We start from the raw sequence: 121,896 nt of genomic DNA, 5'->3' as shown, positions 1-121,896 counted from the left end.
TTTAAGGAGTTAAATTCAGTGATGTTTTCAAAGAATATTTTAGTTTGTAGCACCCCGCCCCCATTTTAACTGACTTTTGCTGTTATTCTTATTGAGCTTGCCTGTCTCCATATTAACACGAAGCCAGTGATTTTTATCTGTGATGTGTGAACTGGATGTTATAAATTTCATTACATTATTTGTGTGTATGCGTGGGCAGGTACAGACCACAGTGCCCCAGGCGAGGTTAAAGGATTACTGCTGGAGTTAGTTCTCTCCTTCCTAGGGATTGAAGTCATTAGGCTTGGTGGCAAGCTCCTCCTGTGAGCTTTTTACTTGCCCATTATGTTTTGGGTTCTGTTTATTTTCGTTTTTCCCAGACAGGGTCTCACTATGTATCTGACTGTCCCAGAACTATGTAGACTAACCAGGCCGGCCTCAAACTCAGAGATCTCCTGCCTCTGCCTTCCAAGTGCCACCACCACCACCCGGCAACATTGGGCATCTTTTAGTTCTTTCCACTTTATTTTTTAAAGATAGGGTTGCTATGTATTGTTGCTGGCCTAGAACTCACAATGTGACTATCTGTACTAAACCGGCCTTAAACTCACAGATTCACCTGCCTCTGCCTCCTAAATACACTACCATGCCTGGCTTCCATCTTAATTTTTTTGAGCCAGAGTCTCACTTAACCCAAAGACTGCTGCTTTGTCTAGAATGATTGGACAACAAGCCCCTAGCATCTTCCTGCCTGTTAGGGTTACAGGTGTGCTGCTATACCCACCTTTTGCTTGGGTGATAGGGAATCTGAACGTAGGCTCCCATGCTTGCATGACAAGCACTTTAACCAATGAACCATCCATCTTCCCAGCCCTTCCATGGGTTTTTGGTAGCAGCTTTGTCCTCTTTTTCCGGGCTCTAGAGCAGCACCAATAGCGAGGGAAATTCTATATAGAAGAAAGGCCTTCTCTGAAGCCTGCAAATGCCTCTCCACCCTGCCTTCTAGACAGTACAGCTCTCTAAAATCCTTGAAAATAGCTGGAAATGGGCTGGTTGTATCCTATTAAACCAGGCACAAGATGAATTCTAAAGATGTACTGAACTCCACAGCTGACATTTAAAGCCCCTAATAAATGTAAATACTGCAGAATAAATTTAAGCACTACCCGTTTATTTACAGAAATCTCTCCCACCCAGGCACGGAAGCCAGGAGTGAGGTTCTGCTTGTGCAAGAGACACTATCAGGTAAGGGCCACCATCCTAGACAGCTTTCATGATCAGTTGTAGCCTTCTGGTCACCTAAAAATCTGCCCACAAAGGAACTATCGTTGTCCTCTTAGCAGGGCAGTCTGTGTGTGTAAGCAGACAGGGTAGAGGTGGGTCCAACAATGATCACCAGATTAAAGTGCTTAGATATCTCTATACTGACAGAATAAATTTCCCAATTAAAAGAATTAAAAAAAAAAACAAACCAGAGCATGTTTTATTTCAATCCTGATGAGGGAAAGGGATGGAAAACACATAATAAGGGGAGGGGTCTTGTTATATAATACATACAACATCAGGGCCAACCATAGGGAATGAGACCTACTGCACCCCTCCCTGTCCAACTCCTACGCAGGTTCTGAAACCAGCTGAGGATAGATGGGATGTGAACTAAGACGCTTGGCACAGTAACATGGCCAATGGACCAAGAGATGGAGACTGTCCCAGGGAGCAAGGCCTCAGCTGCTCCCTTAGTGGAGAGGAATGAGAAACTTTGGCTCAGCAGGAAGGCAGATTTCAAAAATCAGTGTACCCCTGTTAAACCTTTTTTTTTTTCCTTTTCCCTTGTTAAACTTTACAGATCACAAACTGGAATGAGTCCAAACATCTATCAAGTTGATGCTGTTTCCTGTTTTCTCTAAGACCTTTCCCCTTCAGGCCTGAGTCCGCGTTCTCCTCTTCAATTGGAAGGCAAGGGAATGAGTGCTTATTCTAACCTTCCTAAATCTAGGCTACTTAATTACTACTTTCTCGGCTCTAGAGACAGAAGCCAACTGACAAGCCCGGCTCCCTTTGTGAAAGCCGGCTTAAAGAGCCCTTGGGTTGGCTCAACTGCCCCTACAAAGGTTTCTATGAGCATCCGTCCACCCCTTTTATACTACTTCCTCAAACTCAGTACAGACATCTTCAAGCATGTGAGACATGGGCTGAAGACTTGGTCTCTAGAGTTGGGGCAATAATCCCATCTTTGGAGATAAGGATGAGAGAGAAAGAGCAAGTGCTGAAAATGGGAGAAAGGTCACAGAAATAAAGGCAGTTTACAATAGGTTATAGATTCAAGCCCATGGAGATGGAAGGGGAACTCTGACACATTATCAACAAGTAAAAATATTTTAGTGACAACCCTGTAGTTTCCATAGACCAATAAAAAAATATGTGTTAAAAGGGGGAGAGGAGACTGAGCCAGCAGAATCCAGCCATTCATCTTAAATCTGAAGAAACTCATTCAGCTAATACTGTTTCAAGTATAATCATGAGCAGAGATGGCGCTGTTGAAAGGGATCCGACCTGGACCCAGGGGCTTGCTTGCCTCCCTCGAAAAGACACCGGAAACTGTCTTTGAAGACCTGGATCTCAAGATTGCCATCCTCCTGCCCCAGCACAACACTTTCAGGAAAGTTGGGTAAATTAAGACATCTGCTTTAAGTGTAAGCGGTTAGAAGAAGGGGAAAGCACTGAGATTTGGAAAAGCTAGCCGCTAAAGCCAGAACCAAGGTGAAGGTTCTCAGGGCAGCAGAGGGAAGGTGGAGTGCTCCTGCTTGTCCTTTGGCTGTCCTCTTCCCTGCCTCCCATTCCCCCCGACAGCCTGATGCAGCTATCCGTCTGCCAGAGGGGATGCAATGCCCAGACCAACTTTTTATTGAGCTTATGCAGCTAACAGACTTGTAAACAGTGCCAATTGACAAAGTTTTGCTGAAAACCACAGCTTGTGTCCATTAAACACACCTCTCTCTAGATTAAAAACAACAAAAACCCAAAGTAAACAAATACTGAAAGAATTAAAAGACACATCTTGAGTCTTCCAGGAAGGCAAAGTTAAAAAAAAAAAAAATTAAGCCACATGGCTTATGGTCCCAGGCACTCACCATGCCTAGAGTGTTGCTACTATTACCATGTCTCCTCTCTACCAGTGGCTAGGGGCAGGGTCATCTTGGGCATGCTGCAAATACAGCATTTGCTGGTGTTGACATCCTCCTGGGGCTGTGGTGGCAGACTGCTGTGTCAGGAGCCCAATTCCTGGGAGCAGCAGGGGGATCCAGGACCTCCAGTCAGCCCACACACCTCAGTGGGGTACTTTGCCCTTTTTCTCCAGTGCAGTTCAGCATTGAGGTTGTCTACTCCCAGTCGGCAATAAAACCTGAGCTGTTTTCCTCTTAGGTTCCACCCCACTCCCCAACTTATGGGAGTAGTGGGACGGAATAGAGAGGATCACTGAGGGGGCAGGGGAATTCCCCGGGGATCTGTGACCTGGCCCTCTTGCAGGTTCTTCACCAGTTGTGCAAGCCAGCGTTTCGTGGTGGTGTCATCTTTTAGCACCTGGGCAAAGGTTGTGTCCTTCAGCTGGTCAGGGAGGCACTGTCTGAGTGCTTCGCGTGCCCTACATCAGAAACAAACAAACCAACCAGGGAGACAACAAATAAACCCACATTTTGGGGCTTGGAAGAGCCCCTTTCTTAAATATAAATATACAGCTTCCTAGGTAGGAATCTATGCTCTGTTAATCAAGAATCTACTGGAATCCCTTAAAGCAGGTCTTATGCATATGTTCAGAATGTGCAGTCCACAAATATTTTCAGCATACCCCAGTGCAGATTTAATGCAAAAGCAAAATGGAATAAAACGGTGCAATAGTTTACTTCACTCCAAATTTTGTTTTGATTTATTATAATAAATACTGTCAAAAAATCATTAAGCATAGTTTATGGTAAATGAAATTATTTTAAAAATTGAACACTGACAGCAGACATGACTTCATTTGTATGATAAATCAATCGATTTTAATTCTTTTTATTTTAATTTTTTTGTTTGAAATATTCATTTATTTATTATGTATACAATATTCTTTCTACATGTATGCCTGCAGGCCAGAAGAGGACACCAGACCTCACAGATGGTTGTGAGCCACCATGTGGTTGCTGGGAATTGAACTCAGGACCTTTGGAAGTTGGAAGAGCAGGCAATGCTCTTAACCGCTGAGCCATCTCTCCAGCCTCCTCGATTTTAATTCTATACCAACAATCAGTTATGTCTTTAAGCAAACGCTTCAATTTTGTATTTGAAAGCCTTAATAAGAGATGAATAGTAAAAACTATGGCAACATTACCACCTAGAAGCCTCAAAGAGGCAAATGCCAACTCCATACAGGCTGTTCAGAACAGCTACAGCTCTGATACTCAAACAAGAAGAATTTCTAAGAAGTATATTGCAAGCTTGGGAGAAAATAGGAATTACCGAAAAATAGGACAACTTATGATCAAAGAATAGCTAGGGCTCGAATAACCTAGTGGCTACAGACTGGGTTCACATTAAGCTACCTGATTCCTAGGAACTCAGAAAGCACTCCATTATGTGGCTTGGCAGAATCTGAGCGTGTAGCTTTCAGCATAAATTATGGATGGATAGGACAAAAGGTCAAACATTTCTGAAGTGCATTACATCTACAAAGTGCAGGATGCTGGCAGATATCTTGATCACACCAAGAAAAAGCAATAAGCTCTACATCTTACAGGAAGCAGAGAACTGCAAGAGTAAGTAAAGAGCCTCCAGGCTACGGAACTTTGCAAGAGATCTTTGGAACTATACTTATCTTTCTGATTACTTGGAGTAGTCATAGAAAGCTCAAACAAACCACATGATATGGCCTCACTTGAAACTGTCTGGGCTTTCTGGAATTTGAGGGTAGGACAATGGGAAGATCTAACTAGGGGATATTCAAAATTAGAACCTTAGATTTTAATAGGAACTTAAATCCATCTAAGATAAACTAAGACACAGGACCTGAGCCACGAGACTTTTCCCTTAAGTCCTGAGTCCTGCAAATCTTTACCTGGGGTTATCTGAGAGTCGAAGGTAACATCTTACTACATGCTTCAGCAGACGGGCAGACGGTTCTTTGGATAGCTGCAGGACCATTTTACCCTGTTTTACCCAAAACAAGAATGGGAGAAAAAAACACAAATAATTTTGACACCAGAAATCAGATCATCTAAGAATCATTAAAGAAGTTTCCAATATTTTTTATTTTTTCCTTTTTTAGACAGGGTCTATGTGGCCTTGACTAGCCTAGCACTCACTATATAAATCAGGACTCAAACTCACAGAGATCTGCCTTTCTCTGTTTCTGGAGTTCAGAGATTAAAGGCACTTGCTATTATGACAGATAGTATTTTTGAGACAGGATATATTACTTCTTCACTTGGCTGGTGTGGAACTCTTGCTGGCCTCTAGCCTGCAGTGATCCTCTTGCCCCTCTCTGCCTTATAAATACTGGGATGACAGGCACGGGACACCATGGCTACAACAGTAGTTTCTAGTTAGAAGACTAAGTTTTCAGCCAGTTACAAAGGGACTAAGTAAGTTATGTGATCGGCAGTTGTAAAGAGAGTAAAGAAAAGAACTCACCAAGATCATGGCAACATGGGAAAAACGCTCATAAGTCTGACATATATAAGCCAAACCAGTGTCATCTAAGAGAATCTTCTGGAGGATGAATGTGGCAACCTAGAGCATAAAGAACAAATACTATCACAATGAGCAATTACTGTATGTCAGGATTTTTCTAAAGGCTATTTATAGGCCTTATTTTTCCTATTGAACTAATTAAGTATACACACCATGATTTTCATTTTTACATAAAAGGGAAAACCCTAGATAATTATTAGAATTGCCTAAAATTTGAGGCCAGCCTGAGGTACTTTGTGAGTACCAAACCAGCTTAGAATGGACTTAAAAACAAAAACAAAAAAATAAAAAACAAAACAAAACACAAAAACCAACGACCACACCCACCAACCCAAATGTCCTAATTTAAACCAGACAATCATTGTGGGGGGAAAAGTTTGAGACAGACTCTGTAGCCATGGCTAGCTAGCCTCAAACTCACAGCAATGCCCTTGTCTCAGCCTAGTAAATGTTGGGACTACAGGCAAGAGTCACAATGCTGGCTTGCAGAGGATTAGGATGCTAATTATCTCTCTTTGGTGTCATCAGAACTATCGTTACTGTTCTACTGAGGTATGTCACTACGATGGGCCAAACAGTATGCCTCCACAAAAATAGCCAGTGCTCGCAATCACTGAACCATCTCTCCAACTCCATCCTTGTACTTTAAAATACCTCCCAGGTTATTGTATCATTACAATAGCCTTGACCAAGAACCTTTATTTCAAAGTGTGCCTACTATGGGCAAGGTGTTATGTGTTATACAAAGAAAGCTAAATACAAAGCCTAGTATGGTGGTGCAAGTCAATCACCCAGTCAGTCCTCAGGAACCTGAGGTAGAAGGATTGTTCCAAATTTGAGGTCTGCCTGTGCTATACAGTGTCAGGCCAGTAAGGGCTACATAGCAAGACCCTGCCTCAGAGAGCAAAGATAGAAAGACAAGAGAAGCTATTAAGTTAAAAAAAAAAGTATCTGTGAGAACTACTCTTGTTGAAGCATAAAAAAATGCCAATGGAAACCTAGAGACAGGAATGAGTTAGTTTTAGACACGTGGAAGTAGGGGGTTACTGAAATAGGGACTAATCAAGTTGACTATAAAAATCAGTATTTATAAAAATAAATAAATCTTCTTAAAAAAGCGGTTAAATTCTGTAATCCTACTATTGTGAAAAATCACTATAATCTGAGGCATAAATTCCTCCAAACATGCTCTTCAATATAAACATGTAGTAGTAATAGTTAATTAGACTGGCAGGCACTTCACCTAAATATTTTTACAACTATCAAAAGATGTGTGTGTGTGTGTACATATGCATACAAGCACTCACCCCAAAACTGGTGAGCTGTAAAGAAATGTAAAACAGTGAGCTCTAAGACAGAAACATAGGAGAGCAGTAATGGAGACACCTGACAGTGATGGCTAGCTTCCACATGGTCATCTTCACAAATACTTTTTAAAAAAGATTTATATTTATTATGTACAGTGTTCGGCCTGCATGTATGCCTGCAGGCCAGAAGAAGGTACCAGATCTCATTACAGATGGTTGTGAGCCACCATGCGGTTGTTGGGAATTGAACTCAGGCCCTTTGGAAGAGCAGGCAATGCTCTTTAAACACTGAGGTTTGCGGTTTTTATGTCTGTCTTTTGAGACAGTGTCTTGCTATCAGCTCAGTTTGGCCATGAACTTGTGATCTTTCTGCCTCAGTTTCCATTGTTTTTGGTTTTTAATGATTATCTGATAGTTTTTACATGAAAAAGGAAAATATACAGGGACCCCAGAGACTGCTCAGGAGACAAAAGCAGTAGTGTGTGTACTGACTAGTTTATGTCAACCTGACACAAATTAGTGTCATCTGAGAGGAGGGAAACTCAATTGAGAGAATGTTTCCATAACACTGGGTTGTAGGCAAGCCTGCAAAAAAATTTTTTACTTTTTTTTTAAAAAATATTTATTTATTTATTTATTATGTATACAATATTCTGTCTGTGTGTATGCCTGCAGGCCAGAAGAGGGCACCAGACCCCATTACAGATGGTTGTGAGCCACCATGTGGTTGCTGGGAATTGAACTCAGGACCTTTGGAAGAGCAGGCAGTGCTCTTAACCTCTGAGCCATCTCTCCAGCCCTCATGTCTATCTTTTTTCTTATCTTTACAATCATTTTCCTTTCTTTTCTGGGGGAGGGGGGAGAAAGTGTGTGTGTGTGAATTTCTGTGCATTGTATGTGTACATGTGTCTTTTGAGGCCAGGAGAGGACTGGTGGTCTTGGGTGCTATATAAGAGAGAAGTTGAGGGGCTGGAGATATGGCTCAGTGGTTAAGAGCAGTGACTGCTCTTCCAGAGGACCCGGGTTCAATTCCCAGCACCCACATGGCAGCTCACAACTGTCTGACGATCCAGTTGCAGGGGATCTGACACCTTCACACCAATGCACATAAAATAAAGTTAAAATAAAAGCATAAAAATATTAAAAAAAAAAAAAAGGAAAAAAAAAAGGAAAAAAAAAAAAAGAGAGAAGTTGAGCAAGCTACATGGAGCAAGCCAGTAAGGAGTATTCCTCCAGGGCCTCTGCATCAGTGCTTGCCTTGACTTTCTGTTCTAACTTCCCTGGATAACAGACTACAAGCTGTAAGAGGAGATAAACACTTTCACCCCCAAGTTGCTTTTGGTCATAGTATATTATTACAGCAACAGAAACCTTAACTAAGACACTGTGTAACCCTGATGACCCAAGTTTGACTCCCAGAAACCACATAAAAAGCCAGATGTGGTGGCATGCATCTGTAATCCCAACACTTCTATAGTGAGATGGGAAACTGCCCAGAAGCTGGTGGACCAGCTCACTCACAGCAGTAGAAACAAGAGACCCTTCCCCAACAAGGTAGACAGGGAGCACCACCTCCCCAAAGTTGTCGTTTATGTCCACAGGTGTCCCATGGCACAGTCACTCACACCCACACAAATAAATACGCTTCAAAAGAGAAAAAGTATTTTTGAAGGTAAAATGTCTGGAGAGGCAGAAAATGATTCTAGCGCCACAAAACAGCTCAAGAGCTAAAACAATGCTGAATCTCACTTAAAAGCACGCACCGTTTTAGAAAGCTCACTTCCAGATTCCATAATGCGCAAACACAAAGGGATGATTTCTGTTGTCAATAAAAAGTTGATTACTTCTTGTTCGTCTGTTTTAACCAAGGCCCCTAAAGAAAATATGGACAAACAAAATTACTTTAGAGAAATGATTTCTAGTTACATTTACTCTGCAAGTTAAGGAATTAAAGTAATATACAGACTGCAGTTTCTGCGTCAAGCAATCAGTTTCATATCTACTTGAACAAAAACAACAACAGTCATGAGTATAATCCCACTATTGGGAAGGCTAAAGCTGGGAGATGTTGTTGAGTTCCAGACTAGTCTGAGCAACTTAAAGAAACATTGTGTCAAAGTTTAAAAAAGAATAAAGCAAATGGGGAAAGTGCTCAGTAGTAAGAACACTAGCCTAATACAAGGAGTTATTTAAACTAAATTCATTCAACGTAGTTAAAATCAAATTATTCTTTACTCCTTTATAATTTGATGCTAAAGCCAGATCTTGATTACATTTTTTTCTTTTTTCTTTTGGTTTTTTGAGACAGGATTTCTCTGTAGCTTTGGAGACTATCCTGGAACTAGCTCTTGTAGATCAGACTAGCCTCGAACTCTTAGAGATCCGCCTGCCTCTGCTAGGATCAGATCTTGATTACTGATCCTCGCCTTTGTTATTAGCAACATTGAGAATGGTGCTTGATATATTTGCAAGCACTTACTAATAAATGAGATGATGCCAAAAACAAAAAATAAATAAGCTGTAAGAAGACAAACAAAACATATTAACTTAGACCACTACTGTAAGAATTTCAGGCTTACAAAATGTCCCTAATAACTTACCTAGTCAGTGTGTTTCAGTTGGTAGAGTGTTTGCCTAGCATGCACGATACCTGGGTTTGATCCCTAACACTGCATTAAGTATGTTGATGTATATCTATAATCCCAGCACTTGGGAGATGGATGTTAAAGGAAAATAACAATTTTAAATAAAAAATTTAAGAGTATACTCAGGTACATAGCAAGCCTGAGGCTAGTCTATGACATACAAGACCCTATCTCAACAAAAACAAAACAAAAGTAATAAAATCACTCACCAATAACTCCAAGGCTGGTGAGCCGAAGATATTCAAAGGGACGAGTTTTGCTGACTGTGTGCAAAAAGGGGTACAAAAAAAGTGGGATGTGTGCTGCAAGAAAAGCCGACCTAAAAGAAAAAACAGCCACATATAGAACCCAGAGTTGACTTCTAAACATCAAGCCTGAAACAACATGTGAGATTGCCAGAGTGAGGAATCTTAAGAATTTCATTGGCTTTTAGTCTTGACCAACGTTCTGAAATGTGTAATTTTGTACCCTAGGAGATGTGTCAATGTTTGAAGATATATTTGATTGTCAGAAGCAAGAAATGTTGAGGACTATTAGCATACAATTACAGAGGCCAGAGATGTCTACAGCTTAGAATAGTATCCTCCTGCCCTCACTGACACATTATATACACTCAGCTAAGGTATCACTATGCAACATCCACCCAGGCGAGGGTGATTAAAGCAACACAATCTACCTCAGTATGTACCAAATATCTTAAGAACTGTAAGTACTCAACTATAGGTTAAAAAAAGTCAGTAAGTGCTAAAGCCAATGTATTGCTGCACACCTAGATAGAATCCCATTATTCAGGGCCTGCCTAAATTAGGAGAATCATGAGTTTGGGGCCATCCTGGAGACACTGTCTCCAAAAGAAGAAAGAAAGAGAAGAGGGGGAGAAGAGAGGAGAGCAGAGCAGAAAGAAGGGAAGGGGAGGGGAAAAGATGAGAGAAGAGAAGGAGGAGAGGAAAGAAAGAGAAGGGAGATAATATATAAGAAGAGAGGAGGAAAGGGGAGGGGAGGAGAGAAGAGGTTGTATCAGTGCTAAAGAGATTCTTCCAGAAGGCTGCAAAGATGGCTCTCGGTTAAGAGTATTTTTTGGGATCTGAGTTGAGGTTCCAACACCCATTTCGGGTTTTCTACAACTGACTCTGGAAGCTAGAATTGCAGGGGATCCGATGTTTTCTAGTCTCTGTAAGCACCCAGAAGAAGCGGCAGGCAAGCATGTGTGTTTGTCCTTTAGCACATGCATGCACACACGCTAAGGCCAGCTGTGGTGGCGCGCACCTTCAATCCCAGCACTTGGGAGGCAGAGGCAGGTGGATCTCTGTGAGTTGGAGGTCAGCCTCGTTTGTTTACAAAGAGAGTTCAAAAACGGGGGAGGGAAAGTCTTTTTAGATCAAACGTCACTGCTGTAAGATGACTCCGATTTAATTAAACATAAAATAATTACTTTTTTTTTTTTTTTAAACAGGGCCTTATTCTGTAGCAAGCCTCTTGTTTTTGCTTCCTGAATACTAGAATTACAGGTATGAACCACCATGTCAAGCTTAAAGCTCTGGTTTCCTATTTGGGATTAAATCACTGCCACAAAATACTTTTAAGGTAATTAAGCAAATCTTTTCTCTTTTTTTAAAAATATTTATTTATTTATTATGTATACAGTGTTCTTCCTGTATGTCTGCCTGCAGGCCAGAAGAGATCACCAGACCCCATTACAGATGGTTGTGAGCCACCATGTGGTTGCTGGGAATTGAACTCAGGCCCTTTAGAAGAGCAGGCAATGCTCTTAACCTCTGAGCCATCTCTCCAGCCCCCTTTATTTTTTATAATTTATTTAATTTCAGCACTTGGGAGGCAGAGGCAGGTAGATCTCTGTGAGTTTGAGACCAGCCTGGTCTACAAGAGCTAGTTCCAGGACAGGCAACAAAGCCACAGAGAAACCCTGGCTCAAAAATAAATAAATAAATAAATAAATAAATAATTTAAGTTTCCTCTGGAAGAGCAGTTAGTGCTCTTAACCACTGAGCCATGTTTCCTGCCCGCAAATCTTTCCTCTTAGAACATAACCAATCACTAAACTGGTCTGGTCGATCTGCTTATGTTCAGAGTGTTTACTGCTATTCTGAAAACTGTTTGTTTCTATGATGTTGAAAGAATGGAAGGGCTGGAGAGATGGCTCAGAGGTTAAGAGCATTACCTGCTCTTCCAAAGGTCCTGAGTTCAATTCCCAGCAACCACATGGTGGCTCACAACCATCTGTAATGAGGTCTGGTGCTCTCTTCTGGCCTGCAGGCATACACACAGACAGAATATTGTATACATAATAAATAAATATTTAAAAAAAAAAGAATGGAATTATACTCTACTTTATTTTAAATCATATTACTCTTCCCTCAATCTGTAGCCAGAGACTAAAAATAGCCATCAAACTTAACAGCATAGAAATATATATATATATATATGTCAACTGTCAAAGAAAAAAAAGAAAAAGGTGTGGATGGTGGTATACAACCATAATCCCAGCAGCACTTGACACATAGGTAGTAGGGTTAAGAGTTTGAAGACAGCCTCAGCTATAAAAACCAAAGCAAAAACAAATAACCCTAACCACAAATAACCACAAGGAACTCCAAAACCAACCAATAATAGTAATAGTAATAATAATAATAATAAGTTCTGAAGACTCACACCCACACACCACATTGCATGCCCTTTCTCTGATCACTCAGCAAGGGTATCTAAGTTCCTATGAAACACCAATCTGCCCCCACTAACTTTACCAACACACTCACAGCACTTACCTGGTCTCTGGGTGTGAGGCCACACATTGCAGTAATGCTAAAGCATTGCATACTCTGTTAGACTGATGTGCTGTCAAAGTTGGAGGGTTGATAGATGGATAAATATTTACAATTTCCTGAAAAAGTGCAAAGAATCCCAGAGAGCAATTAATCACAAAATTATATCACAGTGTCACAGCACAGTAACTTTAAAAGACCACTTTAATTCCTACAGAAATTGAATTATCCTTTCATCACAAGCATACAGGAATACCTAGGCAAGACCTTTCTCATGTGTCTCTAGGAATACTACTATGGCAACAAATGAGTCTCCTACACTTCCTCCTAGGTTTTGCAGCTAGTCTTTATGTTATGTGTTGATGTTTTGCCTGCATGTATGTCTGTGCCTCATGTGTATGCAGTGCTCACAGAGACCAGAAAGGTGTCAGATCCCTTGGAACTTGAGCCATAGCTGGTTGTAAGCCACAAGGCAATCAGAACCGAGACTTCTAAAAGAGCAGCCAATATTCTTTACCATTGAGCCATCTCTCCAGCTCCCATAGCTAGTCTTTTAATTGAGTGACCCTTATATAACATTTTATAACTTTAACTAATATTCTACTTTATAAAGATGAAACCCATATTGAACACAATCATTTACTTTAGCTGCAAATCTTTCCATAAAACCAATAGATTCTTGGCTACAAGTGTTGAATTTACTGAACAGATTTGAAAGACTATTAGTAATTTGGGGAGGAACTTTATAGGATGATTATTTTATATTATCTTGATACCTTGAGATTGTTTCATTTTAATTTAATTTATTTTCCACCTATAACCACTTTGGCCTGATTCAAATTTTCAGTTATTCACTCTTGGTCTTACTTTGTGTGGTGTGTGACATCACAGCACGTGTGTGGAAGTCAGAGGACAACCTGTAGGATCCAGTTAACCCCAGGGGTCAAACTCAGGCTGTTAGGCTTGGCAGCAACCAAATGCATTTACCCATAAGCCACCTCACCAGATGCAGTTGTTTATTTTTTAAAAACACAGAGATACCCGCTTTTAATGCGATAGCGGATACACCTTTATCTCAATATTTTCTTTCCTCAGCCACATCTATGTGGTCCTTATACTATTTCTATGTTCTTCCCTGCTATACAGATCAACCCATTGTATGTCTAAAAGCTGTGTCAAACACAGATTTTAAGGTTCACCTTTCAAACCAACTAAATTCAATCTCCAAAATATGTATTTTAACAAATACTTCTGCTTTTAAAAAATGGTTTCTTACAAATGCTAATATTTAAACAATCACTGGGCGGTGGTGGTCCACACCCTTAATCCCAGCACTTGGGAGGCAGAGGCAGGCGGATCTCTGTGGGTTCAAAGGCAGCCTGATCTACAAAGCAAGTTCTAGGACAGCCAGGGCTACAAAGAGAAACCCTGCCTCAACAAATGAACAAATATTTAAACAACCATTCTTCTAAAGTCTTCAAAAAGATCATTTGAGCGAAGGAAGAAGAAAACACACAAAGTGACAAACACGACTGAACTCTGTGAATACACACCCACCTGCAAAAGTGCTGCAATAGTACCGAATGAATGCCATAGCATGGGTGCAAGGTCAGGGACAGATTCTCGCTTCTTGCTTAGCTCCAGCAAAGCATTTTCCCTTGTTTCAGGACTGGACAGTTCATTGATCCACTGGTAGATCTTCTCTCTGTCCACTTGGGCCAGTGCAGTAGGCACAGGCTTCAGGGGAAAACAAGAAAACAAATGTCAATTTATTACAGTTAAACCAAATCTTATCCTGCAGTAGTGCTTTAGAAAATGTATTTTCTAAATAATAGGAGCTTTAATAAATGCATATATTTGATGTAAAGCAACTCAATCTGTTTCGCAGTTAATGAGCCCTTTAGGGGTTTATGTTATAGGTGTATTTGGGCTGTACTGAAAATATACCAGCATGCTTACTACTAAGATGTCTTAAGGCAGAAAACTAATAAACAGCTTTCAATAAGACATGATTTAAATATATCTTGGTGGATCTTTATATTGGAATATTATATAGCCCTTTATGAAAAGACATAGCTCAATATGGACCACATTACATAAAAAAAGCGTGCAAAATACATTCCCATAAAAAGAAGGATACGAATGGAAAGAGGCACACTTACATTTTAGCTTTAAATCCTTTGCCTAGTTCTCATAGAAAAAGTGCTAACAAAACTAAAATAAATAAATAAATAAATAATTAGTAAACCAAACTACCTTCACAAAGTTTAGCCATTTATAGAGTTGTGTGGCCTAGGGTAAGCCATTCAATTTTGTCACGGTTAAAGTGGAGCTACTGTACTAACTACCAGTTTCTAAAAAAAACTACAAGTTCAAAAATATCTTAGAAATTATTTAGATTTGTTGTAAGAGGGAAGCATCAATTTTATATAAGTATACTTCTCATACAGTAAACGCACACCATGTTAAGTAAACATTGTGATGAATTTTGATAAACTTATATATCTTAGTGACCACCCTAACAATTAAGATATAGATCACTTCTATTATCCAAAGTTATCCCCAAAAGTTCTCCGGGGCCTCTTTCAGTAACCCTATATAACCTAGTCTAGACAACACAGGTATTTTCTGCTACTGCAGAGAAGCCAATGCTGTCTAGGAATTCCTATTAGAAGGAAAGGCTTCCTCACTTTATCCTCTCAGCTAGGAAACAGGTTAATAAAGGTTTAACAAGATCAATGTCAAACAGTGACTGTATGGCCGAGTTCAATTTACCTAACAGCACTTCCTAGAATCAGTGTCCGCATATAGCCTATACAATTGAAATCACAAACATCCCTCTCCAAGCTGAAGAAATTATTTCTTACAACTAACAAAACTTTCTACAGTCTGTTACAGTACAGTTCATTAATAAATAGTTGGATTTGCATAGTGAGTTGAACTATTAATATATGCACAATATCATCTGAGAAGTTTAATTTAGAATATTAAATACTGTCTGGAGAGATGGTTTAGCAGTTGAGAGCATTGGCTGTTCTTTCAGAGGATCCAGGTTCAATTCCCAGCACACGGCAGCTCACAACTATCTTTAACCCCAGTTACAGGGAATCTGACACCCTCATACAAACATACATGCAGGCTAAACACCAATGCACATAAAATAAAAATAAACCTTAAAAAATTCATTTAAAGGGCTGGAGAGATGGTTTAGCAGTTAAGAGCACTGACTGCTCTTCCAGAGGTTATGAGTTCAATTCCCAGCAACCACATGGTGGCTCATAAACATCTATAGTGAAATCTGATGCCCTCTTCTGGCATAACAGTATAGAGGCAGATAAAACCCTCATACATAAAATAAACAAATAAATAAATCTAAAAAACATTCACTTAAAAACAGTCAGGCAGTGGTAGCACATCCTTTAATTTCAGTATTCAGGAGGCAGAAGCAGGAGGCTCCCTGTGAGCGCAAGGCCAGCCTGGCCTACAAAGTGAGTTCAAGGACAGCCAGGGCTGTTACACAGAGAAGCCCTGTCTCAAAAACAAATGAACAAACAAACAAACAAAAAACCAAAACCAACAAACAAAAAAAGAAGAGTATCAATTACTTTATAGATAGACCAAGATTAAAACAGGGCTGTTTTGGTGCATATTATATCATCCCTTGTAGCTCACTAAAGTCAATAGTCTTTCCTTTTAATAAATACATTTAAAACATTATTATCAAACTATATCAAACTAGCAGAGAGCTGTTCTCCCTTTTGGGCTGAATGGTTTCTATGTATAAAATATATTTCAAATTAATTTTTCTTTTAAGATATTCACCAAAGTAAGCCATTAACAGCTAACTATAATTATCACAAAGCCAATGTAAAGAATCGAAAGACATTTATAAATTATTTTAAATAAACAGTAAATTGTAAAAGTAATTTTCCTCCTTTGGTAAACTGAAAATCTGATGTTGATGATTTCTTGAAGAGAAAACAGCTTTATGATAAGGGTCAACATGGCTTACTGTCTTCCTGATACGACAGTGAATGGGGTTAGATTTAACAGATTACATTTCAAAATTAGGTGGCTCACCATGGGACTTTTATTTAACTCCTTATGTATGTCAAGCTTGCCTTGAACTCACAGCACTCCTCTTGCCTCATCCTCTTGTATGCTAAAATTACAGACTACACTAGACAACGTACCTTTGAGTATTAACATAAAGAAATATGATTTAAAAACTTTATAAATCACACTGAAAGTACTATCTATCCTTATGAGGACCCTATTTTTTTTTAATTTGTTTGTAAGTTAGGGTTTCATTATAGATCAGATTGGAACTTGTGGTGATCTTTCTTTTTCTTTTTTAAAGATTTATTTATTAATCATGTACACAGCATCTGCCTGCATGTACCCCTGTGGGCCAGAAGAAGGCACCAGATCTCATTATAGATGGTTGTAAGCCACCATGTAGTTGCTGGGAATTGAACTCAGGACCTCTGGAAGAACAGTGCTCTTAACCTCTGAGCCATCTCTCAGTCTCCCATGGTGACTTTTCTTTATCCGTCTCCTATGTCTTGAGGTTATAAGTTTATGTCAGCTTCAAAGTGACTTTAAAAAAAAAAATCAAAGTAGGCCCAGTGGGATGATTCTGCTGGTTAAGCATGCTTGCCATCAAGACTGATCCTCTAAGTTTCACCATTAGGGCTCAACATGGGAGGAGAGAACTGACTTCCACAAGTCTCTATATATGTGTCTGTCTTCTTTCTCTCACACTAAACAAATAAATGAAGTAAACCAGTAAAGAGAAGCTACATTCTTTGCCCTGAGATTAAATAGGTTTGGCAGCAGTGAACTAATTTTATTTGAGTACATTCCTGCCAAGAGAAGGGCATCTGGGAGTCAGTGTAAACACAAAGATAATAAAACAGGCCAGGAAAATGGCTCAGTATGTGCCTATAGCTCAAATCACGAGGACCTGAGTGTGAACCCCCAGCACCCAAAAGCTAGCTAGACATGAAGACACACCACCTTGGAACCTCATAACTCACAAGTGGAAGAATTGTTGATCAGCTAGTCTAACTGAAATGGGAAGCTCCAGGTTCAGTGAGAGACCCTCTTTCAAAAAGAAACGGGGCTGGAGAGATGGTTCAGCAGTTAAGAGCACCTGCTGTTCTAACAGAGGACCTGGGTTTAAGCCTCCATGGTAACTCAAAATCATCTGTAATTCCAGTTACAGGGAATTACAGAATCCTTTTCTGACCTACAACGTCACCAGGAATGCATATGGTGCACATACATACATGCAGGCAAAAGAGTCATACCCATAAAAATCTAAAAAAAGAAAAAGAGAAACAAGGTGGCAGTCTGGGAAGATGGCTCAGTCAGTGCAGTATTGTCACACAGAGGGCAGATGTTGGGATCTCCAGCACCATATAAAAAGCCCTGTAAGGGTGGCTGCCTAAAACCTAGCATTCAGGAACCAGAGACAGGAAATCCCAGGGAAAGCCAGCCTAAATGTTGTCACAAGCTCTGGGTTTAAGAGAGAGGCCAAAAAGACATCTGATGTCAAGTTCAGGCCTAAACACAGACACCTGAACGTGTACCGCACACTTTGAACATACCATACATAAAACACTTGAACAGACAATTACAGAGGAAGACATCTGAGGCTGATCTCTGGCTGTCACACATGCACCAATAGTCAACTCATATGCGTACAAACACACAGAGTAATTCAAGTGTTCAGAAATGCTAAAATTGCCAGTTGAAATCAGTGAAGAATTTTTATTAAAGGTTTCTCTAATGCCTCTCCTAAAAGTTTACTTCAGCTGTTTTATGACCTAATAGCTACTACAGAAGACTCAATGCCATACTTCCACTAATCTAAGTAACCCTTAGGTCTATAGAAAAGTATATTAAAACAGAAAGAAGTCATTTAGCTAGTATATGAACGTAGCCAATGAACAACTACTCAAGTCTTTTTTCCACTCACTTATTTAGAGCGTGTGTATGTGCCACGGGACACGTGTGAGGTGAGAGAACAACCTGTGGGAGTCACTTCTCTTTTCCCACCATGTGGGTCTGGGGACAACCTAGGTCATAAAGCTTGGAGGCAAGCATCTTTACCTTTTGACCCACCTGGCTAAATATATTTTTTCTCACATTATTAGCATCCTACTTTTTTTTTTAAATTTATTATTTATACAGTTAGCCAGAAGAGGGTACCAGACATCATTACAGATGGTTGTGGGCCACCATGTGGTTGCTGGGAATTGAACTTAAGACCTTTGGAAGAGCGGGCAATGCTCTTAACCGCTGAGCCATCTCTCCAGCCCCCAGCATCCTACTTTTTTACATAGTGTGTGCAAGACAGAGGTGTGCACAGAGACCTCCTCGATCATTCTTGGTCATATTTCTTCGAGGCAGGGCCTTTCACTGAAATCTGTGCAAGATTGTCAGCAAACTCTAACTTCAGAGCTCTGGGGTTACAGACGTGAAGTCACAGCTGGCTTTTTATGTGAATACCGAGGCTCTGACCTCAGGTTGTCATGTTTGAGCAGCAAGTGCTCTTACCTGCTCAGCCACCTCCCTTTATCCCCTTACATTTTCTAATTTTGTGAACAACTCTTCAGTGTTTACTGTCCACAATAAAACAAAACAAATTTTTTTTGATAATAATGGAGATGTTAGAATATATTCTGTAATGAGTAGAGCGCAGTATATTACATTTCAACTACTTCAGTGTCTTTTGTTACATCTCTCCAGTAAATAAGCACTGCATTCATTGTCCTTTAATAGTACTTCCTGCCGGGCGATGGTGGCACACGCCTTTAATCCCAGCACTCGGGAGGCAGAGGCAGGCGGATCCCTGTGAGTTCGAGACCAGCCTGGTCTACAAGAGCTAGTTCCAGGACAGGCTCCAAAACCACAGAGAAACCCTGTCTCGAAAAACCAAAAAAAAAAAAAAAAAAAAAAAAACCAAAATAAATAAATAAAATAAAAAAGAAATAGACCCTACCTCAAGAACCACTCCAGAGACACAGCTTCCAAAGTTGATTCTGATCTCCTCACATGCACACACTCAATATGAACACATACACACAAGTTTCATTATTAAGCAAAAACCAAGTGTCTCTTCAATAGACTTAGGGTATTGTGGGCATTGCTGCATGTAATCTTCCTTTCAATTTCTAGTAAATGGTATGTCATTGTTTTTTGCCCAGATCAAAATAACATAAGTAGTTTGGATTATGGGAATAAGGGATTGTGAAGGAATTGGCTCAAATATCTTGTCACCAACCAAATAGCTTAACGGGTCAGAGTTGCCATGTGGATCAAACAGCATAACAGATGTTCAGGCTTTTAAATTTATGTAAATATAATTGAAGAAATACCTTTTCTTTCTTTTTTTCTTTTTTTGGTTATTTGAGAGAGGATTTCTCTGTGTAGCTCTGGCTGTCCTGAATTTGCTCTGTAGACCAGGCTGGCCTTGAACTCAGAGATTCATTCGCCTGCCTTTGCTTTCCAAGTGCTGGAATTACAGGCGTGCACCACTACCGCACAGCTTGGAAGTGTTCTTTAACTATCCTGCTTCCCATACGGTTGAGTGGCTATTCAGTCAGTATTATTTAAGAGCTTACCCTGTTATAGGAACTGTCCTAGCAGTGGGGAAACCAAGTAAACAGAATTCACAACATTTGCCCCTGATCTTGAGAGGAAGACAAACTACCCACAAGTTAAAAAATAAAAAAAATTTACATACCGGAAAATGCATACTCTACAAGAGAAAATGTTGGGGTTACAAGCTACAGTAAACATAGTCTGAAAGTTACTGAGGCAGACTTGCATTTATGGAGGCAGTCCTATGAAGGTCAACTCCAGGTAACGAAACTAGAGACCTGCTTCTTGCAGCAAAAAAGTGATGTACTTTTTGTCGGAGCGTAAGGAGCAAGTGACAAAAACCGAACCCATAAACATGACTAAGGACCCCGGGCTTGTAGGCCTAGAGTCTACTTTCTCTAAACGTAATCGAAAACCACAGTATGACTTCAGGGAGGTGTAACACGTGATTAGCTTTTCTTGTTCAAAGATAAAATGAGATTTGTGAGGAAGGCTTCAAACACAGAGAACTCTAAGATGCAATCATCCTGAACTTCGGTTCTCTGGATTTCTACATGTAAAGCAAGTGGATTGAGCTAGAAGCCATTTCCTTCCCAATGAGATGCCCCTAGGCGAGGAGTTCCAGGAGCAAGGGAACAGAGCGAATGGCCACGGTATTATCCTCATCCCCGCCGACGCCCAGCACACAACTGGCGTTCAGAGACTGACGCCGAGCTCCAATGAATCAATGAATGGCCTACTGGGGCCGCGCGGGGCGCGGGACCAGGCCTCAGCGCCGGAAAAGATCGCGAGAGGCCGCGCGCCAGACCAGGAGGGGAGCCGGAGGGGGTCCGACTCCGCCAAGGTCGGGGCCCGGTGTGGAGATCCCGAACCTCCGGCTAGGGGCAGATGGAGCTGAACTCGGGGCCCGGCTCCGGGATCTAGGAAGAAAGCTGAGACGGGTATCCGGGCGCTGCCACTCACCGCTGCCGTCGCCAGGCTGTGCATGTTGGGAGCGGCCGCCGCTCTCCTTCCGCCGGACGCGCCGACCCAGCGTCCCAGCTTTAGCGGCTGTACAGCCGGAGATGAAGAGCCGCCATCCGCCTCCGGTTCGCTCCTCCCCCTTCGCAGCCCTCTGACCTCTCACCTCTGACCCTCCACCCACTGAGCACTTTCCCGCCTACTAGCCCTCGGCCTAGCTAATAGTTTCAGACACTTAAGATACAGGATCAAAATGACATCTGCAACCTACTGGTCCTCGTATTCCACTGGCGTCGCAGGTATATCCCCAGAGGAGCGAGAACTCCGACTTTCCCCCTAAGGCCAGAGAAGGGCGGGAAAAGGCCGGCCGTATTGGAAGGACACGAATTGCGCATGCTCAGCCAGGCTGAGCTAGAGGAAAATGGTGGGCGGTCCGAATTCGGAACAACGGAGAGTGCGCATGTGTACTACCATACCGTCACGGCAGGGGGCGGGCCGCCCGGGTGAGGGGCAGGGCGTGGTGAGGGGGCGGAACGAATGCCGGCGGGGCGGGGCTTGAGTGTTGACGCGCACGCGCCCAGACTGGTTGCGTCGAGAGTACGTGCGTGCGTACGTGTTTGCGTGTAGTCACAGTTCCCGCCATCAGCGGGTTCAGGTGTGTAGGAGCGATCGCGGTGTCGCCGTCTGGGGCCAGGAGAGCCCCTTCCTTCTGAGCCCCTCGGCTCCTCCCCCTCCGCGAGAACTCTGCTTCCGGCAGGCTCGTCCCGGGCTCCGACCCTCTGGCACAGGTAAGCGGGCCGGGACAGCTCCAGAGTCGAGCCGTTTTCTCCAGCCTCACCCCCCATTCCCGTGCGGTCCGCCCACTCGGCGTCCACTCCAGAGTTCGCCCGGCTACTACTCAGCCTGCACCGGGTCCCCGGACGCTTCCTGTGTCTTACAGGTGCCCCGCTCGAGTGTTTTCCCCTCCGCTTTCCCTCTCCTTGAACGCAGCGCGTATTGTCACTCCCTTTCCGCATCCTCAACCTGCCCCCGCTTTGCTCGGGTTGTGGTGGTCTTGGCTTGCCTCCTAACGAGGCCTGCTGTCTCTCCAGGTGACTTCCGATGTCACACAGCCCTTAGACCTTGGATGCGGTACTCATTCGCTGTCATGGCCATTCTTTACTTTCCTCCTCCTCTTAAACGGTGCTCACGAGAAAAGTCAGAGAGTTAATTTTTTGTCGTGCATTTGGTTGCTTTCCGTATCTAGCCACTCCTGTTAAGCCCAAATCCGTGGATCCTCACAAAAGCCAACAAAGGAGAGTGAGTCCCATAGTAAAAGCAAAGAGCCTTTATTTTAATCAAGTTTGCAAACTCGGTCTCTCTGCACTTCCAACATATTGAAATATCCGGAGAGCCCCAGGCTCAATTAGAATTGGGTTTTTATAGTAGTAAAGGTGGGGGTGAGGGATCTCAGAGGTTCATGACCCCTGATTGGCTGACATTTGTCTAGGGGTGTCATGGTGAAGTGCTGGCAGGTGTTTCTATTTACAGTGCTTCGAATGCCAGGAATTTCCTTTGAATGGTCTGCTCTTGGGTGGGGGTCAGGTAATCTGGGCCTGCCAGGCATTGTCTCAGGGTAAACTATTGAGACTACAGACTCCATTTAAATTTATTGATGCCCAGAGTTCCAGGTGATAATGGTTGGAAGTAAAGAAACTTCCTTTGGGTGACCTGCCCAGACTTAGCTTAACGTGTCTGGCCCTCACACTCCCACGATGTCCAATTTAACACTTTTAAATCAAGATCTGGTAAAAAAAAAAAAAGTAATTGGTAATAAAGTTCCGTGTCTTTGGAGAGTTCTACTATAGTATTTTTCAGGTATTCTTATGGATGAATCTCCAGCTGAAATAGATAATCTAAGAGAATGTTGAGGTGGTAAAGAGGCATTTGGGTTTATTGGGTTAGAGATTAGAGGAGGGTTTTGGGCCACATATATAGATAGATACATATATGCGTTTGTATGTTATGTGTGTCATTTAACTTGTGTAAAGTTGGAACCATGTGTGTGCATGACATTGCCTAAAGAAGAGTACAATGCTAGAGAAGGGTACTTCGGTAGCATGGAGATGCTTAACGCTTAATAATGGGTATAGGGACTAAAGAGATGAAAAAATGTTGTTGCATACTGGCAAAAGGTAAACGAGGGATGAAAAACTCAGCAACAAACATAATCATTTGTCTTGGCGAGAAATTTAGGCAGGGTAAAATGATTCGATTTGGGGCTGGGGTTTTCTTGTGTTGCCGTTCCATTCCTCTCTAAGTTTTAAATTTCACTATATATTGATAATTTGAGAATTTTTATTTTCAGCCCTATATTCAAATAAATGGCTGTCTGCTTCCCAAATTCCACTTCTCCATTCATTCAGAAATAACGTACAATTTCTTTGCTTGAAACCCTTCAGTGACTTTCCCATTGCCAAGGTGCTTATTACTTTAAGATAAAATTTCAAGTCCTGTTTTGGGTTATGGTTCGGGTGCTGAAATGCTTGCCTAGCGTGCCCAAATCCTGCGTTTAAGCCCCAGTGTCATATAAAGCAGGAGAGACGGAATCAGGAACTCAGAGTCCCCCTCAGATAAACCAGCCTAGGTTACAAGACGTTCTTGGTATGTGTGTGTTGGGGGGGGGGGAGTTGATTGAGATTCTACATAACCTGGTTTTTGCCTACCTTATTAGATTTAGCTTTATCTTCTGACCTTTTCTCTTAATTAACCTTCAGACACACTGATTTGTGTTGACATACAACATTTCTAGCTTAGGCCTTTCAACACACTATTCTGTTTATCTGAATTGTTTCATCCTTCAATCAAATATATCTTCATTTTCAGCTTAAGTAATACTTCCTGAGTAAAGCCTTCTCTGGATTTTTTTTCCCCTCTACTCTGAACCCCCAGGTTGGATAAAAGTTACTTTAGGCAGAACCGAGTCCTGCAGATATATCTGATCTCTTCACACACACACTGTAAAAAATAAAAATAAAGCAACTCACTTTCGTTTTCATTTCTCAAGAATTGGTTAAATGAATCAAATTGGAAATTGCCGTTAACTTAGAGAGATGTGAGATGATTTAAGAACCATCTTGTTTGAAAACATAAGTTTTCTGATACTCCCATTAGAACAGACACCTCATTCTGCAAAGGAAAACAGATGAGTGTGCCTCGGCTGTAGGGTGCTCGCTTATCATGCTGGAAGCCTGGATTCTAGCCATGGAAATTTGAAAATGAGCAGGGGACAAAGAGCAACAAAGGGTCTCCAGTTTAGGAAATTTTTTGCTTATTCCTGTGTTATCAAATCATTTTCATTTTTTTTCTTTTTGCTTTTTGAGGCAAGCTTTTTCTGTGTAGATTTTGGTGTCTGTTCTGGAACTTGCTCTATAGACCAGGCTGGTCTTGAACTCACCAAGAGCCACCTGCCTCTGCCTCCAAAGTGCTGGAATTAAATATGTGTATCACTCTCTCCACCTCCCCTACCTCCACCAAATCATTCAGATTTTAGACAGTCTAATGGAAAGAAATCTTTTCTTTTGTAGATTAGAGATAAATCTTATTTAGGTCAAATTTCTTCTCTCTTTTATGACAGTAACTTTATCTTATGTGTGTATTTGTTTTATGAACTTTAAAAATATTGTATTATTTGTGTGGTGTCCGTGTACATGTCCATGCACACGGTTGGTGGGTTGGGTGCATGTGTGCCATCGTGTATCTGTTGAGGTGGTTAGAAGGAGTAGTCGATTGATTCTCTTCACTCTCGGGTCCAGGGATCGCACTCATGCCATCAGGCTTGGGCAGCTAGTGCCTAAGTTCTTGTGTCTGATTAGGGAGAAAGCTGTGAAAACAACTAGTGTGACTTTAGTTCCTAAGGAGGGTGAGGGGTAGGAAATGGTTCTTAGAAGACTATTGTAGAAAAGGATTTATTGATGGAAAAATCCTCTGAGAGTGGTGTCTGGAAAGTGAATCACACAATGCTGAGTATGCACTGTGGTAGTGGTTATAAATTTTGGTTCCAGCCTGGTGTAGTGGTGTATGCCTATAATCCTAGCACTTGAAGAGTGGAATTAGAAGGAACAGTAGTTCCAAGATCTGCCTCTACCTACATAGTTCAAAACCAGCCTAGGCTACATGAAATCCTGTTTCAAAAACAAAGTAGGGAAAAAGGTTTTGGGCATAGTTTTGTCTCTTGGTGACTCAATATTAATTTCTTTTCCTTTTTAAAAGATTGGTTTACTTTTATGTGTGTTTTTCATGTATGTAGTATGTTTATATGTATATGTACCACATCTGTGCCTATTGCCTGTGGAGGTCAGAAGAGAGTGTCTTTCCCCAGAACTGGAGTTATGGATAGTTTTGAGCCATCACATGGTGCTGGGAATCAAGACCAGGTCTTTTGCAAGAACAAGTGATCTTGATTACTAAACTACCTCTTTAGCCCCAAGGATGTGGATGTCCTGTATATGTGTTGCTTTTATTAATCGATGAATAAAACTGTTTTGGCCAATGGCTTAGCAGAGTAAAGCCAGGCGGGAAATCCAAACAGAGATAGAGTAGGCAGAGTCAAGGAGATGCCATATAGCTGCTGAAGGAGAAAGATGCTGGGACATTATTGGTAAGCTACAGCCTTGCGGTGATACATAAATTAATAGAAATGTGTTAATTTAAAATGTAAGAGCTAGCTAGGAATAAGCCTGAGCTATTGGCCAGTGTTATAATTAATGTAGTTTCTATGTGATTATTTGGGTCTGGGTGGCCAGGAAATGAAAGTCCAGTTTCTGTTTACTCCCTGCATAATTTCTTAATTTCTGAAAGCCTCAGTTTCCTTTATGTGTAAGATACAGTGATAAAACCTGTCCTCTAAGATTATTAATATTAAATCAATAATGTTTGATACTTAGCACTGTGTTTAGTAAATGCATAATATTTATTGGGTGGAGTGATGATTTAAAGAAGTGAGTTTTGAATGAGTTAACTTATTTATTTTTGAGGCAGCCTCTCATGTAGGCCAAGTTGGCTTTGAAACTAACTCACTATGTAGCTGAAGATGAACCTTGAATTCCTACTTTACCTCCCAAGTGTTGGGATAGAGGCATACCAGTTAATCATTTGCTGACAATGAATTCCAGGGTATCATGCATGCTAGGCAAGCACCCTACCAATGGAGCCACATCCCTATCCCAAAGTAATGAATTTCTGAATTAGGGAAGTACTTTTTGTTTTTTTGAGACAGGATTTCTCTGTGGCTTTAGAGCCTGTCCTGGAACTAGTTCTTGTAGACCAGTCTGGACTCTAACTCACAGAGATCCGCCTGCTTCTGCCTCCCGAGTGCTGGGATTAAAGGCATGCGCCACCACCGCCCAGTTTATAAATCATTTTTCTAGATGAACAGAGTTAAAAGTTGATGTTGTATTCAAACTTCTGGTAGAATTCCAGAGAAAGGTTTAGAAAAACCTAAAATTAAGAATTTTTTGTTGTTTATTTTTTAAAGAACTTTCTGAAAGGTAGTGAAGATAACCTTTTCCCAGCTTTTAAAAACTACAGATCAACACAACTTAATTATTTTCCAGCTTTAAAAGCTACAGATCGACACAATTTACAAGCCGTCTTTTAGATGGTTATGATGCAACAATGTTTCTAAAGTCAACAAAGGATGTACTTTTTCACTGACTTAGTTTCAAAATCTAGTAGCAATACATAAAAGCAAGACACTGGGTGATGGACTTGCAGGTTCTTCCTGAGTTCCTCATTCTGTGTTGCATTTTAATATTTTCAGTAAGAGTGGTCTTTAAATGAGTCTTTTTGACATACATGATTCATTTTTTTGTTTAAATTTCTTATGTTGAAATTTCTTAAAGCACACTTCTGTTTTCTTTAGCTGAGTTGATGACTGACTCCTGGAGGGATCACTGGTAGAGCTGGAGAATATGAATAGTTTCTCAAGAAAAGTACATTGCTTTTGGCACAAGAAACAGAATAAAGGAGAATTGTTATTTTGTGTAATTTTTCAGTAAAAGTCACTGAAAAGTAAGTATTGGTTTTGTTTTGGTTCTGTATTTGCAGTAATATGCAATAGGCTAGAATTGACAGTTTTTTTAATTATACATTTGTTTTAGCATGATTTCTTTATCACAGAATGCCTGATATATATGCATTTAAGTAAATGACTACAAAAAGACACCTAGTTTGCAATATGAGCTTGCATGGAATCTCAAACTTGGATAGTTAGAGTTCAAGGAATCTTTTTCTTCTGTTTATAGGAAGTTTAACTAATGCTGGGCATAATGACTCATGCCTGTAACCCCAGCACTGGGCGGAGGTGATGGTGGGCTAAAACAGGAGAATTGCTATGAGTTTGAAGCAAGCCTGTATTATACAGTGATTTCTAGACCAAACTGAGCTACAGTGGAAGACCCTGTCTTTTAAAAAAAAAAAAAGTGTTTTTTTTTTTTAAAATTGTTTCTGTATGTACTTTATATTGAAAAAGAAACTTTTTATCTTTAGCAAGTAGGGCAAGCTCAGGAGTGGTTACTGTTCATTCATTTAGTACAAAAGAAATATTGAATGTTTTTATTGTGTTCTCTAGTTTTATGTTCTGTATCTTTAAGTTTTTTCATTAGAAAAAAAAGCTGGTAGTCGAAATGGTTAAGAAAATGTTCAACATATGAAGTCATGAAGTAAAATTTTATACTCGTAATCAAAATTTGCATTTAGAATTAGATAGAAATAACATTTTTAAATATCTTGTATACTTTAGTAGATGTGAAATTTCATTTCTAAGTTTTGTTTAATAATGATATTTTAAATAATCAACAGCAAGATAATGGTGTTTTATATTCCCATAATGAGCTGTAGAGAAAGAAGAAAAGATTTGATAAGACATAAAACTTTTTTTCAGGGAGAGGTAGAAGAAAAGATGGAAAAAAACTGATAAGACATAAAATCTTTCTTGAGATAGATTTACTATGTGTGTTTGATATACTTGTTGTATAGGCTAGACTCACCTTAAACCCACAGTAATCTTCATTCCTCTACCTCCCAAGTGCTGGTGCTAAAGTATGGGCCACCATCCCAGCTTGTTCATCATTCTTGATCAATGATGCTTATTGAGATTAAAAAACACATTCCCTGTCTTCCAATAATATAGGTAGGAACAAAGGAATAAATAACATTTGTAATAGTGTCATGTGTCTATAAGCACAAAGTAAAACAGGAATATGGAGGATTTAAATAGCCTCAGGGGGTTGGAGAAGTGGCTCAGCGGTTAAGAGCACTGAAGCTCTTCCAGAGGACCTGGGTTCAATTCCCAATGCCCATATGGCAGCTCACAACTGTCTGTAACTCCAGTTCCAGGGGACCTGACACCCTCACACAGACATATATGCAGGCAAAACACTAATGTTCATAAAATAAAAATTTTAAAAAAATTAAATAGACTCAGTGAGTTATGAGGAAGAGAACCCAGTGAAAAGTAGTCAGGAAAGCTTCTTAAAGACGGTGACATCTAAGTTGAGCTTTGATTTTAGAACCAAAAGAAGGAATTACGGCAGGTCAGGAGGGGAGAATACATGAAACTTATAGACATGACCACAGTGTATAAAGATTCAGTGTCATGAGAATACATGGCTTTGGGAATTTTTCTTTAGTTGAGATGGCTGAATTGAGGGGATGCATACATTGGCGTACAAAAGAGTTCCACAATAGCCTGAAATGGAGTATAACAAAGGTTTGTTTATTAGGGGGTAAACTCACAGGAAGAGTAGTGATCTGCAGTCCTCTGTGTGCTCTGGGAACTGAACTGAATCTAGCAGCCAGGAGGCCTGCTTGCGCTTTTCATTTGCTTTTATAGTATCTGAGACCACTCCCGAAGTGGGCCCTTATCTTAAAGGCTGTTGGCTGAAGGAGTTCCCACAGCACACTTAATTGGGAATAGGTAATGAGGGCCTGAGGCCTTGGTATCATGTTAATGAGTTTGTATTTTATTGTAAAGACGTTTAAAAGCCATTGAGTAATACTAAGATGGAGAATAAATCTATTTCATTTGTAGTTTACTTAGAAAAATACCTGAAAGGCATATGAAGTTAGGAATTCACAGAATTCTAACCTCCCATTTCTAGTCCAACCCCAAAATATATAAGGTCAAAGCTAGTTCTAATGATTCTGGCTTGGGAAACGGGTGTAGAAGAGAAACAACATATTCTTTCTAATGGTGATAGAAAGGAAAGAAATGTCAAGGACTTGTACAAACAATAGAGCCACAAATAATAGCTACAATGTATTACAAGTGCAGGTGGCTTATTCAGTTTCTGTAGGGTTACTAGTTTGAGCAAAATGTCACATGAATAGGCATAGTAATAAATAATAAACTTTATTGTTTTTAATTTATATGTTCAGTAAATTGCTAATTTTTAAATGTGACCACAGTTGGCTCTCAGAAATTTTTGAGGGTGTGAAGAAATAGTAATGAAGAACTTAAATTGCATAAGAGCCTTGAACTCTCAAAGTGTTTTTAAATGTCTTCTTTGATTTCTAGTTACTTTCTGTGCAGTAACTATAGGCTTTGAACTCGAGAAACTCAGACTTAACACCTCCTCCTTATAGGTGAGTTTTGTTTGATGGCTTTTAAAAATAAATTTGAATTTATTGCTTACAATATAAAATGAGTAATTTTATATGAAGTTCATTTTTGTGAAAAACAAGAAAAAAAGGTGAACTGGCAAATCAAGGTTCACGTGCTAGTAGTTAACTAGATTTGATTGCACCTGAACATATTTTATTTGCCTCAGTCCTTTCTCTTACCTGGCTGACCTCATAGGCAGTTGATTTGTAACTCCTGTTAACATCTGGTTTATTGAGGTCTTTGAAGAAAGGGGTATTACATAGAAGGAATAATTTAGCACATGGTTGCTAACTCCATAAATGTTAATAGTACTATCAGCTGAATATATGTGTTATTTCATCCCCCAACATTATGTCATTATTGTCGCATTGTATGAATGACAGCAGTAAGATCAGAGAAAGAAGTTACAAGTTAGTGACAGAACTGGCTCCCAATTTCTAGACCTAATATCCATTTCTAATATCTTTTCTAGATTTTCCAACCGAACCATCTAGGCAGTAATTATATTTAATTTAATATTTAATTTATGTGCTTATCAGCAAGAATCCATTTTATAGTGTTTTAGAAGATGAAAATACAAAAAAAATATGGCTTAGCAATTTTAGATATTTGCACATTTATATATGTAATGCTATTTGATAACATCTATTACTATCGTTTTATTTGCATGTCTAGTTGAGTGGTGTTAGATATCTTATCCTATTATTGATTGTTATAAGTCATTTATAAGTATTAGAAGTTCAAGAGGTTGGGAAGATGACTCAGTGGATATAGTACTCAGTGACCAAGCATGATGACCAGAACCCACATAAAAGATGGACAGAGTACATACATTATACACATACTCACCAAAGAAAAGAATATTGTTTATTCTGGGATCTTGAATAATTTTGAATATTGAAGTTTAAGTTAAATTGCTTTTTGGAAATGGTAATGCTGAATATGGATGTATTTTAGAGAAGGGTTAAGATTTTTTTTCTTTAGAGAGTAAATGATTTTTTCCCCCAAATGAAGAAAGATATAAGATGATTTATTAAGTATCCTCTTTAAAATTTTGTTTTTAACCACTTGTAACTTGTTGTATTTTTCTTTAGAATCTGTCAGGTGAACATATATTTTTGCTTTTTAATTTCATTAAAAGCAATTTATTTTTAAAGAAACTATGTCTCCTCTGAAGATAAATGGTCCTATCAGAGTTCGAAGTATGCAGACTGGAATTACAAAGTGGAAAGAAGGATCCTTTGAAATTGTGGAAAAAGACAATAAAGTCAGTCTAGTAGTTCACTACAACACTGGAGGAATTCCAAGGATGTTTCAGGTATAACATATTTTGATTTGGAGTGGTTCCTTAGTGAGATCCTTTACTAAATAGCCACACTGTCATAGTTTCATAGTTGTAGTAAAGTGGCCCTGAAAGGTTTGGTACTTTTATGTGTTGTCTTATAAATTACTCAGTAGTATTGTTAAGTTTAATAAAGAATAGGAAACAGTCACCATTGTTGCAAAGAAAACTAGTGGGAAAGAACTTAGAGAGGTTTGGGTACCAGATATTAAGCTATTTCAAAAGCCACATTAACATTTGTGAACAGTGATGCATGTCTGTAATCCTAACACTTGAGAGGTAGAGGAAGGAAGATCAGCAGTTTGAGGTTATCTTGAGTCACAAAGCAAGTTTGAGGCCAGCCTGAGCTATATGAAATCCTGTCTCAAAAATAACATGGAACTATAAACTGAAATCCCCCTCCCCCCCGGAAAAAAAAAACAGTAATAACAACAACAAACCCCATTAGGCCAGATTTTGAAGGTACACTCCTATGATCCCAGCACTTTAGAGGCTGAGGCAGTAGTTGTAATGCACGTCCAATCCGGGCTACCTGGTCAGAATGTTTTTCAGATGAGATTAAGACACATATCACAGAGTGATAGGTCAATGAAGGCCTGTCTGGGAAAATGTGGGACTGAATATGAGCTAAGTGGTAGCACTTGCCTCTTGTGCTCAGAACCTGGGGTTCAGTCTCTGACAACACACGCACACACATACACACACAAATTAGATAATCTTAGCTCATCTTTTTTTTCTTTGAAGTAATTACTAGAACCATTTAATGGAATTTTTTTTAGTGCCTTCTAAAAGTAAGTATCTATGTCCTAAATAACCTTGCCATATGTCATAGTCTTGTTGGCTGATTGTTCAGGTCATCTTTATAGCTATCTTCCTCTAACTGTAAAAACTTGTCACTATCTTTAAAAGAATATTGCTATTGGGCTGGCAAGATGACTCAGTAGATTAAGACACCTGTCACAAAACTTGGTGATCTGAGTTTGTTCCTTAGGACCCATAAGGTGGAAGGAGAGTATCAGTTCCCACAAATTGTCCTCTGACCTACACACAAATGCTGTGACATGATACACACCATATATATACATACACACATATATGCACATAAAATATAACATAATTTTTTTAAATATTTATTTATTTATTATGTATACAATATTCTGTCTATATGCCTGAAGGCCAGATGAGGGCGCCAGACGTCTCTACAGATGGTTGTGAGCCACCATGTGGTTGCTGGGAATTGAACTCAGGACCTTTGGAAGAGCAGGCAATGCTCTTAACCACTGAGCCATCTCTCCAGCCCCCAATATAACACAATTTTAAATAGTTAATTTTCTCCTTCTGTACTACTATTGTGGAGCTAAGAGCTGCTAATCTTTGTGGGTGTTGAATTTAAGAACATAGCTATGCATGGTAACACATTCCTATAATCCCAGCATTTGGGAATCTCATAGAAGAGTGTTATAACTTCAGGCCTAGCCTGGACTGCATAGTGAATTTGAGGCCAGTTTGGGGTGCATAGTGAGACTCTGTCTTGAAAAAAAAAACCAAAAATCAAGGTCTGGAGAGATGGCTCAGTGACTAAAAAACATATACTTTTAAAAGATCTATATTCATCAGATTTTGAGAGATTGCCTGACAGTTAAGAGCACTGGGTGCTGTTTGAGAGGACATGGATTCAATTTCCAGCACCCAAATGGTAGCTCATAACTGTCTTAACTTCAGTTCCAGGGAATCCAATACCTTTTTCTGGTTTCTGAGGGCACCAGGCAAGAAATATACATGAAGACAGAATACCCATACACATAAAAAATAAATTTAACAGCCAGAGATACAGAGAGATACCCTGTGTCGAAATAAACAAATAAATAAATTTACCTGGGAGGTGGTAGTGCACGCCTTTAATCCCAGTACCCTGGAACTAGAGGCAGGAAGACCTCTCTAAATTCTAGGACAGCCAAGACTACAGAAAGAAATCCTATCTTTTTTTTTTTTTAATATTTATTTGTTTATTATGTATACAATACTCTGTCTGTGTGTACGCCTACAGGCCAGAAGAGGGCACCAGACCCCATTACAAATGGTGTGAGCCATTGAACTCAGGACCTTTGGAAGAGCAGGAAATGCTCTTAACCTCTGAGCCATCTCTCCCGCCCCAAGAAATCCTATCTTGAAAAATAAAAATAAAATAAATTTTAAAAATTATATTTATTTTTTCAAGAATATATTTTAAACTTTATGCTTGAATTTGATTGAAATAAACTTTCCAATTGTTTATACTTTTGAACTGTGAAAATAAGTTGCTGATGCTTTTGTATGTCACATATATTCTATCATAATAGAATGTATAGTGGTACATGCTTGTAATTCCAGCACTGGGAAGCTGGAGACTGGAAAAAGAGAAGCGATACTGGACTACTGGACTACTGGACTTCATTATGTAGTGTGTTCAAGGCTAGCCTAAGTTATACATGAGATTGTCAGACAAAACAGAGGTCAAAGAGGTGGTTGAAAAGGTACATGGTGGAGGGAAAACCAGTTACCACAGGTTATTCTCTGACCTCCATTGACATTCTGTGGCACCGCCCCCAATACTCATAAATTGATAAAATGTAGTAAAATGCTGGTCTTAAAAGCTAAATGTTAACTGGGCATGGAGACACACATTTAATTCCAGCACTCAGGAGGCAGAGGCTTTTTAGTTAAGAGCAGTGTGAGTTTAGAGGCCAGCCTGAAATACATAGTGAGTTCTAGACCAAATCGACTCTATAGTGGGACCTAATCTTAAAAAAAAAAGCAAAAAAAATGACGTAGCAGTTAAAAGCACATACTTATTTTGCAAAGGGCCCCAGATAAATCCCCAGTATTCATGTGGAAATAGCTCATGACTGCCTCTAACTCCAGCTTCAGAGACCACAATGTCTTCTGGCTTCCATAGGTGCTACTACATAACCACATTCAGATATGTATGCATCCATACAATTAAACATGGAAATAAATCTTTTCGCAAAGTTTATATATTTGAGTTAAATTTATCAAGAAAGAGGAAGAAGGAAAGGCAAATGGGAATGTATGAAATTCAGCAATTTTTAGACTTTGTTGTATAATTTGGGTGAAAAGATAATTTTTTTCTTTTAGCTAAGTCATAACATTAAAAATGTGGTACTACGTCCCAGTGGAACAAAACAAAGTCGCCTAATGTTGACTTTACAAGATAACAGCTTCTTGTCTATTGACAAAGTACCAAGTAAGGAAGCAGAGGAAATGAGGTTGTTTCTAGATGCAGTCCATCAAAACAGACTTCATGCAGGTAAGTACTAATCATCTCATGAGTCTGACATTAATAGATCTAAAAGAACATGATGACTGAGGGTGGGGTGTGTGGCTCATTTGTAGAGCCTACAGTATGCAGGAGACTGTGGAGTCCCTAACAGATCAGCACACAGGAACCAGGCATGGTAGGCATACGTCTAATTCCAACACTCAAATAGAGACAGGAGGATCAAAGTTCAGTGTTTTTCAAGGCCAGCCTGAGCTATATGAGACAAAAATATGATGGCTGTACACCAATTTTTCTGATGAACACTAATGGGGAAATCCTCAACAAAATACTGTTGGGCTAAGTTAAGTGTCACCATGTAAGAATTATGCTAAATTTATTCCTGGAATGTAAAACTAGTGCAGCATGAAAATGAGTTTATATAATGCACCACAATAACAGACTGAAGGACAATAATGAAGCCACATAATCATCTTGGTGAAAAAAAATGACAAGTTTAATATTCTCTCACAATAAGTACTCTAAATAGACTAGGGAGTAGAAGAAAACTATTTTATGTGATAAAAGCTATGCATGTTATGCCTACAGCTGGCACACTTAGTTGTAGAAATCTGGAAGCCTTTTCTATAAAATCAATGACAAAGTTGAATAATGAAGAAATAAATGGTATTCAATTGAAAAGGAGGAAGTAAATATCTCTGTTCACTGATAACTTTTATCTGAGTTTTTTCAAGTTAAATATAACACAAACAGAATGGAGTTGTAGCTCTAATGGAACAGGTACTTAGCATGCACAAGGTCTTGTACTGACTCCCTCCACAGAGAATGAAGATGTGGCAGTATGAATTTTCTTATGTTTACTTGATATATTACACCATTCTTATACGTTAAGGTTTTTGTAGTTTTCTGTTTAATTGCAGCTATTCATATGTTTATGCCACCAATCTTGAATTATGTTAACTTGAGTATTTACAAAGAAATGTGGCATAATGGCAAATGCCTGCTGTCCCAGCAGCTAGGAAGCTAAGGCTAGGAGACTGTTTAAAGCCAGTCTGTCTGTTCAACCCTGTTGAGAAAAGGACAGGAGAGAAAGAATAGGGAAGGAGGTGTACAATAGTGGCACATATACTTGAACTGTAGCACATGACACTTGAGAGGCTAATGGCAGTAGGATTTTGAGTTTGAAGCCAGCCTGGGCTAAGTAGCAAAACCCTGTCTCAAAAAAGCATTTGAATATATCACTTTTTTCAAATCTTAAACAATGGTATTGAATCTATATTTCTTTTTTTTTTTAAGTCTGTTATAGCCATCATGTTTATTAATTAATTAAATGACAGCCCCCCCAGACAGTGTTTCTCTGTATAACAGCTTTAGCTGTCCTGAACTAGCTCTGTAGACCAGGCTGGCCTCGAACTCACAGAGATCCACCTGCCTTTGCCTCCTAAGTGCTGGGATTAAAGGCGTGCCCACCACTGCCTGGTTTAGAAAATATTTTTTAAGTAAAAAGTATACTTGTTACTTTATCTGTTTTCTTGACATTGGTATAAGTATTCATGCCCTAGATACAGCGATTTACTCTTCCATACTACTAATTATAAAATACCTTTTGTCTTGTACATTTTTATGCTGTTAAGTGGCTACCTCTTGGGTTACTTATTCTTTTATTAGAGCTCTTATCCCTAAATGTTACTGTGTATCTCAGTTGCACAATCTGGCAGAGGAAATTGGCTATTACTTCCATTTCTGTATTGTTTAACAGCAATGATGATGAATATTTTTATTAAATTAAGTGGTTCATTTTTGTCCACCAGCTATGAAACCTTCTCAAGGGTCTGGTAGTTTTGGAGCTTTTCTGGGCAGCAGGGCCTCTCAGAAGGAAACTAACAGACACCTTTCTTACTCAGACAGTCAGGTATGTTCATCTGAATCTCTGGCTTCTTAAAAACGCACTTAGCATTGATGCATTAAGTAGTTACATGGTGTGGAATTTAGATAATGATGTCTAATGTAGCAGTGTCACAGTGATGCTTCAACAATAGCTGACCTTTGTCATTTTGGCTACCTTTACCTCTTTGTTTTTCTAAAAACAGTTTCTAAGTATTATCACAATTTTACCTTTATTTCTCTCCCTCTTCTTTATTTCCCAGACATAGTTTCTCTGTGTTAGCCCTAGCTATCCTGGAACTTGGTCTGTAGACCAAGGCATTCTCAGAGATCTGCCTGCCTCTGCCTCTGCCTCCCATGTGCTGGGATTAAAGGTATATACTACAACCAATTTCTGTCTTATATTTCAATTTTATCTTTTTACATAGTTTTACTTAGCCTTTACTTGATGGTCCATGATCATCAGAATGAACCAAAGTAATTTTTAGAACCAAGGATGTCTTGTTAAAAATCAAGCATGAAAAGCTGGGCAGTGGTGGCGCACGCTTTTAATCCCAGCACTCAGGAGGCAGAGGCAGGCGGATCTCTGTGAGTTCAAGACCAGCCTGGTCTACAAGAGCCAGTTCCAGGACAGCCAGGGCTGTTATACAGAGAAACCTTGTCTTGAAAAATAAAACAAAAAAGCCAGCATGTAGTACTGCCACTTACAGACATTGGTCATTGATTGGTGAAGCTCAAGTTTCCTGAGCCTAAATACCCATCTATATAATGGAGACAGCACCAACATCTTCCGAGATAGTACACATAAAAGGGGCTGTTGGCTCTGTGCTGTAGTACTAGAAACAGCCTCAGGATGTTTGTTGCTATTTCTTTGATGCCTTTATATCTGTTGTGCATGAAGTTTGGCTTTATACTATATGACACCAAACTATTTTAGTGATATCTTCCCTTTGCTTTGAAAAAAGTTTTTATTTGTAATATTGAGCAAGCCGAGAGACTTGGTGTACACAAGTAAATAATCTTACTGCAGTTTAGTAATTGTTGTTTCTTTTAATTGGTTTGCAAAGGAAAGCCAGGTATAAAATTAGAAACTTGAAAGTTATTCTGTAAATATATTTGTACAGAGATGTGATTGCTTAGGTAATTCTTACTTGGTTGAACGATAATTAAGAGCTAAATGACTTTTCGATTCTTTCCATGATTTTGCTTTCATAGTAACTTTTTTTTTTTACATTTGTGTATGTGTATTTGTATGCAGCTGCATGCATCCCACAGAGCATGTATAGACGTCAGAGGACAGTTTTGTAGCGTTTGTTCTCTACTTCACTTTTGCATGCTTCTCAGAATTGGTTCAGATCATCAGGCTAACTTAGCAAGTGCTTTTAGCCCCCTGAATCATCTCATCAGCCCCAAGAGTTTCAAGTTTATAAGAATACTATGGGAGAGTTAGATGTGATTGTATATCTCTGTAATCCCATCACTTAAGGCTGGGGCACAGAAAATGGTAAGTTTTAGGCTAGCTGGGACTGCAAAGCAAGATTCCTTCTCAAAATCACAGATAGATAGATGATAGATAGATAGATAGATAGATAGCCACAAGAAAAGATAGATACTACAAACTCAATTTCTCACACTTGAGTATATCAGATTCTCTGCAGAGGTATTTTATTTTGTTTGTTTTTTTGTTTTTCATTTTGCATACTACTCCCAGTTGTCCACACCCCCAGAGAACTTTCTTAACCTCCCATAAGAACTGGTGGTATTATGGGCTGGAGTGATGGTTCAGTGGCTAAGAGCGCTGGCTGCTCTTCAGAGGACCCAGATTTAATTCCCAGCACCCACATGGCAGCTCACAAGTGTCAGTAACTCCAGTTGCATGTGACCTGACATTCTTACACAGACATAATTGCAGGTGAAACACCAACTCACAGGAAATAAAATACACTTTAAAAACCTTATTTATAGCTGGACTGGGGATATAGCTCAGTTGGTAGAAGGCTTGTCTGGAATACTTGAAACCTTGTGTTTGGTCCTTCAAACCACATAAGCCAGACATAGTGATGCATGTTTTTAACCTAGCACTTAAGAAGTGGTGGCTGGAAGACCAGTTCTAGATAGGTTATCCTCTGTGCTTAGTAAGTTTGAGGTCGTCCTGAAGTTTATATGTGATACTGTCTCAAACAAAATGTGTTTTCACTTCAAAGATTTAACTGTCTTACATTATATTTTTACAGGCCTCTTCAAAAAGAGGAAGTTTAGAAACTAAAGATGATATTCCATTTCGAAAAGTTCTTGGCAACCCCAGTAGAGGATCAATTAAGACAGTAGCCGGAAGTGGAATGGCTGTTAGCCGGACGATTCCTTCTTTGTCGCTGACATCAACACCTCTTAGATCAGGATTATTAGAAAACCGGTAGGAAAGACTGAACCTGTTTGTAAATTTCTTTTGGGACTTTTAGGAATTCAAGGAGAAAAAAAGCAGCAAATATGAAACATACTTTTCATGTATAATTAATTAAAAAGATTTATCTTCAGTTTATGTCAGTGACATGCGTTGAACAGGTAGACAAACCAGTATATTAAGTAGAATGTAAAGAATCAGGCTATTATAGTCTTATTTCCTATCTTTGAGTAGGTTTTTAATTTTTTGTCTAGGTGTGGATGGAAGTGCATATATAAATGCACTTGTACGTGTGTGTGTGTGTGTGTGTGTGTGTAGGCCACAGGACAACTTTGGGGGTCATTTCTCAGATGCTGTCTACCCCTTCTTTTGAGAAAGGGTTTCTCAATGGGTTGGAACTTACTTGGAAGCCCCAGGGACCTTCCCAGCACGGGATTGTAGGTGCACATCATCACATCCAGCTTTTCATGTGATTCCCGGGGTTCAAACTTAGATCTTGTGCTTGCAAATCAAGTACTTTACTGATTTTAGTTTTCTTCCTAGCCCTGGTTTATGATTTTTGATGGTATGAATTATGGCTTTTTAAAAGTAGTCTTTTTTTTTTTTTTTAATCTGTTCTCCATAGCACTGAAAAGAGGAAAAGAATGTTATCTGGCTCAGAGCTAACTGAAGATTATCCTAAGGAAAATGATTCGTCATCGTAAGTTGCTTTAAGAGTCTTTGTGGCACTTGACCAGTACTTTTTACATCAATTGTTCAAACTCCTAGGGAAAATTTGACTTGCAACAATATTCAATTTGTGATAATTCCAATTATAGAAGAATAGAATTTAAGATGTGTTGGTGACACTAGAGCAGAGATTTCATCAGGTGCTCCAGATCTTGTCATTCCGTTGCACAACTCCTATCCTGCCTATTGTTGTGACACTGAGAGGAAGGATGAGCTGAAGAACTGGAAATAAATAGTTCTTTTGTTCTTTGGGAGTTTTGTTGTTCATTTTTGTTTTTGAGACAAGATCTTGAAAGGTATGTACTGGCCTTGATCTCATCAGCCTCCTGTGTGCTGATATTACAAGTGTATACCACTGTCCAGCTCAACAAATGTTTCTTGTTGGTCTTCTGGGTTAGTGTGAGCCTTCCTTCCTTTCTTTCTGGTAAGTTGGTGAACAATCAAGAACCTTTTCCCTACCTCCAAATTCATTTGTTGAAGACATCATCCCAAAGTTGGGTTCAAAGCTAGGACTCTATTGGAATTAGATAAGGTTAAAAGTGTTTTTAAGGTGGAGCTCTGATCCAGAAGGACTAAGACTAGGAATAGATATCCGCACTGTCCATATGATGACATAGTGAGAAGGCAGCTCCATCCATAAGCCATGAGGAGGGGTCTCACCAAAAACTAAAATTGCTGGCACTGTGATCCTGTATTTACAGCATCCATACTGAAAAAAATCAACTGGCATAGTAGCCAGTCTGTGGTGTTTCATTGCAGCAATCGAAGTAGGCCAGTACAGACTGTTTGGTTTTCCTTTGGTTTATTTTCCAGAGACAATGCTAGATTTCTGGGACTGTTCTAAAAATGATTGTAAACTTGGCCAAAAGTTAACCGTCATTTATTCCTTCACAGTTCAGGTCATCACGCTTTATCCACCAAGTGATCTCTGCCTCATTTATTGTCTTTTTCTAGGGTAGAAGTAATTTGTTAAAATCATTTACAACCAATTGAAGAATTGGTTTCATAAGAAGGAGGCTAGATTAGAGCTCAGCACCAGTTTTTGCTGTTTGCCATTTAGAACAGAATAGCAATAGCCAAACTTAGATGAGGGGAAATCTATACTATAGATTCTATCTCTGCCACTATAGCTGTTTTAATTGGATCTCTGGTGAAAAAAATAGCCAAGGACAGATTTGCTGACGAGTTAGACTTCTGATTGTAGGCTGTTTTCCTGGTGAAAATTAGCATATGACACAGATCTTTGTCCTTTATACACTTATCCATAAAGTTCCTTTGTGCATCGTCATTTCTTCCTGATCATCTAAACCCTTTGCTGCCAGCTAATAAGTAGTTGTGACCTTCTTCCTCTAGCCACACAGAGCCAGTGGTGAGATACTTTCCTTAGAACTTTTCCTCTCTTGTCTTTTAACATAGTCCTTTACTAGGGCTGTAGTTGGTTTTCACTTGTGCTAGTGTCCAGACTGGTCCAGGTTAATTATTACTCTTTCAGTTGGTCTTAGAGAGTCATTGGCCCAATCTTAATATATTTAATTCCAGGTACAGTAGGTTGTGGCTATGCCCCTTTGACCTTAAAGCTTTATGGTGTGATAGCACCAGCTTTTGATGCTCCTGGTAACAGTCCCTTGATGACTGCTTGCTCATCCTCTTTGAAGGCCTTTTCTTACAAGAGTAGTATATCATACTTCACAAATAATTTATAGTTTTCTTTTGCAGACAGAATGGTGTTGCTCTACAATCCTAAGGCACCTGCTACATTCCGCTTGTCTTGGCTAAGACCTATTTTCTCTTTCAAACAAATCTGTACTTAGAGTAGCAGAAAGCCGATTCTGTCTTCTTCATGGTTGTATTTTACCTCACATCCTTGTAGCACTTACCTATTATTGTATAACACATTACTCCATATAGTGACTTTAAGTTTAAAAATATTGCTGCACAGGCATACATGGTGGTGCACACCTTTAATCCCAGCACTCGGGAGGCAGAACGGCAGAACTCTGTGAGTTCAAGGCCAGCCTGGTCTACAAGTGAATTCTAAGACAGCAGAGCTACATAGAGCCTGTCTCAAAACAAATAAACAAAAAACAAAACAAATTAACAAAAGTATTACTTATGAATTATAGTGACTTCAGCTTATCGGAACTTGGCTTAACCAGTTATACCTAGATCCTTTGATTCCCCTCCCCCCCAACATGTGGTCAGTGTAGAGACTTGAGAATCTGCGAATAGTCTCACTCATGGCTGCCCCTGGAGTTGCTATCAGCTGGGATAATTAGGCCATGTGTCTTCCAACATCTAACAAGCTAGCCTAGAATTATTTATATATCAGTGGTAGAATTCCACGGAATTGGAAATCTGAAAGACATTTTTAGTCTTGGGATCAAAACTCATAAACACGTTCTTTCAGGAAAAGAAAATTAGTTATAGGGCCAAACTCATTAAAGGTTGGAGAGAGGGAGACACAAAGTCTTACACAATCCAATCTGATCTCAAATTTGCTATGTAGCCCAGGCTGGCCTTGAGCTCCTGACCTGCTTGCCTCACTTCCAGAGTGCTAGGATTAGTTATATTTAATTTTGATTTTTGAGATATGGTTTCTCTCTATAGCCCTGCCCATCCCAGAATTCACTCAGTAGACCGGATTGTCTCCGAACTCACAGAGATCCACCTGCCTATGCCTCTTGAGTGCTGGGATTAAAGGTGTGCACTGCCACCTCCAGGCTTAGCTATATTTCTTAATGAGAGGCTGTAGAGTGAAGATGTAAAGCAAAGGACACAAAAATGGAGCCAGAGGGAATATTGGCAACGCAGTAGCATTGTCTGCTACAAGCTTAATTCATGGTGATTCTCCTAAATTAGTAATTTCAATCTAAACTTGGAGATTTTATCTTTGTGGACATCTTCCTTTAGTACTTGGAAATAAAAGGGAGGAATTTCACCTGGCGTGATTGTGAATACCTTTAATCCCAGCCTGCAAGAGGCAGAGGCAGGTGGATCTCTGTGAGTAGTACACAGCTACTTCTGGGACAGCCAGGACTATATAGAGAGACCCTACATAAAAAGAAAGAAAGATATATTAGCTTTGTATTCCTGAACTTAAACTAGTAAAGATTACAAGTTGAAGTGTGTGTGTGTGTGTGTGTGTGTGTGTATTGTTTGTTTGTTTGTTTTTCAAGACAGGGTTCTTTTGTAGCTTTGGAGCCTATCCTGGAACTCATTTGTAGACCAGGCTGGCCTTGAACTCACAGAGATCCACTTCTCTCTGCCTCCCTGAGTGCTGGGATTAAAGGCATATGCCACCAACTCCCCAGCTGAAATGTTTCTAAGTAGCATTTCAAATTATATGTGACATAAAAAAATTTTGGATTTTATTTTTGAAAACTACAAAGTATCAATACTCACAGGATAGTTTTCATCTTTAACTGATTGTTTTTGTCTCATAAATAATTTTAAATTTTATTACTTTGTGTGTGTGTACACTTGTACATGTGCATGTGTATACCACAGTTTAGAGGTCACAGGACAACTTGCAGGAGTTTGTTTTCTACCTTCACTGTGGTATTCTGACATCATACTTAGATCATTGGGCCTTCATGGCAAGCACTTTTACTTACATGAGCTGTCTGGCTAGCCCCTGATCTTGCTTTTGGTTCAAAAAAAAACAAAAAAAGCAAACAAACAAAAAAAAACCTATTATCTTGCTGTCTCTTTATTTGACTTTCTTAAAAGAAAATATTTTTTATTTTGCTTAGTTTGCTAGAGTCATATGTATATCAATATTATATTGGTTCTTGGCTTAATGAAAGGTTATTTTCATTGTTCTTATTTCACTGAGAATTAAGAATATCTTGATAATTCACTATATTGATTTAAAATTGTTAACTGTAGGAACAACAAAGCTATGACAGACCCGTCAAGAAAATATTTAACCAGCAGTAGAGAAAAGCAGCTGAGTTTGAAACAGGCAGAAGAAAATCGAACATCAGGTAAGTTTTAGTCTTTAATTAAGGCCTCATTTGTTTACATAATATACTATATTAAACTAGCACACGACTGTACAATGTTCCAGAATAGTGGATAATCTAGTGTTAGTCGTTAGTCACTAACTTGTACCCAGTAATTGACTCGAGTGTTTTAAAGAGGGCTGACAAGATGACTCAGTAGGTAAGAGTACTTGTCACCAAGCCTGAAGACCTGAATTTGATCTCAGTGACAGAAGACGTGGTAGAAGGAGAAAACTCACTTTGGAAAGTAATCCTTCAACTTCCACATGTGTGCTGTGGCATACACACACACAATACATGATACTGCCTCTCAAAAAAAAAACCAGCAATAGTCAGCATGGTGACTCACACCTTTCATTCCAGCATCGGGGAGACAGAGGTAGCTGTATCTCTGAGTTTGAGGTCAACTAGGACTACATAGTGAGGGTGTGTTGTATGTGTGTGTACTTATTTTTATATTTTGTTTTTCTCTAAAAATCCAGAATTTAACCAAGTGTGACATGCTTTTTTAATCCCAGCATTCAGGTAGCAGAGGTAGGAGGGTCTTTGTGAGTTCTAAGACAACTATTGCTACAGAGAGACCCTGTCTCAAAAAAAACCCAAAAAAACAAATAAATCCAGAATTTACCTTCTTTTTCCTCCATTTCAGTATGTAGAATTAATCTTTTAGTGTTAAAGTACCATGACCATAGACTGATGCTGGGCAGTGGTGACACATGCTTGGGAGAGAGAGTCAGGCAAAGCTCAGTAAGTTTGAGGCCAGCCTGTTCTACAAAGCAAGTTCTAAGACAACCAGGACTGTTAACAGAAAAACCCTATTCCGAAAAAAACAAACAAAAAGACCATAGACTGAATCAGAAGTTACTGTGGTTGAAATTAATGTTCATCAGTATTGCTCATCATCACTGGGATTCCTATAAGAAAAAGCATGACCAGTATAAGCCTTATTTCTGAAATACTACTACTTCGTGCACATTAATAGGATCTGTTGTTTGAAGACCATCTTAACAGCACTTATTTTAAGCAGTTATAACTAACCAGCAATTAGCAAATAGAAATAGTAAATACATAATAGCCATCTCATTAGTATGCAAAATGCTGTTTTTAATAAATGGTAAAATGTGTAAATTAAAGAATTGTTTTTAAAATTTATTAGTGACTTACTATTAGTAATTGGTTATTTTAACTATAGTTCTAAAAAATTGCTGTAGCAAATTGGGAGGTTTAATAACTTCTGGTATGTAAGACAAAAAACTAAGCTGTAGAAACCAGTTAGACTAAACTCTGGGCAAAACCCAAAGAAGACATGAGTGTAAGAGGGACACCTCTTGGTAAGAAGAAGGATTTGGGCAGGAGAGGTAGAGACGAGAGAGGGGAATTGGGAATAAAATTATTTCATTATATGCATATATAAGACTCTCAAAGAATAAAAGAGTAGGGGGAAAGGGATTAGAAGCTAGAAAAGTACCTTGAACAGTTTGCTGGCAGAGGAACAGGGCTTTGCTATGGTAACTTTTCCCACAGTACTGATCTTTTTAATGGACATGTATTAAGAATAGAATTAAATACAAGCAGATCCAATTGTGTAATATTAGGTGAATTTGAGTGTTAAACAGTCATTAAGTTTTCTTTCCTGTGTTTTATAGGGCTTTTGCCTTTGCAGTCATCCTCATTTTATGGGAGCAGAGCTGGATCCAAGGACTACTCTTCTGGTGGCACTAACCTAGACAGGTATGAATTAGTTGTAGAATTATGAGTGTAGAAGTTGAAGGGCTCTCCTCCTTCATAATCTTTTTTTTTTTAAATATTTATTGATTTATTATGTATACAATATTCTGTCTGTGTGTATGCATGAAGGCCAGAAGAGGGCACCAGACCTCATCACAGATGGTTGTGAGCCACCATGTGGTTGCTGGGAATTGAACTCAGGACCTTTGGAAGAGCAGGCAGTGCTCTTAACCACTGAGCCATCTCTCCAGCCCCCCCTCCTTCATAATCTTGAGTGATGAAACTGGCTATTCTTTATACTCTTAGCTAATGCCCTAGTTTAAACACAGCAGAGTCAATTCCAATCATAACGTCATGATACTTTAGTTAGGAAGCAGTCTAGAGCTATTTTAATTTCATCTGTTTTGAAATGTGTCTAACAGTGAATAAACTGAGATTTGGAAATACCAATGTTATTCATGTTGACTGGCATTGGAGTCTTTTACACTGCATTTCCCATCCTCTCAAGCATGGGCATATTAAAGACTCAGCGCATTTTTACATTGCCTTTGTTTCCTATGCAGATACTAGACTAACTTGCAAAAATTAACAGATTTTTTTTCTTTAAAAACTAAAGCCTCATACAAGTATCTTTCATTGGAAAAGTTTTTCAGACATTTAACTTCTAGCCAGGTATGCATGCATGTTTGTAACCCCAGGAGGCAAGTAGGAAGTAGAATTAACACAAATTCAAAGCTGATATGGTCTACAAAGTGAGTTACAGGTCAGCTATGGGTACATAGTAATACTTTCTAAGAGTATGGTTGTGGGAGTTGGAGAGATTGCTCAATGGTTAAGAATATGAATTGCTCTTGCAGAACGCCGAATTTCAATTCCCAGCACCCACATGGTGGTCCACAGCCATCTATAACTCCAGTTTCAGAAAATCTAACACCTTCTGACATTCATGAATACCAAGTATGCACCTGTTGCACATAAGTGTGTTTGTGTAGGCTTCCAAGAACATTAGACACTGTATGAAGCTGGTTTCTAGAAAAGCCATATTTAAGCCAAGGCAAACATTCTTTTTTTTTTTTTTTTTTTTTTTTTTTTGGTTTTTCGAGACAGGGTTTTTCTGTGGTTTTGGAGCCTGTCCTGGAACTAGCTCTTGTAGACCAGGCTGGTCTCGAACTCACAGAGATCCGCCTGCCTCTGCCTCCCGAGTGCTGGGATTAAAGGCGTGCGCCACCACTGCCCGGCCAAGGCAAACATTCTTATAAACCTTCCAGGGGTTAGAATGATTGATGTGTTCTTCCTGGGGTTTGTTGAGTAGAGAGCAGTGTTACCTGCTTTCATTTGACTTGATTTGGAAGAAGATTTACAAGGGCTGGTGAGATGGCTTGGTGGTTAAAGGCATTTTCTCCCAAGCCCTATATTTTCAGTTTGATCCCTAGCATCCACCTGGTAGAACAAACTTCTGCAGATTGTCCTTTGACCCCCAAATGAGTGCCTGTATACACACATGTACATACATTCACACACACAAATGTTTTTAAAAAGTGAGTTAAGAACCTGTAATATAAAATCCTCTGCAAAAGTTTAGGACCAGAGGGAGAAATAGTGTAACACTTGGCAATAAGGCACCATCATAGGATACAGCAGTGAGGAAACATTCAGTGTAAATGCAACTAAGAAACTTAGTTTGGGAATACCCTATGTCACTATAGAACTTTGGGAGAAAAGAAGAATAGATTCAAGGATATTGTCAATGAAATAGTGGATGAAAATGCTGAAACTCCTCAAATTGAAAAGCTTCAACAAATGCCATACAACAAGTAATATTTTAAAGACCCATATGGGAGCCAGGTGTTGTGGCAAATACCTTTAATCCCAGTACTTTGGAGGCAGAGACAGGTGCAGCTATAAGTTCAATGCCATCCTCGTCTAAAAAGCAAGTTTCAAGGCAGCAATATAGAAACCCTATCCCGAAAAACAACAAAACAAAAAGATCCACATGGGTAAAATAGCATTTTGAAGCTATGAGAAAGAAAGTAAATATGATATAAAAATAAAGCAGATTGACATTTGCAACAAGAGAAACAGAGTTAGTTATTAACAAAATAAAGCATAAAAGATGCTGTACACGAATAAATTATAGTCTAGGAATATATACAAAGAATGTTATTTTTATTCAGGATGATGGCACACGTCTGCAACCTGAGCATCCAATATAGTGGGCCTATTTCAGTGAGTTCTAGACCAGTCTGGTCTACATAGAGAGTTTAGGCTAGTCAGGGATCCATAGTGAGCCCTGTCTCAAAAGAAAGGAAAGGGGGGGGAAAAACCCAAAAGCACAAGAATATAAAAGACCATTTCAGAGAAATATACAGTATAGAAATATGTTTAGCTTCAAGTATAATTAGGGATGCAAGTTAAAATAGCATTGAAGTCATATGCTAACAGAATAATAAAAGTTAATACTTGTGATGGTAAATAATAGAAATGTGAGGAGATGGAAATTCATTCAGTGAAGTGACACTTGTTTAATCTTTTTGGAAAACAATAATATATAGAAAAATTAAAAATACCCCTTCTATTTTCACCTCCAAACAAACATTTAATACCTTTCTTTAAAGAAATTAAGAAATCTTATATGTGATTTGAAGTGATGAAGAGTATACTAACTTTGTCCATAACTAGGTAAACTGATGTGACATCCATAAAGTGTATGAAAATGAAATAAAAAGTGAAACTGTATAGCCTTTCCCAAGCCATAAGCTTGGATTGTGTAGTCTGTAGGTGAAATATGTAAACTTTTTAAGCTATCTGTTTTGTTTTTGTTTCTCTATTAACAATTAAACTTGAGATTTTCCTTTAAGTGACCATTATTATTATACTAATATTTCCCTTAAGTCTAAGACTGTGTTTCCCTTTGACATTGATTTCTCTGAATCTACTACAGAAAAAAGGTGGTAGTAGAAAAATTTTTATTTCATTTTTTTCGTTTTTAGGAGTAATATTTCAAGCCAGACTCCTTCTGCCAAAAGAAGCTTGGGGTTTCTTCCCCAGCCAGCTCCTCTATCTGTTAAAAAACTGAGGTGTAACCAGGATTACACAGGCTGGAACAAACCTAGAGTGCCCCTCTCCTCTCATCAACAGCAGCTGCAAGGGTTGGTAAACTTGCTTTCTTACAGAGTGATTCAACTGAGTTATTCTCCATTTGTTGTGGATATTAATATAATGTTACATACTATAAATAGATATGTTATATGTAATACATAATATATAAATATTATATATAATGTTATTATAAAATATTTAGAAACTGGGTCACTTATTAAAGATTTGTCATAGATATAAACAGTCCATTATCTGGTCTCCAAACAGTTTTCAGACCTTGACAGTGTTTCTACTGTGGGATGATCTTTCTGTACACTGTGAATATGTATTCCTCTCATTGGTTGATAATAAAAGCTGTTTGACCAATAGCCAGGCATGATAAGGTTAGGCAGAACAATCAGACTGTGAACTCAGATGAGGGAGATGCCAACCAGCCGCCAGATGAACAAGATTAATAGAAGTGGGTTAATTTAAAAGTAAAAACTAGTTAATAATAAGCTTGAGAAATAGGCACTGCGTGGTCAGGATACAAAGCTCTGCCTCTGTTTACATGTTTCTATCTGTCTGTCCATCTGTCTCTGTAATACCATCTTAAAGGAGAAATGAGTATTCTCTAACTCCATTTATTTTGACCAATATTCAGGTACTTTCAACATTTTTTATATATTCTTTCAACACAAAAAGAAATCATAGTGGTGGTGATAATAGTAGGTGCTCAGAATTAAACCCAGATACTTTCTAGAAGCTGCCTAGTGCTCTTGACTACTGAGCCAGCACTTTTCAAGGTTCCTTTTTGTTGTGAGATAGGATTTTGTATAGTTGGACTCCTGATCCTTGGACTCCTGATTCTCCTGTTTCCAGTTCTCAAATGCTAGGATTATGGGTATGTACCATAACATTTGATTATTCCTGTAATGTTTAATGGATTTCTTTTAGGATGAAGTCTTTCTTGGCAGAATTATTAACACTGAGGCTAGGAACTGGGTTCAGGTCTTCTGGAAGAGCAGTCTCCTCCCCCTTCCCCTCAGCCTCCCTTAGTTTTTCAAGACAGTGTTTCTCTGTGTTGCCCTGGCTATCCTTCCTGGAACTCACTCTGTAGCCCAGGCTAGCATCAAACTCAGAGATCCACCTGTCTCTGCCTCCCAGGTCCTGGGATTAAAGGCGTCACCACCACTGCCAGGCAGACAACATTTACCTGTCTTATTTTGAGGCCATCTTACCTTTCTCTCCATTGATCTTTTTCTCCTTTTCATATTGTCTCCTCTTAAGTCCTTTTCTGGTCTGTGCCACAGTGTTGACAATCTCATGAGTTGCCCATTTTGACACTCTAGGTTCCTCTGGTGTTTTTTTCATTCCTGCATAATGGATGTACCTATCTCTAGAAATAAATCTTCTTTTCAGAACTCTTTCAGAAATTATAGAATTTTAGGTTGAATTACTCAGGTCCCAAGACTCCTCTAAGGGGTGGAGCACATCTAAAAAGAAACTTTGGAAGACTAGAGGGTAATATAGGCTACCTGATTCTATTGTTTGTCACGAACCCTCCAAAACAGGCGCGCACACACACATGTAGAGAGAAGAAGTGCAAAGAAATACACTTCAGGTCTGCTGGGAGACAAATGTTTAATACATTTCCAAGTGTACAAACAAGCCCATTTCCGTCAACGCTTCTGTTTTCCATTGTCTGAACTGTGGATGCTCGGAGTTGGGACAGTAGGCTTATATGAAAACTAAATATGTGTAAGGGGTGATAAAACATCAGAAAAAGAAAAAGTCACTTCCAAAAAGTCTTAAGTACCAGGATAAGGCTTCTGCCAAAGTGAAAGGAAAGCAAGACTTGCTTGCTCCTCTCCTCCTCTTCCACTTGTCACCACTACTGTCATGGTACATTAAAGGGATTTCACCTTTCTAAATTAACAAAAGAGAGGACGAAATCCTCTCCACAAACAAAATTGGAATATAAGAAAGACGACTACTTCCCTGCAGAAGAAAAACAGGGAATATTAACTAAAATGTTTTAGCTAATAAAGAGTCTCTCAAAAGCAGCCATGAACTTAACTGAACTAGAGGTTTATTATCAATAAACTTGAACTATAATTAAACATTCTCATACAAGGCTTTGGAAATAGTACAAAAAGTACCATGAATCATGATTTTAAATTATATTAAAAATCAAAGACCCTGTCTCATTCATAAATAAACTACTGATATGTATGTAGGCTGACCAGTAGAATAGGAGAGAAAGTCCTAATTGTTGTAATGAAGATGCACTTTTTAAAGAAATTAGAATAGCCAATTTTGAAAAAGATAAATTCATTATTAAATGTGTACAAGAATAATTCTAATAGAATCAGAGAAACCTGTTGTAAAAATTTTTAAGTCTGGGCTAAAGAGATGGCTCCGCCATTACAAGCACTTGCTGCTCTTGCAGAGAACCTGAATCCAGTTTCCAGGACCCTCATTTAGCCCCCTTACAACTTTCTGTAACTCCAGCTTCAGGAAATCTAATGGCCTCAAAGGGGTACCTGTATTTGAGTACACATACCCAAACACAGACACACATGTGTATAATTAAAAATAAAATTTGAAATCTTTAATCTCTTCAGATACCAGATGTTATGGGTAAATTTTTCTGTTAACTTTCATGTAGGGAAAGGCTTTATAAGTTTGGTTCAAACTCAAGATTCAATATAAGAGTGATAAATTTGTGTAATGCTAAATTTTGCATAGGTAAGCACAAAAAAAAAGGGTCAGTGAAATATTCGAAGTAAAATTTTACTGCATATAAATAAAGGGATGGTATTTTTATTATACAAAGAAGATTAATTGAAGGAAGTGGAGGGTAATAACAAAATAATGCGAAATGATTCCTTTTTAGTTTGCCTTGTAAAGTTATAATTGTTCTTAAAGCGGTTTCTTCAGGTCAGCAACAGCTGATGGCTTGTTAGAAATGCGTGTTTCCCTGCACCCCCGTTTTCCATACCTACTGAATGAGAAACAGGGTCCAGTAGTATGTAGTTTAACAAACCATCCAGGTGGTTTTGAAACCTTTATGCATGCTAAACATCAAACACTTTTTTCCTTTTCAGATTCTCCAACTTGGGAAATACCTGCTATATGAATGCTATCTTACAATCTCTGTTTTCACTCCAGTCATTTGCAAATGATTTGCTTAAACAAAGTATTCCATGGAAGAAAATTCCACTCAATGCACTTATCAGGTAATGCTGATATATTTACTGAATAACCTCAGTGGTTTTTAAATAATAGGATTTGGGGCAGTTACATTGTTATGTGTTATTGTTAGTTATTAGTCGCTAAAATATGCCACCGAATGTTTTTAAAATTTGCTAACCTGTCTCTCTTATTTATCAGACGCTTTGCAAACCTGCTTATTAAAAAAGATATTTCTAATTCAGAGACCAAAAAAGAACTGCTCAAAAAGGTTAAAAATGCTATTTCAGCTACTGCAGAAAGATTCTCTGGCTATGTGCAAAATGTAAGTGTTAATTAGTTTTAAATGTTTTAGATACAGAAAATTGAAATTATCTTTTTCACCTAATTTTTATTTTAAAATGTTATCTGTGTAATGTCACGTTGGATGGTAAAACCTAAGGAGTTTTCGTAACTTTTAATATGATTCCTGTGTGTTTTATCCTGTTTGGATTTTGTTTTGTTTTGTTTTTGAGCCAGTCTCTCATGTAACCCAGACCAGGTTGAAGCATGATATATGTATATATGTATTTATAGCCAAGAGTGACTTTGAAACTCTGGTCCTGCTGCCTCCACCTCCCAGATGCTGGGATTACAAGTGTTATCACTATGTTTGGTTTATGTAGTATTATGGCTTGAACCAAAAGCTTTACATATTCTAGGCAAGCACTCTACCAACTGACCTACATCCTCAGCCTCCCTACTTTTTTGAACCAGGTTCATGCTGTGTAGTTCAGGCTGGTCTAGGACTCTCCTCCTTCACAAGAGGAGAGATTATAGGCTTATTCCACCATGTCTAGCTTTAGCATACTTAATTTATAGATGCAGGTTGCCAGTGAAAAATAACTGGAAATTTTTTATTTATTTATTTATTGGTTGTTCAAAACAGGGTTTCTCTGTACCCTTGGAGCCTCTCCTGGAACTAGCTTTTGTACACCAGGCGGGCTTCGAACTCACAGAGATTTGCCTATCTCTGCCTCCCGAGTGCTGGGTTTAAATGCATGCACTACCACCTCCCAGTCAAAAAAAAAATATATATCTTTTTTAAACAAAGAGTTGTTTGTTTATTTATGATAATATAATTGAATAGTTAAAATTTTCAATTCTAAAGACTGGAAGCTGGCTTAGCAGTTAAGGGTACACTTACTGCTCTTACAGGGGACCCAAATTTGTTCTCAGGACCCATATCAGATACTCAACAACTGCCTATAATTCTAACTCCAGGGTCCAACACCTCAGGCTATTAGTGCTTGCAGTGCATTCATAACGCACATAACCCCTGCCACATACACACACTAAATCTTCTATGCATACTAAATCTTAAACGTTACAGTTTTCCATGGTTTGTTAAGGTTTCTTATTAGGTTGGTTTGTTGTTGTTGTTTTGTTTGTTTTTTATTGTTTTCTTGTTACTGTTTGGTTTGTCAGGGAGAGTTGGTGCTGGGTTTTGAACCCTAGGACTCAAACATGCTAGGCAATTAATTGTCTTCCACTGAGCTAAATCTCTAAACTTGTACTTTTTCAAAAGCTATAAATACTCAAAATCTTATCAGAATAAGACTGACCCTGTTCAGTCTTATTATTATCTTTTGACTTTTAGGTGCTTTAGTTTTATAAATAGTTTGATAAGCTATGATGAGAAATGATTTATTTGCTCTGATGACAGATATCATCTTTTTAGGATGCTCATGAATTTTTAAGCCAGTGCTTAGATCAGCTGAAGGAGGATATGGAAAAACTGAATAAAACCTGGAAGACAGAACCTATCCTTGGAGAAGAAAATTCACCAGATGCTTCAGCTACTAAAGTGTTCACTTGCCCTGTTATTGCAAACTTGGAGTTTGAGGTTCAGCACTCCATTATCTGTAAAGCGTATGTAATCTCTAAGCAAACTTTTAACCCTTCTTAGTCCTGTATGGCAAGTGGTTAAAACTTTCCTTGTCACATATCAAGACTTATTTTTTGATTCCTTTCTTTCCCACAGGGAAAATAGAAATACACAAATTCCATCAAAACTTTTTTTTTCTTTCAGTCTTTCAGTTCTTTTGGGTTCGGGTTTTTGAAACAGAATCTTACTATGTAATATAGCTTAAGCTGTCCTAGAACTTGGCATCTTCATTTCGCAGCCTCCCATTGCTGATGGACAGGACAGACATGATTTACCATACCTGTCATTCTTTTCTTTTTGCTTCATTTTATTCATTATTGACTGAAACAGGCAGAGGACAGGTTTTTAGGCTTTTCTTTTTGTTTTGTTTTTGTTGTTTTTAAAAATATTTATTTATTTATTTATTATGTATACAATATTCTGTCTTGTGTATGTCTGCAGGCCAGAAGAGGGCACCAGACCTCATTACAGATGGCTATGAGCCATTGCTGGGAATTGAATTCAGGACCTTTGGAAGAGCAGGCAATGCTCTTAACCACTGAGCCATCTCTCCAGCCCTTGTTTTTGTTTTTTGAGACAGGATTTCTCTGTATAACAACCCAGGCTGTCCTGGAACTGTTTTGTGGACCACGCTCTCACTACACCAGGCTTGATTATTAGACTTTTTTTTTTTTTTTTGCAGCAGACTCTTTTGGCATTAACCCATCTTCCTTGGTCACTATTTTTATAACAGTGCTTAATGAGGTAATAGCCAAAGATAATTGAAATAGTTCTTGATACACTTTTTGTTGTTTGTCTTATGAGGCTGCGTCATACCAGGTCATAGTAACCTTAACTAACAGATCTGCCTGCCTCTATTTGCAAATCCTGAGATTAAAGGATTACATTATCACAACCAACTGTGATACACTTTTGTTCTAACTCAATAGTTAGTGGTTGATTTGTGGGTTCCTTTTTGTTTGATTTTCTGAGGCAGAGTCTCTCTTTGTTGTCCTGGCTGGCTTAGTTTGTTATGTAGACCATGCTGGCCTCAAATTCCCAGATATCCTCCTATCTCTGCCTCCTAAGTGCTGGAATTAAAGTGTGCACCACCACACCTGGCTGATTTTTTTTTTCCCCCAAGGCAGGATGTTACTATGTTGCCTCAAACTTGTGGTCCTGCTGGCTCAACCTTTAAGTGCTAGAGTTACTGGTGTTAGCTACAGTACTTGACTGGAAACAGGTTTTTGTTTGGTTACTGTTTGTTTGAGGTTTACTTATTTTATGTATATGTGTATTTTTCCTGCATGTATGTATATGCTGAGTTCAGAAAAGGGTATCACATCCCCTAGAACTAGACTTGTGGATGGATGGTTGTAAGCTACCTTATGGGTGTTAGGAACAAAATCTGAGTTCTGTGTAAGAACTGAGCTCATTCTTCAGTCATTAGAAACAAATTTTTTTTTTTTATTTTTTGTTTTGTTTTTTTGAGACAGGGTTTCCCTGTAGCTTTGGTGCCTGTCCCGGAACTAGTTCTTGTAGACGAGGCTGGCCTCGAACTCCCAGAGATCCTGCTTCTGCTTCCCGCGTGCTGGTATTAAAGGTGTGTGCCACCACTGCACGGCCTAGAAACAAATTTTTACTTTTTCTTATTATCTTTATTTTTTTTATTTTTCGAGACAGGGTTTCTCCGTAGTTTTTTGTTTTGTTTTGTTTTTGTTTTTGTTTTTTTTTTTTTTTTTGTTCCTGTCCTGGAACTAGCTCTTCTAGACCAGGCTGGCCTCGAACTTACAGGGATCCGCCTGCCTCTGCTTCCCGGGTGCTGGGATTAAAGGCTTGAGCCACCACTGCCCAGCAGAAACAAATTTTTAAAGGTAATATTTGGTCAATGCTTTTCATTTGTATTTTTCAGCACTTTTAATTTTATTCAAAGTTGAGCCACAGTAGCTTTCTGCCACAGGTAAAGACCAGGGCTATATGTATTTTACTAAGTTCCTCTCACAGGCAGAATTCTAAGGTAATCTTTGCCTTTGTATGATTCCATATTCTTTGAGTGTGTAAAGTCCATGATGATTCTGAGCTGTCACTCCTGTGTGATGAGACTTTATCTAGCTGCAAAAGTTTTGCTTATATGATCAAGACTACTACTCTTACCCTTGAATTATTATTATTACTTTTTGTAAGAGATAATTTTCATGGCCCAGAGCAGATCACACTTTTTAAATCTGGATCTAGAGGTAGAAACAGGACATTTTAGTAGAAGTCAGAGAGGTGTGCTTCTATAAGGAAGAAAATGATTAAGATTGTAGTGTTGAAACCAGAAAGAAGGTTTAGAGATTAAGAGCACTGACTGCTCTCTTCTCGAGGTCCTGAGTTCATTCCCCAGCAACCACATGGTAGCTCACAACCATCTATAATGAGATCTGGTGCCCTCTTCTGGCATGCAGGCATACCTGCAAGCAGAACACTGTATATAATTTATAAATCTTTTTAAAAAAAGATTGTATTATGCTATTCATGTATATTGGACCTTAAGCTCTATAGGGGAAGAAGGTATCAAGTATAGTTTTCTTTATGTATGGATTTTTATTTGTATGTATGTAAATATGTACATATTTATAGGTATGTATTTTTATAGTCCCAATTTTACACTAATCTCATCTCATCCTTACAGGTGTGGAGAGATTATTCCCAAAAGAGAACAGTTTAATGATCTCTCCATTGACCTTCCTCGGAGGAAAAAACCTCTCCCTCCTCGTTCAATTCAAGATTCTCTTGATCTTTTCTTTAGGGTAATATCTTTGATATATTCATATAACTCAGTTTTATATTTATAAGTAATTATGTTTTCTTTAAGGCAGAGTTTGACTAAATTATTTGCAAAGAAAACTAGTGAAAGTATTTATAAATAATGATAAACTTGGTTAAAGCTGCTAAAGAAGAAAACTGGCTTTCTAAATAGATTGAATGTTTAGCTAAATGCTGCTTGTTTTAAGGAACCTTAAAGGCTGTTTCTTGTTGGGCACTGGTGGCGCATACCTTTAATCCCAGCATTTGGGAGGCAGAGTCAGGAGGATTTTTGTGAGTTCAAGACCAGCCTGGTCTACAGAGCAAGTTCCAGGACAGACTCCAAAACTGCAGAGAAACCCTGTCTCAAAACACACACACACACAAAAGCTGTTTTACTTGTAAACAAATATGAATGCAAAGCATTTGAAATGATCTTTTCTCAAATTTGGCAACATGAATTAAATTTGGAGATACAATGAGTTGTTATGAGAGCTGAGGAATGAAAATATACTCTTTTCTTAGGTTGTGTGTCCTAGTAGGAACAAGAAGGGAAAATCAGGTGTGTGTGTCTGGGGGAGAGATTGAGAAAGTTTCTGGGGACATAGTCAGACTTATTGTGTGACCTTAGAACTGGTGGGAATTTGCTAAGATTCTTCTTTATCTGTATTGATGATCCTTTTTTTGTTGTAGCAAATTGGCAGGGTTTTCTTCCTATAGTTTAATAAAAATTCTGTTCTTTAAATGATGACTGTTGAGTTTCCTCAGCAGATGGCTACTCTGTCTCTCTGTTGTTTACTCATTCTCTACTATTCCTGTTATTATTGTCACTGAAGATTTTCTTGTGTATCTTTATCCCCCCTTTTAAGGATTTCTTGTTTCAGTTTTCTCTAGGTAATGATATCCACCCCAAACTTTGGTCCTTTTAGAGCAGTTGTTCTTAGTGGGCTGTCACCAGAAGATTGAGTTCCATTGTAAGAAAGGGGTAGAGTTACACCTAACAGACCAGGAACTCCGCCTAACCTGAAGGTGATCTTATCTCTGCTATAGCCAACTGTTAAAATCTGGATATACTCTTGGCAGCCATTCTTGTGTATCCTATGGGGAAAAATTAAGATCTTCTTCATTAGAGTCTAGTTACTATCATAAATTGAGATGTTTCCTTGGTAAAGAAGGAATTAGGAATTCTGAAAATAGGAGACATGATATCATAAATAAGTATTTTAAAGATTAGGTCTAAATTTGGTATTCTTTGGCTCCACGCACAGCATTTAAAACTGGTTCAGAGTTGTCATTCCCCTGAACTAGTGAGACTAAAGATTGTTTGCATTTAGTGGATTAATGCCAATTCAATTTCATCCTTATTTTTCTCTCTTATCTTTTTATAGGCAGAAGAGCTTGAGTATTCTTGTGAAAAGTGTGGTGGAAAGTATGCTCTTGTCCGACACAAATTTAACAGGCTTCCCAGGTAAATTTGTTGCCTTTTTAGAAAGTGTATATCTCTAATTCACTGGGAATATAGTTTGGGAATATACATTGTTTACCTACTATGTACAGAGCTTTAGCTTTGATCCCTAAACTCAATAAACAAGCAGACAAACTTAACACTATGAATTCATAAGGATCTTGAAAGCTTGTGGATAAAAGGAAGATGGACTAGAGAGACAGCTCAGTAGTTAGGAGCATTATCTACTTACTCTTGCAAAGGACCTGATTCATTTTCCAACACCCATTTGGTGGCTTACAATCATCTATAACTTTACTTTCAAGGGAATCAATGCCTACATATACATGCAGGCAAAACACCCATACCTATAAAAGTTTTCTTTGGTAATATTGTAACAGTTGTATAGTTTGAGGATCCCTTCTGAAATACTTGAGCCAGAAGCTTCTTGTATTTTGTCATACTTACATATGCATCATGAGATTCAGGATTTGAGTGTGTGCAGGTCTAAGCACTAATGTTTATTCATATGTACATTATGCATAGCCTAAAGAAAATTTTATATAGTATTTTCAGTGTCCCTGCTTTTTTTGTTTTGTTTTTCGAGACAGCGTTGCTCTGTGTAACAGGCCTGCTGTCCTGGATTTCACTCTGTTGACCAGATCCTCCTGCCTCTGCCTGGTGTTAAAGATGTGCACCGCCACTGCCTTTTTTCATGTAAAATAGGTATAGAATTTCTCACTGTAGCATTATTTAAGTTCTCTAAATTTCAGATTTGGGAGCCTATTCGATTTTGAATTTTTGCATTAGGGATGTCATTTGTTTTTGCTATAGTCTCCTTCCTTCTCTTATCCATCAAGAAAAAAGTGCCACAGACACAGTATGGACATAGGAGAAGCAACTTACTACATTTGGCACATTCCTTTTTCAAAGGATCTTAAAAAGTCATTAGATTTCCTATAATCATAGAAGAATTTTCTGCCTTGGATAAAATCAGTTTGCATTGTGTTAGTACTGTACATAAGATGAAGCTAGGTGCAGAAATTATGATGTGGTTACAAGATACCTTTTAGTGCTTCCCAGGATTAGCGCTCTCTGCCACAAACCAGATGATTATTAGCATTAACTATTTACGTGGCACTCTGCCTGTACCAGAGAACTTTAGTTTCTTTTATTAGCTTCAAAGTTTCTGTAAATGTATCCTTTCTGGAATCTAGGCTCCAGGGAAAAGTTCTTTTGCATTCTGTAATCCATTCCTTTCTAGAAAATGAGTTTTCAGAGAAATTACTTTTTAAGTCATAGCAGTATTATCATTTTTTGTGTTTTTAAAAGATTATATTTATTAATGTTATGAGGCAATAAGAAGGGAAGAAGAAATTTGAAGATAACATTTAGATTAGTCACTAACTTTATGAAGTTCAAAATACTGAGGTGGTTCTGGAGATCTGGAGAGATTGCTCAGCAGAGTACTGGCTGTTTTTCTAGATGGTCTGGGTTCAATCCCAGCACCTACTTTTGTGTGTGGTGTTTTTTTTTGTTTGTTTGTTTTTTTGTTTTTTTTTTTTTTTTTTTTTTTTTTTGAGATAGAGTTTCTCTACATACTTCTTCCTGTCCTGGGACTCGTTGTATGTATACCAGGATACCCTTGAACTTACAAAATTCTGCCTGCCTCTGAGTTTAAAAAGCATGGGCTACCATACTCAGCCCACATGGTGACTTAAAACTGTCTGTAGCTCCATTCTCAGAAGATCTGATTTTTTTTCCTATTTTTCCCTTTCTGAAGTTATATAATTTTTTAATTTAACTTTTTAAAGTTTATTTTACATACAGACCATAGTTTCCCCTTCCTCCTCTCCTCCTGTCCCCTCCTTCCACATCTGATCCCATACCCCCATTTTCTCCCCCTTCATTCATGAAAGGGCAGGCCTCCCATGGGAGTCAACAACTGATTCCTCCTGCACCATGCGCACAGAACATAACATGTAGAGAAAACATGCATGCACATAAAATAAAAAAATTTCAAATAGTGTAAATAAAATATTAAGTAAAAGAGATCTATTTCCCTCCAGTACTGTACTTGTATTAAGTGTCAGTTTGTTCTAAACTTGTTATATGAAATAGATTCCTCTGAATCTTAAATACTAATTATTAGTCCTCCAAGCCACTGTCTTCTTTTGCCCTGTATATTTTGGAACTCACTGTGTAGCCCAGGCTGACTTTCAATTTGCAGTAATCTTTTGGCTTTTATCTCCTAAGTACTGGGATTACAGCTGTGCACCACTAGGTCTTATTCTCCATCTGTTTTATATTTTGGATATTTCTAGTACTGGAATTGAAAGCAGGACCTCTCACAAGCCAGTCAAGCACTATGCCACCAGGCCACTTCTCAGCCCTCTGCTTTTCTCATTGAAAGGACTAACACCTTTATCAAGACTTACTTTTTTATTCTGCCTCAACTGGATCAGTATATCCTTTTACATTGTAAATTAGGAGGCCACGAGTTGAAAAAAAAATTCTTGGTGCTGGAGGCCTATCCCAGGGTTTCGTGCATGTAAGGCAAATATTCTACCATGAGCTATAGCCAAAGACGTTTTTAAGTTTTTGTAGGGTCTTCCTAAGTCACTCAGATGGACCTTGAACTCATAATTCTGCTTCAGCCTTCTGAGTTCTAGGATTAGAGTCCTATCCCACATGAAGAGAAATATAATCAGTAATTTCAACTTGCAAATTTTTTGAGTTTGTGGCTTCTGTGATAGAGGCCTGTGCAGAATGAACACACAGAGTTTTCTAAGGCGAGACAGTTTTTTGCCAAACTGAAGCTTAAATCTGATTAAATTTTTGAGTTTCAAATTTAGAAATTCTTATGGGTTATGAAATGTACTTAATCTATAAGGCAGAAGTTAGATGAAATTAGATGACAATTAGCTTACAGTAGTAATAATAACAAAAAGGAACAAGAAGAGCTACATGTCTGTTGAAGGAAGCTACGGGCCTGCGTTTCTGCCACCCAGCTCCCAGCCCCCTGGCTAGCTTATGCCCCAGAATAACAACACACAAACTGTATTCATTTAAACACTGCCTGGCCCATTAGCTCTAGCTTCTTACTGCCTAATTCTTACATCTTGATTACCCATTTCTATTAATGTGTGCAGCACCCCAAGGTGCGCTTACCAGGAAGATTCTAGCCTACGTCCATCCTGGGTCGGAGCTTCAACGCGTCTGCATGGGAGAGGGGAGCATGGCATGTGAGCTTACTTCCTCTTCCTCCCTGCATTCTGTTCTTTTTACTCCACCCACCTATGTTCTAACCTATCAGGGCCAACCAGTTTCTTTATTAATTAACCAATGACCTTCCTCCATCATTTCCCCTTTTTCTGTTAAAACAAAAAAAAGGAAGGCTTTAACTTTAACATAGCAAAATTACATATACCAAAACAGTTATCAAGTAAAAATTACAATATTTACATCTATTTTATCTTTATCATAACTAAGGAAAACTATAACTAACTATTCTTCAACTCCATCAAAGACTCCAGAAAGATACAATATTATCTAAGCAAACAAGAAATAAGCAACTTTCAAACTCTAGAAATGACAGAGACATCTCGCTGCCTTGTCAGTCACCCAAAGTTTCTCTGTACTGTTGGGGCATCCATCTTCAGCCTACAGGCCCATAGTGTCCAGAGACATTTCCATGAAGCAGGAAATTTCAAAGTCAGTTCAGTCACTATCTGTTGTGTCCTGCAGAATGTCTTGCAGACTCCTTCATGAATCAGGAACCCCGAAAGATCATCTCACCTTTAGGCAAGTTCAGTAGTCCTCTCTCTGGGGGTTCTCTGTGTCCAGTTTATGCAATAGTCCAGGCTAGAGCAGTTTCTTGCCCAAATGGCTATCAAACTCCATAAGGATCCTCTTTGATACCCATCTTCTTCTTGAAGTAGATTGGTGTTTCCAGGAGCAGACATGTCTCATTGTCATGAAAAACCCTAAGTTATTAAAACATTAAATAGCATATTCCATAGTCTTTGAAAGATATGAAGAATGCCGATCTAACTGAAATATATATCTATATATCTAGAAAATCTAACTAACATGACTACAAACTTGACTATTATTAATGATTATCCATTAACAACCTATATACATTACATTTTTAAATGGACTACACAATCACAATACCTTAATCAAGATCAGAAACACATATACATATAACAAAATTGACCTTAAATTTAAATCACTAAAGCAAAATCCTTATCAATGTAAATTATTCACATCTATATCATATCCCCCTTTAAAGTAAAAGAACATTTATAAACAATATTTGGGAACATGGGCGCAGTTATTTCTCTCCAAACTGCTTCATGCTGAATGGGGGCGCTGTTATTTAGGTCTTTATGGTATAACCTGTGTGCCAGATTCATCTCAGTCAGCAGTTGAGTGAAGTAATTTTCTGAAGGTGTTCACAGCAACCTTTCAGGAGGGCGTGGTCTATCATACCATACTGGGATAGAAGTAATCCACAGGGTTTCATCCTCTGTGAAAACAAAAGAAGAAACTCCTTTCCAAAGCATCATGTCCTTAGATCCAAATTTTAAAGTCAAGGTATTTTCAAAATATCTGTCTTGGATTAGTTCAGCAGCATTTATAAACAAATAATCTTTTAGCAGCTGTTGCTTCTTCCTCACTATTAAAACTAATCAAAGAGAGCATAATAGCATACAGTATCAAAATTCTCTGTTTATTTTCCATCTTTGTGCGGCTTTATTTTAACTATTTTGTTTATTTTTACTTTTATTTTTTGAGAGGTTCTCTGTATTTCTTTGTCCTGGAATAACTCTGTAGACCAGGCTGCCCTTGAACTCTCAGAGATCCCTCTGTCTCTGCCTCCCAGGCCTTGGGATTAAAGGTGTGTCCTACCACACCCAACTACTCTCTTTCTTCCTTTTTTTTTTTACTTTAAGAATAACTTTTAGCCTGCATATATTTTTAACACACTGTAAATTATTTAAAGGTTTTCGTTTTTGTTTTGTTTTTGAATCTCTCTTTACTGTATCTCTCTCTTTTTATCTGACCACATGAGCCTTTAAGTTACTGAGCAATATGGGTAGGATTAAAGCCGTTGCTTTGCCGGCTACATCCAGCCCATTCCTTAGCTTTCAGCCTCATAGCTGAGGTACTGGCTGTAGCCATGTTTATTGTCACAAGTCTATGGCGTTTCAAGGTCCCTGCCAGCAAGCAAGCTTCAGCAATGTGCTTGCAAACCACACGAACTGCCTGCCTGAAAGATTCAGAGTTTGCCCTGGCAGGATGGCCCAGAAAGCCAGCATTTGAAAACAGCACAGCTTTTTTCTTACTATGGCTGAAAACCGAAAAGCATGCGTTCAGCTTTTCATCAACATCATTTAAGTGTTTCTTGGCAAAACCTCTTAAAAGAGGTGCAGGGTTTTGCAGCTAAAGGTGAGTCAGGAAGCCTCTCTTAGATGAGAGCGCTTGCTTGCCTCTAGCAAGCAGAGCAGACCCGAGAAATTGCTGCTACCACGTTGGGTGCCATTCTGTAGTAAGAGCTGTGGGCCTTTTCCCACAGCCCGGCTCCTGGCCGCCTGGCTAGCTTATACCCCGAAATAACAACACACAAACTGTATTCATTTAAACAGTGCCTGGCCCATTTCTATTAATGTGTGTAGCACCCCAAGGTGCGCTTACCGGGAAAATTCTAGCCTACGTCCATCCTGGGTGGGAGCTTCAACGCGTCTGCACGGGAGAGGGGAGCATGGCATCTGAACTCACTTCCTCTTCCTCCCAGCATTCTGTTCTATTTACTCCACCCATCTATGTTCTAACCTATCAGGGCCAAGCACTTTATTAATTAACCAATGACCTTCCTTCATCACATGTCTTTTTAGATTCAGACCAGAGTCAACATGCAAATGATTTACATAATGTTTTTGTTAGTGGGTAAAGTTTTCTGGTTTTCCTCTTAGTTTTCTCTAGAGAGAGTGCTTCTAAAATAAGAGAATTAGGGCCAGTAAAATGGCTCAAAGGATAAAGGTACTTGCGCCAAGCCATTGATTTGAGTTCAATTCCCCAGAACCCACTTGGTAGGAGACAAGTAGCTCACAGAGAGTCTGATTTCCACACGGATACCATGGCCCACATTCATATATAAACAAAGTAAATAAGTATATAAGTATAAAAGTAAATAAGAATAATCTCAGTGGCTAGAAAATTAGCTTCATTGAGAAAATGCTTGCCCAACGTTCAGGAAGCCTTAGTTTCAATCCCAGGTCCCACATAAAACCTGTCTTTGTGATGAGTGTCTGCTATCTCTTAGCACTTGAAAGGTTGAGGTGGGAGGACTGGAAGTTCAAGGTCATCCTTCGTTTGTAGCCAGCCTGGACTGGGAGAGACTCTAGCTCTAGAATAAATAAAAATAATTAATCTTGAAGTACCAGAGAGTTAATCATAGCACGTGGGAATTGAAACTTCCAGACAAGCCAGAGTTAAAGATTACTTGTTAATGTTCTATCCAAGACTGTAAAGGGGGGAGGGGGGCGCCTTAGATGGGAAGTAGCAAGGACTGGTAGGAGAGGAGGGTGGAGAAACTGATTGGTATGTAAAATAAATGGAAAGAAAGTTATTTTAAGAAAAAGGCTGGTGGAAGTGGTGTACGCCTTTAATCCCAGCACTTGGGGTACAGAGACAGGTGGATCTCTGAGTTCAAGGCCTGGTCTACAAGAGCTAAACAATAACAACAAAAAGATCCTATCCCCAAAAAGAAAAATCTTGAAATAATGTTGGTCACCATTATGCATAAGGGCTACTATATAATATTCAGTCTAATAGACGTTTTGCCATGTGATCATATATGACCTATTTTAAATATATAACACTCAAATAAATAATGTTAACCAAAAATCAATAGACACATCTAAAAATTTAGTTCTTTGGTCTATTGTGTGTTTATGGTGGGAGGGTTTCCTAGGAACATTAGATGTACTTTATCTAAACTTCATTCATCACTGGAACTAAGGTTTTCATTTGTATCTATCCACACCTTTGTACATGGCAAATATTTAGTATAAGTGTGTGGGCTTGGTTTGAGACAGTTTCTTTCTTTTTTTTTTAAGATAGATAGATTTATTTATTAATTATGTATCCAGTATTCTGCCTGCATGTATGCCTGCACACCAGAAGAGGGCACCAGTTCTTATTACAGATGGCTGTGAGCCACCATGTGGTAGCTGGGAATTGAACTCAGGACCTTTTGAAGAGCAGGCAATGCTCTTAACCACTGAGCCATCTCTCCAGCCCCTGAGACAGTTTCTTGTTATATAGCCTTAGCTAATCTGGAACTCTGTGTCTGATCAGGTTGGCTTTGAGTTTGTAGAAAACCGCCTACCTCTGCCTCACAGGTGCTAGGAGTAAAGGTGTTGTCACCACCACCCAGTGTGACCAGCTGTATCTCTCAATCAGATTCGACTTGGCTAGAGTGTACCTGTGTTCCATATGAATTAGCAGAGCCATTCTCTTGTTTTCCAGGGTCCTCATTCTTCATTTGAAACGGTACAGCTTCAATGTAGCTCTTTCACTTAACAACAAGATAGGACAGCAAGTCATTATTCCGAGATATCTGACCCTGTCATCTCATTGCACTGAAAATACAAAGCCACCTTTTACTCTCGGATGGAGTGCACATATGGCAATGTAAGAGACAATGCTTTTTACCTTTACTTTTGAAATGGGTTTTAATATTTCAGAGATTGGCCAAACTAGATAACAACTATCAGGAAAAATAATCAAAGGAGATTTAAATTCTGCATTATTTTGAAATTTTAGTATTAAACTTCTGTCGGATAGAAGTAACTAAAGAAAAATGCTTACACAAAATTCTTCCAAATTTAATAGATGCCTGTTATAATACAGTACTTTTTTGAAAGAGTGTTACTACTCTTTTAGAACAGAAAATAAAATAAAATAAAATAAAAGACCAATTGACATACTTAGGAAATGTGGTAATCTTAAGACTCACCTATGCCGGGCGGTGGTGGCGCACGCCTTTAATCCCAGCACTCGGGAGGCAGAGGCAGGTTGATCTCTGTGAGTTCGAGACCAGCCTGGTCTACAAGAGCTAGTTCCAGGACAGGCTCCAAAACCACAGAGAAACCCTGTCTCAAAAAACCAAAAAAACAAAAACAAAACAAACAAAAAAAAGACTCACCTGACAAAGTATTCATTTCTGTGTTCATCTCTAGATGTTCTACTCAGGATCTTAAATGGGGCTTGGGAATCAGTGTTCTTAACAAATGCCTCAGCGCTTTGGGATATGCAAATTTGAGAAATCAAATATTAAACTAGAGCTCCCCTCCCAAAAAGACTGATTGTTCTATAAGTAGGAATTATGCCCAATGTGAGTAACATCAGAGACTCCTAGAAATGTTTCAGAGAAAAAGAAGTCCCCTTTGCTTTAGATTTTGCATTGTCATCATGTATGCTGGAACCTTAGGCCTCCTGAATGCCATGCTCTTCTACATGCTTGTTCAAGTTGGAACCCTATGCTGTAGTTCTTTTTCATACTTGAACAGTAATTTGGTAGAATCATAAAGTCCTAAAGCTGTAGTAGTGAAACGAATTTTTGAAAAATTTCTCCAAATTCTTAATTTTACTAAGAGATTGATTTTACTGTTTAGTTACTAAAAAGGCCCGAGTCTTGTCAGGTATGGTAACACATGCTGGTAATTCCAGTCTAAAGCAGAAGGATGCTTCAAGAACTGTTTAGGCTTTGTAGAATGTTTGAGGCCACCCTGGGTTAAATAATAATGCTCTGTCTCCAAAAAGAACAAGGAAGGACAGTGTCTTGGCAAGAGTAGTATTAGAAAAAATAAACGAACATTTCCCAAAATTAATTGATGCAATTTATAAGATATATTTATCTTTGGATTTATATATTTGCATCAAGTAATATATATAAAATATATCATGTTTGCACTAATGTCCTCATGGGTTTACTAACAAAGCCTTTTGTGCCCTGAGAGTTTTTAGTGTTATGTAATTGTTTTGTTTTTATGTTTGTTTGTTTGTTTTTTCTGTTCTTATTTGAAGAGAATGTTTTTACTTGGTGTAAACTGCCTTCTACTGGTAGAGCTGTTAGTGCCTCTGACTGTATTTCTTATCTTTGTGACCACCGACCTTTAATGCAGCTGTCTGACTACATTTTAATGCAATTTTAGGCTTTACGACCTTGGAAAGTTTGACTTCTCTGTGGGAAAATAAGACTGCTGTAACCATTAAGTACGGTAGTATATACAGTGCTTGCCATCTAGGAGAGCTATTATTATTTTATTGCTCAAAAATAAATGAGATAGTTTCCCCCCAGGTTCTTGTCATGTGTGTTGCACTTGACTTCATTTGTAAAGCTGTTTATTTCAATTAGATCAAGGAGAGCCAGAGATGATAATTAATTTTTCCTCTGGGCTTTTATGGTTATTTTAAACTATTACTTGCTTTTCAAGAGGATATCAGAGACCTATAGTATAGAATAATTAACTTTACCAGTTAAATATCTACCTTTAATGATGCAATTGTATATATTACATATTCTCTAATTTTCTAATAGTTCTAGACCATTGAAAGCCTCTCAAATGGTGAATTCCTGCATCACCAGCCCTTCTACACCTTCAAAGTGAGTTCTGTTTCTTATGTACCCAAATTTTGTCTAAGGATTTGGTTCACCCTGATCTCTAAAATTGTCCGCTCCCCTTTTCTTTATCATTTATTTTGCATGCCAGTTGCTCAGTATCACTCACACTTAAATGTTTTGAGTCTGGCTTAGATATGATCCAGGGCTTTTTTTAGCAATCAAAAAAGGTTCCAGGATTATTTTGTTTTTAAATTTCTTAAAAGATCTTTGCTAATAGCATTATTCTCATCCTAAAACTTAAGAATTGACTCTAAGGTTTAAAGAGATTAAAAACAACTCCTGTCTAAAGCACCCTTCCTCACAGATAGGCACAGGACCCCACCTATTGTTGCTTGGTCTCCCTGACACTGACAGGAAGAATTCTGAAAGGAAACAAGAAACAAACAAGCACTGGAATGCAGCTATTTTGCAAATACTTGGCATTTTTTAAAGACCAAAAGTTTGAGAACGGAAACTCTCTCTTCTTTTCTTTCTCACTTTTCAAAATTGTACTTCATAAGAGGTCACTGGAATTTCTGATAGACCCATTTTTTAAAATTAGATCATTTAAATTGACTTAGTTGTCAGTTCACCTCAATATGCAAATGAAGCAAATTTGATGTCCCAAAGTCCTTTTAAGAAAAGCACAGGAGCCGGGCCATGGCGGCGCACGCCTTCAATCCCAACACTTGGGAGGCAGAGGCAGGCAGATCTCTGTGAGTTCGAGACCAGCCTGGTCTACAAGAGCTAGTTCTAGGACAGGCTCCAAAACCACAGAGAAACCCTGTATCGGAAAAAAAAAAAAAAAAAAGTAAAGAAAAGAAAGAAAGAAAAGAAAAGCACAGGGGCTGGAGAGATGACTCAGAGGATAAGAGCACTGCCTGATCTTCCAAAGGCCCTGAGTTCAATTCCCAGCACCCACATGGTGGCTCACAACCATCTGTAATGAGATCTGGTGCCCTCTTATGGCCCGCAGTCATACATGCAGGCAGAACACTGTATACACAATAAATAAATAAATTTAAACAAAGAAAAAAGAAAAAGAAAAGCACAGTTTTGTTCTTTAAGTGCTTGTTTGGAATTTTAGTATCTATAAGACAACATTTAGGAACTACTGTTTTCTTTTCCTCCTGTCATTATTTTTCGGTGCAATAAAACCAGATAATTAAAATGACTAGAAATCTGAGATGTATCAATATGAATCTTCTTGGCTGCTTAGAAAGTGAACAAGTGATGCATTTAAGGACAAACATTTTTCACTGCTACAGGCAGGCTGCCTTCTGTAAACATTGTCCTTTCTCATGGATATGCACAGATCACAGTGGGTCCAAGAAGCAAATTATTTCATTGTATATTATTGTACGTTGACATAGCCATTTTTTCTCTGCGGTCTAATGTGTTGAGAATTTGAAAGTTGGCTAATAAAAGGTGATTAGGGCCATAAAACCCATCATGCAGATCAGATTTAAAAGAGGCTAAATTCTAAACTGGGTACCATTGGTTCCTCTATAATATTCTTTGTTACATTTGACCGTGGTTAAACATAGCTAGGTATCACCCCTTTAACAAAGTATGTACCTGATAAAAAATAGTTGAGGTTTGCTTGATGAGTATGAAATCAAAAATTAAGAATCAAGAAAGTTAGTTAAAGCTGGGTGTGGTGGCATACATCTTTAGTGAGATAAAGGCAGGAGGCTCAGGAATTGAATACCATCCATCTTCATAAATAGCAAGTTTGAGGCCAGCCTGGGCTATATGAGATGACCCCAAAACCATTGGTGGGGAACTGATTTGGCGATTTTTAAGTTACCCTGGAAACCCTATAAACTCGTTATAGGCAGCTATTCAAGTGTCTGGGCTTGGTATCTTGCTTGGCATCCAATCCTCTTTTCAGGTGTGTTCAGTCTTCGCACTGGTCTCTCGCCTCTTTGTCTTTGTTTCTATGCTATCCTCTTGATTTTCGTTGCACTCTTTTTCTTCTTGCCATGCGTACTTATTTACAGTTTTCACATTTAAATCACTTACATTTTTCAGATTTTTTTACTATTACATATGATTTTATTTTAACATCCATCAAAGGAAGTTCTTGTTCTTTAATCTTTGCTACTTCCTCCTTTAATGTGGTAGCACTTTATCTATATCACTAAATAATATTGTTTCACATAGATAAATTTTAATACAACTAAAGCTTGCCTTTTAAAGCATTTATCTCTTAAAATTTTAACCATATTAGATGAAAGTTTTCTAAAATATGTTAATGCTATTCTCTTTTATTTAATTTGGTTTTTGACGTTGTTTTCTCTTTGTAGCTTTAACTGTCCTGGAACTTGCTCTGTATACCAGGCTGGCCTCAAACTCAGCTCCACATGTCTGCCTCCCAAGTGCTGATATTAAAGGCATGTGTCACCATGCTCAGTATGTAATGCTATTCTTATACACTTTGAGACAGTTAAATATTTCTTAATGATTTAAAATTTGCATTATGGGACTGGAAAGATGGCTCAGTGGTTAAAAGTACTTGTTGCTCTTCCAGAGCATTGAAGTTCAGATCCCTGCACCCATGTCCGATGACTTTCAACCGGGATCTAATCCTCTTCTCAAGGCCTCGGCGCTTACATACATGTGGCATACCCAGACACATGTACATACATATGTGTACAAAGGAAAGTGAATCCACAGTCTAACTATCAGTACTGCATTGGGTTTTGCTTGTTTGTAGCTTTGTGTTTTGTTTTCAGGTAAAATCTTGTTATATAATTCAGTCTGGTCACAAATCTGCAGTTTTATTGCCTCAGCCTCCCTAGTGCTGCCAGTACAAATGTATCATGCCAGCTTCACTGTTTTTGAATATTGGTATTATTTGCCTTACATTAAACAACTTTTAGTTCTTTCTTTTTCTCCCTTCTTTGTGATTATCCTCCCTCATTTCATAGCTCTCATCTCTCATGAAATTGCTATATTGAAAATACATCATGTCCTATTATTGTGTTGGGATTTAGAACTGCCTTCTCAGATTTTTTTTTCCCCCTTAATTTGGAATGTCCCTTCTGGAAGGTAGAGAGGTTGCCAGAAGTCTGACCTCGAAATAATAAAATAAGTGGATTGTTGTTGTCAGTTTTAAAGTGCATAGATCATAATTTAAAAGGTCAAAAATTAGCCCTCATGTACTTTTGTCAAAAATAGTGATTTGTAGCCAGAAATGGTAATGCATGCCTTTAATCCCAGCACTTGAATCTCTGTGAGTTCGAGGGCAGCCAGGGCTATGTAGAAAGACTCTGTCTCCAAAAAACACCACTATCACCACCTGATTAGCAAACTGATTAATTACTTGCTATACCTTCATGGACTCAATAGAATACTTGCTTTATAAAGTAGAAACAAACTACATTTGGAATTAGTCATTTTAAAAAAAGGCACAAAGTTTATTGGTAATACACAATAGCCAAGCATTTTCAAACCATGACTTTTTAGGAGATCATTAAAAGTAATGCTTAAGTATACTTCTTTTGGTCCATATTTTCCCTCTGTTAAATAATTTCCCATAATGGAAAAGCTTTTTGGTGTTTATACATCAAAAATAAGCAAATTAAATAGACTTTTTTTTATATATAATTACAGGAAATTCACCTTCAAATCCAAAAGCTCCTTCACTTCATGCCTTGATTCTGACAGTGAGGATGAAGTAAAGCGCTCTGTGGCCCTCACCCGGAGGCTTTGTGATATGTCAGGCAACGAACAGCAGCAGGAAGATGTGGAAAAAGTAAGTAACGGTTCATCAGAATATCTGACAGTATTCTGTTTTAGTTTAGCTGTCCAAACAAATGCTTCAGCAAATTAAAGAAATTCACAACATAGATCTCAAAATTAATGTCTCTGTTTGAGACACTGGTTTTAGAGAGTGCTTTTTCTAGATAAACAAAGAAAAAAACAAAACCCAATGGTCTTGTCCGAGCAGAATGGTATAGGTTTATTGTCCCAGCACAGAAGAAACTGAGGCAGAATTCTAGGTTCAAGGCCAACCTGGTCTACATAACAAGACACTGTCTCCAAAAAAAGTAGTCTTTTTAAAAAAGAAATGAGTGTTACTGGGGAGTTGGCCTAGTGATGAAGTGCTTGGCTGGCATGTGTGAGGTTCTGGCTTCAACCCCCAGTTCCTCATGTGAGGGTGGGGTGACACCAGAGCTACTTACACATTCTAAGTTTCAGCTCTTTGCTTATGGGATAGCTATTGTTTATAGGAGAAAATCATAGTATTTTATATCAGCAGAACAAGTGGGTAATTTCAGTTGTTAAAATGACAGTGATGAAGACACAGCTACATCTTTTACAATCCTCAATAATTAATACTTCAAAAAAAGTAAGCTTTTCGAGATGTTTGCATCATTCTATAGAGCTATAGCAGTTACTTGTGTTCTGAGTTGTCTCATCTTACAGTAAAGCTGAAGGAAGTTTGTGGTTGCTCCCCGTAAATATGAAAAGGAAGCCGGAATTCTCCTAGAATAAAAGTTACTCAGAAAATATATTTTTACTTACAGAATCTGTGTGACCTTTATTTTTCTCATTTAAGACTAGACAACATTGCTAGATGATGTATGCCTTTAATCCCAGTACTCAGGAGACAGAAGCTGGCAGATGTCTGTGAATCTGGTCACATGGTAGCCTAGTTCCAGTACCAGGAAGGTCCAGTATACTAAGTTCCAGGCAAGTCAGAGCTGTATAATCATACTTTGCCTCGGTTTAAAAAAAATAAAGACTGGCCAGCATTTAAAATCGAATATGAACAAAATGTATATAGTATACTTGATATATATCTGAACCAAAATTCTTAAGACTTATTATTGCTGACTAATCTTTTTTTTTTTTTTTTTAAGACAGAATCTCATGTTATAGTCCAGGCTGGCCTAGAACTTACAGCAGTTTTCTTGCCTCTGCCTACTAACTACTAGAGTTACAAGCATGCACCACCATACCCATTGGCTTACTGTTTTGAGTAATTTACTTTAGCAGTGTTTATCTTCCAAATTTTTATAGAGGGTATGCTTTGTACCTGTCATAATCAAGAAACACTGTTAGGCTTAGAATTGTAGCTCAGTTGATAAAATGCTTGCCTAGCATGCAAAATCTGTGGATGTGAGTGCCAGCACAAAATAAGCCAGGTGTGGTAACACACAAATTTAATTCCACATTCATATTTTTTAATTATGTGGAAGTGGGGGTTTGTTCTTGAAAGCCAGAGAGAGCCAGGCTTGGGAACTGAGAACAGAACTTGATCCACTGCAAGAATATTATGTGCTCCTGACTGCTGAGCCATCTTCCAGCCTCCAAATTCCCATTTTAAACTCTGGGGTATATTAGATAAAGTGTTCAACATTAGCTGTATTAATTGACATCCATATTGGTAGACATTAGCTATATTAATAGATACTTTGGCTTCTTGTAAAATCAGTTCTCTTCTTCAGGATTCAAAATTGTGCAGATTAGAACCTGGGAAGTCCGAATTGGAGAACTCGGGATTTGACAGAATGAGTGAGGAAGAGGTGCTGGCCGCTGTGTTAGAGATAAGTAGGAGAGAATCTTTGCCTGTGCTCTGCCATGAGGATGACGATAAGCCAACCAGCAGCCCCGACACTGGATTCGCAGAAGATGATGTTCAAGAAATGCCTGAAAATCCAGATGCTATGGAGGCTGAGAAACCCAAAACCGTCGCTGAGCCAGGTAGGTTTCATCAAGATAAGTGTCTGTTATACAAAATGTTGTTCTAGAGCCTTTATTGATATGTGTCTTCTAAATAGTACAAGCCTTCAGGTTTGTAAATGGAAGTCATAGCAGGATGTCACAAGATTGTTTACTAGATTGTAGAGTCAGAGCCTCTTCAATTTTGAATTATTTTATATGCAAGTAAAATAATAATTAGGTTGTCCTCAATTTAACAAGAAACTAAAATCTGATGGGGTTCTTTATCCCTCTTAGTGCAAGTATCCTTTATGTATCCCCTGTTGTTATTGGTCACTGTTTAATAAATATCACTTGTTCATATTAACCCTTTGTTTTCAGAACTATTACTGTGGATCAGTGCTTCTAAATCAAGGTCTTTCTCCCCTGCCCTGGAATATTGGACAATGTCTTTCATTTTTGGTTGTCAGAAGTAGAGAGAAGTGGGGTTAAGGATTTAGCTCAGTGACAGCAAACACAAGACCCTGGGTTCAGTCCTCAACTGGGGGACAGGGACGACAAAAACTAAGGTAACAAGTAGAAAGAGCTACAGACTTCTGGCATCAGCACTCCCATGTTTATAATTGAGGGGATCTTTAATTCCTGTCAGGTGACTCAGTTAAAGCTCTCCTATCCCTGGTAGAGTCTGCAGATCCTGCTAAAATTCACAGCATACACTCTTCTCCATTTCTCCCTCCCCAAAGACCTTACTTGTATCCCAGTCAAATTATTAATGGTGCTAAACCTGAGAAATCCCAGTATAGATGTGGGAAGATAAAATTGTTGGTCCCAAAAGGTTGTGAGCAAGGGCTGGGAGTCTTCCTTGTTTAGTAACAGGCATGCCTACCATGCACAGAGCCCTGAGTTTGATCCCCAGCACCTCATAAAACCACGCATGATGGTGCATACCAGTAATTCAAGCAAGGAGGTGGAAGTGGAAGGTCGGGGTCAAGGTCATCCTCAGCTACTTAGCAAGTTCTAGGCCTTAGACCCTAAACCTAAAGTGTTAGGCAAGAGCAGGGCAAATTACTCTCTCAACAGTAGGTGCCAATAGAGTTTCCAAAAATTCAGGTGTTTTTTTTTTTTTCCCAAAATAATATTCTGCTTCTTTAGAGCCTGCTAGTTTTTCTGAGATAACAAAAGACTGTGACGAGAATAAAGAAAACAAAACTCCAGAAGGCTCTCAGGGAGAGGTTGATTGGCTCCAGCAGTATGACATGGAGCGTGAAAGAGAAGAGCAGGAACTGCAGCAAGCACTGGCTCAGAGCCTTCAAGAACAAGTAAGATACTCTGTCACTGCTTTCTCTGTTCTTCCAGACAGCAAGTCACAGTCACTGCTGTGTTAAGCATTTGCTGTGTGTCAGGCGTTGCTCCTGGCTGTTTATGTGAAGTTAGTTATTGAGGGGGAAAAAGAAAAACTGTTTCGGCTTGCTTTAGGCTTGAATGAACAGTTATAACTAGTAAATTTTTTATTATTAAAATATTATTAGTCATGCTGTATGCTGTAGTTGATTGCATGTTAAAGCAAAATGACATGTTAAAGGGTGTTCCATGTTAGCCTTATTCTGCAAGCTGTCAGCACATCCCTCAGCATGATTTTATGAAATATATCAAGGCAGTAAACTTGCTTGGTTATTGTCTTACAACATGTCTTCTATAAATTGTTTGATAACAAATTTCTCAGAAATATCTAAAATCTATCAGCTCATTGTATAGCAAGTCTGTACACAAGTGTTTGTTGTAGTACTGGGGATCAGACATAACATTGGCTACTCTAGGTTATATCCCTAGTTCTTAATTTTTACTTTAAAGATTTACTTTATTTTATGTGAGTGCACATTTTGTCTGCATGTATATGTGAACCATGTGAGTGTCTAATGCCCACAGAGGTCAGAAAACATCAGGTTTTCTGTGACTGGAAATTACAGATAGTTGTGAGCCAACATGTGGGTGCTAGGAATTGAAGCTGTGTTTCTGCAAGAGCAGAAAGTGCTCTTGACCACTGAGCCATCTCTCTGAACCCCCAATTTTTACTTTTTATTGGTTGGTTGGTTGGTTGGTTGGTTGGTTGGTTGGTTGGTTGGTTTTTTGAGACAGGGTTTCTCTGTGTAACAGCCCAGGCTGTCCTAGTTCTCACTTTGTAGACCAGGCTGGCCTTGAGCTCACAGAGATCCTCCTGCCTCTGCCTCCCAGGTGCTGAGATTAAAGGCAGGTGCCACCACCGCCAGGCTCGATTTTTACTTCTTTATATTAGTTTATTTGACCTGTTGTATCATCTAAGATACTTGACTTATAGGTGCTATTTTCATGGTTGTCTGATCTAAGATAATCCAGATCATGCTAATGAAAGTTTCATGAGACTGGAAATGTAGATCACCAGTAAAGCACTTGCCTAGCGTTGTGCGCGGTCCTGGTTCCATCCCTCACACTGAAAAACAAGCAAAAGTTAGTAAGACTCCCTAGAAGGAATGCTTGGGTTTGGTTTGTTTTTTTTTTTAAGAGGCCAGTTTTGGAAAAAAAAACAAGCTTCCACTCCACCTTCCTCATAGGTTGTAGTTCAAATCTCTGTAAAGCTAGAGAAAGCATGGTAAGCAAATGCTCCCAGAGAAATTTATTTTCCCTTAATCAGTTGTGTCTAAGGAGTACCCCTTTAAATACCTTAGTTTTATTCTTTTCTCTTTAGGAGGCTTGGGAACAGAAAGAAGATGATGACCTCAAAAGGGCTACAGAGTTAAGTCTTCAAGGTATGGAGATTATTTTAATTACATTTTTAAATGGAAAAGTATATTAATACATAGAAGACATTTTAAATTATTTTTTTTAGACAAAGTCTCATTTAGCCTAAGCTGTCTTTGGAACTCTCTCCGTAGCCAAGGATGGCATTGAACTCCTCCTGATCCTCTGCCTTCTGAAAGGTTACAGGTTTACAACACCAACTGGTTTATGCAATAGTGGGGATCACTTGCAAGGCCTTATGTGTGCTAAACACTCAGCTGAGCTATATCCCTAGCCCTAAAGTGTTTTAGCTTCTTTGTTTGTTTTAATATAGTAATAAATATGAACACCTCCCAGGTATAGAGTCTTAGAAGTTAGACATGTATCTCTTTTCTCTCTCAGAGAAAATCATTGTTATAATACTTCCTTTAGCTTTATTTTTGTTTATTTACTTTATACACTATATATTTTATATGTCATATTAATTTGCATGTGATATTATATTGTATATAATAAAATATGGTTATATGTTATACTATGTTTCTATTATATTAATATGAAATGAGTGTGTGTGTGTGTATTTTTATAACGGGGCTAAAGAGATAACTCAGTGATTAAGAGAACCAGTTGCGGGGGCTGGAGAGATGGCTCAGTGGTTAAGAGCATTGCCTGCTCTTCCAAAGGTCCTGAGTTCAATTCCCGGCAACCACATGGTGGCTCACAACCATCTGTAATGATTGTGAAAGAAGGTGCCCTCTTCTGGCCTGCAGGCATACAAGCAAAACAGAATAATGTATACCTAATAAATAAATAAATATTTAAAAAAAAAAGAGAGAACCAGTTGCTTTTCCAGAGATCCCAGGTTTGATTCCCAGCACCCATATAGTATCTTACAACCATCTGTTACTCCAGTTCCACAGAAAATAACGCCCCTTTTCACCTCCTTGGAATCAGGCATGCACATAGTATACATAAATACATGCAGGCAAAAGACCCATATAACAAGTAAAAAAAGTATATACTTATTTTTAAGTTATTTTATTATTGTCTGCATCTGTATCAGAATAATGTTTAATCTTTGTTTTAATCTAAAAACAGCAAGACAAAATACTTAATTAAAGATTTATAGTGCTATTTCTAAGATTTCTACAAAAATATATGGCTTCAATTTTCCAGTTGATTTTCTAACTGCTCATTCCCAGGAAGTCAGTTGACAGAGCCAGGAATGAGGACTTGGTTGCAGAAGATTCACACACAGGGGGTGGAGGGACAAACAAGGATAGTTCCGTGAGTAAGACTTGAGGGGCTGGAGAGATGGCTCAGCGGTTAAGAGCATTGCTTGCTCTTACAGTGGTCCTGAATTCAATTCCCAGCAACCACATGGTGGCTCACAACCATCTGTAATGAGGTCTGGTGCCCTCTTCTGGCCTGCAGATATACACATAGACAGAACATTGCATGCATAATACATAAATAAATTAATTTAAAAAAAAAAGACTTGAGTTTGGATCCCTGCACCCAAGTTAAAAAAAAAAAAATCTAAGCCTTCTCACACAAGTGCTTGTAATCCTAGTACCATCGGATGGGGAGGAGAGATGCAAACTGGACTTACAGCCTACCTCGAGTCGGTGAGGAAGACCTATCTCACGGGAATAAGGTGCAGAATGATAGAGTGGGATACATACACAGACATACAGCAGAATTAATATGTGAGCCAAGTTTACTGGACATTCACAGAGATTTGACTATCTCTTCAGCTGTATTTCTAAAATGCCTTTAGTTTTCCTCCTGTTCTTGGAAATAGAACATTTGGGTAGTATGAAGTGAGTGTTCCTGGCTGATCTGAAAAGCAGAATCCAGAAGAGAGAGTAAAAATTTTGCCAACACTATAGTTATGATAAAGGCATAGACAATAAGCTAGGTTTCTCAGGCATTCTCTCTTCAGGACAAGCTGGGTATGGGTATCCACACCTATAATCCCAGCCCTTGGGAGATGGAGCCAGGAAGATCCAAAATTGGGGGTTAATCATCAGTTCCATAGATAATTTGAGACTAGTCTGACCTATATGAAAACCTGTCTCAAGAAAATAAAAATAATACATTGATGATGTGATGGCTCTCTCAGGTTCCATTACCACAGTCTGCCGGCCTGCCTTCTAACCATGTACAGGTTCTGTGAGATCTCCCAGCTACCACCTTCTTCCCAAGTCTCCCTATCTATTTTCTTTTTTGAGAAAAAGTATCATATAGCAAAACCGGCCTTAAACTCTTAACTCTCCTGCCTCCCCATCCCAAATGCTGGAATTACAGGCATATAGCACCATAGCCTGTCTTTGAAGCTTTTGTTATCCAGGAGCCCACTCCTCACCTCTCTACGTCTGGGTGTCATCATTTCCTGTGCTGTCTGGAAGCTCTCCAGCCTTTTCTAACTCCAAACTTCTTCTGAGTTTTTGTTTCTGTCATGACTGTTTGACTGTCAAGAGATGTTTTGTGCTCTTTTATGCCTTATTTTCACTTGTTTCACTGAAGTACTCTCTGAACTGTGAGGCTGTACATACAGTTAATTGGCTTGATGGTTTCTCTCCTGAGTAGACTTGTTTGCTTTAGATCGGTATCTAATGTGTTTGGTCTGCTGTATAGTCCTTGTTAAAAGCTTGTTCATATATCTACTAATTATTACTGTTAGTTCATAACGAAAACAAGGAAGCTAAAGTGATGATTGGAACCTGTAAGCACATGAATAGGTCAAATTTAACCCAATTTTAAGTCTCACTCTAACCCAGACTAGCCTTGAGCTCACAGTTATCAACTTGCATCACTGTCCCAAGTGCTGGAATTACAGGTGTGAACCACGGCTGCAACTTTGAGCTCTCATGAGTATTAAAGTTCCTGAAGAATTTTAAATCTCTTACCTTTGTTCTAAAGAGTAGTAACAGAGCTGGCAGTGTGAGTCACTTGCATCATTCAGTATGCAACTAGCATCTGTCGTGAATGACCTCATCCATGCTTCATATCCCTTAAACTAGAGACTGTTTAGTCTCTTCAAAGAATAGAGGTCTAAAATTCTGTCACTGTGTAGCACTGTTTAGTTGGGGTAAATGGTATGGCTTTTTTTCCATTCTTGGGTGTTCCTGTCTTAAATATCCTTGAGCTATGATTTTTTAATTTGTCATAAACAAAGGACTATTTAGAGATAGCGGCTCATTATATAGCCCTGACTGGCCTGAAACTGTAGAACAGTTTGGCCTTGAACTCACAAAGCTCTGTCTTCCTCTGCCTCCTGAGTGCTGAAGTTAGAGGCCTGCCTAGTTTGCTCTCTTTTGTGGGGGATAAGTGATTTGGGTTATCTGTATGGTTATGTATTATTTTTCAGTTCATTATTTCTTATGGTTATATACCTTTAAGTGTGTATGAAAGTTTTGTTTTGCCCCCCTCTTTATATATATACACATACATACACACATATACATACATACACACACACTATGTGTGTGCCTGTGGAGTTCTGAGTTGCCATATGGGTGCTGGAAACTGAACCTGGGTCCTCTGCAAATGCTCTTGAAGACTGGACCATCTCTCCAGCCCCAAGATACCTTTATCATATAAATGTATTTCAAAAAAAAGTCTTGCTTGCTATACAAGCTTGAGAACCTGAGTTTAATTCCCAGCACCCACCTAAAAAGCAAGGTGTGGTGATACATACTTGTTTTGTTTAATATATTCTTAGTAATACTTTGATAATTTTATGCATTCATACAATGTATCTTCATCATATTCATATTCCAACTGTCCTCTTTATCCTTTCCAGATCTACCATGTCCCTACAGCACCCACCCCAACTGCATATTTTTCTATGTAACCATTAAAGTCCAAATTTCTACTTTTATATTACTGAGTGTAAGATCATCCACTAGAATATGATCAACGTACCAGAGACCATACTCTTAAAGAAAACTGACTCTCCCTCCCCAAGAAGTGTAGAATGAGCTGCGGGTCTGCGTTCCTGCCACCCAGCTCCCGGCCGCCTGGCTAGCTTATGCCCCAAAATAACGACACACAAACTGTATTCTTATAAACACTGCTTGGCCCATTTCTATTAATGTGTGTAGCACCACGAGGTGCGCTTATCGGGAAGATTCTAGCCTACGTCCATCCTGGGTCGGAGCTTCATCGCGTCTGCCCTGGAGAGCAGAGCTGAGGCGTATGAGCTCACTTCCTCTTCCTCTCAGCATTCTGTTCTGTTTGCTCCACCCACCTAAAGGCTGGCCTATCAAATGGGCCAAAGCAGTCTCTTTATTAGCCAATGACCTTCCTCCATCAAAGAAGTCATAAACTTTTCATAAATCCTCTTTTAGGAGTGGTGCCTCATAAGCCCTTTCCCCTTGTGATAGTTACTTTTCTGTGGTTGTGATAAAAAAAAAAAAACCATCACCAAGGCAACTTATAAAAGAAAACATTTAGTTTGGCTGAATGTAGCTAGAGGATGCTTGTTCGTTTCCCAGCCACCCAGACCCGAAATAATCACACAGAAACTGTATTAATTGCAGCACTGCTTGGCCAATGACTAGCATATTCCTAGCTAGCTCTTACATCTTAAATTAGCCCATTTCTATTAATCTGTGCATCGCCACATGGTTGTAGCCTATCCATCTGGCATCTGGATATCTATCTCCTTCACCAACTATATGACTTCTCTTTTTTACTCCACCTACTCTCTCCTCCTATCTGCTTGGAATCTCTGCCTTGCCCTATTCTGCGCTGCAATAGGCCCAAATCAGCTTATTAACCAGTGGTATTCACAGCATACAGAGGGGAATCCTACATCAGCTGAGCATTTCGGAGTGTTAGAATCCATGGTGGTGGAGCAGAGACATGGCAGCAGGACCAGTTGAGATCCACAAACATGAGGCAGAGAGCAAGCAATGCACTGGGAATGGCACCTCAAAACCAACCCCTTGTGACACACCTCCTCCAAAAGGCCAAACCACCTAATCCTTCCCATACAGTTTCACCAACTAGGGACCAAGTATTTAAACACATGAGCCTGTGTATGGCTGTCATTCTCACTTAAATCACCACATCGCTCCATGCTAAGTTGTTGATTGAATTCCTAAGCAGAGCAGCCTGACATGTCCAAAGATAACCATTTCACTCCAGTCTTCCTGACCTTTGACTACTCTTAGTCTTTCTATCCCTTTTTCTGTGTTGGTCCCTGAGCCTTGGGAACAAGTGGTATGTTATAGATGTCCAGTTTGTGACTGGTTTTGAGTTTCTGTGTTAACCACTGTCTACTGCGCACAGAAAGTTCTCTGATGAGGATTGATAGCTACACTAACTAATGAGCACACAAATTTAGAGGACAGTTTGATACTATGTCCATTTAGCAAAATAATAATAGTAAGTTTACCCCATGGGTCGATAAGCTCCCCAACCATTGGTTCTTGATCAGATTTATAGTACCTGGTATGAACCAGTTAAACTGGTCTTAAACCAGTTGAAAAGCAGATGCCACCTTACCATTCATGCCACTATTGCACCCATTGGCATGGCTTGCCATGTCAGTTGTTACTATAGGTCTCAGTTCACAACCAGGTAAAACTGTTGACGTCTGTTTTTTCCCTCAGCAGCCTCTGCTAAGCTATGTAAAGCATACTTGTAATCACAGTGCCAGGGAGGTACAAACAGTCTCACCAGAGCCTGTGAGAGACCTAGTCTTAAAAATCCAGGTAGAGGGGTTGGAGGGATGGCTAAATGGTTAAGAATACTACTATTCTTCTAGAAGACCCAGGTTCAATTACCAGCACTCACGTGGCAGTTTACAACCATGTGTGACTCTAATTCCAGGAGATCCGTCACCTTTTGGTGTCTGAGGCATGCATGTGGTGCACAGATAATACATATAGACAAAATACCCATGCATATAAAAGCTATTTTTTTTTAAGGTCATGCAGTGGTGGCAGCACCTTTAATCCCAGCACTGGAGAGGCAGAGGCAGGTGAATCTCTGTGAGTTCGAGGCTAGCCTCGTCTACAAGAACTGGTTCCAGGACAGGCTTCAGAGCTACAGAGAAACCCTGTCTTGGGGGAGGTGTTAATTTAAAAAGGGGGGTGGGGAGTAGAGGCTTCTAAGGAACAACCCTAGAAATTTACCTCTACCTACATACACATACACGCTCAACTGAACGTGCATGGACATACAGAAAACAAGGGACACTTTCATAGATGCCTGTATATACAGTTACTTCCTAAGGTGCTTGTTAATTGGAACCCTGTTAATAAAATACTTTATGTCTTAGGATGATCAAATGAGTACTTCATACTGGGTTTTTGGTTTGTTTTGGTTTGGGTCTTTTGAGATATGTTTTTGTTTGATAATCCATAGTGCCCTCAGCCTAGCTATCTTCTTACTTCCATCTCTCTGGTGTTAGGATTACAGGTGGGCGTCCTCATATCTAGCTCTATCTTGAGCTATTTTATCTTCTCAGTCATCTTATGTCTATTTTAAGAACTTTTACCAGGCCCATCTTTCTGTTCTTCAGAGTTGAACAACCCTTTTCTGGATTCCCTGTGCTCAGATGAAGACTCTGGAAATGAGGATATTTTTGATATGGAATACACAGAAGCTGAAGCTGAGGAACTGAAAAGAAATGCTGAGGTATGGTTGGTGAGCCTGTCAGTGTTCCTTCTGCTCCTTCTCTTTAGAGACTCCCTTCAGTATAACACAGCTTCAGTTCTGCCCCTGGGCTGCTGTCAGGACACCTTCATTTTCTCATACCTGTCTTTTGTTCTTTATCTCTTATTTCTGTCTTTCTTTTTTGTTTGTTTTGTTTTGTTTTTTTCAAGACAGTCTGTCTGTGCAGCCTTGGCTGGCCTGGAACTCGCTCTGTAGATCAGGCTGGACTTGAATTTATAGAGATCCACCTGTCTTTGCCTCCCGAGTGCTGGGATTAAAGGCATGTGCTACCACTGCCCAGCTTCTTCATTTATTTCAAATAAAACAAATACATTCTAGGGGCTGGAGAAATGGCTCAGTGGTTGAGAGCATTGCCTGCTCTTCCAAAGGTCCTGAGTTCAATTCCCGGCAACCACATGGTGGCTCACAACCATCTGTAATGAGGTCTGGTGCCCTCTCTGGCCTGCAGACATACACACAGACAGAATATTGTATACATAACAAATAAATAATTATTTAAAAAAGAAAAACAAATACATTCTGATTGTTCTTGTTAGATAACAATATATATGTCCATATAAATAAAGACAGACATACATTAAATTATATTTAGTACTACCAAGTAACTACTATCTTTATATTTAGTGAAAACCATTCAGTTGATTCTGTAATTCTGTGAGCACATTTGGTATCATTTTCTTCTCTCTCCCTCTCCCTCTCCCTCTCCCTCCCTCCCTCCCTCCCCTCCCCTCCCTCCCTCCTTCCCTCCCTCCCTCCCTCCCTCCCTCCTCCCTCCTCCCTCCTTGAGTTTTCAAAACAGGGTTTCTCTGTGTAGCCCTGGCTATCCTGTCACTCACTCTGTAGACCAGAATGACTTCAAACGTAGAGATCCCTCTGCCTCTGCTTCTTGAGTGCTGGAATTAAAGGCGTGTGCCACCACAATGTCTGACATCCTTCTCTTTTCTAAAATAATTGCTTTCCCCCCAAAAAATACTACATGGGATTCTATTCTTTTAGCACACAACTATTATTAGAAACTACTAATGTATTATTTTATCATTCCCACCTTCACATGTGCTTTAAAATGTTATAACCTAACCAGGCGGTGGTTATTACCTAAGGAGAGTTTTTATTCTGCTTGCTAAAGACTATTAGCTGGACATAGTGGCTTATGCCTATAATCTCAGGACTTGGAAGGCTGAGACAAGAAGAGTTCAAGGCCAGCTTACACTACAGAGTAACAAAAGAAGAAAAGGTTATTTACAAGTTTTTTGTTTAAATTTCATTTTTTAAATGAAGTCTTCTTTAGCTCAGACTGACCAGGAACCAGCTTTTTAACCAAGAGTGACCTGATCCTATCACGTGTCCCTCCCAAGTGTTGGAATTTTGTTTTTTTTTGAGACAGGGTCTTGCTATGTAGTCAAGCTAACCTAGAATTCAGACCCTTCTGCTGAGTACTGGGGTTACAGTGATGCTTCCCCATACAACTTGAGTTTTTATTATAATAAATAATGTGTTCAGCAGCTGTGTGATTATAGTGTTCTCCACATTTTGAATTTCCTACTGAAACTTCCTAAGGTAAACTACTTCATCAAAATGATAATGGTTTTTTATTTATTATAGCTATATTCCTTCTTTGGGTTTGATTTTATTATGAAGTATTATATGAATATTACATTTTATTTTTTATTAACTATTTTAATGTAGTATTAAAATATAGAAATCTATCCATAACTATTGCAGTAACAAAGCAGCTTTCCTTTTCATTCTGTTGTTTAGTAAGTAACTGATCATAACTGTTTCTATAGGGCTGTAGTTATTATGTGTGCTCTTGTGGATCTGAAAAACAAGCCAAGATGGGCAGTGGTAGCGCACGCCTTTAATCCCAGCACTGGGAGGCCGAGGCAGGCAGATCTCTGTGAGTTCAAGGCCAGCCTGGTCCACAAGAGCTGGTTCCAGGACAGCTAGGACTGCTACACAGAGAAACCCTTGCTATAGCATTTTATTTGTATTTTAATAAATAAAGCTTGTCTGAAGATCAGGGAGTAAAACTGCCCCACTGGTCAGCCTTACAAGACAGGCAGTGATAACACACACCTTTAATCCCAGTAGTCACATTAGTTGCCATAGAAACCAGGCCATGCATGCCTTAAGTCCCAGCCCTAGAGAGCATTATAAAATGGGAGGAGCTAGCTCTCACAGTCTCATTCTGAGATTCTTGGAGGCAGGATCGCCATTGCACACTGAAGTAGAGGTGAGAGCCAGTTTTGCTTTTCTCTGACCTTCAATTTAATCCCAGTTTTTCTCTCTGAGTTTTTTATTAATCATGCTTCAAACCTGTCTCAAAAAAGAAAAACAAGCTAATATGTTGCTAATGGATATAATTTTTCTAATTTTCTATAAAGGTAAATAATATATATTGTTGCTCTACTGCTAATCAGTCAACTCTTACTGGATATATTTTTACATCATTATTATAACATTACAATGAATGTATATATTTATATTTGCATATTTGTTTGTTTGTTTTTCTTTTGTTTCTCAAGACAGGGTTTCTTTGTGTAGCTTTGGTGCCTGTCCTGGAACTAGCTCTTGTACACCAGGCTGGCCTCGAATTCACAGAGATCACCTGCCTCTGCCTCCCCAGTGTTGGCGTTAAGGTATGCACCACCACCACCCAACTGTAAAGTATACTTTTGTTAAGACAAATTATTTTTGTGTTGGGTGTACATGTCTGTGTTTGTGAAGGCCAGAAGAGGGCTTCATATCCCCTGGAGCTAGAATTTTATAGGCAGTTGTGATGCCTATGTAGGTGCTGGGGACTGAAGTTGGTTTCTCTGTAAGTATTAAGAAGTGCTCTTAAAAAAAAAAAAGTGCTCTTGACTGCTGAGCCATCTCTCTAGTCCTAAGTTTATTCCTTTCTTTTAAGTTATTTCCATAGGATAGTTCCTGGAGATAGAGTTTATACATAAAAACATGCATGAGGCTTGTAAGCACTGTGACCACTAAGGTTTGTTACTGACTAGTGCCACACTATGCACTGAAGATTCTGTCACCTTTGACTAATTAATTCAGCATTTTACTTTTATTCAAATGAAGAGCTATACACACTTCTGTTTTCAGACCGGAAATCTTCCTCATTCCTATCGGCTCATCAGTGTTGTCAGTCACATTGGGAGTACCACTTCCTCAGGTAAACAGACATCATGATCTCAGCATTTGTTAACAAAGTAGCTACCATTTGCCCTTTTTGTTATTGTCTATCTTTGTTAGGTGTAGGTTGACTACATTAAGAAAAATTTAAGAAGCTAGGGATGTAATTGATAAAGTGCTTGCCTCCTAGGTTTTATCCCCACCACTGCATAAACTGGACAGTGAGATACACATCTGTGATCCCAGCATTCATGGAGTAGAGGTAGAAAAATCAGGAATTCAGAGCCAGTCTGGGCTACATGAGACTCAAGCTAGAAAAAGATTAAAAAACAAAACAACAAAACCTTTAGAATTCTCCCTTTAATAAACACTGTCTGTGAATTTTATAAGTCAGGGTAACTTTTCATAAGTGATGAAAATTCCTCTGCGCCAATACATTTATTAAAAAGTTGTCTTGGCCTGGGGAATGATCAGTGGATAAAGCGCTTGCCCTCTAAGCATGAGGACTAGAATTTTATTCCAGCACTTCCATAAGAATCCAGTGACCTGTCTGGAACCCCAGCCTCAAAGGAAGTTATTTCTCTCAGTTTGGTACATTTCTATAATGTGCCAGACACTGAGAGGCAGAAGCAGCATGGTAGAAAAAACTCAAGACTTTGTAAACTACATAGGTGAGTTCAAGGTTAAGCGAGCTCCCTAAAGAGACCCTATCTCAAGTGACAAAGAGCTGAAATACAGCTCTGTTGCAGAATACCACACACACAAAGTTCTCTGTACATAGTTTTCAGATGAATTTTACAAAGAAATGTTACTGAGGCAGAGAATAATGAGGGTTTCTCTTAAGCTTCTGGTAGCCAAGAAAAATGTGGTATGTTTCAGAAAACTTAATTTCAGATTTTATCTGTTTCAGGTCATTACATTAGTGATGTATATGACATTAAGAAACAGGCATGGTTCACATACAATGATCTGGAGGTCTCTAAAATCCAAGAGTCCTCTGTGCAGAGTGACCGAGATCGGAGCGGCTACATCTTCTTCTACATGCACAAGTAAGAAACCAACCCACCAGGTAGTTATCACCATCTGAAGTTACCCAGACTTCCTTGGGAACAAGATAATTAATTCCATCACTTTATTATAATTCCATAATATTTCCTCTGTTAACTCCACATTATCATCTCACAGAAATATCTGGGAATTACACTTAGGGCACTTTGTTCTGTGGTAGAACCTGTCTTATCATGGGTTGGTCTTCTGGTTGTGAGTAAGGTCTGCTCATGTGAGGGGAACTGCACAGCATTTTTATAAAGCTAACTGCTGTTGCTTCCTCATTCTCAGAATTAGCTTCTAGGGTTATTATGCTCAAACAAGTAAACGGCTAATTTAGTGAAATTTAGGTGCCAAGTAGGATGCAAGTTTTATCAGTATCCGTTTCCTGTCTGTGCACCCCCCACCTTGTCAATTCTCATTGAATTCTGTTTATTTTTTGTTTATTTTAAGGGAGATCTTTGATGAGTTGCTGGAGACAGAAAAAAACTCTCAGGCACTTAGCGTGGAAGTGGGGAAAACTACCCTTCAGACCTCGTGAGGAGCAAAGGGCTGGCAACATGAACTGCAGTTTTCTCTCACTGCCACCCACCTCACCTTTCCTCTGCCCGAAGAGAATTTGGAATTCTACTTGATTCAGGAGCAACAAACAGCTCAGGGCCAAACCAAAAGACAAAATTCCATCATGTGTAACGCTCCATGCTGTTTTATGGAAACCTTGGTCTCATCTATAGCTGATTAGCCTTTTTCTCCTACAAGAGTGACGCTTCCTTTTGTCTTAAGAATACATGTTGTAAATATATATATGTACATACCCACACAATTTATGGAATGACTGGAGCCTTAAAGCTAGGATGAGCCACCAGGAGTAGTATGTCTGCTCACAATGACTGCCACAGCTGTTTGGAGGAAAGCAGGAAGTGTGGAGATGCACATATCGTTTGGCTTGAACTTTTGCATTTTGAGTGATTTCACTCAAGTCCAACCTTTGACGTTTCTTATGAGTAAAGTTCACTGGAAAGCCAGTTACACTAATAATAGTTTGTTCTCCCTGGAAGAGACATTTCTGTAGCCTGATTTGAGTTTTATTTTTCCTTTGATTTTATGACTCTTAATGCTGTTTACATGCAGTTTCCAAAAAAAAAAAAAAAATGGATTGTTGGTGCTTTGGAATGTTATAGTCCCACACTTGCTATTTATTATGCACTTGACATTTTCTCTCAGAGATGCCACTACACAGTGTGTTCATCATACTCTTTCCATATTGTTGTGGTGGTAAAGCTAAAAGTTTATATTTTCTTCTGTATCATTTTCCCATGGAGCAGGCATGATCCCAATGGATTAAAACCTCAGTTATAAAAGGTTCAAAGACCAATATTGTTGCACTAGGAGGGGGGAGGGGTTTGTTTGTCCCGGTTGCCCGGCTAGCTTACACCTAAAATAATCACACAGAAACTGTATTCATTTAAGCACTGCCTGACCCATTAGCTCTAACTTCTTATTGGCTAACTCTTACATATTAGTTTAGCCCATCTCTATTAATGTGTATCGCCACATGACTGTGGCTTACCAGCAAGATTCTAACCAGCGTCCGTCTCAGGCAGGAGAACCATGGCGTCTGCCACTCTGCCCTCCTTTCTAGCATTCAGTCTACTCTACCTACCTAAGTTCTGCCCTATCAAAAGGCCAAGGCAGTTTTCTTTATTTAATCAGTGAAAGCAACACATAAACAGAACAACCTTCTATACCATTTCTCCCTTTCTGTTTAAACAAAAGAAGGCTTTCACTTTAACATAGTAAAATTACATATAACAGGTATCAAACAAGAATTACAGTTACAATATTTATATCTTTTGTCTTATAACAAAGGAAAACTATATTCTTCAACTCCATCAAAGACTCCAGGAGGATATAATAATAAGTAAACAAGAAGTAAGCAACTTCCAAAACTCGACAGACATCTCGCGGCCTGTACAGTCACCCAAAGTTCTTTTGTATGTTGGGGCATCCATCTTCAGCATATATAGGCCCATAGTATCCAGCAGACATTTTCATGAAGCGGTAATTTTTGTTTTTTGTTTTTGTTTTTCAAGACAGGGTTTCTCTGTAGCTTTGGAGCCTGTCCTGGAACTAGCTCTTGTAGACCAGGCTGGCCTGGAACTCACAAAGATCTGCCTGCCTCTGCCTCCCGAGTGCTGGGATTAAAGGTGTGTGCCGCCGCCACCCAGCCTGAAGCAGAAAATTTTAAGGACAGTTTAGTCACTTTCTTTTGTGTCCTGTGGAATGTCTCACAGACTCTTTTATGAAACAGGAACCACAAAGGATCATCTCATCTTTAGGCAAGTTCAGCAGTCCTCTCTCTATGGGTTTTTTATGTCCAGTTTATGCAACAGTCCGGGCAAGAGCAGTTTCTTGCCCAAATGGCTAACCAACTCCATAAGGAGCCTCTTCAATGCCTGTCTTCCTCTTGAAGTAGCTTGGTGCTGCCAGGAGCAGACATGTCTCATTGTCATGAAAAGCCCTAAGTTATTAAAACATCTTAAATGCCATATTCTGTAGTCTTTGAAAGATATGAAGAATGCCTATCTAACTGAAATATCTCTATATATCTAGAAAATCTAGTAATATGACTATAAGCTTGACTTATGATTGTCCATTAACAGCCTATATTTCCTAATTATACAATACATTTTTAAATGAACTACACAATCACAATACCTTAAGATCAGAAATATATATATAACAAGATTGACTTTAAATTTATATCAATAAAGCAAAATCCATACCAATGGTAATTATATCTTTATCATATCCCCCTTTAAATGTAAACAAAGATTTATAAACAATATTTGGGAATATGGACATAGTTATTTCTCTCCAAACTTATTTCTGCTGTATGGGGGCACTGTTAATCAGGTACTTTATGGTATATCCTGTATGCTAGGTTCATCTCAGGAGTTGAGTGAAGTAATTTTCTGAGGGTGTTTATGGCAGCCTTTAAGGAGGGCGTGGTCTATCATACCATATTGGTCTAGAAGCAATCCACAGTGCCTCATCCTCTGAAAACAAAAAGAACCTCTTTTCAAAAGCATTATATCCTCAGACCCAAATTTTGAAGTCATAATGCTTTTATAATATACATGCTGGTTTAGCTTAGCAGCCCACACAATGAAACGTCTCTCTGAACTTAGCTCCTTACAGTCAAAAAAATTTAAGGAAAATGCAATAATATACAGAATACAGACTCTGAATTTTTTATTTTTATGTGGCTTAGTACTCTGTCTCTTTAAAGACTACCCTTTTTTTAAAGTATTAACTTTATTTTATAACTCTCTATACTCTTTATTTTTTTTCTCTCATGTCTACATACATTTATTTAACACTGTGACCCATTTAGAGGTCTTTTATGTCTGAATCTGTCTTTTATTGTGAATCTGTAATTTTACTGTCTAGGAACACTTTTGCTTTGCGCTTTAAGAATCTGAGTGGCGACCATCCTAGGTCAAATACAGGTACTGCCTGATTGCCCTGCCCAGTCCAGCATAGCGGAGCTGCTTGTGCCTCTGAGTCACTTGTGCCTCTGAGCTGCGTGCAGTGCCCCCCTTCCAGCGAGTCCAGTTGTCATCAAACAAACCAAGCATAAGCACTTTACTCACAAACTCCATCCAAATGCTTCATCTCCCAAAAGAGTCAGAGGTCATACTGGCGGCACAGCCCAGAAAGCTGGTATTTTAAAACCACCACTTTTTTTCCTGTTGTGGCTCTGAGTGAGGAAATTTTTTCTATGGCACCCCGCCAGCAAACAGCAAAAAGTTGTGTTAAAATCTATATTTGTGTCTAAAATTTCTTTTAAAGCCCTCTCAGGTTTTACATTGAGTCAGTTTACCACGTTGGAGCGCCAAACTTGCATGAAAAGAGGGTGGGGGCCTTTGTACCAGCTGCCCGGCTAGCTTACACCTGAAATAATCACACAGAAACTGTATTCATTTAAACACTGCCTGGCCCATTAGCTTTAATCTCTTATTGGCTAACTCTTACATATTAGTTTAACCCATCTCCATTAATGTGTATTGCCACATGACTGTGGCTTACTGGCAAGATTCTAACCAGCGTCCGCCTCAGGCAGGAGAATCATGGCGCCTGCCACTCTGCCCTTCTTTCTAGCATTCATTTCTGTCTACCTAAGTTTTTTATTTAACCAATGAAAACAACACATAAATAGAAGGACCTCCTACACCACAGTATTGCTTCAACTATGACTCCTTGACAGGGATGCTTAGGGCAGGGAAGAATGCTAGTGTCTTTGTCTCCCAGGCAGAGAAAGGCAAGAGGCATGCTGCTTTTTACAGTGCAAACTGGACCACTAAAGCTAAACACTGTTGCAAAGGCAAAACTAAGTAGTAGGGTGAGAATTGGGAGAATAGCTATAGGTAATTCCAGGAGCTATCAAAGGTGCACAGTACATCTCTTACTTTTTAGGTGCTCTGAGTTGAAACCAAGTGGGGACGCAGAGGCAAGCGCTGCATAAATCACTTCGCCAACATTATGTGCCTGGTTAAGCAGCTAATGAAACCATAAAAAGAATGAGCTTGAGGGAATTGTTAGCTCAGCTGTCATTAGGATTGCACAGGCTTTAGCAAAGTGAAGCCTGGTGTTCACTTCCCTGTTTTTTCTTGCTTTTACTATTAATGGGAGGGTTACTCTGCATTCTGAGGAATGTATGAGACCATGTCAGATTTTCGGGGGATGTTAAAACCTATCACTGAAGATGTAACATCTTTTCTGGAAGATTGTATTCAGAGAGCTCCAGCCAGACTCTTGCAATCTGGGTGCATTCTTACATGATCACCTCTTCTAAAGGTCTGAGTCATTGAGGTGTAATGGCCTCAGTGCTTTTGTTTGTCTACTGATAAATGCTTTGACTCCTACTGTCTACTGCACACCTTGTAGTGAATGTTCCACAAGGGCACAGGTAGGGTATGCGGTAATTTACAACAGAAAAATATTTGTTTTAAGAACTAACTTTAAATTGTGTTGTTTCACTTCTACCAGGAGCCTCGTTTTGTTTTGTTTTGCTTGAAAGTAACTGATTATCTCAAGTGCAGTGGTGATTGTGAGCATTAGCATTGTCCGCTGCCGTCTCTGCGTTGGAGAACTTTGAACTGTTGATGATTATGTTCCATGTGAGCTCTGCAGTACACCATGGAGGAAAACAGAAATAATACCCTGAACAGCCAAATTGGAGTTGTTTTCATGGCTTATGTGCATGTGGCACAGAACCTGGTTGGTTTGACCTTCGTGTCTTGGGCAGGACTTGTTAGTTGAAAATAAGTTACTACTTACAACTTAGGACTTGAATTATACATTCTGCCCATACTGTGGCCTTGTTAGCGTTTCTCTTCATTCTTTTAATTTTCCCATTTGACTCCAAATGGCGATTTCACCTAGACTGTATTGATTTAACCATGATCCCAGAGTTACATTGAGAGCAGTTAACATTTTGGGCTAGAAGGGACAAGTTACTAGAGCAGAGGTACCAGTTCCCTTCAGTCTACATAATAACCTTCCATGTAAAATGCCAAGTGTGTGGTCACGTTAAATGACTGACCTGGAATTCCATAGCAATTAGTACTCTGCAATCTTTGGATCTTAGCCAAAACTCTTTGGATGAGAAGATAAACTAAAGTTTTGGGGTTTTTTTTTGGGGGGGGGGCGGTTTTAGCCCTGTATTATACAGAGTTAAAAGGCTGGGTGTTGATATTGTTTATTTTAGTAGCCAAGACTATCATTTAGGCATGTGGGGAGGCTGGACTCTTGTTTTGTAGGTATAGGTGTGTATACACATGCTCATAAGTTACAGCCCAGCAGAAAGAATAAGTAAATCCATGAATTGTTGTGTTTATATTCTGATTCCAAGTTGATTGCCTGCTTTCTATGATCAGGCTTAACCTAAACAGCTCAGTAGCAGACACAGCAGGTGTAGATGTATTTACATTTTAAGATGTAGTGCTTACAGGTTGGTTAACTCTCAGTGCTAATATTAAACTACACATTTTTCTCTCTCCTTGATGAACTAAGACTCTTAGTAAAAGCTCTAATAGTGAAAACCTCAACAAAGTAACTGATTGTCATCATGGGAGTTTTGTAACAGGATTATTCTCTTGTCACCGAAGTAGACTCTATTCTCTGTCACCAAAGTAGACTCAGTTTGTGTTTTGCTTTGGTTACTAGATTTAAGGAAGTCTGTCTCATTCATACATGACTGGTAAATTGTTTCCTTTCCATGTGCTGTGTATCTAAGGTTTAGAGGTTTTAATTGTAGGTGTGCCCGTATGAATGAACACTTTAGTGACAATGGACTTAAAAGTTACAGACAGTCCGTCAAGCCTAAGAGAAAGGTGGATGAGAGTCTGGGTCAGGATTCAAGTGTGTCAAGCCAGATATAAGAACAAAGAAGGGCAGTTGTCTGAACAGACATGTTGAATAAGTGGGCAAGAGGGAGACTGCCGTGGGTGTATGCATCTGTTCCCTAGCTTCCTTTCGTCTTCCCATTTGTTCCTCACTCTTCCCTAGCCTCTTGGTAGCAGTTCTTCATGCCTGGGAGAGGGAAACAGAAGCAAGGCTCCTGTACTTTGCTGGTTGAGGCACTCCCGGGTTTGTTGGCAGCTTTGGCCACATTATTTGTGAGGTGGCTTTTTTGTGTTCAGAGTGAGTTCTGGTTCTGATGATTGGTGTTGTATGGAACAGCACTTTATCTGTGTTTTAGCAGAACTGTTCCTCTGTATCCTTTATGATTTTTCCATGTTTTTGATTCCTTTTTAAATTATATAGTTTTGTTTTTTTTGGTGAGTGTGTGAGAGACATTAAAGCCTTTATTAACCTTATGTTATTTTGGCTTATTTCTTTAAAGGGACACATTGTTGGGGGCAGTTGTTTTAAGTGGAAATCACCTTCTGTTGGCTTCTGATTGGACTTCTTGTAGTAAACCCATGTTCCTGATGTCATCTGAGGAGTCTGAAGCTTGGCAGAGACTTCTGGGTAACAGCATCCAAGCCCAGAGTTGCCCTTAGCTAAGCTTTGCCTTTGTCCTATTGAAGTGTGAGGAGGAGTGAGCTGACCCCTGCCCCTCCTGCTTCCCTGTAGGTCTCCAGCTGAGCACGGAGGAGTTGGCTGTTCCTCTAAGGAAATCAAACGCTAGAACAAGACTCCATGGGAATATTGCATCTTTCTCAAGGAGATCACTATTATAAACAGAAGGGACTATCACACTGTGGCTCACAGATAGAGTTGGACATTTTCAGCTGGCATAGGATTTAAAACCCGTAATGGCAGAACATAGCCTTCACAGGCAGGGTAGAGACTGCTGAACAGCCAGAGCCGTGACTCTCAAAATAGTCCTTTCTCTTTCTTGAGGTTTTGTTGCTTCCATCGAGGTAGAGCAGAGAAGGCAGCTGGAGTCATCCCCAAGGCCTTAGTGAAATCTTCAACGGACAGGTGCTCCTAAGAGAGGACCAGAGGGCAAAGGTCACAGTCTTCCCCCGGGTTTGCTCAGATGACTCATACAGATGTGACAGGATCAAACAAAGGAGGAACAAAAGCTAACACTCGTGAACCAGAAAAGGGGGGAGGAGGAAGTGCTGCATGAATAAAAGGCCACATAGTCAACCAGGCTTCTGCCATGCTAGTCTTGAAGTCAGATCTCAGATCTTGACTCCTAGTCTCGTGATCAGGCTGGAGCCTGAACTCCCTGCTACCAGGTAGTTATTATGCTGCTGGGTTCAAACCAAGGGCTGTATTCTTAACTCCAAATGGAAGATATTTCTTTCTTTGAAATAGGGTCTCACTATGTAGACTTGGCTGGTCCAGAACTTACTATGAAGACCAGGCTAGCCTTGAACTCTTAGAGGTAAAACTGCTTCTGCCTCCTGAGCAGTGCAATTAAAAGTGTACACCACCACCCTGGCTAGGAGTGTGTGTGTGTGTTGTGGGAGTTTTTTGGTTTGTTTGTTTGTTTGTTTTGTTTTTGTTTTTTTGTTTTTGTTTTGTTTTTTTTTTGGTTTTTCGAGACAGGGTTTCTCTGTGGTTTTGGAGCCTGTCCTGGAACTAGCTCTTGTAGACCAGGCTGGTCTCGAACTCACAGAGATCCGCCTGCCTCTGCCTCCCGAGTGCTGGGATTAAAGGTGTGCGCCACCACCGCCCGGCTTGTTTTTTTTTTTTTTTTGAGGCAGGGTTTCTCTGTGTATCAGCCTTAGCTGTCCAGGAACTCGCTTTGTAGACCAGGCTGGCCTCAAAGTCAGAGATCTGCCTGCCTCTGCCTCCCAAGTACTCGAGTGCTAGGATTAAAGGCGTGAGCCATTTATGGGTGGGTGTCTCACAAGAAAAGTATTCATGAGGCTAATTCAGAACGATCTTCTAAAGAGGATAGGCGTTTGGTTCCCAGTACCCACATGGGATAGTCATTCACAACTGTATAACTAGCTCTGGAGAGCGGTTCTCATCTTGGGGGTCACATATCAGATATCCTAAATATCAGATATGTACATTATAATTCATAGCAAAGTTAGTTAGGAAGTAGCAATGACAATTTTATGGTTGGGGGTCACCACAACATGAGGAACTGTATTAAAGGGTCACATTAGGAAGATTGAGAACCATTACTTTAGAGGCTCCTACACCACCTTCTGGCCTCTGGACACGTACATACATGTCATAAACTCATTTACACATAATATATATATAAGTTCAGAAATATGTGAGGGCTGGCAAGGTGGCTCAGTGGGTAAAGGTGCCTGCTTGCTCTGCCTCAGAACCTTAATTTGAGTCTGGAACCCACCTGGTGAAGTAGACAATGACACTCTGAAGTTGTCCTTTGACCACCATACATATGTGCTGTGGCACCCACACACACGTTTTAAAAAGTTACATGATTCATCAAATAGTAGTTCCAAATCTAGACTCAAAAGCAAGCTGTGTCTGCCCGTGCATGAACAGATCAAGCTTCCAGTGCCGTCGGGACTCAAGGCCCTTCTAGCAACAGGCTACCCCCTCCTGGGCCTCTGTTGTTGTTTTCTGAGACAGGCTATCTCTATATAATAATAGCCCTGACTGTCCTGGAACTTGCTTTGTAAACCAAGCTGACCCTGATCTAACAGAGATGCACCTTCCTTCCGAGTGCTAGGATTAAAGGCATGCACCATCACCTCCTGGCTTCTTAACCATGCTATGGAAGCAGGTCTTGATGTAATCCTAATGAACAGGGCAAGCAAACAATCAAACATACACACTGCTATAGCACTTGCAAAGACACAGCCTGGGGCAAGCCAGGAGCCCTCCCTTTCCCCAGGGAACCGTAACTCCTCGATAAGTCTGCTTTGAATAGTCAGCTCTCGTAGTAATAAGTTCTACATGTATGAGTAAGCCAACCACAGATGGGAAAAAAAAAACACTACGGAATGTTAGGCACACTTTGCCATTACCCCTGCACAACACAGCATAACTGCAGAGCGTTTAAACTAATGATTTGAGATGGTTTAATATATATGGGAGGATGCATGAGTGTCATAAACAAATGGGAAAAACCTACCGTAGGTCAGATGGTGGCATCGTAGTCTTTAATCCAGACCCCTCCCCCCTTTTTAAGGCTGACTGGGTCTGGAGAGATGGCTCAGCACTCTGGTATTTGATGCTCTTTTGGAAGACTAAATTCAGTTCCCAGCACCCCTGTTCACAGCTACCTATAACACTAGCCCCAGGGCATCCTGTGCCCTATTCTGGCCTCTGCAGGCGCCTGCACACAACACACATTATTATTATTATTATTATTATTATTATTATTACTTTTCTTCTCTTTTTGGTTTTTTAAAACAGCTTCCCTCTGTACACCAGGCAGGTCTCAAACTTAGAGATCTGCTTGCCTTTGCCTCCTGAGTGCTGGGATTAAAGGTGCCTAACTTGATACATGCTTTTAATTTCAACCTTCAAGTGTTTAAGGCCTGCCTAGTCTATACACAGCAAGTTCCAAGACAGTCAAGGCTGCATAGTGAGACCCTTTACCCACCCACCCACCCACCCCCAAAAATTGGGAATCTGGCATTGGAGCACATGCCTTTAACTCTAGCACTCCAGAGACAGAGGCAAGCAGGTCTCTGAGTTCCAGACCAATGTATTTCCAAGTGGCCTGGAAATAGTAAGACTATGTCTATAAGCAGATGATTAGATAGATAGATAGATAGATAGATAGATAGATAGATAGATAGATAGATAGATAGATAGATGATATACATACATACATACATACATACATACATACATACATACATACATAAAAAGGGACTGGAGAGGACTCAGTGGTTAAGAGCACTTGGTCTTGCAGAGGACCCAGGTTCAGTTCTCAGCACCCATATGGCAGCTTATAACCATCTTTAACTCCAGTCCCAGGAGATCCAACACCCTCTTTTGGCCTCCAGGGGTACTAACTACACATGGTACACAGACATGCATTCAAGCAAAACACCCATACACATAAATATTAAATCTTTAAAATAAATAATAAGCCAGGTGGTGGTGGTGCATCCCTTTAATCCCAGAACTCTCTGAGTTTAAGGCCAGCCTGGTCTACAAGAGCTAGTTCCAGGATATGCTATTTTTGGCACATGTGTGTGAGGTCATGTATGTGCAGGTGCCTGTGCATTTAGAGAACAACCTTAGGGGCCAGCCACCTTGTTTTTTGAGGCAGTTTCTTACTAGCCTGAAACTCACTAATTGGGTTAGGCTGGCTAGCCAGCAAGCTCCAGGTGTCCACTTCACCAGAACTAGGGGTACAAGCATGAGTCACCATGCATGACTTCCTTTTCTTTTTCTTCGATTTATTTGCCTGTGTTTTGCCTGCATGTATGCATGCATACATTCATGCAGTGCCTGCAAACGTTAGAAAAGGGCATCAGATCCCCTGGAACTGGAATTATGGGTGGTTGGCAATCACCTTGTGGGTGCTGGGAGCTAAGCCTGGGTCCTGTGGTGCCCTAAGCCATTTTTCCAGCCCCATGCATGGCATTTGATATGGGTACCGGGGATGGCACTTGGGTCCTGGGGTTTCAACAGCAGGCGCTTATGGACTGAGCCATCCTCCCAGTTTTCCAGATAATAGTTTTCTTGACTGTAGAATGGGGTGGTCGATATAGATTTGAGTCTCACACCCAAGCTGATCTTGACTTCATGAAGTAGCCCAGGCTAGGCTCAAGCTAGCAATGTTCCTCCTGCCTCCCCTCCCCAAAGGCTGAGGTTATAGGTGTGTGTCACCATGCCCATTGTTTTAAAACTTTTCTGTACACCAGAGATCAGCTAAGCTTCTGCCTCTTGTGAGAGCATCCTAGAGCTACAGTAAGGACATAGATGTCTCCTTGCTTTCCAAAGCCTCACAGGGAGAAACCAGGGGATTATGTACGAAGGAGCACCCTGAGGCAAAAGGCCGGAAGGACTTCAATTGTGCAGCCCAAACTGGCTTCAGATTTAGGATGACCCACCTCCCTCAGCCTCCTAGGACTTGAATTACAGGCACCTAGGTATAAGCCACCATGCCCAGCTCATAATATGGCTTTCTGTGTATGACATATGTGCATGTCTATGTGTGAGCATTAGTGGTTGGTGGTTGCAACCTTGTGCATGCAGGTCACTAACACCTGTGAAGTGCGTGTGACAGGACAACCTCGGGCGTCAGTCCTAACCTTCCACCTATTGTAGACACTGCTGTGTAACCAGGCCAGCTGACCTTGGGCTTCCAGGCAGTATCCTGTCTCTGCCTCCAATCTTGATGTAGAGCAATGAGATCACAAGCGCATGCCACCTCTGCTCCAGGGGATCCAGCGCCTCCAGCCTCCACAGGCACCTCCACCCACATTCACACCCATGTAAGAGCGCACACGCATACTCACACACAAATAACAGTTCGGGCATGGTGACAGCGCTCATAAGACAGAGGAAGATCTCTCTAAGTTCAAGGCTAACCTGGTCTACATAATGAATTCCAGGACATAGAGAAACCCTGTCTCAAATAAATAAGTAAAGTAATTAATTAGTTACAAGAACAAAAAAAAAGCAGACTTGGTAGTGCCTGCCATAGACAATGGCGCGAGGATCACTGCAAGTTCAAGGCCAGCTTGGTCCAATTCAGCCAAGGCTACCTAGTGAGACCCTATCCAAAACAAATACAATTTTAATTTAAACTTTAAAAGATGACTATCTGACCTCCACTGCTTCAGCCACCATAGGTCCCCGAAGGCATGCCCCTGCCTCTCTCCCCAGTGTCTGTGCTCCCATGCTTCCTCCCTGGGCCTCTTGCCTTCACCGTTGCTGCTGCTCCTCCAGGACAAACTCACTTTGCTCCCATAACTTGGGTTCCTGTCACCTTTCAGAAGGTAACCTCTGACACATAATGCTCCTGATGCCCAAACAGGAGGCTTGTGTGCCTTGGCTGCACCTGGCACCACCCATTCTCACCATGAGCGGCAATTTGGGCTTCTCTGCCCTGTTCCAGGGGGTGTAAGCCTGACATGAAGGTGTGTGCACCAGTTCTCTACAGGGCACAGTCTGGGGTCCATGAGGTGATGAGGTTTTCAAATGAAATGGACCAGTCCTCCTCCTGCTGGGCGTGGCCCACTCACCTCCTTCCTGCTGGGGTCCACACCCTCAGGGAGCTCCTCCACGGGCTTGTTCACCAGCTGCTCCAGGGGGAAGATGGGCAGGGGCCCAGAACTGAGGGTGGTGCCGGCAGTGAACACATCCATCTTGGGGTTCATGACATCCTAGGAAACAAGAAAAACACACGTCAGCAGCCATGGGGCTGCATCCCACACTGAGATGCTCTCCATTCTAGGGGACCTTCTTCAGGAGACCTCTCCTTGTCCTCCCCCTCCCGTTACATACACAGTAAAACACATTAAACACATCTCCCTGGGTTGGACCCAGAAGCTAGTAGAGTAACCTGGCACCCTGCATCTGACCTAAACTAGTTGGAACAGGATGATTGTTCAATGACTAACCTTCCGTGGCTTCCTCTGGAGTGTGACATCTCCTCTTCCCTGGACATTTATGACCCTTTCTCTCATATCTGTTGTAAAGCTGTCATTTATGAACTCACTCAGCCTTGACCTAGCTTTTCTTCTTAAACACTGCGCTGTCCACCAGAGAGGGCTAATGAATCACCATAGTGTTCCCGACCTGTGACTGGAGGAGGTGGGTTACCCTCAGGGGCTTGAGACATTGCTCTCAGGTTCTGATTGTGTGAGAGAGCTAGCTCTGCCTGGTTTCTTCTGTGGGGCTGTGACAGCTTAGACATACCTCTGACAAGTGACAAAGACTGAAAGAGTCACAATCGTCCTGCCTGGAAGAAGTGCCCCAAGGGTGATGGTGCCTACGGACGTCCCCATTTCCCCAGGTGGTACACCAGACTACCTCAGACTTTCATTTAAAGCATGCCGAGTCTGGGGCTGAGGATGAGGACTGGAGTTTGGGTCCCTGGCACCCACAGGAAAGTCAGGCAGGGTGGGAGCATACTGTGACAGCATACTCCAGAAGCAAAGACCAAGGATCCCAGAGGTAAGCCAGTTACCATACCAGCTGAACTGGAGAACTCGGGCTTGCAAGAAGACCTTGCCTCAGTAATAAAGTGGAGAGCGATCGGAGAAGACATTCGCATCGGCCTCTAACTTCCACACGCATGTGAACACACATGCACGCGCACATGTACACACATCTCATACACATGAACGAGCAAAAACTTGCTACTTCTGAGAGCCAACTCAAAATATTTTGGAGTGGAGCCTTAAAATTCGCTAATTTTGTTTCTGGATGATTTTGTTTATTTTGAGTCTGGGTATTTCTACATTGTCCTGTCTCAGCCTCCTGAGTTCTGCAACTGTAGTCATGCATCACTAGGCCAGGGGAGAAATGTGCGTTTTAATATGCTGTCTCAGTGGTGGTGCACGCCTTTAATCCCAGCACTCAGAGATAGAGGAAGGCAGATCTCTGAGTTCGAGGCCAGCCTGTCTACAAGAGCTAGTTCCAGGACAGCCAGAACTATTACACAGAAACCCTGCCTTGAAAAAAGAAAAATGCAGGCCATTTTACTAGGAAATGGAGAGACATGGGTCTTACACAAAGACAAGACGAGGACTTTCACAAAGAGGGAGGAGACGGGGATGGGGTGCAAGACACTGGTATCGTTTCTCAGCATTCCCAGTTCCCATGGATATGAGCACCTCCAGGCCACCCCATACTCACATCAGCAATTTGGCTCCAGTCCCCAGAGTTTCCAAGCTCTGCCTTCAGGTCGTCATAGGATTTGGCGTTCTGCAAGCAAAGCAAACAACAGATCAGACCCCGTCTCAGCAGAGGAATCAAAGGTGGAAAAAAGGTTGACCTGAGACGAAGTGGGGAGAGGGGCAGGAAGTGGCTCAGAGTGAGTGAGTGGGTGAGCAAGGCCATCTCTAGTTAGAGAACAAGGCCAAAGGGGCTAACATCGGGAAAGAGCAGGGCAAGGTGGGTGATCTGTCTCTGCTCAGCTGGACAAGAGAATAGAGAAGAATATGTGCTTCCCTGACCCCTTATGAGGGTCAGGGAAATATGCACATAGCCACAGACATTATTGACGTCCTGCCTACAAGGGATGGGCTCTGGGAAACTCGGGGCCTGGGGCACTTAAGGGGAGCCCCAACAGAGGACTGGGAAGGGAGAGACTGTTTTAGGACCCTCCTCTATATACAAGACCCAGGACCTAGCACCCAGAGTGACACATCAGAGCTCCCTAAGTGAATTGTGTTTGCTGAGTGAATGAATGAGGTCAAGAAAAACACAAACGAGAGGAGGGAAAGTCCACCTGACCTGTCTGTCGGGTTGGGGGTTGGCGTGACCGTGAGGCCAGGAATCCATGCTGCTGCCTTCAGATTTGCTTAACCTGAGGTTGAAGCTATGGCTAGGTGGGTAAAGGTGTTTATCTCCCAAGCGTGAGGAATGGGGTGCAGATCCCCAGCTCTCATAGAAAAAAGCTGGGTAGGTGTAACAGCTTCTCTGTATGTAACCACAGCCTCTTAGCCTCTCAGAAAGTGGAGACGGGGGACCCCAAACTCCAGGGACTAGCTGACTAGCTAGATGAGATGAACCGATGAGCTCTGGGTTCAGAAGGAAAGCCTACCTCAGCAAAGTAGAGAATGATCACAACACGTGATCTGAACCTCGGGCCTCCATGTGCATGCATGCACATAGACGTATTTGCTCATACGTCCAGGCACACATACCACACACGTGTTTACCCGAAGACGAAACAACCCCTCAACAAGAGTCAGGAGAGAAGAAAGGGCGGGGAGGAGGGGGCAGCAGACTTGAGGAAATTAAGCTCTCTGTCCCTAAATCAATCTCTTCTGGCAATTTAAAACATCCAGAGCTACAAGCCTTGGGGGAGGGGAAGAGCAGGTACCCCTGAAGGCCTGACGCACTGTCCCCCAGTTAGAGCACATATGTGACCCACTTTGCTTAGACTTTAGAGCCAGGGGAGGCTGTCTGTCCTCTAGAGCAGCGGGCATGTCCTGGGCTGGCACTGCGGACTCTTGGGGTCAGCCCTGAAGGAGTTCTTATGAAGGGACGTCCTTTGCTTGTGGCTGCTCCTGAGCATAACTGCGCCCAGTCAAGAACTGAGTCTTGAATTTTTTTTCATTCTAATCAATTTTCCATAGCTTTGCATAGCACAAAAGCAGGACACTATAACTTCGCTGTTGTGGGTTATTTGGTTTGTGTTTTGACAAATGAAATTTGCCTGGAGATCAGAGGGCAGAACTAGCCACGAGTTAACAGAAACCAGGCAGTGGTGGCACACACCTTTCATCCCAGCATTCAGGAGGTGGACACCGGATCTCAGTTTTGTAGTTTTTTTTTTTTTTTTGGACTGACGAACAAAGAGGAAGAAAGCAATGGGTGGCGGCTCCTCTGTTTTCTGACCATCTAGGTTTTTACCCCCTTATCTATCTCCGGGTTTTTATTGATTAAGATTAATTAACGCTTCACTACACCGCCCCTCCCCCATGTGTGCATGCTGCCAGGGCTCTGTCCATGCTGGGCAAGTGCTCTGTCAATAAACTAAACTCACAGCCTTTTTTGTTTTATTTTGTTTTTGTTTTTGTTTTGCTATGTCATTCAGACTGGTTTTGAACTTGAAATCCCCGTTTCCGTTTTCAAGTCCTAGGAACACAGGCATGCCTCGTCCGCTGTGTCTACAAGCCTTAGGTAAAACAGGGTCTCAACTAGCTCAAGCTATCCCCCATCATTCCAGGTAGCCAAGGACAGTCCTAAACTTCTGACCGTCCAGCTTTTCCCTCCCAGACATTGGGATCACAGGCTTGTACCACCATACCCGACCAGTATGAGCCATGAAGCCACCTGGGGGGAGGGGGAGGGGATGCTGAGCCATGAGGACTTGCTGGGCTACTCACAGACCACTTGAAGGGATCCCAAGCCAGGAACCAGCCTGTGAAGGTGGGGGGCTCGTTTCCTTGCTTCACCACAATGATGGGGGTGTCAGGGTCTCGGTTTCCGGGGTGGGTCTTGAGGTATTCCTGTACAGTGATGGCTGCGGCCTTCTTCTCTTCCTCGTTGGCATGTTTCCCTATCCAGAAGAAGACCTGTGGAGAGTAGTCCCTCAGTCGGTGCGTGGCGAACAACATGGGCGTTCCTCATGTGCACAGGCTCTGCCCTTGGCTCATTTCTGATGCCAGTGAGGAAGACCTGTCACTACTCAGATAATGACCTGTTTGGGCCTTGACTTCACATCTGTGTTGTAAATGAGGCTGCCCAGATGCTGGTCCTTAGATAGCTTGTGGCTATGGGGCACTCTGCTTCCCCAGAGCCCAAGACCCCTAGCAACGTTCCTGCTTCCTTCCATGGGAAATAAAGAAGTTGTGGGATGAACAGGGCATGTCCCTCTCCTCCCCCCTCTCCAGAAGAAGGAATCGGGGCCCCCAGACCTTGATGTTTCCCTACAATAAAGCCCCTGGGGCCCTTTGGTGCTGGGAACCAAGGTGGGGAAGGTTAGTTTTTAGACGTCTCATCCTACCTGGTCCCAGACATCCAATAGGAACACATCGTCCTCCTCCAGGTCATCCTGACTGAAGTCAAAGATCTCTGTGGCCACAAAGCGCCCGGTCTGGTTGGAGCATTCGAAGAGTCGAGGGTTGATGACTTGGGTTTCCTCCTGCAGCCTGTAGGGTGGGCAGATGTAGGTGTGGGGCGCAGAGACTTGAGGAACACAAGGACTGGAGAGTTGTAGGACTCTTACATGGAAAGGCTGGCTTCTCAACAATGCCCTTCTTATGACTGACGAAAGGTCCCCTCTCCTTTCAACAGTGCCTCAAGAGACAAATCCCCTGCTTTTCTGGACATGTCTTCCAGGAGCTCATCTACAGTCCTGCTATCCTCCCACTGTCTTCCTGCTATCCTCCCACTGTCTCAACTACAGTGTAGAACTTTTGCCTTTGAGTATTCTTTGGATCTTCTTTAGAAACTAACATTTGGAAGAGGGCTTGTGTTGTCCTCCCACAGCATTCTGGGAGCCTGTGTCAGTCTCTAGGGGCAAGGCCTGGGCTCTGGCACTTGCTTCCTCAAGTTCAAGCAGATACCTCTGCCTTCTTGAAAACCCTCTTTCTAGAGAAAGGCCCATGCCCCATGCCCGGGCTCTGGCACTTGCTTCCTCAAGTTCAAGCAGATACCTCTGCCTTCTTGAAAACCCTCTTTCTAGAGAAAGGCCCATGCCTCATGCCCGGCCCTAAGCATTGCGCAGTGAGCCCTTGCTCGGGGTAATGGGGGGCGGGGTGAGAAGAGATGCCGGGACATTACCGCTTGGTGTTGGCGTAGGGCGCCTTCCCGCCTAGGGCCATCCAGAAGTTGGCTGGCTCCTGTCCCTCCACAACCACTTGTTTCTCCGTCCGAGAGATAGTATCAGCGACCATCTTGGCCATCTCCCTCTCGTCACCGCTACATCCCTGGGAAAAGAGGGAGGCCGTTCTCGTGCGGAAGACCAACCTCGGTGCCACCCACCTCCTCCTGCTCTGTTCTGCCAGAGCCCCTGGGTCTGAGAGGGTCCCTCTGGACCAGGATACCAAGCACCCACGAGGGACAGTTCTTACTTTCCTCTATCCTTAACAGCCTAAAGAATGGCAGAGGAGATGAGGAAATGCACCTCATTCAGAGGAAGAGACACAGCACAAGAGACAAGGCAGGGAGAGAGATGAGCCGGGTGCCACCATGAAAGAGATGAGAAAGACTGATTCTGACAGAGAACCGGAGAGGCAGAGAGACCAGAGCTACGCGAAGAAGACTCTCGGCCTACCACAGTAGACCTGTCAGTGGGACCTGGTCCCTTCCACCTTTCCCTGATCTGCTCTGTGACTGAGGGGTTCCCAGGACCCCCTGCGTATCATGGTGTCATAGACATGAGAAGGAGGCCTGTGGTTCCTCACGCACCTTCCCACACCACAGGTAGCAGCAGGATGGAGTCTTGAGTATGAAGACATCATTGGAGTTGAGGGAGGTGGCCCGGGCTGTAACCTCAAAAGCCTTGGTGTTATTGGCACTGGTTCCCCGGACCTGGAACAGCCTTGTGGAGGGCACAGGCTCCGTGTTGTTCTCTCGGGAAGTGCCTCCCTGCGGGCGTAAGGGGAAGGCAAAAAGACAGGGACAAGGCTGAAGGTGACATGATGGCACAAAGGACATCCAGGGAGGGCTGAGGGCGAGGGGCCAGCCTTTGTGTTCTTTCTCTCCTTCCATAAATCCCCAGGGCGAAGGCCCCAGGCCTAACTGTGCCCCTGTGTGGTAAGACCTCATTCTACCTCCACAGAGCTCTTGAGCTTCCCCCCAAAATGTCTACAAGTCCTCTGTATTCTTTCCCTCCTTGAATTCTTCGCTTGCTCCCCACTTACTACATCTCTGCCTCTTATTGAAGTCAATTTCTGTCACTGGCATTTAACTACACAGTGCTTTGAGCTGGGAGTTCACTGCTTAGAAGAGAGCCACACGACCGTCCCCTCCCAACAAATGCTCTCTGTCAAGTCTCGCTTCACTTCCTGAGTTGCAAAGGACTTTGTGTCTACAAGCTTCAGCAAAAACAGCTATTGCTTAAACAGCTGCACGAGATGCCTGGATCATTTTGTTGGCAGGAACAACAAATATAGCCCCCTCCCCCCAGAAAAAAACCCTTTTTCATGCATCAAAGATCGAGAAGGGGAAATAATATTTGTACACAGTGTGGGTTTTCCCTATAGTTCTAAAGAAAGCTTGCTGGTTTCTGTCACCAAGTGAATACATGACAAAGGACCTCTCCTATGAGGAGCAAGCTTTGTCCCAGTCTCATGCCCACCAGACGCCCCCTTCCCCATCTCCTTGATGTCCGCTCTCAGTTCAGCAGCTTCACCTGGTAAACCACCATGCGCCCCTTGAAGATGGACATGAGGTGAGGTGGCTCCTTGCCCATTGTGACTCGGATCTGTACTGGCTCGTCGTTGTACTTCTGGTCCAGGATGACAGCTTGATACGCCGAGGCTGCAATTTCATCCTGGCTGGCCTGGCTGCCCTGGGAATGAACAAGGAGAAGGGAGAGTGAGGGACCAGAGTTTGACCTTATCCTTGGCCTCCACTATATTCCAACCCAGTTTTAAGTATATCAAGAGTGGTGTGTGTGTGTGTGTGTGTGTGTGTGTGTGTGTGTGTGTGTTTACATGTATGGGCATGGACAACTTTAATTCCGGCACTTGGGAGGCAAAGGCAGGTGGATCTCTGTGAGTCCAAAGCCAGAATGATCTATATAGCAAGTTCCAGGACAGCTAGAGCTAAACAATAGGCCCTTTTGACTTTTGAGGAGAGAGAGAGAGAGAGAGAGAGAGAGAGAGAGAGAGAGCGCTGTACATGCCATGGTGCAAGTCTAGAAGTCAAAGACTTGAAGGAGTCATTCTCTCCTCCCACTGTGTGTATATGTATGTGTGTGTGTGTGTGTGTGTGTATGTATGTATGTATATATATGTACGTATGTATGTGGATTCTAGGGATGGAACTCACAACGTCAGACTTGGCAGCAAACTCCTTTACCCACTGAGCCATCTCTCTGGCCACCCATTTTTTTTTATGTTTTCTCTTTTGAGACGGAGTCTTACTGTTTATCCCTGGATGGCTGGCCCTTGCTACGTCCACTGCGTCGTGCTGCTACGTCCACTGCGTCGTGCGCGCTCGGACTAACAGCGTGTACCACTGCACTAGGCCTCACCCATTTTTGTTTTGTTTTTCAATACAGGGTTTTTTTTGTGTAAGGGTCCTTGATCTCCTGGAACATGCTTCCAAGGTAAACCAAGCTGACCTTGACTTTACAGAGATCTGCCTGCCTCTACCTCCCACAAGTGCTGGGATTAAAGGTGTGCACTACCACTGCCTGCCCCTCCCCCCCTTTTCTTTATTAGGCTGGGTCTTATGTATCCCAGGCTGGCCTAGAATGTACTATATAGACTAGGATGGCCTTGAACTCCTGATCTTCCTCCCTCCACCTCCTGAGTGCTGGAATTACAGGTATTTGCTACCACACCAGGTTAGATACAAGGCTGGGGACTGAACCTAGGCTTTGTGTATGTTAGGCAAGCACTCCACCAATGGAGCTACATCCCCAAATATGGCCTGACTGGACCCATGGCCTCCCCATCAAGCCTACACTGAACACAACCCAAACCTAACCCCAATAGACTGTGCTTTTTCTGACCCTAGCCCCAGCTCTAATCCTTTCCCAGTCTAGTCCTGGCTCACCTCATACCCATGGCTGACCCCAAACATGTTCTATTCTTCCTACTCCATCCTCAGAAAAATATCACACAACTCACTCCCTGCACTCAGGCATCTGACACAGAGTCCTCATGCAGTGTGTGTCAAGGATTAGAATTGACACTCTGAACCAAAAGGAAAGAGCTCTGAACGGGAAGACCCAATGGGAACAATTTTAGAGCTAAAGCCACCGAGGATAGGAAAAGCTGCCTCTGGAGAAAGTGAGTTTCTCACCTCCAGGGGTATCCAACACATGGGTGATGGCAGGGATTGGGGAGACTGAGCAGCTGTGCTGCAGGTGGGATGGGGAGACTGAGCAGCTGTGCTGCAGGTGGGATGTGGGAGCTGAGCAGCTGTGCTGCAGGTGGGATGGGGCTGCTGAGGAGCTGTGCTGCAGGTGGGATGTGGGAGCTGAGCAGCTGTGCTGCAGGTGGGATGTGGGAGCTGAGCAGCTGTGCTGCAGGTGGGATGTGGGAGCTGAGCAGCTGTGCTGCCAGTGGGGTGGGCAGGGCCTCACCTGCCAGATATACAACAGGTAGTGTTCCTTCTCGCCTATGAGGTAGGTGTAGAGCAGCAGGTAGCAGTCGCCACCATAGAAATGGCCCAGCCACTTGGAATCCACAGGCACCAGCTCTAAGTTCTCGATGCGCCACACCTGGGAGCAGAATCAGCCCTGTATGAGGTCCAGCCTGGGTTACCCCTTTCCCACCAGCCTGTCCTCCTTCCCTCACTCACCTGCACCTCCCCACTCCCGTCGTCCACCATCTTCTGCTGGGCAGCCACTTGAGGCTGTACATGCATGGACGTAGCATCAAACTTCACCTGTTCTACCTTGGCTGGAGAGACGAGGACACGAACTGTCACTAGGTGAGGTGCCCCACGCCCTCTCTACAGTCCTGAGTGCTGGGATTTGTAGACCAACACAATAGACGAAGAAACTAAAGCCAGACAGATTTAACTACCTATCCAAAGCCACACATATGGAGAGAGGGACACCTAAGTGACAGCTCCCTGCCCCTAAGGCACTGACCTAATCAGGGAAGCAGGATCAGGAATCAGGATCAAGACAGAGCTCTATTTGGTCTGACTCCCTGGAAGCATTCAGACCTCAAGCACCGCCTTACCCCTATCCCCCAGCTTGTCAGTGATGGAGGCTACAAGCCGTCCTTTCCTTTGAATTCCTCCCCCAATGTCTAAGCAAATACAGTCTGGTGAGAAGTGTTTGGTTCCCAGGGAGGCTCAACCCCGTCCCGTTCCACGGCAAGTTATGTTAGCTCCCTTTCTGGTGATAGCTCTTGAGCTTCTTTAGTCCCCTAGGCTCTCAGTACCCCCCAGGGAGCTGAGGGGGCGTGGTTTCTCACCCACGGAGCCCACAGTGTATGTTTTGCCCAGGCCTGTGGTCTGATTGGGCACGGTCCACTTCTGGAAGAGCTGCTGGAAGATGGCTGACTCCGCCCCGTCGTTCTGTACCTCAACCTGTGTGCTCGGTGGGTACTGCTTGGCTTTGATGAAGTTCTGGGAAAATAAGGGGGCCGTTGGAGGCTAGAGCCTCCTGTCCATAGTTGCCACACCCCCAAGCAAGCCAAAGCCAGATCCACCTGGCCCCAGCCCGGACCCCAGTGCTGCCCCCAAACGTAACCCTACTAACCTACTCCAATCAAGGCTACACCTGATAGTGTCTCAAATGAGCACTCTAACCTTAGCCCTGAATCTAATATTGACCCCACACCTAACTCTGATCCCAACAGATCTGACCCTTAGCTTAACTACACCTCCTCAATTCTAATTCAAGTGCCCTAGCCCCATGCCCACTCAACCCTTTTTGGAGGAAGACTAGCCATTCCCTTCTCTAAGCCAAGCTCTTGCATGGGGCGTATCACCCAACACCCTAGGGAGGCCCAGGATTGGCTGGTAGTCGGCTCGCTCATATGCTGAGGACCAGGATGCTGGTGACCTCAACAACTGGATCCATCCATCCCCACCCCCAGCCCTGCCCTCCCCGAATCTTCCTTGGACTCTGTCTGAGTCCTTCTCTTCTTCCTCTGCTGCTGCTAGACCAGGAATTCTCAACCTGTGAATTACAACCCCTTGGGGTTGCGGAGCAGATATCCTACATATCAAATATTTATATTCTGATTCATAACAGTAGCAAAACTACAGTTACGATGTGGCGATGGAATAAATTTTATGCTCAGGGGTGAGCACAACATGAGGAACTGTACTAAAGAGTCACAGTATTAGGAAATTGAGAACCACTGGGCCAGACCCTTTCCTTACCAGGGCCTGGTTCATGGCCCCACTCCTCTCCTGCTCATTGGCTTTTTTCCCCTTCCACACGAAGATCTTCAGACCTCCCTGGTCCAGGATATAACAATCCTAGAGTCAGCAGAGAAAAAACTAAATGAGCCTGTGGTGTTGGGGAAGGAAGAGGAGCTAGGTTTCCCTAGATGTTAGCACTTTAGGGGTGTCCCTTGCTTGGGGTCCTCCAGCCCTTTCTCACCTCATGGCTGAGCAGGTCCTGTGTGAGCGGCCGAGTAGCAACTTCCCTAACCACCAGTTTTCCTTCCGAGTCAGACACACTGCAGGACAGAGCAAGGCATGGATAGGAGGTGTCACAGCCAGGACACCCTACCCCAGGAAGGCCCCGAACTCAGGAAGACCCTGCACCCAGGAAGACCCCGCACCCAGGAAGGCCCCGGCACCCAGGAAGGTCCCGCACCCAGGAAGGCCCCGGCACCGGCACTCAGGAAGGTCCGGCACTCAGGAAGACCCCGCACCCAGGAAGGCCCCGGCACCCAGGAAGGACCCCGCACCCAGGAAGGTCCCGCACCCAGGAAGGCCCCGGCACCCAGGAAGGTCCGGCACTCAGGAAGGCCCCGGCACCCAGGAAGGACCCCGCACCCAGGAAGGTCCCGCACCCAGGAAGGCCCCGGCACCCAGGAAGGTCCGGCACTCAGGAAGGCCCCGCACCCAGGAAGACCCCGCACCCAGGAAGGCCCCGCACCCAGGAAGGTCCGGCACTCAGGAAGGCCTGGCCCAGAACTCACTGGTACAGCTTGAGTGCGGCCTTAGCCGCCGACTCCACCACTGTGTCAGGAATTGCTGCCTTCAGTTCCTTGCGCTGGCCCAGCACGTGGTTCATAATTGCCATCAGCTCCGGGGAGTCCCCTTCCTTCTCCCCTTCCACCACACCCACATAGGTGCGTCCACCCCGTTCCTGGTCTCTGATCTCTTTGGCCAAGGTCATGCCCTGCAGGAAGGTCACAGATGATCTTTGAAAGACAGCAGCAGCAGAGAGGGCAGTACTGTTCACCACCCTGGACTTTGCAGGGCAAACCTCACCCCACCTTGCAAATTTACAAGGGGTGGAGACAAGACTTGTCAGGTGTGTGAGGAAACAGTAGGAAGCCCTGGGAAAGTAGATTTCCTCATAGAAATGGACAAGGCGTCTGGGGGAGCGGGATAGGGAAGCTAGACCTTTAGTTTTGACATTGTTGGGAATCTGTGGTTTCCTTTCATGGTTTTGTACAAAAGCTGACCCTCAAAGATGTTAGTACTATAGTCTACCCAAAGCACCCATGCTCACAGTACACACGCAAATTCACTTGTACATACCTATATAACACATTCACACACACATAGCTCAGTTCCATGAACGCTCACACAAGCATGCATATACACACATAGGCCCCTGGGTGCCTGAACACTGTAGTGTGCTCTTCTTTAGCCCAAAGCCCTTCCTTTCATGGGTGCTCTGGAGTTCCTTGGCCCTCGGGGATAGTCATTCTCATGCTTCTGTCTCTGGCCTAGCTCTCGGCCCTCCTCCTAGGACAACGCCTCTTCAGATAGCCAAAAGGGCCCTCTGTGTCTCCCTAAGATCTTCCCCATCTCAGGACTTGGCCCACCACTGTTCCTACTGTTCTCAAGCACAAGGCTTTGGGGTCCTCATCCTGTACAAAGTGAAGCCCAGATTCCAGCTGCTCCTCTCCCCAGCCCATTTCTACTCAGAAATCAGATAAGCTCTATTAACTGGGTATCCCAACCAAAAGACCTAACCCTTTTTCCCAGCCTGCTGGCCACACATCCTGTCTGTGAGACCTGCTGGCGGCTCATCATATTCCCACTGGCCTGAAGGGCTCCCTACCTACCCAGGGCCTTTGCCGTAGCTCCATCTGGTCCCCAAAGCTTCCCTAGTACCACTCCTGCAGCAATCATTCCTCTGGTTCTCCCTTTCCTTTCTGGCTTCTTGACAGGATGGCCAGTTTCCAGGCAGAGCAAGGCCACTTCATCCATCCCTGAATACCCAAGGCTGAACATGGGGTCTGCCACACTCCAGGGACCTATTCCACCTTAAGGGTTAGTATTATAATTATAGTTATGCTGGCCTGCCCAGTCACCTGGATGCCCTGTCCCTTTAAGAGACGCACTCTGCCCGCTCCCAATCTCCCCCTTCCTTCTGAAGCAAGGTGATCTTGCCTCCCTTTCTTTCTCTCTGTCCTTCTGAAGAGGCATCAGCTCCCTCCCTCTCTCCTCCCCCCTTTCCCCTCTCTCTCTCTCTCTCTCTCTCTCTCTCTCTCTCTCTCTCAATTTCTCTCTCCCCTCCATACCCCTGCCTTCCCATATCCTCCCAATACCCACTAAATAAACTCTCCATACCCAAGCTCTCTCCGCATGGCGTATCTGTCTGTCTCTCGCCTGCTGTGGGACCTGATGGGGTCACCCGTGCCGCCGTAAATCTTAAGTTAGTCATTAGCCTAACACAGTCACACAGCAGCATTGCCTCTCTGTCTACTTTCATAGGGTGGGGTGGGGGAAGCCGGGGGGGGGGGGGGGACGGTGCTGCCAAGGCTGCTAAAGCAGGTGAGGCCTGCTGCATTACAGAGATGAGGTGCCTGTCAGGGTTACCCGAAGTCTCTCCATGCGGTTGCTGTCTGGTCCATTCCACTGGATGATGAGTTTCCCGAGGTCCAGCAGGAAGACATCCCCTCTGTTGAAGCTCTTCCAGGACATCTCCACCTAGAGAGCACAGGGAGGTCCAGCGCCCACTGCGAGCCTTTTACCTCTGGCCACCCTCACTTCACTCAGCCCTGCTCAGTTGCCAGCCAGTGTCCTGGCTGGGCCTGCCCACCTCTCCAGCCAGCACATTCCTCTTGCCCTTGACGTGCAACAGCCGCTGGACGTCGCTGGAATTCGTTTCCACGTGCTTCATGCCAGAAGCCACTCCCCCTTTCTGGATCCTGAGAGAGAAAGAAAGAAAGGGTATTGAGTCAGGAGATATGCCAAGGTCCTGAGCTGCCTGCAACCCCTCTGAGGCCCCAACTGGGACAGGCTGAGGCAAAGGAAACACTTAAGGTTCAAACATCAAAGTTACACTCCTCATCAGTGTCCTGCAAATGCTTTGTTAGCCTGGAGCAAGCACCTGACCCGCCACCCCCCCCCCCCCAATGTAGGTCTTCCTGCCCCCTCGCCTTAGCTCCCCGCCCTGCAGAAGGGTCTGCAATGGTAATCAATCGTGGTGAGGTCTGGAGAGAAGAAAACTGGAATAAGGCCAGGGCCCCAGACACAGGGCGCTGAGGAGGAAGAAGGGAGAGAGGCCACTCGAATGCCCAGAGGCTATCGAGCTTTGGCCTCCTACAACGAAAAGACAACTCAGCTCTAGAGAAGCAGGTGTTTCCATGAGGAAAGGCAGCCAGACAGAGCTTCGGACTTTTCTAGAGTTATTAGTGAAAGGCCTGTTTAGAGAAGAGGAAGCAGCCACCTGCGAGTTGGCCTGAGAGAGCGGGGGTTTGGTGTGATAGCCTGAGGGGCGGAGTTTGGGGGGGTGGTCAGGCAATGAGCAGTCTACCACACCTAGACAGGAACGAAGACAGAATTCATCGGCCATAGTCATGGGATCTTGGAAGAGCCCAAGGCATAAATCAAGTGAAAGCAGACTCAGAGGGACAGGGCCCGGGTGAGGGCAACAGCAGAAATAAAGGTGAGGAGTGGAAAGGTGGAGAAAAATCAGCAAAGGCCGCAGGAGCTTCCCACAACCTCCAGAGCTTCATCAGGCTTTCTTCCTAGCCCAGGTCACCTCCCACTGCCCAGAGTCTCAGTGTCCCCTTCTCTCCAGCCCAGCCCCCATGTCCTAATCCCCACCTCGGTGACCAATCTTGGGAGCCTCCCCAGCCCCACCGCACCCCTCCCTACACAAGGCCTTGCTTGAAGTAGCTGCGGAAAGTCTCGCTCTCGTTGCCTTGGACCTCGCGGTGCTGGACAGCCCGGCCCTTGAGGTAGTCATCCATCTGTGTCGTGTAGATGGCAGCTGCCCCCTGCTCATCCTGGGATGAGTTCTGGCCGATCCAGTAGTGGATATCGTAGGTCAGGGTGCTGCTGGTCTTGTGGATCTGGGGGAGGGGGCATCTGTGTGGTGAGACCTGGGGTCCCACAGCTCCCTGTCCCATTCTGCGTGGCCTCCGACGTACTTGGACCCAAGGAGGCCTCTGGCCTGTTATCAGAAGCCCTGAGTTGTGGCCCAGCTCAGTCACCAACTCTACTGGTAGAAAACACGACGTGGCCCTCCCTTCTCTGGATCTTGTTCTCATCTTGAAAATAACTCACATGGATTGATGGGTGTGGGCTATCAGAGACCAGTAAGATCTGATCTGTGTGATTACTTGGGTCTGGGCAGCCAGGAAAGAACAAGCAGTCTCCACTTAAACTGGTTGCTGAAGCCAGACCACCCCTCAGCACAGCCCCCAGCCTCTAGTTTCTACCCTAATACCCAGTAGACTTTGTTCTCTGCTCAGCCTCCTCTGGCCTGACCCACTTACAGCCAGGACTACATAGCAGTCACCATCGAAGAAGCTTCCAAAGGTGCTGGAAGAAACAGGTACCATCTGCATAGCCTGGAGAGAGAAAGGTCACAGTAGACATGGTGGCAAACGTGTAGTCCTGCCTACCCAGGAGACCAAAGCTACACGACTGCCTGGTCTAGTCATTCTCGGCTGTTGTGTGTTGTGCCAGTCATGTGGTTGCACTAAGTTTGAGATCAATACAGTAGCCTCCTAGGAACAGGACACCATCCCCAAGGAAGAGTGACCTAATCCAGGCTAGAAAGAGGTCATAGGAGCTACCAGAACCACCAGGAGGTAAGGAGGCTGACCAGAAGATGTGTAGGAGGACGGGAGTTAAGGATGCAGGGCCCAAACCGGGCGATGGTGGCGCACGCCTTTAATCCCAGCACTCGGGAGGCAGAGGCAGGCGGATCTCTGTGAGTTCGAGACCAGCCTGGTCTACAGAGCTAGTACCAGGACAGGCTCCAAAGCCACAGAGAAACCCTGTCTCGAAAAACCAAAAAAAAAAAAGGATGCAGGGCCCAACAAGGTTTGGATGTTGCTTAGCTATCACCACAAGATACCCCAAATCAAAAAACTCAGTGCCCAGAAATGAAAGGTTGGGAAAATCTTGGTAAATCTTAGGCCAGTGGATGACCCTTCTTGGAAAGGGACAAGGGGAGGAAACAGAACAGAGAAGGATAGGGCTAATGGGGACAAGGAGTGGAAGAAGGAAAAGGCAGATGAGGAAGAGATGGAGAAGAGAGGACGGGGTGGCAGGGGTGGTACCAGCAGCTCCCTGCAGTGTGCAGGACCTGGCTGGAAGAGACTGGGCAATGTCAGGCTTCCTCCACCCTCCTGAATCCCTGAACTCCCCTCCAGACAAGACTCACCTCGATCCTCCATATCTGTATTCCTGGAGTGGTGATGTTGAGAGAGCCTTTGACCTGAGCAGTCAATTTGGTCATGGTGGGTGAGCCTAGAGGAGAAGGCATATGAAAGCCACGGCCATCAAGTTAGGAGTACCCCAGTCTCTGGTGGAGGTCACAGACTCGATGCCTAGAGGAGGAAGGGAAGCTGGTTCCCCACTAGGGGTCTTAACCCCTAGAATCTAGCCTCCAGCCTTCCCACCCAGCTTTGATGATGACCCGCTCTTATCCAAATGCCTACATTGGCTCCCTTAGTATAAGTTACATAGCCTAGCACTTAAAAGAGACCCCTCCCTCCATGCTTTTGAGACAAAGTCTTGCTATGTAACCCAGGCTGCCCTGTGTGCCACCACACCCACTTTAAGCCTCTTCTATAGCTTCAAACTCCCTGCCCTGTAGGCTTTTGAAACAAGGTCTCACGCAGCCCAGGCTGGCCTTGAACTCACTATTTCAGATCGCAGATTCGCAACACTAAGCCTGATTTTAAGCATAGAAAAATCAAACCAAACAAAACACAACAAGGGCCAGGGAGATCACTCAATTGGTAAAGTGCTTGTCCTCAGGACTCACGTGAAGAGCTGAATTTAATCCCTGGAATCCACACTATGTAAGAAGAAAACTTCAACAAATGGCCCTCTGACCTACACATGTGCACTGTGGCATGAGTGCACCCCCACTCCCACCCACACGCACATACACACACACCAAATATAATATTTAAAGATTTTAAAAGTGAGTGAGGAATAACACCTGAGTTTGTTCGCTGACCTCCACACACATGTGAGCACCTGTACACACAAACACACACACACACACACACAAAGGAAAAAGAAAAGAAAGAAAACTGTTCTTGAAGTTTACAGCTGCTCTATTCACAAGTGTCAAACGTGAAACCACAGCCTGGTCTGTGTAGTGAACTCCGGACAGCCATGACTACATAAAAGACCCTGTCTCAAAAAGAGGGGGTGTGGGGGAGAGTGGAGGTGGTAGTAGCGAGGGAGGGACCACAAATGTCCATCAGTAAATGAAACAGGAAGTAGTATATCCACTACACTATGAAGCTGTAAGATGGAGTACGGTAATGACACACGCCCCCAACGCAAACTGTGCTAAGAGAAAGGAGGCAGTCATAAAAGCATACATGATAAATCATCCCATTTACATGACCTAGTCAGACATGCAAATCTGTAGGGGCAGAGACTGTGGTTACTAAGTTTGGGCAGGAGGAACAGGGCATTAGTGGGCACGGAGTAAGTGCTGGAACTGGAGAGTGGAGAGCTCTGCATAGCGTTGGGAATGTGTTAAATGTCGCAGAATCACCTGGATAAAGTGGGGACTGGGACTGTAACTCTGTGGCAGAGAGCTTGTTCAGCACGCCCAGGCCTGGAGTTCCACCCCCAGCTCCTAAATAAAGAATAGAATAAAGTGAGTGCGGTGTTGATGAACACCTGTAATCCCAGCACTGGGGTGAAGGTAATTTAGAGTCAAACTAGCCTGGGCTAGTCTATGGATAGATAGAATATGGATGGACAGATGGACGAACGGATGGATGGTTGGACATCTTCTGAGTAATTTACCATAATAATACAGGAGCGCATGCCTGTCCCTTACCAGGCCCCACCAACATCTTCCAATCACTGCGATTGTTGCCCAGAACATTTTAAGCTTTATTTATTTAATTTTCTGGATATGACCATTTTGCCTATAGACATATGCATATCCCCTGGAACCAGAGCTGCGGACAGCTATGAGCTGCCATGCGGCACTGGGAATCAAGCCTGGGTCCTCTAGAGAAGCAGCCAGTGCTCTTAAATACTGAGTCATCTCTCTAGTGCCCCAAAATATCTTTTGTTTGCTTGTTTTGTTTTGTTTTTTTGTTTGTTTTGGGGGAAAGGGTTTCCCTGTATAGCCCTGGCTGCCTTGGAACTCACTCTGTAGTCCAGGCTGAAGTTGAAACTCAGAGATCAGCCTCCCTCTGTCTCCCAAGAGTTTGGGATTAAAGGCGTGCACCACCACGCCCAACTGTCGCCCAGGTGTTCCTGCGAGGGCAGAGACCATTTCTGTCTGCTCAGTACTAAATCCCCAGCGTTAAGTTGGGTGTGGTGTAATCCTAGTACGCGGGCAGAGACAGGAAGAGCCGGAGCTAAAGGTCATCCTTGGCTGCACGGCCAGTTTGAGGCCAGCTTGGGCGACACAAGACGCTTTCCAGCAATAACTAGGTGCTAGGACATGGTTCAGATGGAATGACAGAAACAACAACCAAAATTTATTCTCTGACTGCCGCATGTGTGCTGTGGCGTGCACATGCCTACACACACACACAATCAAGCAATCAGTCAATGTAATTTTAAAAAAATTAAGTCTCTAGCATTTAGTACAATACCAATTCTCTGTTAGATACATGAGTGAGGAAAAGCAGGGAAAGAGTAAGGAGAAAGGGAGGGATTAGATGGATGGGTGGGTGAATGGGTGGGTGGATAGGTGGATGGATGGGTGAGTGAGTGGGTAGGTGGGTGAGTGGGTGGGTGGATAGGTGGATAGGTGGGTGAGTGGGTGGGTGAGTGGGTGGGTGGATGGGTGAGTGGGTGGGTGGATAGGTGGGTGGATGGATGGGTGAGTGAGTGGGTAGGTGGGTGAGCGGGTAGGTGGATAGGTGGGTGGATGGGTGAGTGGGTAGGTGGATAGGTGGGTGGGTGAGTGGGTGGATGGATGGGTGAGTGGGTGGGTAGGTGGGTGAGTGGGTGGATAGGTGGATGGATGGGTGAGTGGGTGAGTGAGTGGGTGGGTGGGTGGATGGGTGGGTGGGTGAATGGAAGGATGAGTGAGTGGGTGGATGGCAAGCAGAGAGAAACTGCCACTACTGTTAAGCACCCTCCATCCACCGGGCTTGAAGAAGCCTCCCCTTGCCAAGCTGTCCCTAACAATGCCTCTTTCTGTTTGGACCTGTAGCTGTGTTTGTTCCAGCTGCTGATCAGAGTCGCCTGGGAGCTTTTTAAAAATACTGATGCTCCTGAGCTCAGAGCCTGCATCCCTAGGGATTCTGATTTAATTAGGCCAGAATGAGGCTTAGGGCTTAGATATTTTATTTCTGCCAGAGATGAGGCCCGAGTCCTTTGAAAACTGGCCAGGACTCCTGTCGTGAGCCTGGTTTTTCTCATGCCATTTTTCAACCCTCTCCACCAGTACGACGGCCATTCATGCTTCACATGCCTGCCCCAAAGGGAGCAGGAGGAGTCAGTGACCCTCCGTGACTGTTCCTTGGCCTAGTGACTAACAAGAGAAAGGTCAAGTGCCCTACACTGACAGCCCATCTCTCCAGCTAATCTCTCCGTGCACTTTGGTTTTGAGTCACGTCTTGGATAATAAATGGCTTGGCCTTTACCTCTTGTAGACTCTCTCTTCTCTGCCCTGCAGGCTGACTTATCTTATGTTCTGCCCACTCTAGTCAACCTGCCCTTGGTGATCCGGGCCACCTGTCCATCTTGGGAAGCTTGATGTGTTTGCAGAAGCTCCACGGGCCTGACCCCACCTGATACCCCTGTTGGCATGACTGCAAACATCACATATTCCTTAGCATGAAAGGTTACACACACACACACACACACACACACACACACACACACACACTCCTTTTGGTTCAGCAAGACCCATCTGAGTACAGAAGACAGCATTTGCTGCTTTATCCCTGCCGTCTCTGTTACAATTACCCTTTCTCTAAGACTCTCTTCTGCACTCCCTGGGTGAGGAAGTGGGTCATGGGTGCTCTAGGAGCAGAGGTCTACCAGATGGATGCCCTGGAGCAAATTGGCAGCAGAATGAACTAATGATAGACATGGGGCTGTCTGTTGTCACCAGGGGAGGGATAAAGACTCGCTGTCTCTCCCTGAAGAGAAGCGAGATTGGGACCCTCCTACCCACCTCCCCAACACAACAGCCTAAACAGAAAGGGGACAGCCTCGTTAGGGCCAAGTGGTGATGGCTGTTTCTCAGATGCAGCCAGTCCAACCCCATCAACACCTCCAGCTGCTTCTGCACCTACCATCTTGGTCAGAGCACACACCTCTCCCTGATCCCAGATGAACCCCTCAGCTACCCCTAAACCTCAGGGAGGACTGGATGGCCCTCATCCCCCGACCCAACAGCAAGGAACCTGGGGTGGATATTTCCTCAACTTGGACTCACTGACTGACCCCCGGTCTGCACCCTTCTATGGCCCTAGCCCTAGGAGGACACTTGTCACCTAGAGAACCAAAAGTCTATGTAGAATCTCAGACACCTCCCCCTCCTTCCACTCTGTCCCAACAGTCTGCCCTTAACAGTCTGTCTACCCACACTCTCTTCGGGCACCCTGACTTCTAGAATCCTAGCCTGGCTACCACCCTGGTGCCTGGGCTACACCTGTCTCTGCTTTTCCACACTTCCTACAGGAAGCCTTCCCAGAATTCTGAGGCTGGCAGGGAGTCCTTTCTCAGGGTCCCTCTGGGTCCCAGACTGATGGCTCTCTCAGCCCTGACCACATGGTAACAAAAAAGCCTTTTTGTAAATCTAAAGTCCCCAAGCTCCACGACCTACACAGGTGGGATTTTTTTTTTTTTGATGGTAACAGTTTCTTGTAAGACAAAATCTTACTCTATAGCCCAGGCTAGCCTCAAACATATAGCAATCCTCCTGCTTCAGCCTCCCAAGTGCTCAGATTACACACAGGAATAATCACAGATGTTTGTAGCTGCCGGCTCATTGTCTATGGCAGAGACACACGACTGGCCCTCACACAGCTGAGACTGAACTAGGAAATGGAAGAACTTCCTCACTGGGCTTTAGACAGATTTAGAGTCTTGTCTCCAGCCACCCGTCCTTCCTTATCTGCTGTCCTATTATTCTTGGGGTGCAACTTTAGGGACCCCTAGTGTGCTGCTATGAGTCTTAGTTCCCAGAATGCACACGAGTGTGGTAACAGTGGGCTAGGCCACTCCTCCTTATACAAAGGATACACTCCTGCTACCCAGGGCCTGGGAGCCCCCCAGAAGCAGATACTCCCAACCTCCAAGTGACAGGAAGATTCCTGGACAGATGGCCTTGGACAGAGTAAGTCCCAAAATTCTAGGCAAGCTAGGCTTTCATGCCCAGCTCTGGTAAAATAGACCAAGGTGACTAGGGAAACAGAGGGGCCACTTCTAGGGCAGGGGTGATGTCCAGGCCCAACAAGGCCTACACAGCCCTGTAGCCTCCTACTCCTGCCTCTCCCCTTCCTCTGGGCTCAATCACTGGATTCCTGGTGGCCTTAGTTTGCACCTGAGGTCCCAGGAGTGTCAGAAAATGGTGACACAAAGAAAAAAAAAAACATTTCAGATGAAGAAGTGCACCAAGAGATGAGCAGCGAGAGAGAATGACTCCAGCCAAGGAGACCGATAATCCCAGCTTTCTCAAGACTGTTCTGACTTCAGTTCTAGAAATCCTAGCCCTAAGGATCCACCTGAGCCCCAGGCAACCTGCATGAATGGCACCCGAAGAGCCGGGAGGGTGAGGTACCCGGTAGGGGCCTGTGAGCCTCCTTCATTGAAGGCCCAGGACAGCATGCTGGCTTCTTAATTCTTCCAGAACCTCAAAATGCCTTACCTCATTCCCCAAACCTGTACCAACGTGCTACAGACAGTCCAGGCTGCCAGAGAGAGGCAAGGACCCTGTCCCTTTCAATCACCTGTGGTCCCCATGTGTCCCTACCCAATTGCCTTACCTGTCTGGAAGAGGCAGCCGCCACCTGGGAGATCTTAGGAAGTTGTGGCAAGCTGGCTGCAGGAGAGCAACCTTTGTCCTCACCCCCCCCTCCCAGGAACTTCCTTCACCATATAAGGGAAGATAGGGCCCCAGAGAGAGAGAGAGAATAGATGAGGGGGTTGGGTAGTAAGTGCCCAGGTCCCTGGGAACCTAGGTGCCAATAACAGCCTGATGGTCAGAGCTGGTGCGTGCCCCACCCTTGGCTCCAGAGCTGCGGGGATAGGGCTCACTTCCGCTCAGGACCTGGGCACTCCCTGTAGATGGACAACCCCTACCAGGGCAGGCTACAGGTGTCTGGACCATTCTTTCTTTCCACCAGGAAGGGAACTCAGTTGTCTACTCTCCTGCCCTAGAGGAATAGCTGGGGGTGGGGGGCGGGGGGCACTACAATGCACAGACTCCTGGGGCCTTGCAGCTGGGACTTCGGCACACAGGCCAGGGTCCCCTTGGGGACAGGTTGGGCCCCTGGCACCCCTACAGGCCTCATCTACTCAGCATGACCCTCGCTCAGTGGGCACAAGGACCCTTCCAGTCCTCCCCCTCTACGAGCCACAGACTCCACCTGGAGGTTTTATGAGTTACCATAAACCATGCCTTTGAACCCTGCTCCACTGTCTTCTCCCAAGAGCCAAGGGCCTCCACCTCCCTGCCCTGGACCTGGGGATCTGCCTCCCTGCCCTCTCACTTGGCCAGCTTCGAGGATGAACTGGAAATGGTGGCCTCGTTCCTGCTGCCTGTAGAACTTCTGTTACCTCGGAATCTTGGTCCTTTAGGAGGGCAAGATGAAGAGTGTGGGATGAGAGTATCTGGCCCCTTGACCTTCCCAAGAGCTCTGGAGACTGAATCGAGTGTGTGTGTGTGTGTGTGTGTGTGTGTGTGTGTGTGCGTGTGTGTGTGTATGCACACCCACGCATGAGGGCCCATGCACAGTCAGTGAAGAAAGTAAACACACAGCAGGTGCTGTTTTGTTTTGAAATAATGTAGTGTCCTTTGCTGTGAACGGAAAGGATGTATGTTCACTTAGTTATAATCAAAACGGAAAGGAAAACTCCAGGATGGCTATTTCCCCATGAGTCAGTGCGCATAGTCTATCCTGAAGTATCTCACACCCTTTTCCAGTGTGTGTGCTGTGCAGA

At 41.8% G+C, this 121,896-nt stretch overlaps 3 protein-coding genes across 9 annotated transcripts; 1 reads left to right on the top strand and 2 right to left on the bottom strand.

The window, feature by feature from the left end:
• Positions 1-1,437: 1,437 nt before the first annotated feature.
• Cnot9 (CCR4-NOT transcription complex subunit 9) lies at positions 1,438-21,370 on the bottom strand. The gene is made up of 8 exons (XM_041649734.1): positions 21,013-21,370; positions 13,996-14,175; positions 12,442-12,557; positions 9,868-9,977; positions 8,777-8,886; positions 5,647-5,745; positions 5,072-5,163; positions 1,438-3,622 (listed from the first exon to the last, which is right to left on the bottom strand). Exons 1-8 carry the CDS (start codon positions 21,034-21,036, stop codon positions 3,454-3,456), a joined length of 900 nt encoding a protein of 299 aa, XP_041505668.1. The 5' UTR covers positions 21,037-21,370; the 3' UTR covers positions 1,438-3,453.
• Positions 21,205-87,920, top strand: Usp37 (ubiquitin specific peptidase 37). Of its 6 annotated transcripts, none has more exons than XM_041649730.1 (26): positions 21,205-21,308; positions 26,912-27,060; positions 29,567-29,634; positions 30,748-30,971; positions 34,131-34,302; positions 36,084-36,184; positions 38,391-38,569; positions 39,183-39,257; positions 43,175-43,272; positions 44,937-45,021; positions 48,009-48,167; positions 51,207-51,338; positions 51,493-51,616; positions 53,012-53,202; positions 55,872-55,989; positions 57,373-57,452; positions 64,968-65,132; positions 67,042-67,107; positions 70,723-70,864; positions 72,564-72,819; positions 73,930-74,096; positions 75,500-75,560; positions 82,070-82,185; positions 85,327-85,396; positions 86,267-86,405; positions 86,857-87,920. In XM_041649730.1, exons 4-26 carry the CDS (start codon positions 30,816-30,818, stop codon positions 86,942-86,944), a joined length of 2,940 nt encoding a protein of 979 aa, XP_041505664.1. In that variant the 5' UTR covers positions 21,205-21,308; positions 26,912-27,060; positions 29,567-29,634; positions 30,748-30,815; the 3' UTR covers positions 86,945-87,920. The 6 variants fall into 6 exon arrangements, with proteins under 6 accessions (XP_041505664.1, XP_041505665.1, XP_041505663.1 ...); XM_041649731.1 differs by lacking the exon at positions 21,205-21,308 and adding an exon at positions 21,665-21,797 and having other exon boundaries at positions 30,831-30,971; XM_041649729.1 differs by lacking the exon at positions 21,205-21,308 and adding an exon at positions 21,665-21,797 and having other exon boundaries at positions 30,811-30,971.
• Positions 87,921-93,257: 5,337 nt separating this feature from the next.
• On the bottom strand, positions 93,258-120,782 carry Vil1 (villin 1). Of its 2 annotated transcripts, XM_041650101.1 has the most exons (21): positions 120,720-120,770; positions 116,306-116,389; positions 114,950-115,035; positions 114,054-114,128; positions 113,431-113,627; positions 112,370-112,478; positions 112,147-112,257; positions 110,289-110,491; positions 109,742-109,820; positions 109,519-109,617; positions 108,603-108,756; positions 107,977-108,077; positions 107,759-107,896; positions 105,854-106,012; positions 104,908-105,087; positions 104,281-104,426; positions 103,502-103,646; positions 102,882-103,070; positions 100,681-100,749; positions 99,063-99,203; positions 93,258-93,903 (listed from the first exon to the last, which is right to left on the bottom strand). In XM_041650101.1, the coding sequence occupies exons 3-21, from the start codon at positions 115,022-115,024 to the stop codon at positions 93,790-93,792; spliced, it is 2,484 nt and encodes an 827-aa protein (XP_041506035.1). In that variant the 5' UTR covers positions 115,025-115,035; positions 116,306-116,389; positions 120,720-120,770; the 3' UTR covers positions 93,258-93,789. The 2 variants fall into 2 exon arrangements, with proteins under 2 accessions (XP_041506035.1, XP_041506034.1); XM_041650100.1 differs by lacking the exon at positions 116,306-116,389 and having other exon boundaries at positions 120,720-120,782.
• Between the last annotated feature and the right edge of the window lie 1,114 nt (positions 120,783-121,896).

The sequence above is a fragment of the Microtus oregoni genome, unplaced genomic scaffold (assembly GCF_018167655.1).
Source record: "Microtus oregoni isolate MIOR12 unplaced genomic scaffold, Mior012 000004F_ref0000308, whole genome shotgun sequence".
NCBI classification, from domain to species: Eukaryota; Metazoa; Chordata; class Mammalia; order Rodentia; family Cricetidae; genus Microtus; species Microtus oregoni.
Note: the sequence above shows the minus strand (reverse complement) of the source record. Positions and strands in the feature narration are given on the sequence as shown.

Coding starts and splice junctions, on each gene's coding strand:
- Cnot9 (XM_041649734.1), bottom strand. CDS start 21,036: ATGCACAGCCTGGCGACGGCAGCG. Junction 12,558..13,995: donor CTATTGCAGCACTTTTGCAG/GTGGGTGTGTAT, acceptor GCACTTTTTCAG/GAAATTGTAAATATTTATCC. Junction 3,623..5,071: donor CGACTCTCAGATAACCCCAG/GTAAAGATTTGC, acceptor TTTCTGATGTAG/GGCACGCGAAGCACTCAGAC.
- Vil1 (XM_041650100.1), bottom strand. CDS start 115,024: ATGACCAAATTGACTGCTCAGGTCAAAGGCTCTCTCAACATCACCACT. Junction 110,492..112,146: donor ACCGCATGGAGAGACTTCGG/GTAACCCTGACA, acceptor ACCTTCCTGCAG/GGCATGACCTTGGCCAAAGA. Junction 104,427..104,907: donor GCTACCTGTGGTGTGGGAAG/GTGCGTGAGGAA, acceptor CTCTTTTCCCAG/GGATGTAGCGGTGACGAGAG.
- Usp37 (XM_041649730.1), top strand. CDS start 30,816: ATGTCTCCTCTGAAGATAAATGGTCCTATCAGAGTTCGAAGTATGCAG. Junction 82,186..85,326: donor AACTGAAAAGAAATGCTGAG/GTATGGTTGGTG, acceptor TTCTGTTTTCAG/ACCGGAAATCTTCCTCATTC. Junction 85,397..86,266: donor TGGGAGTACCACTTCCTCAG/GTAAACAGACAT, acceptor TATCTGTTTCAG/GTCATTACATTAGTGATGTA.